The 144,179-nt window shown below is 35.5% G+C and overlaps 4 protein-coding genes across 13 annotated transcripts; 2 read left to right on the top strand and 2 right to left on the bottom strand.

Moving 5' to 3' along the window:
* Positions 1-37,922: 37,922 nt before the first annotated feature.
* Positions 37,923-67,662, bottom strand: TMTC3 (transmembrane O-mannosyltransferase targeting cadherins 3). Of its 2 annotated transcripts, none has more exons than XM_053977579.1 (15): positions 67,599-67,662; positions 59,746-59,858; positions 58,946-59,162; positions 57,651-57,869; positions 53,853-53,952; positions 53,044-53,159; positions 51,244-51,416; positions 50,095-50,347; positions 47,184-47,332; positions 45,233-45,353; positions 44,512-44,623; positions 43,697-43,800; positions 42,616-42,785; positions 41,601-41,827; positions 37,923-40,098 (listed from the first exon to the last, which is right to left on the bottom strand). In XM_053977579.1, exons 3-15 carry the CDS (start codon positions 59,132-59,134, stop codon positions 39,287-39,289), a joined length of 2,745 nt encoding a protein of 914 aa, XP_053833554.1. In that variant the 5' UTR covers positions 59,135-59,162; positions 59,746-59,858; positions 67,599-67,662; the 3' UTR covers positions 37,923-39,286. The 2 variants fall into 2 exon arrangements, with proteins under 2 accessions (XP_053833554.1, XP_053833553.1); XM_053977578.1 differs by lacking the exon at positions 67,599-67,662 and adding an exon at positions 67,266-67,301.
* Positions 67,663-67,910: 248 nt separating this feature from the next.
* On the top strand, positions 67,911-117,657 carry CEP290 (centrosomal protein 290). 7 transcript variants are annotated; one of them, XM_053977195.1, is made up of 55 exons: positions 67,911-68,033; positions 70,131-70,187; positions 70,669-70,794; positions 70,892-70,969; positions 71,401-71,470; positions 71,674-71,720; positions 72,005-72,148; positions 72,361-72,414; positions 73,097-73,249; positions 73,596-73,778; positions 74,129-74,218; positions 74,294-74,416; positions 76,252-76,375; positions 76,910-77,082; positions 77,502-77,664; positions 78,343-78,443; positions 78,536-78,623; positions 79,086-79,198; positions 79,885-79,969; positions 81,110-81,252; positions 81,426-81,590; positions 82,527-82,676; positions 83,672-83,787; positions 85,254-85,356; positions 86,574-86,804; positions 87,928-88,101; positions 89,277-89,388; positions 90,155-90,360; positions 92,527-92,678; positions 93,668-93,779; positions 95,772-96,227; positions 97,297-97,461; positions 97,686-97,793; positions 97,872-98,006; positions 98,614-98,877; positions 99,982-100,089; positions 100,663-100,853; positions 101,492-101,705; positions 101,895-102,032; positions 102,149-102,364; positions 102,901-103,017; positions 104,376-104,521; positions 105,363-105,518; positions 106,121-106,244; positions 106,808-107,458; positions 108,490-108,618; positions 108,898-108,984; positions 110,604-110,768; positions 111,098-111,220; positions 111,520-111,680; positions 113,411-113,552; positions 115,250-115,323; positions 115,470-115,573; positions 116,393-116,496; positions 116,786-117,657. In XM_053977195.1, the coding sequence occupies exons 3-55, from the start codon at positions 70,693-70,695 to the stop codon at positions 116,969-116,971; spliced, it is 8,019 nt and encodes a 2,672-aa protein (XP_053833170.1). In that variant the 5' UTR covers positions 67,911-68,033; positions 70,131-70,187; positions 70,669-70,692; the 3' UTR covers positions 116,972-117,657. The 7 variants fall into 7 exon arrangements, with proteins under 7 accessions (XP_053833170.1, XP_053833167.1, XP_053833171.1 ...); XM_053977192.1 differs by having other exon boundaries at positions 102,143-102,364; XM_053977194.1 differs by lacking the exon at positions 67,911-68,033 and adding an exon at positions 68,377-68,465 and having other exon boundaries at positions 102,143-102,364.
* Positions 117,658-118,476: 819 nt separating this feature from the next.
* On the bottom strand, positions 118,477-124,570 carry C5H12orf29 (chromosome 5 C12orf29 homolog). Of its 3 annotated transcripts, XM_053977202.1 has the most exons (8): positions 124,438-124,492; positions 123,673-123,972; positions 122,506-122,623; positions 121,779-121,874; positions 121,273-121,389; positions 120,712-120,906; positions 119,497-119,666; positions 118,477-118,932 (listed from the first exon to the last, which is right to left on the bottom strand). In XM_053977202.1, exons 2-8 carry the CDS (start codon positions 123,730-123,732, stop codon positions 118,660-118,662), a joined length of 1,029 nt encoding a protein of 342 aa, XP_053833177.1. In that variant the 5' UTR covers positions 123,733-123,972; positions 124,438-124,492; the 3' UTR covers positions 118,477-118,659. The 3 variants fall into 3 exon arrangements, with proteins under 3 accessions (XP_053833177.1, XP_053833176.1, XP_053833178.1); XM_053977201.1 differs by lacking the exon at positions 123,673-123,972 and having other exon boundaries at positions 124,438-124,570; XM_053977203.1 differs by lacking the exon at positions 123,673-123,972 and having other exon boundaries at positions 124,474-124,569.
* Positions 124,571-124,701: 131 nt separating this feature from the next.
* Positions 124,702-138,104, top strand: C5H12orf50 (chromosome 5 C12orf50 homolog). The gene is made up of 12 exons (XM_053977978.1): positions 124,702-125,467; positions 126,932-127,055; positions 129,117-129,293; positions 130,488-130,565; positions 130,664-130,777; positions 132,042-132,161; positions 133,390-133,497; positions 134,785-134,892; positions 135,117-135,314; positions 136,674-136,760; positions 137,329-137,420; positions 138,029-138,104. Exons 1-12 carry the CDS (start codon positions 125,459-125,461, stop codon positions 138,089-138,091), a joined length of 1,278 nt encoding a protein of 425 aa, XP_053833953.1. The 5' UTR covers positions 124,702-125,458; the 3' UTR covers positions 138,092-138,104.
* The last annotated feature ends 6,075 nt before the right edge of the window (positions 138,105-144,179 follow it).

Here is a 144,179-nt window from a genome sequence, read left to right as displayed (position 1 = left end):
GGCTGACTCCCTGGTTTTACTGAGTTTTGCCTCATAACTGTGTACCCACCAGGTGTTTTCTGGACCTGATCCCGATCCACAGATTGAATTCCAGGCTTGACTTCAGACCTACTTCCTCACTGTACTACTGATCTGGACTGGAGGTCAGTCCTGGCTGCCATTCATGTTCAGATATGCTCCCTGGCTGCTATATGTGTATCCCTGATGTCTCCACCCCTCATCCCAAAGGGAGAAGCTGGCCTGGTGGCCCAGGCATATTTTATTTGCCAGTATGAATTTATATACACATTGCCTGCACTGACAGGCTGTCAGCCTCCCAGCTCCAGCGCTGGTGCTCAGAGCAGTTCTTCAAGGAAGCATTCTCCAAGGAGGGACCCTTCGGCAGTCCCTCTGTCAGTGCCATCAAACCAGTTAGGGACACCAGTGTCTTCCAGGTTCTGTGCTAGCAGTACTTTGGCAAAAGTTTCAAAGCTGGTTTCTGTGTCTTGGGTTTGATTTGGGTTTGTTTGTTTTGGGGTTTTTTTGACACAGAGGTTTTGTGAGGACTTTTGTCAATCTGTTCTGATTTTAAAAAGGAGCTCATGACATTTCTGATGGATCTGGCCAATGTCAAGGTTTGACATCCAGTCTTCCCCTAGCAGGCTGGTTTTGACTCTCAGTGCTGCAAGGGGCTGGTACACCTGCTGTGGTCTTGTAGTCGTATTTAAGAAAATACTTCTGTGACATAAGTACAAGGAGGAGAGTGGGAAGAAACACTCTAGTATAGAGGCATCATCTAGAGCTTGCCATGCATATGAGCATATGTTCTCAGCCACTGCCACTATGTTTGACTAAAACTTTTAACAGGTGATTTTTATGCTCAGTGTTTCTGTTGCAGGTCTGTAAGAAGCATAAGTTTGTTTGCCTGAGAGATGGGTAAAAAATAAACTTAAAATGCAAATGTTGGAATGAACAAGCAGTGCTAACTTATATAATCCTATCATGCATCATTTGCAGATCTGCCCAAAGAAAGCTTTTCTTTGTATAATAGGCATCTGCTTCAAGAATGGTCCATAACAAGCCCTCTGAGAATTCCTGGTAATTACATTAAAGGCTGCAGTATTAAAAACATCCTAAAATACCAAGGAAGATTTTGTATCACTTAAGGTACTTTCTTCTATTAACTATTTTCATTATTCAAATGTGAATTGGTTCTTTGATAATTCATCTGTAAGTCTTCTGTGTTATCAGCTATTTGCAAAGTGATTGATTTTATGGGAGATTGTAATTTGTGGATTTAAGCAGCCTAATGTTGTGTGATGAGTTATGAAAATTCTGAACGTAGTATCTGGTGCCTGTAAGATGAACAATTGTCTTTACAAGAAACGGGAGGATAAGAAAAAAAACAGTTTATTACAACATAAATGCTAGTTACAATGTTTTAAAGCACAACTACCCTCGCACTGAGAGTTAAGTTTCTGACACCATAACAAAAAGAGCAAAAAACATTTAAATTTTAGTCTCATCCATGTGCCTCTTCCTCATCTTAGTCCCTCTCCCTTACATTCACATGCACACATGCACGTTTTTGCATCCTGTTTCCTCACTGTTGTGGCTGCCTAAGTCATTATTTCCACATGCAGCTCATTGAGGAGGTGCTAGCAGCCACACAGCAGGAGGCAGCTCCCAAGAGAGCTCTGGTTCCTGAGAAAAAGAGACCACGTTTCACCACCATGGTATGCTATGTGTTACAGGACTCCACAGCTGAATCCTAAAAAATTGAACATGGCAGTCACCCGAACACAACACTGTTTTGGGAAAATTACAGCTTGAGTACAGTGGAAATGCTGGTACTTCCCTATGGCAAATATTCTTGAAAAACAGAGAGACTGAAAACAGTCCTTGAAAGCATTTAACAGCTGCAGACAGACTCAGAGCATAATAGCTCTTTGATCTTGTGTATGATGGGAAGAACACCACTGGGCCCTTAATGCCATCAATTTATGCAAATGTCACGGAAGGAGACTCCATGTAGTTAAAATGTTCCATCTTAAGTGCAACATTTATGAAAGCCATCACTTCTTCATCATCCTCCAGGTGAATACAAATTATCATTATATAATATAATGATCATTATATAATCATTAATTAATCATTAGATCATTATATAATAGAAATTAAATCTAAATATTATCTTTGAGTTTGAAGAACTATAATATGCTTTAATTAGAAAGAAAAGTGCCTGTGATATATATAAGCCTGTTTGCAAAAAGCTACTGTTGAGAAATGCTGACTGTAACTAATAATTCAAACCCTATAATATCATAAGGAAAGCCCCATATAAAGTAGCAACTGAAAATGCACAAACAACAGTCATTGTAAGAAAAAGAAAAATCTGGGATACAATTTCCATTTATTTTGTGCAAATCTTATTGTGGCTGAGATCAGCAGAGATTTTTTACAAAATGGGCTCTGCATATAAATTATTTTTGAAAATATTGTTATCAATGCTTACAGACACTGCCTTTATATTAAAGAATAGGGTTTCTCCTACCTGATCTTGGAAAAAAAATAAGAGCAGTAGAGCAGTACTGATTTGTGACCCTGCTCTCCTGCTCTAAATTCAACTTTTTTTTTTCTTTTTTTTTTTCCTCAGAGACTTCAAGGGATTTTTTCTTTTATTTATCTAAATAAAACTGTGTTTGCTTGGTTATAGCTTTCTCATCTTTCATGGGATGAGTGAGTTTTAAAACTCCATGGAAACAACAATGATCATCTGAAAAAACTGCATCTTTTAACTTGCAGCAAATATTTTTACAGTACAGATAGAAAACACATAATGAGAAATTTGAAGATAAAAAAATTACTTAAAATTGCTTGCTAGTAAAAATAGATACATAATTTAAATAAATTTCTGCATAAAACCCCTTGGTTAAAAACAACTGAGATCATAACATTTTTTGTTCAGTCCTATGCAGCCAAAACCAAAGCCAATTAAAATATAAAAGTTAAGGGTAAATTCTTATCCTGGACACAAAGTTACTAGATTTTTTTCTCTTGCTGTAATTGTTACAAGGTACTGATTATGACTTAAATTTAAAAAAGTAATATGGATATCATTGATATGTAAGATTTCTTCTTTAAGCATAAGGATTTGACAGCTATAGATGATCACTCCCTGTTATCTCCAGTATGGATTGATCCTGCACTTTTAATGACTAGCAGCAAAGCAAGTGCAGTAATTCAACAACTGGGATCCACTTGTTAGAGGAACAGCAGAGCTTTAGATCACATTGCAGTTAACTGTTATTACCACTCAGGAATAGAGTGGTGGTAGATTGGTCATGCTGCTTCCAGTGGAAAGTCTGTGAGTTTTATTTATTTGCTCACTTATTTTTGCAGTAGCAGTAGTAGCAATTGCAGTAAATGTCATACTTTAGCAAATAGAAATGAGGTACTGCAGTAGGAGACAAGGATTTGTAAACTGAGCCCCGCTCCAGTGGGTTAATGACCTACTCTGTGATTTGTGACTATTGGGTAGAAGTAGCCAGCTCTGCACATGAGCCATTCTGCAGGAGCCCCAGCTCCTCTATTATGTTTCCCTGTTAGCTTTGGATTATGGGATGTGACCACTGGCCACACACATCCCATTTGACTGTTACTGTAAGGATGGTGGCGTGCTGCACTGATTTCTTTTTTTCTTGTGTGCCAGAGCACATCAGAGCACAGTAAAACCCTTCTTTGGCTCTTCTTCAGAAACCTTTCCTAAAAAGGAAAGAAAAATAAATCTCTCCTCTGCCCAACTTCAATTTTTTTACAAAGCTTAGACAGTCTGGTGTAATTTTGATAGCTCTACTGCTCTGATAAATTTGGTTGCAATTACACAGTAAGTTCAAAAGGTATTGAGAAAGTATCAGCAAGAGATAAATATGCCATCTCCATCATATAACTGAAATTATATCTGCCAAATCAAATGCACTGGGAAAAAATAGGCTATATTAGGAAAAATAAAAATTAAATCAGTTTTAAAAAAATGTAGCAGAAAACATAATTGATTAATCAATTTTAGCATGATTTAAAAGGAGAGATAAAAGATCAAGTAGGCTTCTTATAAAACAATAGGCAGCACACCCTTTTCTATTTACTCCCTATTATTGAAAATGTTTGTAAATAGTCAAGGGTTGCTTTGCAAGGATATTCACTTAGGAAATTTTTTTAAAATTTTCTCAAACCAAAGGATTGATCTATTACAGAAAAACCTGAGATGATTCCCTTTTCACATAATGCTGACAAGCACAGTATGTTTGCTAAGGTAATGCCTAATAAAAATTCCATTGGAGAGCCAACCCTGGTATCACTGGCACACAGTTAGAGCAGATGTTTCTTACTCTAACATAGCTGAAATGGCTGTTAACTGTATCCTAGAAACAAAGAGTACAAGGGGGAAAACTTGACAAGAATATGGTATTGTGATTGTTAAGAATTGGACATCATAGAAAGGCACCTGAGAAAATTGAATTGTCTCCTTAGCTTAGGGAAGTTTTTTGTCATGGACTAACTTTGTTCCCATGCTCTTTGATGAGAAAACCTTTTCATAGTGTTTTAGTAGTTTTCCCTGAATCTTCTTTTAATACTTCATGTTATTTCATGAATCAAGATTGTATACTTCATATTCTGTTCTCAAAACCATACAACTTGGTACCATTTTTGGCCCTGAGCCTTGCTCCAACAATGGATTTAAATATTTAATAAGACATAGATCAAGGTTCAGATTTTTCCTGGGGGGTAATCCAGCTATCCATAGATGCACTATTACTTCTGGGACTTAAGCTAGTAGTTCTGCCTACTGCTTCCCTTTTCAGGAGGACACACCCTACAACTTTGAGCAACATTTAGGTCTGATCAGGAATTCCTGGCATCCTTGTCAGGCACGTGATGTCAGCTACTGCATTTTTGTACTGCTTAACACAATAGAGTTCTGTTCTTGGATGTCCCTGGGATGCCACCCTGTTAGAAATGATAATATCCTTTCCCGCTCTCTGACCATCTGAATTTCTCTGAGAAATTCTGAATACTGATGGCATTACAGACAGAAAAGCCAAAACTTTCTTTGAGTTTTATTTCTTGATATGCTTTTCAAAATTAAATTACTGCCTTAAATGTCATGGGCCATGTCTATAATTCATGCATTATAGTGATTTTCACAGGGTTTTTTTGCAGATCCACCAAGAAAGGAAGTATAGGGAAGATTCATTACAGCTTGCACTCTGCTTTCAGTAAAGGGAGGAGCAGTCATATGAGTAACTGCTGGTAAATATTATCTTAGCTTTCTCACATTAAAATATCTTTCACCTACAACCTGAACAAGATGTATCAAATTACTACATTATAAATAATTGCTTTCCACTCATCACTCAAAGTGCTTCTTCCTCTATTAGTAATTTTCTTTCTTTATAAGATGTGTAATTAACTACTCAAGATGAAATACAGAGGCCATTCCAAGTTCTGAACAACAGCAAGTTCTGAGATTTATATGAGCTTAGTGTGCTGTCAAAACTCAGTAGGGTTTTCTGGTTTTCTTCTGAATTTTCCTAAAATGAAATGAAAACAGTTGTAATATTGAATAGTCAGTGAAAATGGGTTTATTTTTGGTTTGCAGAAACTGTATGTCAATCCCTCAAAATCACTAGATTTTTATATGGGTTGCTGTCCCTAACAGAGCTGACTACAAGCTGTGGACTCAAAACACCATTTTAAAACATATTTGAAGAGATAATTCTTTCTGTGTTGGGTAAATACCACAGGAGAAACAGAAGTGTTCAAGTTTTTGCTGTGTTCTATGCGTATGCTGTAAGTTGATAATTCCTAACTTGAATAGAAATCCCTGTCACATGTTCTTTCAAAGAAAGGAACTCTAGAATCATAGGAATGTGACTGCTGTGGACATAAGGTATGGTTGGATGGGGTTGTGCTGATGTGTATCTACAAAGAAGAGGAAAAGAAGCAAGAAAGCACCACTGGGCTGACCTCTCAGATGACTAACTTTTTACAAAAAAAAAAAAAGAAGTACCTCGGGAAAGAAAAAGCATTAAAAAAAATAGAAAGTAGTTTATGTTTCCTATAACCACAGTAGAATTCCCAACCCTATTTATCCCCATGAATGAAGAATTAACACCTGGTTAAAAGGATTCATAATGCCCACTACTGTGGGAGGACATGGACATCTCTAATTGTAAAAGCACCTGACAGGTCGAATTGCACTGGCAGAGATAAAGCTCAAGAGGTTTCAGGCAGAAACTAGCTTTTAAGAATGACACTTGGATTCTTCAGCCCTGCCATATTCATCAGACTCCTGACATGCTTCTGTTGATGCTCTCAGAACACTGGCACAGCCAAGTGCTACTGGTGGTTTGGGAGACAAGTCCCAGGGTTGTATCTTCCAGATCCCATGAGGTCTGTTATTTTCCAGTGCTTTCTTGTTGTATAAGCTCATCAAACTTTTCCATTGCTAAAGTATCATGCATGCACTCAGGTGCAACTGTGAACATTTACATCAATTATTTTTACATCTACATTTTTACAAATTTTTAATTCTTTAACAAATATGTAGGCCTATGAGTATTATATCTAAAATGTCTATCTCCTGTCAGTAGTTGACCTGATTAATCAGATAGACTGGAAAAAAGTAAAAATTCAGTGGAAGAAAGTGTGACAATCTAAAATCAAACATATCAGAAAACAATAGTGATCAGTTACCATGTCTAAGTGCTGCAATCAGGGCTTTTTTATGTTCACTTGAATTATGCTAGCTTGGTGTGTCCAAGTTTTGAATGTGAATCCAATGTCTCATAATCAAAGGCAAATACTGTTCCTCAAATAACAAATAGAAGGTATCATATGTAGTGTAATAAAGATGCACTGCCAGTTATGACCCTCAGTTTCTCTGCCCTATAATCTGTTACTGGCTCTAAAGACACTAATCCTTAGCTTTCGATTCAACACCTCCAACACCTGCTGTAAAGCCCTGTAGCACATCAGCCTTTCAACTTCACGCGCTCTACCTCATCTCTGTTGAGCACATCATCAATGGCATTTGGTGGGATCACAGATATTGCACTTGTCTAATGAGAGCTCTGGATTTAAATTCTTCTTTCTACATCTGATGTGCTGTCATGGTTCAGGGCTTTGATGAAACAAAACAATGACTATCTATAACCACTAATTACATGCAGACATAAAATAAATAGTTTTTGAAGAAGTTCTTCACTTTTGTTTATTGTTTTGGAATCTCCAAGGGATCTGATTCCTCTCACTCACAAGAGAGTAACCCTGGCAGTTAAAACAGTTTGTCAGTATGTTTTCCATACTCTTCAGTTGGGTCTATAAAGTAATCTGATACCCCTTTAAATATATTATCTTGCCTTTCTCTTATTTACAGTCTCCAGGGTAAAGAAGCATTCAGTATTCTGGGACAGTTAGACATGCTTCTGTTACTCCCTTCCAAAGATACTCCTTTCCAGAATATGGACAAGAGAGGAAAGATTTACAGAAAAAAACCAAACAAATAAACAAAAAACAAAAAAAGTATTACAAAAAAACACCAAAAGTATTCTGTCAGGTAAGTGCCGGCACAGTACAGAACCAAACACACTGCCACAGGCTGTGCACAGCACTGAGCTCCTGTCATTTACACTCAGAGATATGCTGAAATGCAGAGTTCTGAGCTGCCCATTGCAAGAAATATTGCTGTGAATAACAGCCCGATTTTCCAGTAGTCTGAGAGACAATAGCTGTATTCCCATGAATCTTTAATCTTGCTTATATTAAGCAAGAATGGCCTGGAATCTGTGGTGATACAAAACTACGGGATTTCTGGAGACATAACATATAGGAAAAGGCAACCAGGCACAAGTAGAGAATTGACATTCATGGTTTGCCTCATAGCTTGTAGAATGGCTTTCCCTCAGTTAATACAAAACAGATTAGTGTCTCAGGAGGTGACAGAGGTATTGAACTGTCATGCAGGAGCAGAAATAAATGGCCTAAGACAGGGAGAGGAAGGAAACCCATAATCTGGCGTTACTTGTGTAACTGCTGCACTGGGGAAGCACCCATTGCTTTCATTTCCCTTACCATCCAGGCCTCCTAATGAACTACAGCTTATTGAATATCTGGGGCTCTGCACACATCCAATTGTTTTAAATTACACCTTCATTTTTAGCCAAAAGGAGAAATTAACAAGTTTAATTAAAGCAAGATTGCAGTTCATGCCTTGCATTTATTTATTTTCAAAGAAACCATTAGTCATTTTATATATATATATATATATATATGTGTCTGTGTGTGTGTGTGTGTGTGTGCTATGTGTGTGTGTGTGTATTATGTGTATGTGTATGTGATATATATATTATATATATAATATTTTTAAATATATGTCTGCAAATACATAGTCAAAACAAGCAATGTATTATGGGCATTGCATATAAATGTTTGTGTGAGCATATATATAGATATATATATGTGTGTGAATAATACTGTATACATATTAGATACATATATATTCTTTAGTTTGTTGACTTTTCCCTTTTGTACTTTGACAGGAATCTCGCAAATGAAATTATCAAAATTTTCTGCTCCCCTGTTTTTTTAAAAAGTAGTAGAATTTCTAGCTGAAGATCTAGCTAATCTCCAAAATTGAAGCTAAATGACTAGTAGCACTTATTTAGCACAGACATGTTTTCCTGCCAGAAATAAATGTTTATAACTTTCAGATTTGTTAGTTTGATTCCAAAACAACTTAGGAAGGCAGTAAACTCCTTTTGTAAACTAGAATTAGTATGGAAAAGTTCATTACTGCTAATGTTATCTAAACCTTACGTTATTAAAGTCCTTTGAAACCATTCTGAGATACCATCTTTGACAAGAGATCACCCAGGTACCACTCAGATGATGTAGATTGACTGAAAATTGTGTTGTCAGTACCTTTATCCTTACATAATCTGTCAACAAGACTGTTTTTTTACCCAACAAAAATTACAAATATTTCTAAGAAATCCAAACAGATTCAAAGGGAATACCAAACCCACAGATATAAGACAGAAGCAATGAAATGTTTCAGGTATCATGGTTAATATGTCCTCTGTCTTTGGAATTTTTTTTTATTAACTACTTAGAGATATTTATTGCAAATACTGCTAACTAAATTTCGGCACTCATCGTTTCAAAGTAGCTACTTGGTCATACTGATCATTCAGGTTCATAGCATACAATTTATCCCTAAGACTTCTTACAAAGCAGGAGAAAAGCTCATGTGGACATAAGATGTTATTATGGGAATTGAAAATAGCTTGTTCTAACTAAAAAGTAAGCCAAAGTGAGCAGTCACTCTAACAGATGATCCCTGAGGGTATACACTGAAAGAAAAGTATTATGTAGTAAGAAATATGTTCTGAAGTGTCATATCATGCATATCTCACTGTTATGGCTGATTTTCTGAACTAAAATAAACCTCTGTTGTTGAAGACTTCCTCTATTCATTGTTTCCTGACATGAATGCAACAGGAGTCTCTTCCTGCTTCTCTGTAAGGGAAGAGATAAGAAGAGCAGCATCATACCAAAACCAGTTTGAATGAACATGTATAAAATCATTCCTCTTTAGTATACTTTGAAAAATTGCATAATTGCAGTCTGTTTTTCTATAATTATTTTTTCCTACACATTAATGAGTGACAAGTTCAGGTGGCCATGTTACAGTTTGGGGCAATGAGGAGGGCAATGTCACATGACACTCCTAATGTGTAAGGTCTAGTGATGTGTCTAAGATGTCCAAGGAGTTTCAGTGTTTCTAGTTTATGCATTATGTATACCCATAATTTAAGGCAAAAGAGAAAAGGATATCATACAAAGATCTAATGGTATAAAGCTGGCCTCTTCTCTCCAAGTAATCAATTGAAATATAGCTTATCTGAATTTTGCAAGTAATAGGCAATATGTGAACAAAAACAACCAATAGGACCAAGAAACCAACAATATATGCTCAGATTATGCAGTCACCACATTCTTATGATATTTTCTTCACATTATGGATCATCTACTTAAAAAGAAACAATTATCAGACAAATATTTTTCCTAATGAATAAAATAACTTATGTCTTTATTTTTTCTATACCAGGAATTCAGTTTTACCATGGACAATACAGAAGTGCATGTTTTTTGACAAAAACACATTGCTGAGAAAGTCTCCCAGTACCTGTACCAGCAATTGCTGTCTGAATGGCAGTGCTAGCCCACTGTAGCACGCCTATAGTCAAACCCAAAGATCTAGCATAAGGGGAGCAGCTTAATTAAATATGACACAGTTCTGTTTGATTTATCTCCTGAGAGCTGTTTTAATAAAACACCAATGTCTGCAATACTGTCTGTCCCAGACATCCTGTCTTCAAAGTGAAGTTGCTATAAAGATTGTTTGTAACAGCACATCTTCACTTGCCAGACCAGCAAAGCACCAACAATAGCTGTTATGTAATACAGAGCTTCAAGGCCTTCTAAAATTGTTCAGTTAGTCTCTGACATACCTTATTCTGCCTTTTGGACTTGGAAAACTTCTTGTTCTACGTATTGCTGAGAAATGGAAAAAGTAATTTCTTATAACAGTACCATGTCCTGCTATTTACGTGTCTTAAGTTGATGTTTCTTTCCAGGAAAAAGTGCAGAATAAATGTTCTTATTCCTCACCAACTGAACATAGGAAACATGGCAGTAAATCCTTTCCATTATGAGTCTAACTAGGGTGGCTGTATAACAGCATCCTTAATGTTTCAATGTCTGGCAATCATTGACTCCTACCATCTCTAGCACCTGCACTTTTCTTCTGAAACACAATACTATATAAGTAATATTGAAGTCTTATCTATCCATTTCTTTTTTTTTTTTCCTTAATTCCCAGTTCTTGAGTATTATGTCAGTGTCTAATAGCATGTTAATCTGTGCTCTTCCATGGCAACCATGCTAAATATGGATCTGTGTCTGACTGCATTCTTTTTTAGTACGCATTTTATTAGTCTGAGCATTTTCTTTCTGTCAGCCTTTGACACTGGGTTATAAGCACTAGCAGTTACATATCTAAATCCATATTTCTTTGTAAACTGCCTAAATCATGCCCACATCTCTCAACAAATAGACCCCAGTGAATACAGCATGACTGAAAAAAACAAAAAAATGAAACATATTATTTACTACTTATCTAATAGAAGTAAAATAATTAAAATAAATGACTAATTTAGTGAATTCAAACCTGTTTATACATATTTACTTTATTTACTCACAGTTTGGTGTATATATAAAAGACAAAGTTCCCTCAACATTTCTGGTTTTAGGGATGAATACACTACTGAAAAACGGGATAAAAAAAAGAACATGGCATGCAAAGAGACTATAAAACTTGCAACCTCTCTTCACCACCAACCAAGAATGTTTAGTACTGTATATTAACACGTGTGCAGGGAAAGTCAGATTTTCTAATAACTAAAGAGTTGTGATCTTGAAGCTATCAAGCAAACCACTCCAGTGAACTTTTGCCTTCTTCTGGCCTGCATAGTGGTCTGTTTGGAAGGCTCTTTTGAAAAACTGTCCTGTAGAGAAGAGAGTTCCAGGAGAGCTGGTGATTTTCAGGGATCATCTCCTACAGGACCAAGAAAGACGGATGTTGACGAGACAGAAATCAGGCAAGGGTGGCAGGAGGCCTTCATAGATACCCAAGTAACCTTTAAAAATCCCAGCTTGAAAAGCAGACACACAAGAAATGGAAGAAGGATCCCATCACACAAAAAGAATACAAAACCACTGTCCAGTTGTGCAGAGATGGTGTTAGAAAATGCTCAGCAGGAGCTGAATCTGGTAAGGGGCATGAAGGGCAGCATGAAAGGCTTCTACAGACAGATAAACAGTAGAGTAAGACAAGGGAAAACAGACCTACAGCTGACATGGGTGGGACACCCGGTGACAAAGAACATGGAATAGGCTAAGGTATGCAATGTTTTCTTTGGCTTGTCTTTACCAGTTAGACCAACCTTCAGTAATCCAAATTTCCTGAGACAAGTGAGAAAATCAGGAACAAAGACCACCTATCCTTGGTGGAGTAACAACAGTTTTAGGGGGTGCTTAAACAAACAGCACATCCTTAAGTCCATTGAGCCTGGTGGGATGCACATTACGACCCATTCAACGCTATAAATCCAATCACATTCAGTAAGATCCCACATGCACCCAATAGCGTGGGTTATACTATAAATGTCTGTTCTCATTCATGACCACAGGTTCACATATAGTGTGGTTTACCAATTCAACACTTTAAGTCTGGTTGAGCTCAACAGGAACTTTCATGAGCACAGATACACAACTAGTAGGAGCAATAGATTCTTCTACACTGATGATCATAAATTCACTAGACTTGCAAAATATAAATGTATAGTGCTGTGTACAAGTGTTCCTGAGTATTGTCTTCTGTGATTGGAGACGCAAATATTACTAAAGAGGTGTCTTTGATTTGGGGAGGAGAGATGAGAAAGCCCACCAACTTGCCCGTAGGTGGTCATAGTCTCATCCTCTGCCCCTGAGGATTTCAAATTCCAATTTATACTTTTGGGAGAGTGAAGGTGATACTGTAGTCAAATATTCTGTTTCTGCCATCATCAATGTTGGAAAGATTAGAAAAAGAAAGATTACAAAAGCTGTGGGTCTTGTGCAAGGGTGGAACAGAACTGTGACATCTTAGTATCATTACCTCTTCCAGCTGGCTGATTGCATTGCACAGGTTGTCCAGTCTCCATCTGGCAACCTCTCAGGCCACCAACATGCCACCATGTCCATGGGAATCCTATCACCATATATCTCACAGCATATCACATGGCTGTAGGCCCCATTCCCACAAGGCTGTGGAGTGTCCACCTCCATTTTACAACATGCTGCTGTAAAAATTACCTTCTTACTTTGTTTAATTAGATTTCTTGCAAGTTTTTTAGATATTGTGTCTGTGACACTCTGTAGCAGTTGGAGCACAGGTCACTTTCTTGAATTCCTCCCATGTTAAACTATAACACATGCATTTATTTTCTACCCAGTTTTAAACAACAGCAGCATTAGTTTATAATCTGATTCAACAGACTTAGTTAAAGACATGAAACTTTCTCATATACATTATCTGTTCAAACCAATTTTGTGTGTGTATATATATATAGATAGATATATATATTTGGAGGTACTTAAAGTAGGTGTAATATGACCAAATCCTAATAAATAATAAATAAAGAAGAATAATCATGCCTTTTCTTTTCCATTTTTTCAAAGGCCTTTTCAAAGGCCATCTTGTTCAACACAGATAGAAGCATTTCAGTGGAGGTTTCAAAGTACAGTAATAAATATCTTAGGATTAATTATACTTTCAATTGTCATTAGTACTCAGAATTCCTAAATCTCTACATTTGCTCCTAATTCTTTAGAAGAGAACTATATCTCTCCATGGAAGTACCTGTGGGGAACTAAATTTCATAGTTCTCTCTGACTGGGAATTTGAACCATTATAAGTTTTCATTTTTTCAGTCTTTTATCTTTACTGCTTATCTGTGGAGAAACATTGCTCAACAGCATTTGCAAGACACCAGGTTAAGTAACAAATCAAGAATAATCTGTCTCATGGACACTTTCCTCACCAGTAAAGGCAGACACACTGGTGGTTATCTCAGCTGTACTGTGATCTATGTATACATGTCCTGTCTTAATTTCTTTCAGATCCCTTTTGTCTTTATTAAGGATTTTTCTGTTCTCTGGGAGACATTTTTAAACTACTTAATTGTCCTGAACCTCTAAACCTACCGTGAGGCTATTCTTCTGACAATAGCATAGACCTTGGTGCTTGGCTAGTCCAATAACAGCAGCTCTTTTCCTTTGCACTATATATCTTTAAATGTGTTATTCACCAATGTACATATTTCACATCCTCCTTCCTTTAGGAGGAATGTGCATATTTCAGCTTCTATTGTTTTAATCTTTAAATATGCCAATAACTCAAGCTGTTGTATTCATTCACTCATGATTTTCACAGTTTGAAAACTTTATTTTTGTATTTTAGGAATTAGTTCCAAGTCTTGCAGCAATCCTTCCCTCTCTAAATTTGTCTACAGTGCCAGATGCCAAGAAAAACAAAAACAGGAGAAACTAAGACCCTCTGGGAGAGATTGGCTATATAAAGGTGTGGTGGGTGAATATCTACTCCACAGTGGATCTCCATGGGCTGCAGGGGCACAGCTGCCTCACCATGGCATTGACCACAGGCTGCAGGGAATCTCTGCTCTGGCACCCGAAGCATATCCTCCTCCTCCATCTGCAGTGATCTTGCTGTCTGCAGGGCTGCTTCTCTGAAATATTTTCATTTCTTTCTCTCATCTGCTGTTGTGCAGTGTGTTTTTACTCCCTCCTTGGAACACTATCACGAAGATGCTCCCTGCATCACTGGCAGAATCAGCTTCGGACAGCTGGCCGCATCTGGCTCTGTCCAATGTGGGAGCAGCGTCTGACATCTTCTCACAGATGCCACCCTTGCAGCTCCATCAGCATCAAAACCGTGTCACATAAACCCAATACATTTTGGCACAATCCAGCACCTGAATGTCTAGTCACTTCAGATCTCAGCTAGGGTATGTCCTGTTAATTCACAAACAGAGGGTCCTACCTTGAAAGTATTTGTACTTGGTCAGATCCAAGTCATAATTTTGTCTTCCATAAGCCTTGGTGAGTGCTCCTTAGTTTTGCCAAATCTATCATACTTCAAGTCATTAGTGTCTTCAACTGAGTTAACTAAAACTTTGTGAACTTAGTCAGTGTTACATAACAGTCAAAAATAAAGCTGCCTCTTTCAGCTGGCCAGCCATGATCTGTTGAACATCTCTTACAACTTCCAATAAAATTAGTGTTGATGTTTAAGTCTCAGTATGCCATGATTCATATAAATTACTCCTTCTTTGTTCTTAAAAAAAGTTTCTGTATCTATTTTCACAGTTTGCAAACATTCATACACACACACAAATATATACCCATATATATTTTTCTATAATCAGATTATGCTTCACTAGGAGAAAAGCTTTTACTCAAGAGAATTATAATATATATATATATATATACACATGCTGAATTAGTTCTTGCTTAGCCTTAAGCTCTTTAGAAATTGAACACATTTTAAAATAAGAGTTAAGTATATGGTTAAAGAATGAAATAAGTGTGTGAATTAACTCAAACACCCCAGACAAATTCTAACTCTAATAATTATCTTCTATTGCACCTTCTGTTTTAGCTCCATCTTTTTATGCCTGAGTGAATGGTTATGGAAAAGGTAAAGATGTATTTGTAAAGCTAATTGTAAGCACATCTTAAAGGCTAAAGATAGAATTAAAACTGTAAGGTACAAAAGGGGAACTGACATAGTATTGCAAAGGCAAATTTATTTCCAGTGTTTCCTAAATTTTAAGAGCAACCCTTTGCAACCTAATGATGATATATGAACAGAGCTGCATTTAGGTGGATGAAATATAAAGATGACTCTTTAATGCAGTTAGACATGAAAGACCTACTTGTCCCAGAATTCAAAATCTTTTAATTCTCTGACCAGCTTAAATTGAAATTGGAGGTGAAAATAGGGACATGTTTTGTGTTTAAAGAATAAAGACAATGTTAAGTTTTAGACCTACTTGTCCCAGAATTCAAAATCTTTTAATTCTCTGACCAGCTTAAATTGAAATTGGAGGTGAAAATAGGGACATGTTTTGTGTTTAAAGAATAAAGACAATGTTAAGTTTTAGAACAGAGGACAAGGTACTGACTACACTAACTGCGTTTTTAAAGATGCCAGACAATTCTAGGAAGTTTATCAAAAGTATCCATTTTTAAAGAACAATAATATATAGAACATCAAAGAAAAAAATCTTGCCAAGATTTTAATTAACTTCTGGAAATAACAAAAGCTGCATTTAATTCAGATATTTTTAATTTGCTTGTTGGTCTGCTATTACACCTAACAAATATATTCACATATGTACACTTGCCTGTGTAACTGCTTCTGCATCAGTAATGTAGCCATGGAATATCTGCATGTAATTTCAAAACAGAAGTCCTACCATCTCAATTATTTGGATTAATTTTCACATGAGAGCTATACTTGCTTTTCAGTTGTCCCATAAGTAGAAATTTGTTCTTTAAAGGGGAAACCATTAGAAATGCTTCAATTTCTGCAATTAGTCTATTCTCCATTCTCTAAAAAGATGTCCTTTCCTGTTGACAGTAATGGGATCACGCTAACACAGCATCTAGACAAATTTGTGAAAGAAAATTAGTGTTATATTTGATGTAATCAAAGAATGATGAATCATAGAATGGTCTGTGTGACTTGATAACTTGACAGGTTACAAGCATGGCAGCTTGTAGTTGTATGTCCTTTCTTAGCACAGAACACTGAGGGAAAAATTACTTTTCTTGAAGTGAAATTTAGACAACTGTTGACTCTAAAACTCAAACAGAGACAGTGGACAATAAAGTTTAGCCACCAAATTTTGCCTCATTCAGGTGAACTGCAAGCTTTGATCACTTCTCAAATTACACCTGTCTGATATACTTTAGAATAGAAGATTTAATTGCTTTGACATATCTCACCTGCACATTGCTTCTTATGTTCAAAACATATCAGATCTACCATCCACTTCTCATACCAGCTTCCCATTAAAAAACCCACACATCAGTAACACACAGAGGTTCACAGAATCCTAGAATGGCTTGGATTGAAAAAGACCTTAAATATAATCTATTTCCAGCCCCTCTACCATGGGGCACTAGACCAGGTTACTCAAAGCTCCATCCAACCTGGCCTTGAACACTGTGAAGAATGGGGCACCCATGGCTTCTCCAGACTGAAGAACCCCAACTCTCAGCCTGTCTGCATAGGAGACATGCTCCAGCCCTCTGATCAGTTTCATGGCCCTCCTCTGCACCTGCTCGAGCAGGTCCATGTCCTTCTCATGCTGCAAGCCCGAGACCTGGACACACTAATCCAGGCAGGGACTCACAAGAGCAGAAAAGGAGAGGAGAATTACCTGCCTTGACCTACTGATCACTAATGGTTCTACTAGTTACTACTAACACTATTCTAAAAACCTGGCTGTCATATTAAGTTTTGTTTTATTTGTTTGTGTTTTTCTGAGTGAAACTGAACCTTAATTTCATTTAAAGACTGACGCAGTAACCAAATTAAAAACCAGTACAGCAAATAACTACAGGTTAATACAAGTATTAAATTGTCACTTATATAATTAAATATTAATTTAATTTAATTAAGGTTTTATAAGAAGAGGATCAAATTGTAATTCTTAGGCAAAGGTCATTTAAAAATCAAATATTTTGAAGGAGAAAAGATAAAGCTTTCATTAGCAGGGCTAAGGTACTCTGCCTTTGACTCAGTCATGGCAGTGCATCTTCATCCATCTAATCCTCTAAAATCTTTCACAGGAACACCTACATGAAAAACAGTGATGAATCTTTAAGTTTACAAATTCTTCATTTAATAGAATCATATTGCTTCAATAATTCTTAAGTCTTGTTTTTTTAAAACAGAGTCTTAATTTTTCTTTTCCTGGAAGACAAACAAACAGAAGAACTGTAATGTGTCTTCATGCAGAAACATTTAAGAATAACATTTGTTAATATAAAAGACAGTGCATGTTTTGTTAAAAAGCTTAATAAGGACCTCTGAGTGCAAGACATAAGAATTTAGCAGTGTCAGAAACAGTAATTAATGTCCTTCCTTAAAAAATTAATCAATAATAAGTAAAGCAGGTATGGGTTTTTAAAGGATTTTCAAATTATTTTGGTACTAATTAGTGAAAATCATGAAAATAATTTTTCCTCACATCTCTTCCATCTTATTCCCATTCATTCTGTTCTCATAATATTCATTAAGCCAGCACTTGAATGTAAAAAGGTAATTTAAAGTCTTGTGCTTCCTCTCATCTGCACAGCTACCTATGATTTTTCTTTTGTCAACAAATGAGTGTGTCAGAGTACAGCTTTTCTGAAAAAGTCATTTATCTTCTCTGTATTCAGGAGAATGGAGCCTATGTGATAAGCAGTCCTAGCATTTTAAATTAATTCAGAATACTGTTCAGAAAAACATATATTCTGGTTTTAAAATGTATTATTAATTTACAGCATAAGATTTTTTAACAAGATCATCAGATACAATTTTGATTAAATCCATTCTATTTCATGTGATTACTTCTTTTTCCAACACATCAAGTCATCAGTGTTTTCAGAGAGGAGCAGCAGGCAAGAATAAGGTAAAATACATAGAAAATAAAAGGAAAAATAAAATGCAGGACCCTAAAATAAAAAATTGTGTCATTGTATTTAATAAAGTACAGTGTTTAAGACCAGAAATATAAACCCCATTTTTATTTCAAAGCATAGTAAAGCAAAATTTATCTTTCATTTTCTAAAAACAAGGAACGACCATCAACTGCATAATTAACATGTAATTCAAAGCAGCCTCAGCTCTGTTGTCAATCTGCTCATCTCTGGAAGGTCATTGTGTGCAAGCCCACTACAGCCTGCTGTAAGAATTTAGTCTCAATAAACTGGAAGTACTGACATTCCCACATTTTCTTAGTGAACAAAATGATAAATCTGAAGTGTTGTTCATTATGCAGCTGCAGTGCCAGCCTTTGGTCCAGTTTATGCTTAGTTAGTGATTGTGGCCTTCAGGAAGTAGCTTTCATTTGAACTATATAGCAGATTACTCTTTTTTTTTTTTTTTTTTTAATTCAGGCCTAATTAATCATTCAGTAAAATACACACTCTTCAATGGCCTCTCTAAGAATCAGATATATTTCTGATTCCTTTAGAATATAAAATTCAGAGGGATTGGGTAGTATTGCAATACTGCTTTTCTTAAAAATTTCCTAGAAACTAACTTATGTTAACAGTCTTAACAAAATTTGGTAATAATGTACTGCATTAACGGATTTCTTATTGACAGTTGACTGTGAAAGGTGATTTCTAATCCCTTTTCCACTGATTGCTTATGATGAAATACTGAAGCATACCCTAGAAGCAAGCGTTGGTCTGGTTTATGGTAGGTGAATGTACTGACCAGCTGAATCACCATGATTCAACTAATACTTTCACACAGGACATGCAATGCAAGAAACATAGACATTCTTTTCCTATTCCATCTATTCCCTCAGTTTGCAGGCCTTAGTGTTTTAAATCTGCCAGGGCTGAAATTTAGGTTTATTGGTGAAAGGGGAAAAGGCCATGACAGGTTAAAGTCTAGCTGAAGTGAGGATGTCCACATGTTGGCCATAGCACTAGAGCAGAGCAAGCCATCAAAAAACCTGTCTCTGTACTGGCTGTAGGACTGGAGGAAATTAGATATTTGCTCCTCTTTATCCCTTGTACACAGATACACTCCTTGGAACACGACCTCAAAGTGAAGATCTTAAACAAATATCTGCACAATATTTAATATTGTTTGGTACTTGACTGAGAATTCTTGTTTGCGTCCTTCATACCAGATGAGCGTGGAACATTGAACTCATCAACTTATTTCTACTTTTTTTTTTATTTTGAACATTATCTTCTGATACTAGAAAATTATGTCTTCTGGACTCACATCATAAATTCAGATTTTACAGAGAAAGTACTTTGTTTCCCTAGAAAAATAATCATCTTGCAAAAAAAATACTTGTCATGGTTAAAAGCACAATGAAATGCTGCCAAGAAAAATCAGGCAATTTCGATTTCTAACAAGACTAGGTATATAGTACATGGCATTGAGAAAGTTGTCTAAACTCTATCTGCACTTTTTAGATCAATAAGACAGATCTGACATACATACAAACCACAAAAAGGTAAGTGGATGAAATGCATAATTACTGCTATTGGTATGAACTTAAGGGTTTTCAATTAGAACTTCTGATCCAGATTTCAGTCAGAGCACAAACTCTGTTAACAGAACATTGGGAAATGCTATGTAATAAATGTAAATACTATATTCTGATTCTGTTTAGCTTCAATATAAATTACACAGCTTGATTTAATGGGCTGTGCAGGAAGGTCACCTTATCTCAAAAGTCTATCAGACTCACTGTCTATTTGAAGTAGAAATTATTAGCTTCAGTAAATAATAATCAATAGGCTTAATATATGTTGCAAAAGTTTAAAAATTGCATGGAATTAAAACTGTACAGAACACAGAGAACAGAATAGAAATCCAGATGGATGACTTCTGATGTTTGGTATACTTAGTTTGTTCATTGCCCAAAGCCCAAATACATTAAAATAAATAAAAGTTCAAGGATATTGAAAAGTACTTCTGGAAATTAAAACAGACATTTAACAGAACATTTAAGACAGAAGCAGAATTAAATTAAATATACCACATGCAGAATTGGTAGAAAAAGCAAGAACTGAAACAAAATCAAGTACTTGCTCAACTAAGACATAGAATTCGTACACACACAAAAAAAAAAGTATTAAATTATAGTTAGTTAAAAGAAAGGTTGCTCCATCCAGAAGCTGAGACAGGATAAGAACAGCCAAAGAAATGGATATTTCTCAAATTCATATAACAAAATATTTTGAAAAATAAAACGGAAGTTCTATAATTTCTGAATTTTTACTGAAAGAGGATAGAAATACATGGCTTAAAGGGACTCAAAAGATAAACATTTGTCAAAAAAAGAAAAGAGCGTCATCTGCAAAACTTGTGATTTCACATCTGTTGGGAGATGAATCAAAACAAATCCTGTCATGCTCTGAGTGTTTCCTGTAAAAGTGCAGTATGAGCCAGGTTCTCTCTTACAAATATCATCACTGGGTGCTATGCATGGCTACAGCTTCCTCTCAGGTCTGCCTCATCAGTCACTTATCAGAAAGTGCTGTAGAAAGAGACATTTTGTGATAAGCACTGGCTAATTTTGTCCCCCAAATTAGTACTAATACATAGCCTACAGGAAAAGAAAAGGCAGGCCATCCAAATATTTCCTGAAAATAGTTTGGGAGTTGGAGCTACTGGGAGCAGGTAGGGAGTTTTCACTCCTCACCTACACCAATTTAAGAGATGCAGCACAAAGACAAGTAAGCTACACACACCTCTTAAAAACAGCTACATTACTAATAAAACTAATTTTAAAAAGGAAATAATTGAAATAAATGCAGTAAAATTGGAACATAGAAAAAAAATTCCCAAATTCTTAGTTTTCACTTCTATGATATTTTCTGATTTTCCAATTCACAGAGATCTTCCAACAGACATGACAGTTTCAGAATATTAGAACAAGAATTAATCTAATCTCCTACAAAAAAGAGAAGATCAAAGTTTATTTCTCCATAACCTATAGCAGGTCTTACCGAAGTGCAGGAATTAAAAGATTGGAGCATAAAAAGCTAACTTCAGGCTTGTTTAACAATTATTGACAGAAAAATTAAAATTACTGTAACAGCACTAAGCTGAACATTTTATCACTAATAAGTAAGCCTCCAGATGCTCCATTAAACTAAATGTTGATTTTTGGTACTGTACCATGGCTTCTTTCTTCCTTTCTATTGCTTTGCTGCTGCTCATAGCTTGCTAACGAGGCTGATTTCAGTACTGAAAGAGCACGAGAAAAAAAATTGTGCAGCAGAGAAAACTGGAAATCAGGAAGCAAAACCAGATTAATTATTCATCTTTCTCCAAGGTCTCACCAAAGATGGAAGAGGTTTCTCAACTTAGATGTACACAGCTAATAGCCTTCAATGTTTTTCAGTTTTCAAAACTGTAATCAGAATAAGCTTTAGTGCATTCTTGACTTCAGTTTTCGTAATAGAAAATCCTCTACTTCATTGCTCTTTTTTGTTGTTGTTTGTTTGTTTGGGGCTTTTTTGTTTGTCGGTTTTGCAGTGGGAATGAATAAATTATCCTTAATGTTAATGTTCTAGCTATATTTGTTTCATTGGTGTTCTTGTAATTCTGTTGGGAGATAATACTAATAAGAACTTCCTTTGGACCAAAAAATAAATATATTTTAATGTCAAGAAATGTAAAAGTCTTCTTTTGTTTATCTCTTTCTTAGTGATAATTAATTAGAGTACCTAAGTATCTTCCTGTATTTGCACATCAACCACTAATTTTCACATAAAAGAGCAATCAGGCTTGCATTACACAAAGTTTTACATTTAAATACTTGTAAATAAATATCATAACATCGATTTGAAGAGAGAGATAATCAAATACTGGTAAATGCCAGGATCTTTGACTCAGTACTTAAATAGTATTGCAGGGTACTATGGGTTTATTTCAGAAGAAACTGGGCCATAATTTCTTGTGACTACTAAAATCAAAACATCATAAACAGAGCAAGAGAACTGATCCACCAGTTTGTTAACTGCATTCACAGGCAGGAATTTGTTTGTCCATTTAACTCTAGTTTCTGAAATGGAAATATTTCCCAAATATTTCTTAATCCTTAGTAGCTACACAATTGATGTTTTTTTTTTTCTTCTTCTTCTTTTATTTTTTAATATTTTTTCCAGATCTGGGTCACAATGAATTACTGTACTTTTACGTATATATTCATAGCATACTTGATACTGATTACTAGGTAAACCTTACCAGTGTAACTCAACTTACTGCTTTTGGGATTTTTCAGACTAACAGGCTTTAGAAGAAGAAGGTAGAATGTAACCCAAACTAATGAACATTTTACAAAGACAGTAAGTATTTTCATCTGCAATCAGAAGGTGGGCTGGACATTACCAAGATACCATGTAAAATGCTTCAGTCATGAATGTTTTACTGCACAGCAGTGAGAACCTGTGTGCCTTCACCAAGAACCTGTGCGCACTGAGAAGCATGTGTGCCTTTAAACTACACTTCAGTCAAAGCATCTTTAGAATTCAGATTTATAACTAAAGGCTATCTCTCAGTGAAGGCAAAAAATATTCACACATGGTACTTCTAATAAACATACAACGCCCCTGAAGACTATGATTCTGCTTTGACAGAATTTGTTTACTTTTTGAAAGTACTTTCCAGTAAATTGGAAGATTTTGGCCCTGACTCTCCTCCTATGTTCTTGGCTACCTCACTGCTAAGAGAATTAGCAAATCTCCTAAGAAGACCTAATTCACAAGGTCATTTACAAGATTACTCACAAGGTCAATTACCAGGTCATTACAAGATTGGTGGCCATGCTGCTTCCAGCAATGCAGCTTTTCTTAACCTGCTGCTCATCCACCAAACATCCTGACAGATTTTCCCTATCCCAAAGAGACTGCTGTCTTGATATTGCCCAGAATTTATTGAATCTTCAAAAGTTCATTTGAACAATACACAATAAAGCTCTATAAATTTGATTTTTTAACAATGCTTTATTTAAGAATATTTATTATCCAATATACTGTTGAATCGCTCAAATATGACTCGTAGGAATAGCATAAACGATTTGCCTATGACCCTTGATATAATTAACTCCCATTTTAATAATAAATTTTCTGAACCATGGGAGTAATTACTAAACAATTTATATACAAATATCTCTTTTAAATGGGAATATTTGTTACAATTGAGATTATTTATTTTTATTTACTGATTTTCCTAAATTATTCTTTCCTAAGTTTATCTGCCAGCTCTTGTATGATGGCAGTGTTCCAGTAATAATGGTGGTGCCTTGGGTTCAAAACAGAGTATTTTAAAACCTGCCTTTAGAATACATGCATAGTATGTGTTTTGTGAGATAGAAACATACATCACTACCACCAAGAAAGAAAGACCAGTGGCTATTGACACCACAAAGATTTCTTTGGAATTTAATTATTTCATTCTTAGTTCCATTCTGAATCGAAAATTCTATCTCTGAAAATTCATTGAAGCAAAAGTCACAACAACTTCATTTTTTGTACAAGTTTTGAAATGTTCAATGCAAGTTACATACACAATATGTACATAGAATTCATTTCTGCTCAGAATACGTAGATAATTTGCACTTCATTCTGTTCACTAGCCAGCATTTCAAGGAGAAGTGTACTGGAATAGATTCCAACAAAATTTTCATGGCAGGCAGTGTTTCATACTAATCTTTTAATATATTTTTGACCTTAAAAGCTAAGAATTTTTACTTTAGTCATATAAAAATGCAAAAATAAAGAAAAACAAAGATCACATACAGTGTTTTCTTCTCATCATTCAAAAAAAAGCCTAGAGTTTATTCTAACAACATGAAATCTTAGAGACCTACTAGAAAACTGGTCTGGCATGCAATCAGAAATGCTGACCTCTACAAATGCAAATGAAAAGCTGAATCTCCAGTAAGGTCAAATAAAAATCGGGACTATTGAGATACTCTGAGGCATTCAATATTTTGCATACTGTTAAGTATCTACTATTAGTAGCATTAATTATTGACAGGCTAACTGCAACAAACTATTAACCAACAAATTTTCATGATTCATCTTTCAGGTTGCTTTGAAAATTATTCTTCAGATTCTCAGTCTGTTAGGTTGGATTTCTGATACGTACATTCTAATACACAGAAAAGGCTTTACAAATATTCTCCTTTTAAAATGTTGCTGTCATCAAAGATCCCACATCCTGAAGTACAGGTCTACAGAATTTATAATTAGCGTTATCAAAATTATATTCCCTCCACCACATTACCAATGTTTTTAAAATCTCATGACAAATTTAATCTTTAATCAGGATTTTACATCAAAGCTAAATGAATTCATTCCTGACTCTATGCAGGTACCTGCATAGTCAGAGTGTATTAAACCCACATGAATTTCTTTGGAGTTAATGTGTCTTTTCATGTGTTGAATTCATTACAGATTAAAAAATCCAAACAAACACTGTGATTTAAGAGCAGAACAGTTTGTAAGCATGTGAGAGTTATGAAAGAGGAGACTTAACCCCAGGACCTCCTTTTCTTTCAAGTCCTCTTGTTCTAGATCCCACATAGTTTTCTTCCACATTCAATTTCACTTATCTCTCTGTGTGATGTACTTACACAGGTTACCTGAAAATGTATGTAAAAATTTCTATTATTAAAAGAGTTCTTCTATTTGGATAGCATTATTTCCAAATGCAATTACTCAAGAGGAATAAAAGAGCAACCAAAGTGTAAGTAGAAGCACAGCTTCCATTTTGAATGTTTTTAATGTGTTTACATAGTAAAAAACATCTGTGAGAATAGCTGTGATAATGACTTAAGAAATCTTTCTGGAAATACTATTTGAATAGGGAATACAGTGACAACTCCACATTCATTATACAAAATTCCACTTAATCAAAGTAATATCTTGCACAACACATCTACTGAAATATTAGGACAACATTTTTTGTAGTTTATTTACTTATTAATTTGAGTGATATGGCAGGCTGACAATACTGTTGAAATCCCATCCTCCTGGATTGCTCTCCTCAATTCACTGCTGTTTATACTTTTTGGGTCTGAAGCTGCAATGCTGTCCTTGGTTCTCGGGCTGGAAAAGGATTGTTTTGTCTAAAGAGAGCTTGCTAACACTCTATATGAAGTTCAGAGTTATATACTATATGCAGTACTGAATCCGGAAAATACGAAAACCAAAACTCAAGACATCATTGTAACCACTATTGTTATTGGTTCTCATTCCTTTATTGTGAGAAAAAGGCAGGCTATGAATCTATAATGCATTAGTTGATTGGAAGCTGCCACCTTCAGCCTAGTGTTACATTCCTTTCATTTATTGTGGAATGAAGACATGGGCACAATCAATTAGGATGGGGTGAGTAGACTGCAAAAATTTATTCGGTCACAGTAGATTTCCCACTTCAGTCATACAATAGCTTATCCATGTGGCCAATACGAATCTTTCTGAAAATTTCAGCCCCCCACAGGATCTGATCAAATGTGCTTTCTGCCTTAAAAGGAAAGGATACAGAAAAGGATACAGAGCTATGAAAAATAACATACAGGCAAAGACTCTCCTAAGAAACTCATTAAAATGTATGAATAACAATGTGGTAAAACAGCCAGAAAACTTTTAAGGACATATACATTATATAATATATAATCTTTAGTAGACAATATTATATACCAATATGTAATAGTATATGTAGGTGAATAGAAATCTTGCATATACATATATAATATAGAAGTATAATTTCCCCTTTCTTACTCCCATGGGTTTTTTTTAAACATATTCCTTTCAAATTACACTCCAAGTATATTTTGGAAGTAAAATTGGCTCAATAGATAAATGAGAGTTGCTTTTACCTGAGGCTTATTTGCCCTATTATCATTATCCTTGTATTACCTTTAACATTTGCCATTGATGCTAACTATGTCTCTCTCTACTTCATATGTTTTTCTATAATTATAGAAGAATGCAAGATCATCTTCACAAACTGAATCAATTTTTTCCTGGATTAATTATGTCTTCTACATTATGAAATAACTTACAAGCATTGATTTAAACAGACATTTTTCCCAAAAAGAAAATTAAAGCAAAACACTTTTTCTTCACCAGATTCATAGTACAGAACAAAGAAACAGAAAAACCTACTCTGGAATGGAAGTGACAGGAGGAGGAGGAAACATTTTTTCCATAACTAGTCTCATTTATCCCAGACTGGGGAAAAATCTAATCAAGATTCTTTTCATGTATGAGACATATCTGGGGTCTGAGTTCAAAGCAGAATAATTAAGCACTTAGTTGTTGTAGGTCAGAACTCAGAGATATTTAAAAGCAAAATCCTTATAGTTTTCCATTAGATAATTTAAATTTTTTTTCCTTCACAAAATAGATCATGCTAGCTAGAAAAAAAAATCCGCACAAACAAGATCTTCTCTGTGAATACAGGAGAGAATTAAATTTAAAAAGCCCCAAAACTGTCATTTTCAATAAAGATGAGATAAAGCAGTATGAAAGATGATGCAAGAACTCAGATGTAATGTGAATAGGTCCAGTGTCCAGGGAATTCCTGTCTCCTAACAGCTTGTGTCCTAATGAAGAATTAAACTAAATCCCTATTGCTCTCAATGGAGTATTCTCAGGCAGAGAGGATGAGAAGCTTGCCTTAGAATGAAGCCCCTCTGCAGACTGAGGCCAGTCTCAGTCTTTGCATACAAAGCAAACCTGTACTAACAGTTGCTAGAAGCAAAAAGACCAACCACAACCCCCCACAAAACAAAAAAAAAAAAACCCAAACCCAACCAAAGAAAGAAAGAAAGAAACAAACATTTTAAAAAAAATAAATGTAAAAAAATTAAATGTATTTTTCTTGACTTATGTTTTGGGCAAAGCTGAATCTTCCCAATGCATTTTAAGAACAGCCAAGGGAGTAAGTGTCCATAGGAACATGAGCTCACATGTTTCCACCTCCTAAAGGCTGAGAACTGAGCACCTGGTGCCTTTAATGACTTGAGAACACACAAGCATGTAGTGACAGAAACGTCACCCCAAAAGATCTCGACAAGTAGGAGCTGAAGGTGCTCTTGAGGTGTGTGCATGAGGAAACCTCTGCAGGGCAGCAGAGCAGGGTTACTGAGGACTGGCACGTCAGCCTTGTATCCCTCATGCCAGCCATTTAAGCACCTCACAGGTCTAGCACATGAATGCGTAGAATTGTTCAGAAACAGACGAAACCATACATCTTCCAGGAAATAAAGGCTTTGAAGGCAGCCAAGAGCTGCTGGAAAGATTGCAGGTAAGAGTAGAATATGATCCTTAAGGGAGGAAAAAAGTGGGAAAAGCTACAATATGAGAGTGAACACAAAAAAAGCCTCTTTGGATTGTTAAATTAACTGTGTAGCTAACTGGTTTTGTGTAATAAAAATCTGAAATAAAGCTATATCTACTTTTTAGAATTTGTTGAATAGGGATGGATGGCAAAGTGCCTGTATCCTTTTTTTTTTTTTAGAATACAGACACACAAAGATTTGACTCTAGCACAGTAGATAGAGACACAGAGGGACCTGTGCCCGGAGGGAAGTAAGCTCTGGAAAAGAGGTTTTAATACACCAAGAAGACACTGAGGGATGAATACTGGGACACCTTCCTAGGTTTTGGATTAAACCTCTGCTGCTCACGAAGATTATTTTAAATAAGGCACAACATTTTATATTTAAGGATACATTCTCTATGTTCTTTGGGATTATCATTCCTGACTTCTGAACTTAGATTTTTTCACTGCTCTTTTTCTTCTTCTGTTTTTGGTTTTTTTTTTGAATTGAAATTTAACAAATTACTTCAGCAACCATTTTTCCCTTATTTCTTGATTAACAGAATACAGTAAGTTCTACTAATGTACTGTAATTATTTTTTACCTGAACTAGTTAAAATGTTTCTGGGAAACAATTCTGTGCCTATAATTTACTTTTCATATAAAGTCAGAATTGTATATTATAGTAGAAACCAAGAATATCATCCAGTACTAATAATATATTTTCAATTTTTAAAATTTACAACCAGTTTTTCATCATAATCATAATTATATTATTATTGTTATTATTATTATTTAGAATAAATAATTTTCATAATATAAATGTTTGTAGCAAACTGGCCTACCAGGTAGAGGGCATGGAGGCAAAAAAAGGAAGGCAGAGAACTGCATGTTCTTCTCTAACTTCACAATACTGATTCACTCTAATATTTTCTAAGGCTTTCACTACCATCTCCAATACATATAAAAAGGCAATTATTTGCATCTTCAGAAAAAAATGAATTCTACTGCAAATATTCAGTTAACCTCATGTACTACCCCATGAATTGCACCAGTAATTTGGCAGACACAGCTGTGGAACTTGTACATCAATTTGTCTTAACATCATTGAGTTGGCTCTTTAAAAGGTCATTTATTTAACCTGTAGAGAGAGCATCTCAGTACAAAGGAATAAGATGGCAAAATAATTCCAGAAGACAATAAACATGCAAGTTTAGACAACTTTTCACTGCTACATTAAGATTTCAGTAAAATTATAACCACTGAAAACAAGATATTTTAATGTGATCTATTTTTGTATTGTTCTGTGCAGAATGATTTCACATGTCAAATACATCAGTTTGCAATAGACATTGTTGCTTTCACAAGAGTACCTCCAATTTAAACATATGCTTTAAAATAAGCAGAGGATAGGATGCAAATTCCTATCATTTCTTAGCTTAGAGTGCTTTAAGGAAGCACAAAATCAGAATAAACTTCCTGGATCACAAAATTTACTTCTTTATTATTACAGGTAGCATTTGATGAATTCACTTTCAAAACTGTTCATAGCCTTAGCTTAAAATAACTTTTTTTCCTCCCCCCACCATTCTCCTTCAAAGATAGTCCCAAAATATATTGTTCCAGTAGACCGGGCCTTTTGCCTCATTTCCAGCTTGAGTGTATTTATAATTGTTTTCTCCCTTTTTGTTCTTGTACAAACATTGGCTTTTAGCCTAAATGGCAATATTTCTTTCAGTTTTAACCCTCCTACTGAATATCTTAACAAAGACCTGCCCTTTTGACTTGTTTAGCCTCAGATAACAAGCTCTGGCTCTTCACAGAAGACATTCTTCCTGCTTTACTTATCCATCCAGCAGAGATTTTGTGTAATTATTTTAGTTTTAATTTATTGATCTTGGACAGAGACAATGAAAACTAAGAAAGTATTCCAGATAAGCATCACCAGTGTCTTTATTTCTACTGGAGTTGCCTTTCCAACACAGTCATATTATTCTTGGGCTAAATTAATTCACTAAGTTTTAATCTTGCTGCTATGTAGGACAGCCAAGTACATTTCCACTTTATTTCTTTGCTAAATTCTAGCTTTCAACAAAAATGGGATACCAGTAGCAGGGTTGTGATGACCCACGCTTCAGAGGAAGGGTGCATCACTTTATATCATCTATTATTGAATTTAATCTGGTTTCTAATAATCCAGTTGAAATAAGCGATTTTTCTACAATACCATACCCTATATTGACAATGCTTACATGTTTGCATCATCAAGAAACACAATCAGTATTTTTACTGTATTTCCACCACAGTCATGACTGACATTATTAAAGAAGTTCAGTGACAAGATATTTTTGGAACATCTCTAGTAACTACTGTGCTACCAGATATTGCAGAACTGTCTTTCCCTGTTGGAAACCTTTTATCCATCTTCTAATAATTCCATTAATTCTTGGCATTTGTAGCTTAACTATTAGTTTCTCCTGAGCTCATTTTCAGGAAGATTGTATCAGATGTTTTATTCATCTGTTAAATCAACCAAAAAATAGCATTTCAATTTACAAAGATTGAGAACTTTACAGCATTTTACTTCCACTTTTTCTGTGGTCTGTTGAATTGTTTCAGTATATCTGTACATAAAATTTGCCTTTTGCAGATCCAGACATGGATTACAGCCATTTAATTCCATTTAATTTTAAATAAATCCTTTTGGGTTTTGTATTTTTTTCATGAAAACCCAGTTTTGATATGCTGGGATTTTTTTACAGTCATAATCTTGTAAATACTCTACTCCTTATCAAAAATAATTTTAAATAATGCTGCTTCCTGCAGGTTCATAGCCTAACTAAAAAATGGCTGGTCAGTATGCATACAAATATCCAGGTCTCATCTTATCCTCAGCATTTTTCCCCAGTCTGTACCTGCAAAATCAAAGTACCCAAACATTTCTCTGGTCAAAACTATTACAGGCAAGACCTTCATTCAAATTGATATAGCCAAAGCTGGGTTACAATAGATAATTGTTCATTCTATGTTACTCCAAGCGAAACATTCCTACTTTTTTTCTCTAATGATTTTGAAGAATAGTATTTCTTATGGCATAAGTCAGACCTAAAGTCCATTTAGCTTTATGGAATTCCTGACTGTTTCTATTGCCAAATGGTTAGGGGAAGAGTTTAGGAACACGTTTTGGAACTGTGCATGGTGGATTCTTCTCTTTTTATGTCCTATGAGGTTTTGTGAGTTTGTTCACAGGTACCTTCCTAAATCAAAAGTTGCATGGCATTTTACAGATCTTCACTTTCATGAATGTAGCTATTTGGTTCTTGTCATCTTTAATGCCTCACCAACCCTAACATCTTGCAACGAACAACAAAATTTAATTGTGTTCTGTAAAGATATTATTTTTACCAACAAAATTTTCATCCATTTAAGTCATTCAGCCTGCTATTAAGAGAAATAGTGAGTCACTTCCTGTTCACTTGTATGGTAAGTTGCATGATTCTTCTCTGGAAAATTCTCACATAAGTAATGCTTGACATCGCAATGCCTCTGCATTAATTGAGTTGCTGTTATCTTTCTCTGTACATTTTTGAATTCGAACACAGATACCAGGAGTTAGCTCTAGTGGTATTTGTCGTGCAAAATGTCTTACTCTGGCTGAAGTGGTTGGCCAGCACAGTGCTGTCCTCACCAGGTCATGACTGCTGAGGAGCCTGAAGAAGGCAATATGCCAAGGTGGTGACGAGCCTCTGAATAGCAGGATTATCTGCAAATGGGAATGCTAAGAACAATTATTTTCTTGCATTTATTTAGAACTACCCTTGCTGCAGCTTGTGTTCATTACCTTTCAAATTATTTGCTTCTGTGCAAATACTGTCAAGAGTGGACGATGGCAGCAAGAAGCTCCTGTAAAGTCTGTCTCTTGAGGCAAAAATGAATCAGCTGCTTCAGCCTCTCTTTACACATCACATGCCACAGCCCCTGGCCCCCTTGGATACGTTCCTTCTCAGACAGCCACACCAAATGAAACCAGTCTATGTAACCCACTTTCAGTATCTGAAAGCAAATGCTTAGAAAAAGTGTAAAGCGAGTTGGAAGTGATATTAATCTAGGGTTTACTCAAGCATCCAGTAATCTGTGGAGTATACATGTCTTGACTCACTGGTGGTACTTTTGTGTGCAAAAATCTTATTAATTTTTTATTATTCCACTTAAGCCTTTCCAGTCATGTTGTACCTGCAATATTCCAAACATGGTCTTCACAGCAGTCTCACTATTTGGTGCCATTGTATGTACATGAGCTTCAGGATCTATGCATAATCATCTTGAATTAAAACTAAAAAAATTGATACGGAAATTGACTGTAACATTTAAAAGCAAATTAGTATTTTCTCTTTAATTATGCAGTTGAAGAAAAGCAATAAATTCTTCAGAAGAAAATCACAGACTTGGAGGAAAGTTAACAAAAAATAGCATGAAGACTGTTATATTTCAGTAGAATTAAGAAGCTTTGTAAGACTCTAGATGTTTTTTTGCTAGTCCCAAATATATAATGAAAATGCCATTTTTATTTATTTCCTGGTTTAGATCATCACATTCTTCCATGATGATAAGTTTCTCAGGTCAGAGAGTGGTGTTATTTCAGTGTTATCAGTGGTGTTATTTAGAGCACTGCAATTTATCCTGTCACATGGAGAACATGGGTTGGATTGTTGCTTAAGATTTATACTGACTTGTCTAAGGTATATATATCAGCTACCGGGACTATGAAGAAAACATTCAGTAAATAGGTGAATTCAGGACAGAAATACAGAACAATTGTGTCTAATTTTGTCCTCATCTGTAGAGTGATACAATCACGATCTTCTGCAAATCGTGTTCTAGTTTAGCCTGTTGAATGAACCCTCTGTTTCACATTTTAACAAGGTACTTGCCAAGAAGTACAGAGATAGCAGCCTTCACCTCTGAAGTGGTAATGAACAGCAGATAACAAGTTTGAACAGCTGCTGCCCTTGGAAGCAGAAACTCTCACCTTCTCAAAACCCTGCCAGATCATGAGCAAAAGAAATCCAATCACAATACACAACAGCAAAAATCAGCCACACGGTGTTATGCTCTATGTATTATACAACTATACTGATTCATTTACGTAAGTCACTGCTTTCAGCTGATCATTTGTGTGATTTATGTAGCTGCCTCACAATGGGTAATAACCTGAAGCAGTTAACTTGGTCATCAGTCCCTGTAGGTATTTTTCTACATTGCTGTTCCAAGGACAATAATGAAAGTTTTGAATAATAAAGTAAAATTAGCACTTTTCATAGTGAATGCTGAAATAATTGTGTTCCACTTTTTTAGCAAAGAATTACATATGCAATTTATATACATATATAAATAAATATATTCATATGTATTTAACCAAAAGCAAAGAACAGAACACTGAAGACGCTTATTAGTTATATAGAAAGACTTTAATTCTTCAGTTACCTCCTCTTTTCAGCCCTCTGTCCTGGAACACTGGCAGTGTGAGAAAGTATCACTGCCACAGAAACAAAAAAAAAGACAAGAGAACAAAGGAAAGAGAACATAAAGACATCAAAAACAATACAGAGACCATGCTGCTGAAATTCAATCTCACCTCCAATCCCTTTGTGTTGGTTCATCTAGAGATGAAGAAGTAGTAGCATAAATACTAAAAACAGCCAGATGGCACAGCTTTTAGACTCCGGAGCTGAGATTGTCAGTAATTGATGAGTTAAAAGTTTGCTTTATTTCCTCATAAGCCAGAAGGCTCTTAAGACAACCAGACACAAAACAGCCTAAGATAACAGTGTTTGTTTTTTTGTTATTAATTTTTAAACTGAACTCCCCCATTTGCTTTCTTGCATTTCAGTTGCTTTCTGTTTTATGTGGTTTTCTTTTTTCTAGTCACAGTATGTCTTGTGTTTGTAAGCTGAAGGATCATCAGTCAATTTTATACTCAGAATTTTTTAAAAAGCTGTTACTTAGGGGAAGAGGTCTTACAGTCAGTAAAATAATCAAAATATAAAGGAAGTCAATGGAAAGAAGGATCCTTTTTAGTACAAGATAAACCACTGCAGATAATTGGAAAATCTTTAAAAAATCTTTATGCATCTTTGTAATTTCAGTGGTGCTTTTATCTTCATGCAATACATCTATTTTTTTGGTCAAATACATAATTTTTCATGCATACTGATCAGAAGGAAAAAACGCCCTAAACTCAATTATACTTATTTTTGCTTTTCTGAACATGCAAATGAGCTCCTTTGCAATATCTGTTAAACCGTCTGAAGGATTATCCTTGGAATGGTAAATTTAAACATACTAAATATTTGTACTTAAACTTTGACTATATTCATCCAAGAGGCAGAAATACAGTGTGAATTATACAAATAGTAGTCAGTGTTACAGATCATGCTGTAACTTCATGAAAACCCTCTCATAGAAATACATCTAAAGAAGTAGTACAGAAATCAGCTTCTTTTATGCTTTTGTCCCATATTTGAATTTCATGAGATTTAAGCTGTCACATTCCTTTCCATTCCTTTTATTTATTTGTTTGCAGATATTTATACTGGAAAATTGATAAAAGTATATGCATAGAGTTGAAGAAAACCCAGTATTCCAGACCTGTTTAAAATTTGTTAAAGGGGTCGAAAGGGGGTTCAGAAGCCCCCTTTAAGCCTCTTTTATCAACATAAATATTACTGTATCTTGCAAACTGAGATAATAATCCAAAATGTCTGATATTCCTGTGGAAGAAATGAGCAGTGCACCCAAACAAGCAAACCTTGATTATTCAGCTGGAGGCTGAGGAGTGGTAACAACTAATCCCCCAACCTGTCAGCTCCCGTTGTCACAATCTCCTGCCAGTACTGGGGAGTCGGTGCTACAGATCGTGCTCCAGTGATGCTCACGTACAATTAACGTGTAGGGCTGGGTTAACAACTGCAAATGAAATCAAGGTGAGTGCATGTTCTAGATGGTATTTTAGAAACCAAGATTTATGACTTCTACTTTTGGTAAGACATCCTGTAATTGTTGTATTTTCCTCCTCCACCTACTCTCATTGTGAGCAGATGAATACTTGTGCAATTAAAAATACCTTGCCATGCCTATTTAAAAAGACAATACCCTGATGATTACATGCAAGGAACAAACATATATGCTAAACAGGGGTGAGATATCTGAACACCATGCTTTATTCCAATGCATAGAGTACTATGTGGAGTCCTTCAAGGCTTCACATTCACTACAGTTACAGAATTCATAGCCTCATATAAATCTTCTAAATTGTATCACACTCCAAAACTGAATCAAATATACCAAATTGCCTGCTACAGTGATCTATGAGTAACTAAAATTTTGGAAAGTACATATACATTTTTCCTCAATGCCGAGGTGTAGTCTTGCATGCAACACCTCAAGCCAAGCTGTTAATTTCTTTGTTTCTGTCCATAACCACAAAAGACTGAACTCACCCATGCAAGCATGTAACCCCTAAATTTGCTGTACTGTTATTGTTGCCTCGGTATGAGTATTTAGCGAAAGACATTTACAATTCTGTAAGCACTGGTGAAGACACAAGCCGAACAAGGATTTTTTACTCCCCTTTTTTTTGGTAGTGTCTTTCTTATACAGGTAAAGATGTAGCAGCTAACAGTTGTCTCTGATTTGTTTGTTTGTTTTTTTTTTTTTTTTCTCCCTTTTCCTGGTTTGATTTTGTTATTATTGCTTTTTGTTAGTTGATATCTGTATGTGATTTCCCCTGCTGTTTGCAAGGGACATATAATCCACATGCTGAACCACTAGTTTGTAGACAGGCACTAGATTGTAGAAAGCAGTTTTAAAGTTTTTCTAAGAATATTAACTGCACTACCACTCAGAGCTATAAAAATGTCATATCTATCTAAGATTATTTAAAATAAAATATAGTATTGCAATATTTGTAACATACTAAGCTATTTTATTTTGATTTCAAGAAGGAATGTCTTATGTTTTTATTAGCTCTGTTGTAGGTTTGGGGGACAGGTTCGTCCTGTAGTTGAAACACTGCACAGAATGTTGTATTTTTGTATTGAAAGGAATTGAGGCAAAGGATGGAAGGTGTCTTACAGCCTTTCTGTTCTCAAGGTTTCTGTCTAAGCAAAGCAGGATTCCTAGGCTCAAAGTCCAAGCATAGTTTTGGTTACATAGCAGCAGGTGAAGCAGGACTTTCCTGGAACAGCAGGTTCTGCTGCAGTTCCAGACATTGTGCCAGGCAGAAGTGAATTATAGAACTTGCAAGGAAAAGCCTAGCCATGTACATTCACCCAAACAAGGAACTTTCCTGGAGCTTTTGTGCAATGCAAAGTTTGCAAAAGACTGGGATGGGCTGAAAACTTCCCAGAATTGTTTTGATCTTCACTGACTCGTTCCATAAGAAACTTCAGGAAGGCACAGATGCCTGCATTCTTAGCTCAAAGGTCCACACCCCTGAAGAAGGCATGGGAGCTACAAGGCTGTCATAATTTGACGTGGGAGGAATTCAGAGAAGTGAAGGAAAAAGTTGTTGTGTAACAAAAGTACTTTTTTGATGCTCTTCTGCATCTGCAAAACCTCTAGGTATCCGAGTGTCCCAACTATATACGTTCATATCCAATTAATCCATATGCTTATGATCTATCTATGCATATACTCACCTGCAAAAGATCAAAAAAATAATCTGACAAATGCATGCATCTGTACTCAAATCACATGCACAAATATGTGTAACACTTAAAATGCTTACTCAGCAGCTGTATGTGTAAGTGGGAAAAATTTTGCATATGGATGCAAAGATGATATAAGACATCCATTCAATTTTTTTCAGCAACCACAGTAATTGCATTGTATGAATGGAGATATACAAATTATTTTAGTATGCCTGTCCCACTCTTAGAAATTCCTACTTCTTGCATTTTCAGTGAAATCAGGGAATTCTGAAAAGGGATGATATTTATGGTGTTTTGCACATGATGGCAGGAAGAGAAAACATAGGTTGAACTGGAAGGGGAAAAAATATCTGTCGATTATTCTGTTCTACCTGCAAGCAGAAAAAGCCAAAATTACTCTCTTTTTGATAGTTTTCCTATGTGTAAATGCTATTTTGATAGCTTTTCACAAGCTATGTCACTTCCATTTACTGAACCATTTTTCTTGTGAAAGCCTAATTTTTAAATGGCTGACCCATCCTAACAGGATAAATACAACTTGTTAGTCAAAATACTTGCTTCTACTAACATTTCTTTGAGAGAGGCAAAGGGGGAATAGAACTTGAGAACAGACTGAAAAACATCCACTGACATTCAGTTTACATCCGTCTGATGATTACCTGATGGCACTTCTTAGCATCAATAAATCTAACACTTCTTGCTAGTACCTAAGGAGCTACTTGGATGGTCAAGATGAGACATAACAGAGGCTCAGATGCAGAGATTGAGACTGTGTCTTGACTCCCCTCTTCACTTTACACATCATATAAAAATGGTGTGGCAATGGCAATAATAGGAGGTCTTGATATAGAAGAGAGGAGAATCCTAACCTTCTCTATCAGAATACCTTTTCATACGATGTAGTTCCTGCCATTTTCAAATGAATGTTCCTTCATCTTGGCCCGAACAATGGCTAATCCTTTTGTAAAACAAAGATTTGGAGGAAGACTTAATATGCAAGTTGAAGTTTCTATAAAAGTCAACATACTCGCTATTTTAGGTGCAAGTATCTGAGTTATTCACAGACAAGTGATTTTCAAGGTGTGGTCAACAGATTCCTGTGAGCACTTCTTTAAAAGCATCACTTAAATACTCTTTTGTCTGATGAACAGCTGCATACCATCCTGTCAGCTGCTTGTAAATAATGTTTTTTAAAACATACTCCCCCCCCAGCCCCACCGCCCCAGTTATTACCATGCAAGCAATTGTTGTGCTAACATGAACAATGATATGTAATAAATAAAAGGTCTGTGCAGGGAAGCCCTTTACCTATTTAAGATCTCTCCCACAGAAATAATTATTACATCTTACAGCTGGATTACTGCCTGAGGCAGAAAGTTGAGCAGGTACGGAAAGGATTAAGTTTGAACAGCAGAATTGTTAAGGAATACGTCTACATCATGAAATAAGACAAAACATGAAAGTAAGAGTTAGATTTAATGATCAGTGAAAATTACGAGTGAACTCAGCTCTTAAACTTCTTTTCTTTCTGAGAATTAAGGGAAACGTCAGGTTTAGGTAATCGGTAGTATATTTAAACAAAAATATATGCATTGCGTAAGGACAAAAGCAATACTGAAATTGCAAAGATTTTCATTTAGTGTAAGAAATTAAAATGATGCACTAGTGAAAAAGTGTAAATGGGAATATTTTAGTAGACAAAATAAATATTTAATAAAAACCACACACCCAAGACAAAGTATCAAAACAACAGAACTTAGTGTTTGAAAGGACACTACCTACATTGTCTTGTGTTAAACATGACTAAATTCAGTGGTTTAATTATTATCGCACTGCCTTGAACAAACATTGTTTATATTAGTGTTGCAAAAAGTCAAGAGAATAGAAATAGTGTTGCAATGACAGAAATAGTAAAACCAGATTGCTATAAACAAGGAAGAATTTACTACACCAAGGAGTCAATCCACAGCCATTGATACAAAGTCAGCAAAATGGACTACTGCATAGCATACTGGTTACTGTACCAAAGTGCATTTATCAGCATTCAATGAACTGGGGAAGAAACCACCCTTTATAATATAATTTTTAAAAACAATCAGATTGACAGTTGAAGAAACCCCACACATTTCCTTTAAAATAAAAAAATAGTCTAAAGATTTTAAGAGCACCATAAGACTTCTTACCAGGTAAAAGAGTACGAACCATTAGCATTGTAAATAAAGAACATCTAATAATTAATATATCATTCCATATTTAGAATGCAACTGAAAATTTTAGTGTGTTGTTGCATCCTCCTATACTACATCCAGTGGCATTTTGATGACTTCCTTAAGTTCTGGAAACAATGCAAAGAAAAACTGTTTTTCTTGCACAGCAGAGGTCTAGAAAAATTTCAGCTGATGTTTAAACTGAAATGTAGATAATGAGAATACAAACAGATTTGTTAGGGGAAAGAAGGAGTGCCTGGCTTATCCCACTAATTCACCATTCAATTCTTCCACTGAATCTTTGAAAGTAGCATTACTTAATATCCCTGACTACCAATGACTTTTATGAGCGCTATTTTCTCATTATTAAGGATTCTGCATTGAAGATTTTTCTCAACCCTTTATCCTTCAATTCCCACCCATCCCTCCATCATATTTAAAAGTTGTGGTTTTCTCACATAGAACATTGTAATGCCTTATGCTGCTTGATAAGTGATATGCAGTCAACATTATTTCTATTTTCAAAGCACTGAGAACACTTTCCAGTTGGCTCACAAATTAAACAATAATTAAAAATAGTATTTTCCCCTTATTCTTTTGTGACATGGTAAAGACTATTCACCATTTAATATACGTTCAATTTCTTCTAGTCTTTTCAGTGCAGCAACTCTCTTTTTCTCAATGTCTTTGATTTCTTTTGTAGATTTTTTGGGAGTCTCTTTGTCCACACTGCTTTTCTCTGTTGGTTTCTTATTTTTTGAGTGCTCTTTATTATCAGCTGTTGATTGGGTGGTTCTCTTTTCACTTTTTGCTTCTTTCAAATTCTGAAATGAATTTTTTTTTGTTTCTGTAGCTGCAGTCCCATCTGATGGAAGTGATGACTGTTCCATAGCACCAAGTGATGCAATTTTACTTCTAACTATGTTTAGATGACGCTGAATATACTCTTCATGAGGTGCCAGTGCTAGTGTTTCAACCAGACATTTTTCCGCCTTTATTAAATCTTTTTCTTCAAAATAAACCACACAAAGATTATGTTTTCCTTGTACATTGTTGGGATCCAGTTCCAAAATTTTTTCAAAACACATTTTTGCTCCAACAATATCCTTCTTTTGGTTCATAAGGATATCTCCTTTCAAAATCAGACCTTTGGTATGATCAGGGTAGTATCTCAGTAGGTCTTCCAAGACAGGCAAAGCCATCAATTCTTTTCCTGTCTGAGAATAAAGCAGGGCCAAATTGAACAAAGCACTTCGGAAGTTTGGTTGTAACCTTATGGCTTTCTTCATCCATGCCTCTGCTTCTGTGTCTTTTTTGTCATCCATTGCTAGCATACCCAAATTGAAGTATCCATTTGAATCCTGCGGTTCTTCTTTCACATAATGTAGCAGTCTTTGTTTAGCTTCAGGTCTAAGTCGAGCATCACCTAAGTAACAGAAAATGCATTTAATTCTCAAGATATTTCCTGAAACATTTATTTGAAGTATTTTTGAAAAATTGTAATCTTTATACAAATTAAAATGCAACTGTGAAAGGGAAAGGGTTTAAAATGCTACTTTTCATCATAGCTGTGTAACAGCAAAACCAAATATTATCTACCTTCTTTATAGAATGAAACTATATACAGTTGACTTCTAGCCAAAGTCAGCATCATTATTCTATTAGCTGTTGAATGATAGTTAGGTTTGGTATAACAGATACAAGAGGTGTCTCTACAAGCTTAAGAGAAATTGTTTTCATGAACAGTTGAGCAAATGGAATGCAGAGCAGACATCAGTTCTGACAAACCAGCTCCTACAGAGGCAAACTTTGAATGGAAGATCTCATTTTAGTAAAGACAGATTTAAAGAGTTTAGACAGAGAGCACATAGGAAGACTTCTAATGTAGCCAGGCTAAGATATCTTCTAATACCAAAACAATAAAACCTGTAACCCCTATATTTTAATTTGCATGAAAGTTTAAAAAAGATTTAGTAAAACAATTTTATCTGACAATACCAGGATTAGCTAGACACACTTGTGGTCTGTGCTATTTTACTGAATAATACAGTGAACATGTTTTAGTAATAAATTCCAGACATAGACTTATTGAAGGATAGGGGAGCTGCGTTCATCTGCCCTCTTTCACCCCCTGAAACAATACTGCACCTTCTAATATGAATAAGTGAGTACTAAACAGTTAATACTTCTGCTTGTTTGAAGCTGCTTGTACTTCTACAGATAAGGAACAAGGCATGTCTTGAACTACCTAATTTACAATGTGAGAAGAGATGGAAATTATCAAGTGTCTTCAGCTTCAATCAACTCTGGTTTATCTTAGGGGCAGTTTACCATCTCAACAAAAGGGAAACAAATCTTAGCAGCTCACCTGCCAAATACTCTTTGCAACAGCCTTAATTCACTAAGGGCCCACCCTTATCCACACAGCTATACATATGAAAAAACAAATGCATGAAAATCCATCCATCCATCCAAATTCATCCTAATTAGCAGTATCACAGAAAAACATATGAAAACATCCGTATTTCTTGAGCTGGATTCAAGCCCAGAGACGTAAGCTAGATTTCTGAGTCAATAATTAAATCAATTACTATAAATGTGAACCACATATTAAACATATTTTACTAAGTACTATCTTTAAAGATTACACAGGCATTATTTTGAAGATGTTTGAGTAACACTATTCTTTATATGTGTAAGATATATTGTAAAATAGCACTTGTATAAAAGATGCTGATCAGCTAAGGTGTACATACACTTTGCACAAATTCCATACACTACAAATTACAAAGCTATAATAAAGAATTTCTTTTTTGATAATGCTATGTACTTCTCCTTTCCAAAAACAAAAGAGTTAAAAAAAAATTAAATAGTATGGATCCTATAAATGCAAACATGCAATATGCATAGAAGGGACAATTAACCTACCAGATTCCTGCATTAGCAGTGCTGAGTTGAATAACGCCAGTTTATGTGTTGGGTTGAGTTCTAGAGCTCGGTTGAAATTATTCAAGGCTTCTGTTGGATCTTTCAGTTCAATGTAAACAATTGCCAAGTTGTACCACAGGTCTGCATTGGTTCTGTCTAGTTCTAGAGCTCTAAGGTAAGCTTCCTTAGCTTTCAGAGGTTTGTTCATTTTTAAAAGTAATTCTCCCCTGTTGAAGAACCATACTCATTACCCATATGAAAATTGACAGGTTTTTTTTTAAAGTTTGTCTTCCTACAGACAGTAGATGTTAGATAACAGTGATTTTTTTATTTAGTTTTAAGCACAAAACAATACAACATCCACTTTTCCTTTCCACCTTCCTTTCCACATTCTATTCCTAAAGCTTTCAGTTGTCAAAAACCTGTATACAACAAATGCATAAGCAGGACAAGAACAAAAAAGGAAGTGATCAATGGCGCCTGATTTGGCTCTATAATTACACTGCAAAGCATAGATCAGGCATCTTTGAACATCCCTAAGTCCCAGTGGGAATCACAACAGAGTAGTGGACAGAAGCCTCAATACCCACATCCACATTACTCTTAACTAAAATGCAGTAATGTCAACTAAATAGTTAGACTTGCATTTTCTGGACCATCTTTAACAAAAAAGTATAAAGAAAGCTCCATGATTCACACTAACCAAAGGCTTTTTAGATCAAAACTAAACTATGAGGTTAGAAATTAGAGATTCATAAAGAAATCTAATGGAAGTGTCTTTCTATACAATGTTTGAATACAGAACCTACATGGAAATATGCCATTTGAAGCAGGAATTTAAAAGAACAGGACTTGTAATGAGTAATTGATTATTGTCCCAAATCTTCATCTTCTCACTTGGAAATGAAGCAATTTCAGCAGCTAATTGAACTGTACAAACTAAATACGGTTCATAGTACTACAAATACATATTTTTGAACAAACTTTTTTGTATCTCTAAAATTAGAAAATATACCTGCTGATGTAAGCCTGCTTGAAATCTGGCCTCATACTAATTGCTTGTCGATATAACTGATCCGCTTCTTCGAGGCGAGATTCATTCGCTCGAATTAAGTTTGCAAGATTGATATAAACATTTAGATGGTTAGGAGCAACTCTTGCTGCATACTTTTTCCCTGGAATAATCTGTCAAAGACAATATATACACCAAACACAGATGAGCAAAAATACGAAAGGTGATCAGAATAGAACTTCTTTTCACTCTTCCACATTTGTTTTAGAGTACTACTGGACATTATTGTGTAAGCTCTTGATATTGACAAAGAGCAGTAATTCTTTTCCAGAAAAATCATACTGAAAAATAAATAGAATATGATCTGTGGTTTTCATAGAAATAAAGAATAAAAAACTTTTACAATATTTAAGCTCTGCTACTACTTAATTTGGTTCATGTAGATAGCCATTTGAAACCAAACAGACCTTGCAAAACTTTCCCAAGTCAGACAAAAATATTTCCTGAAGCCGAAACTGACATTTTAATTCCTTTTTATGACCCTCCAGCCTAAGGAAAGTGTAAATAAGCTAGAATAAGTAAAATTTCGTAGGTATAAATATAATTTAACAACTAGAAAAGGTATCAAAACACATATTTATAAAAGCACGTTCAGGCAAATTTTTTTTGTTGCTGCTGTGGCTACCTTCTCCAACCTCCAATGCTGTATTTAAGCCTTTTCTGAAGGGCTCAGAAACTCAGTCACCATCAATGTATTAGCTGTAAGTGAAAATAAACCAATTGTGACTAGAAACTGTAGGTTTTGGCTGCTGCTTTCTTTTATAACCTTAATTTCAGGAAAAAAAAACAACAAAAAAACCCTTGAAACATAATACAGCAGTATAAAAAGTAAATTAAAACAGTTGTAGCAGAGTTCCAATTTAGCATTTTTTAACAGCCATGAGTATATAGCCTATTTTTTTCATAGACAGCTTTTAAAAGAACACTGGTAAAGTATACCATGACACAAAGCAACAGGAAAAAACAAAAATTGTATCACGAATAGAGGTTCCGTGCTGCAGTGGTAGATAAAGCTCCTAATTACCTGTGGCATCAATGATTTAGCAATCATATATGATTCTTCAGCTTCTTTTGTTTTGTTTAGGTTCTTGTAAGTTCTTCCTACATTCATGTGGGCACCAATATCATCTTAATAAGAAAAGAATGAAATTTAATATATTTCCATGCACTGAGTATCAAGAAATTAAACACTTCTGCATTTAGGTAGCATGAAGTACAGGTTCTCTGATGAAACATGTCCATCACCAAAAGAAGAAAGTAATTCTATAATTTTTCCTCTTAATTATAAAGCTAATAATTTAACCAGGAACTGGTTAAAGAGGGATTATAAAATTATGTGGGAAACTGTAAAAAGTTTAAGGCCCTATCATACTTCCCTGTAACTAATTTCTTGCTATAATAGAGGCATGTAAATTGAAGGTTATTTATTAATCTTCTTAAAGTAAAGATTATCCAGTACTACCAGTACTTCTTTTGCAACAATATGTAAAATGGATTAAATGTGCATTTTAATATTATCTAGATTTTTAAAAATTTTCTTACATCTTTAGTTTTGAATTAAAAAATAAAGCAATATTTATACTCCATAAGAAATCACAATCTAAGTTAATACATGAAGAATGTCATGCAAAGAATAGTTTTCAAAGTATTTGCAGCTTTTTAGAGATAGAAACATTTTATGGAGGACTTTTTTAGTTTATTTCCAAAAACCCCAGATAATTAACTTACTATATGACTTTGTTTGATGTCCAGTTGAAGCAAACAGTCCATTGAGCAGTTGTTAAGCTAAATATACTGAAATATCAGGAGTGAAGAGATGGCAACTAACCAAAGCTTTACCTGGTTGCACTTGTGTGGCCTGTATGAAAAACTGCAGTGCTCTTTCAAAATTTTTTTCATTTTCTAATGCATGCCCCACATTGTTCCATAGTTTTGCATTGTTCTTATTTACCTAAAAAGAAAAAGATACCAAAGCATAAGATTTTAAGTTGAAATTACTTAACAATTGAGTTTCTCTTAACAATATCAAGACATAAAAATGTACTGCAAATGACAGAATTCATCAAGCTTCTATATGCAAAGGATAACAGAACACTACATACAGAATGATTACATTGATCTTGCTGTGCAACATCAATTTATTTTAGTTATTTGCTCCTAGAAATACTAAACATCTTAAAATTTATTTTAACTCTTATGGTATATATTGCTAACTGCCTTATCATGCCATATGGAATTAGGAGAAATAATTCTATGCCTCAAACTTTTTTGTAGATTTTTGCACTGAAACATATCTGGCTTTTATCCAGACAAGAGAATAAATCCAACTGCTTTGACACAAGAAAAATTATCATCTATTTTCTGCATATGAATTTCTATGTGTGCATCACACTGTTTTTAAAGCATTCCCAAAATCAACTAATTAGATGCCAATACTTTCAATATAGAAATTAATGTGCTGAAACAAACAATTTTTGTCCGTTTTTAGCACATTCCACTGCAGCTTCTTAAGAAAAGCAACAAGAACTTCCCATTATCCTTTCCAAACAGAATACAGTACCTTTAAAGCAGACATAAACAAAGTGTACTCCGACTCCCAATCCCAGTTTCTGTGCAGTGTTTTTAAGGCATGAGTGAATAGCACCGCCGCCAAACAAACCCAAGAAATTTTTCTTAGCACACTATTAAATAAAACAAACAAAGACTTGTTGTAAGCACACCAACAATTCTAATTTTTATTGGAATAAGTATCTCATATGCTAAAAGGCAAACAAAGGACCACATTTGTGATTAGCACACTGCAGAGTTTGAAAGGAAATAATGTTCAATTTCAATTTAATTTTACCTGCTTTTGTTATTATGCCCATGCAAGTCCCTTAAGAACAAGCCCAATTCGCACAACACAATAGAATTTGTGTAGAATGTTTACAGAAATTATATGTGTCTTAAAACTTATCTGTAATAAGGACAATAAATATCATGCCAAAAAGTGAGGTTCTCCAAAACACTATACAAAATGTTAAAGAATGAAAAAAATCCCTAAAAAATCATTTCATACTTTTGTTTCACATCAGACACTTCCACACATATTCTTTACTGCACATATTGCCAATCTTTCCCACACTGCAGAACACACTTTAATGGAGAGGTCTGTGGAGACTACTCAATCTTCCATAAGCAAATGTAATCCTAGTGCTACTGTAATATCTAAGTAGGAGAAAGGTTTAGTGTCTTTCTAGCAATTTTATTTTTAAAGCAGCAAGCTAGGGTCACTCTCTGTGACAAGTTTGTCAGGAATAATCTTCATTTTGTGCAGTTTATTTTTCTGGAATTTAAACATGACAGATATAAAACATACACATTAACACGCTGATCATTTGGTTTCTGGATTCTAATTCAATTATGAAAAAGATCAACATTCAATAGCCTTTCCACAATTATGAATACAATTTGTTTTAAAATAAAATCTTATTCTTGAGTGGACATACAGGTGTTCACCCGTAACTGCTATTTCTCACATTTGATTTATGGAACAGTTGTTCACTCTGCTACCTACTTCACAAGGGTTTACTAAAAACTGCAAGGTTCTTTCCCCATCCACTTCTAAGAGATACAAAATGCATATTTTGTCTACCATGTTTGGTTTTAAAAATACTAAAAAAGTGGAACTGTAAAATTAGGACAGTAATTCTAAAACACTACCAAAAGTGATCAATAAGAACTGGCATATACAGTAATCTGTAAACCCATCAGGCTGACAAGAAAGTTTTCTTCTTTCCATATATTCCTAAAGCAAGGAACCTTTTCTTTCTCATTTTAGAGAATTGGTTTCCAATATTTTTGTAGTAAATGACACTAGTTGCCTAATTTTTCTCCCCAGCTATCCTCTCCTGGTTCCATGCTTTCTTTCACATCACTTCTATTTTTACTGCCTCATAGTGGGATTTGTGAGAAATCCACACTCCCACAATATATCACTAATTTCTCATTATCCAGTGCTGTCAGCTTCAGCAGCACCAGTTAGTGTAAATTTTACTGCAAGGCCTCATCTCTAACAATAGTAGCCAACATAGACTGCAAATTGCTGCCTTTCCATTTGTCTGAACTGGCATTAGGATACCACTGGGCTAAGCATCCACATCAGTGGGAGGTATGTCCAAATCAATGCAGAAGATATCAGAAAACACAAAAGTGTGTGCAAAACATGCTTTTAGAGAGAATTTTAAAGGAGAAATTGTTAACCAAAGAATTGTTTTGCTTAACAAATACTGAATGGCTCTAATATCCATTCCTAGTATGCTCTTTCTGAAAATTTAATCTTTTACTGATTATATTTTCAGCAACTTTAATTGGCTGACTCACATGCATTGTACAAACTTCAGTCAGTAATCAACTTTGAATAAAGTTAAACCAGTTTTGATTTATATTCATCTATTATTTTCATAGAAGATAACCATATATGGCTATGCAAGCTTTCCCATTAGGGCTTTTATCAGTATGAATTTATTTACCTTTTATTTGATAATTTCTTCCATCCATGTGCTACTAAAATGCAGAATCCCATGCTAGGAACATATAACACTCGCTCTGCTACTACGAATCCAACAGGAAAAAAGAGGTTTGATGCAGGAATGAATGGTAGCACTATTAAGCAGAGAGCCTAGAAAGGAAATACAAATAACATTAGTAATCAAGAAATTGGCCGTGACAAACTGTACCCAAGAAATAAATTAAAATTACAGACATAAATTGTAGATATTCAGGGTTTTTTTGTTTTTAATATTCAGATCTGTTTCACATTGAGATCACTCTGAATATGGCAAGTAGTAACCTGCAAATTATTCTATTCCTTACTTAAGGGCTTGGAAGTCGATTTGCTTTACTATACTACAAAAAGAGGACAAATAAATAGGATTAACAGATTAAATTCAAAACAATGTTTTAGTAAGAGTTCCAGATACAGAAACAAGACAGCATAAGAACTTTGGACATTATCTGACAACTAAAAATTTGTTTCCGCCTATTTGAGGCATAAAGCAGCTATTTTTGCAGTACAATAGAGTCTGTTTTGTGTTTCTGTAAGAAATGTGAATAACAAAATCAGAATCAGTTGCCAAATAAACATCAGTTTTTGGACAAAGTGCTAAGAGCACCCCAAAGTATCTGAAATTACAATGAACTTAAGAACTGCACAATTGTAGTTCTTAGGTTGGGGACTGACTTCTTATCAAAAATTGTAGTTTATTAAGAGGCAAAGAAAATGGACATGACCAGTAGCTTTAAGTCCAGGATGACTGTTAAGTAGCAGATTTCCAATCTCTGGTTCCAGAAAAGACATGAATAATTATTTCAAAATATCTGGCCTCCAAGTTACAGAAAAAAACTCACAAAAACAAACCTGCAGAAATGGAATTTTTCTTTGAAAAAAGAGGGATTTTCTAGAAACTTTCAGTACAACTGGGTATCTAGAGTTAAGCATGACATTAACTGCCTCTTCCATGCTAAAACAGTTAAATAATCCAGTGTGAAAATCAACCCAGGAGTACATATATAGAAATACAACACTGATTTAAAACTTTAAGTAAGATTTTATCTTGTATTTCAAGGATATTTCAAGAATATGCAAATGGATCATTGACACAGCTCAGCTACTGATCCACAGCATTTCATTAAGCTCCATGAAAACAAAACCACAACTGAGCCTCACACCATACAGAATACATTGATTACTTGGGGATATTAATGACTCACTGGAATGCAGCAATAGGCTTTGGCCTATTGTATTGTTTCATTTTGTAGCACATAACAATATTTAATATAAAATATTGCATTCCCATTTCCTATGAAATTAGCTTCCAGGCACTTCAATGCTGAAGAAAATCAGCATACTGTTGAAAGTTATATACACAATATAGGTATAGATTAAAGGAAAACAACTTGCATTAAACCAGGACTATACTACGTCCGGTGACATTGAGGCTTGCATGCTGGAGTGAATGATCTCAGAAAATCCTTCCTATAAAAGGCACTTGGAATAATAAAAACACATGTAAAAATACCACCCTCAAACAAAAACTGACTTATGTCAACATATGCTAACAAAAACATTAACCCTTTCCTCTTGTGAATATCACCAGGTAGGTAATAAACAGAAATGCAGGGAAATAAACAGCCTTAAAATTCAGGAGCTGTCCTACAAAAAAAGTGAACCACACTCCACACACATTTTTCCTCCTAACAGTGCAGTGGAGAAAAACTTGCGCCTCAGCTTATAGAAGGAGCAAAATGCAACTACTCTGCATATTTGAAGTCCTGTGAAGCTTATTTGCTAAGCATGTCACCTTGCACATTTATGGTATCAATAATTTCTTCTCTTCATACACCATTTCCAAATTCAGGACAAGAAATTTCATCAGCAATACTAGATATCATTTTCACTGGTCTGCTAGGGAAGTATATTGCCTCTCTCCAGTGACAAGACAAGAAAAAACATGTGAGTCAGAACTATAATGTTAGATCTTTTAGAAGTGCATCAAAATTTGTCAGCTGCTTAGCAAAGAACTAATTAAATCTTAGGTTATGCATAAATATTTCCACCCATCTGAAACTTTTGTTCACTGATTAACATACTAGAAAATGCATTATTTCTGAAGGAGACTAAGATAAATACATGCAGGTTTGTTATACACATAACTTCACCACTGAACTAATAAAGAGTACAGTATCAGGTTATCATTCACCTTGTAAAAATTTGCAATGGAATCAATAATTGATGACTATCTTTTTTTCAAAAAATACCAGCTCCTTTGATCCTTCCCATTGCTTCCAAAATATTCTTTTCTGTTAATCCATCTCAGTTTTAAGATCATATATAATAGTGAACAGACACAGAAACTCATCTTACAGCTTGACAAAATCAGTTTTTCATAACATGAAAACAACTTACAGAAGAAAAACAAAACAACAATAACGAAAGTAGAAACCTTATTCCTAAATGCAAAAATATGTCCTTTCTTTTACACCTATAAGAAAGAAAATAAAATCTCTTGCTAAATACACATCACGACTACTGACATTTAAATAAAGTAGACAGCTTGCAGGATTAAAATGCATTCTGGTCCTTGAAACACATTTAAATTCTATTGAAAGCCCCCATGTGCCAGTTGAGCTCTGAATTTCTGAGAAAGGCTGCAATACAGTTTACAAATACATAACAAGGGGCATATTTATTCTCACCTCTAACAGAATCACATACTTAATTCCAATTTAGCAGTTTTCATGCCAGACAATTTTCCTCTTATGTGTTCATTCCAGCCTAAAAGGAGAGGCACATAATATCTCTGGGTCACAGCAGATTACACGTGTGACCATACAACCTGAGCCACTTTTAACAAAAGGACAAAAGCAGTGCATCATTCATACCATCAACACTGTCTTGGAGGAATCTCCAGGGTATCGGAGACTGAAGACCATCAAAGATCCCAGAAAGCAAAAGAAGGTAAGGGTGGCAATATTTCTAATATCTAACAAAGACTCCACAAGAGGAATAGTTCCCATTGTCCAGTCACAGCATAATTCTGAGGGATTGAGAAGAAGCCAAGCATTTACGGGGAGGAGGTAGTTGAAAGTCAGCTGTCTTGCTGGGGATGGACTAACAGCAGCTGGGTTATCAAACCTAAAGCAAAAGAAAGGAGAAAAAGGAGCTTTTAATGAAGAAAGATATGATCTTGATTCACTTTGTGGCAAACTTTAGAGTCATAGTTAGAACTACTAATTACAGACATGTAAAATATCCTAATCTTCCTGCATTTGTCAGGTGTGAAACCATGCACAGTGATTCATTGAAGAGAGGGACAGAACCTCCTTCATGTTTATGAAACTGTTTTGGGATATAATCAACATAAGTTTGAAGAAACAGAATGATTTGTACTTCAAGTTGAATTCAATGGTGCTTGTTCATGTTTTTAATAGTTTGTCTCATTTTTTCAGGGACAGTTTTAGATTCTTGTATTTCTACATTGCTCAAACTTAAGATAAATTAGTTTTTCAGTTCTAATGTCATTCATATACGTCTTCAAGTAGTCTATCTGAAGACAACCATGTTTTCCACTTAGTACATACCTAAAATGTAAAATATATCCTGTATGTAGGAGAGGAAAAATTTAAGATGTTTGGAGAATTTAGACAAGGTTCAAATAAAGTGACAATAAAAAATACTTAAGCAATAAGACATTTAATTTCTGAATTACTAAGATGAACTATCAACTGTAAACTTTTTAAAATGGCTGCCTGCTCAGATACCTCAATATTTTGGACATTTTATTCAACAACTGTTGAAGTATATCATTTAGCAATTTCTTCTCAAAAATTTTCTTCTCAACAAAAAATGCAATATTGTACATAATAATATGCAATGTTGTTATTGCAATAATAAAATGCAGTATTGTTAATAATAATATTAAAATAGTTGAATAACACTTATGTTCATATATTTTTGACCATTTCATTCCAACTTCATTAAGTCACATCTTATTTATAAACAACTGTAAATAAGAAACACTTTACTATTACCTTGTAAACACTGGAAGCTGAGACTGGATAACCTGGACTCTGACAACTACAAGCAGGAGTGTACTGAACATTAGGACTATGAGCTTCAACAGTGTTTGGAGCATAGAGAAAGGAATACTGCCCTTCCCTCGAAGAATCTGTACAGCTGTGTCCAATAATGCTGGCAAGGTGTACTGTAAATTAAAAAATGGTTTATAATCAGACAGGGTACTCATTAGTTCCTTAGATAAATATGAGCTACCTAATACTTTTTTCCTTGGTTTTCTGTAAACGTCTGCACCCAACAGTTAATTAATTCAGCTTCTTAGTGCCTTCACGACAAGTCCCCAAAATAAGGTCTCCATTCTAATAAACTAGTCAAGGATTCTTGCTAACACTATCACAGCTGAACCTGTACACCCGTAGCTATTTTGTGCTACGGATCAAAAAATTGTACCATCTTCAGAGGCTTGAACAAATGAATTAAAACCATTAAAGGAATTCTCAAGAAGAAAAATTACTATTTTCAGAATCCTCAGCCCCTCTGAAAACTTGCTCTATGAACAAAATTCCTTATGAATGATAGAAATACTATTCACTTCCTGATTAGCCCTGGCTTTCTATTTTATGCCTCTACTGCAGTAAGTCATCACTCCTTGCCTCATGAACATCATAATCTTGCAGTTTCCCATTACATAAGCTATTTTCTTCTAGTGTACCTCTTTCCTTTTGTCTTCATGACTTCTGCTAGTGATGATTTATCACTTTACATATACCGGCCGGCTAAACTACAGAAACTGAAATGTTTTTGAGGACTGGTTCATGTGACACCTGTGCTTTCAGAAGAAGCCTCAGTTTACATTTTCTCTTTCCTATTCAACTGACTTACACAATCTTTTTAAACTTCAGTGAAATTGAAGATAAGATCAAAAGTTACTAAAAGGAAGGAAGAGTGGGCTGAAAACCAGTCACGTACTGGTGATTTTCTTAAAAATCCAGCTAGAAAACTGTATTTTAATTCAGTAGACCTGCAAAGGCAATAGTTACAAAGACATCTATATGATTTTGGTATTTCAGCCTTGATTATGTGTCCCCAGGATAGACAATCTTTTGGCTTTTATTTTATTTTTTTGCAAAATTTTCCTGCAAGCAATAAAGGAATAATAACCACATTTTCTTAAAAAATGGAATGCTACATTTTTAATTACTACATTTTAATTTTAAATTTATTTTGGTTATTAAAAAGTCTAGAATTATTTAATTGCAGGAAAATCTTGTTTCTTTATGGAAAAGTTACTATTAATTTAAAGGCTTATCAACACTTAAAATGAAATATATCAGATAACTGTCTTCTTAAAACAACAAATTTCTTAAGAATATTGCTTATTCAAATAGGACTACTCTAAAACATTTGGCTACTCAACAGAAAATTATGAAACGAATTTGTATATAATATGTTCTCTATTTTTACTACAGGGATTAAAAACAAATAATCCTCCATCTTTATGCACCTCAAACTTTAATCAAGACTGTTACATGCTAGCATTTGCAAATCTCAGTCAGCTAAAACCATAGGCTTCCATTAAGACCTGTTAAGTCTTTACTGAGTATATTTGCTAACATCTCTGCATGGCACATAAAGGACAACTCAGAAGTTACTTGATTCCCTAACTGTCAAACATGAAATGACTCAAAAAAATCTGAAAAATGTAATAGAACGATTGAGTTAACCTTAAATGAGAAAGATTGGTGCCAAAATATGACGCTTCAAAGTACTTAATGTCTCGTAACAGAAATCCACTTTATTTTTCAACAGCTTACCCCTTGAGCAATAAAGACTTCATACACACAGCATATCCCCACCACTGTTATTCCTTGTTCTTTACACAGTGTTGCAACAGCTACTAGAAATACAGTCACTGCAATTGGAGTCCACACTGCAAGTAAAGAAGACATTATTGAAAATGTTCCATCTTACAAAAACCACATTTAATAAAGTAAATTACTTTAAAAAGTGAAGGCTTTGGCTTCTCACTCTGAATATGCCATGTTCTGTAATGTTCTTTAGTATATGTAATGTCTTATGAAAGATGACCACTTTTACTCTACAGAAAATAATACACATGCACCAATTTTTAAATTGCCTCTCTTAAATTGAAAGAAATAAATTAAGGGTAAAAGACTAATTTATAATAAGTTAAACAAAGTATCTCAGTATTTCCTAAATCACCAGAGCACTTCCTCAAATGGAACATTTTATAGGGAATAATGATTTCTCCCTATGTCAATCTGACTCTGGCAAAGATGGAAGCCTCCTTTATCTGCACTGAAACTTTGGAATATACTTGTGACTGACCATCTGAGGCACCTCAGCACACTTCCACTTAAATTGCAATAATAAAAGTCAGTGTGAGCATCTCCTAGGGTAGGTGTCACAAAACTAATTAAAGATGTGCCTAAGTCTTGGGGAAAAATGCAATTTATAATGGAAAGTAGTATTACATGGGTATCTTGGCTCTGAAGGAGTCTTGGACCACACTTCCTGAATAAACAGTTCACCTCTATTATGGTTTTAAGAATGATTTTATCAGCGATAAATTAAATCATATCTCTATTTGTCAATCAATTACCTATGGTATTATCTGGCCCTTTAGACTTTGTGTATGACAAAAAAGCAGCTAGGAAAAAAATAGATGATAAAAGCTCTGCTCTGCCCACAACTCCAGTTACCTGAAAAATAAAAGAAGAAAAAAAAATTATTATTCAGTATTTATTATTATATTTTTAGATAGTATTTGCTGAGCTTTTATTAGGAATCTAGGTATGCTATTTAAATGTTATTAGATATTTATTATTATATAAATATATCAGATCTCTAAGGAAGTATTCTATAGAGCACAGGAGTTACCAATCCCCTGGAGCAAGAAATTGGGTAAGGAAAGCAAGAGGTCAACACTGCCGAGTAGAGAACTGTTGGTCAAACTAAACTGAAAGAAGCAAATGCCCAGGCAGCAGAAACAAGGACCGGTAACCTGGGAAGAATAACCTGGGACAAAGCTCAGTTGTACAGAGATGGGGTGTGGAAGGCCAAGGCAAAGCTGGAACTAAACGTGGCAAGGGACATAAAGAATAACAAGAAAAAAAACCTGAAAAAAACTGGTAACAAGGAGAAGGCTGAGGTACTCAACAACATTTCTGCCTCAGTGTTCAATGGCAACCTCTCCTCCCTTGATGAGACAGAGAGGAGTGGATTTTATGAAATTCAGAGAAGCGTTAAAACACATGTGGCAGAGGATTGTTTCAGAATCCCCAAAGAAATACAGATTCATTCCCATTTCAAGAACTGTTTTCAAAAAACGCTAAAGTGAAACTAACAATCGGACATGGAAGACAGGTCATTATGCTCATGGTTATTGCAGCAGCCACTGTGTTGCCTACAGTACCTTCTAGGACTACCATTCTTCATTACTTGTCCTCTTCTGTAGTGCCTCTGATTGCTTCCAAATTTTTACAAGTAACATGGCTGAAAAATAGCATGCTGTCCTGAGGCAGATGGTTGTATTTAACTAAGGAAACTGCATAGCTCATATTTAACTATGACGATGCTGAAAACTGACTTTTTGCCATCTGGACCCAGCTAGAAAGTTTTATTGCTAGTACATTCTTGGTCAAGCACGATTGATCCAGCACAGCATAAAATGAGAAAGTAACTCAGTACCCAAGGTCACAGTGTAAAGAAAAGTATTCTAATCTGAATCTGAAATCATACTCTGGTATTTAGCTTGGGACTACTGTATGTTTACCAAAGGATTCACTGAATCATGCACAAAGTGTGTTTCACAGTTGGTAAGACACCACAGTTTGTGTTAATATTTTGAAGAGCATCTAAGTATTTGCTTCCAAAATATCTTAAGGTGTTTCAAAGATTCCTGGTCTGGATTCCAAAGTTGTCTAGCATTAAGACATTAAAGAGAACTTTATCTGTAGATCAGTTGAAATAGAATGTTAATAAAGCATGTTGGTGTGCCTCCACATTTGACTGCCACCAAAAGAGAGGTTCTATTTCTGGATACAAACATGACTTATGAGAGAAAATTTCAGCATTCACGAGGTAAGTTGACATCCTGTAGTTATAAATGTGGTTTACATACTTCTGGCCAGAACAGTAGCAAAGTAACTAGGAAGACTGCACTGAAATTGTAAAGACAAGGACAAATGAAACTATGATGCTGTAATTCAACTAATTTCCTAAAAACTTCTTCCTCAGAAGAAGAGATATCATCACTGCAAGAGCCTAGCTTCTTTCTGAACTCCAGCAGAAAATGATCTTCTACTTATCCTGCTTTGATAACTTTTCCAGGAAAAATCTGTTTATTGTAAGATAGGTAAAGGGTTGAAATATTTATGCATTGTATCTGCTGTTTCAAACTCTTGTGCAAGTGACGAATAAGTAGGAGACTAATTTGTAAGGAATTAAGACCAGATACCTTTCAATTATAATTATAAAAGATATAAAAATCCCTAGTCCCAACATGCATCTAATTATTACCTCCTCTTTTCTGTGTAAGGAAACCTCCACTTGTTCTTCTTTTTACACACTGAAAAAGGTGAGGGCAAGAAGAAAACGAGCCCTTATCTGACTCTTCACTGAGTACAACAGCAGGAGGAGTCAACTAGAATCGCAGTTTCGCAGTTTCCAGGCCAGCACCAAGCTGCAGCGATCCCTGTGTTACAGCGCCCTCCCGTGGCGCACACCAGGCAGGCCTTACACACCCTCTGCCCAATGGCTCCGGAACTACGCAACATCGCCGTACACAATTAGCTTCTGTTACACAATGCGCTCTAGGAGTTGCACGCTACTTTTTGCCAACTCTGATGCACAGTACTAAAAGCATCTGTGCTACACGCTATTTCGGGCAGAATCTCAACGTTCAGGCATAATAAAGAATCACTGAAATTTGGAATGAAAGTGATAAAATTACAATGGTTGATCTAACCTGTGAGCCACTAACGTAAGTCACTGGCAACTTGCTAACACTGCTGCAAAGATCCTGTCACATTTACTACAAGAGGCAAAGCCAAATTTGCAATTTAAAGCATGTTTTTTCACAGAACCAGAAAACCAAATGAAGTAAAAAATTTTGCCCAAGTTTTTATAGGGGTTTCTGCTTTGGAGTACGCAGAAATTTTTAGATACTTAACTTCTTCATTTTAAACATTCCCTTAACTTCTAGCAACCATGTATTTGTAGCTTAAATAAAAGCCAATTTTATCAACTCAATTCCTGTAAAATTTGCTCAAAATACATGGATGCAGGCTTCTTAATTATTGCTTAAAGGGATCTGTACTATTTGTATATAAGAGACAGATGGAAACTCTTCACCCAAAATATCAGGACCAAAAAAATTACAACATAAAGTAAGAGCAGACCCCTCTCATTTTATTAAAATCAAAACACTCTACTCCCCCTTTCCCCACCCTAAAAAACTCTCTCCACTCAATAAAGTGGTATCACCTCCAAAGCAGTAAAGTTTCAAACACTTTCAGTTTTCTAAAAAAAAGCTAATACTATTAAAAAAAAAAAAAAAAAAAAAAAAAAAAAAAAAAAAAAAAAAAAAGAGACAGGGCTTTGCAACACCTGTGTATTGAAATCCAGGAAAGCAAATTGAAGGGGAGCAGACATAACAGCAGAAAATGCCACAAATTTGCTTTATCATATTTTCTGGCAAAAAGAAATCTTATGAGTGGTGATCACCAGACTTCATTTCCTCCACAACATTGCAAGCCTGGTTGGCCATTAAAAAGTATATAATCAGAAAATATGTACAAATAAAGCTTCTTGTTTTTTTTAAATAGCAGTGAAGAATTCCTTCAGAATCAAAAACAAGAGAAATGTATTTTTTCTTCCTTATATGCTATATGTTAAAAAAGTGGAAGGTTCAAACAGAATTGGGCCTAAGCTGGCTATAGCACAGCAATGACAATCCTAGAGAACGTCCCACTAGGACAGACACATTGACATAAAAGAAAGTAGACAGAACAGACTTGGTGATTAGCCACAAGGGATTCTGGAAATGCATTAGGAGGCATTCATAGCATTTGCAAAATAGGATACTGTATGAATCATCACAGAACACAAATGTCTACGTAAACCAAAGTCATAAAAGCCAACGTATATAGCAGAGGCCTAAATTATTTAGTCCCTAAATTCATGTTTCTTTAATTATTTTTCAGTAGCTGCATGTAATATAAAACAACTCTTGAGCATGGAAATTTGTCACTTCCACCACTCACTGCAAAGGGAAGAGTAAGTATAAATAAAATCATAATTTCTGGAGTTATATATATAAAAGCAGATATAAAAACCATGAAATTTAAGTTTAATTAACACAGTTCAAACAAATTAGGCACATCACAGCTGTACCTACCGCTTCAGTATGTATTGGGTGCACTGCAAAGAGCAAGGATGCAATGACACTGCTCCTGTTGTCCAGGAAGAGCTTACAGACTTTGAGGAAGACAATGCAAACCACCACATGAAAGACCAGATTTAGAAAGTGGTAAGAAACTGCATTTAACTCGCTGAACAAGTAGTTTAAGCGAAACGTTAGAACTGTAAGGGGACGATAAGATTTATGACTCCTCTCCTGAAAGAAAATAAATAAATCAATCACCACTAACTTACAAAATGACTTTCACTCCAAAATACCTTTCTAAACACCTATCCATACCTGAATTCCCTTCTACTGTCATGCATCTACCTTCAAAACAAAGATATGAAAATCAGTAGCCCAACAACAAAAAAAAAAATAATGGCTTTTTTCCACTGGACATGGTTAAGGATTTTTTTTCAGTAAAAACATGTTAAAAAGTACTATTTGAAACTTCACTGAGGAATTTAGGAACCTACTTAACCCTCAATACAGAAATAAATGGCATCTGGAAGCTTTGGTTACACGGTTATGTGAAAATTATGTATCAGTGTCTATTTGCAGAGTAGCAAGTAGTATGTCACATGGAACTAACCCCATAGGTTATGAACATAAGATTAGAAAGTGGAATGCCTTGATAAGCAGAAAATGTATGAATGGGAGTGAATTTTTGTTCATTTCCTTAGCAAAAACACCATGTGTGACTTTCAAAACTGTGTCAAAATCCTTTAGCTACTGCCATTTAACAGTGTTTATAAAGAGCTTCAATGCCAATTCTGCTTTTCAGATAATACATAGCCACTCTATATGGGCTACAAATCATAAACTCTGAAATTAATATCTCTCTCTCTCTCCCTATATATATATATAAAATTAAATACATTTAAAGGATTCAATATCCTAATTCCAAGCTTTGTTGTTGAACTGTTATCTTTCCTTCCAGGTTGCATTTGGAAATAAATGCCCTTGTATGTCAATATCTAACTTTTGCAGGAGAATATAAATTGGTGAGAGTTGTTCAATTTTGATATTTTTATTACATAGGAAATAACATCATGCAGCTGTCAGTACAACTTCATTTTCTTATGAAAATGAAGTCATTTCATTGAGCAAAGGGAATGAATATAAGCTGTGTCTTCCTGCTATTCTTGTAAAAAACACTAACACCATCAAATTCCATCAAATCCAAGCTATTCTGTTAAAACCACACTAGGAAAAAGAAGTGTAAAAACACTTTGCAAGGTTTTTTTTCAATTTCCTAAAAGTTTCAATGTGTTTCACAAACCATTTACCTCAGACATTGGAGTGCCCCAGAAGTCATTCTGAAACAGATTTCTTAACGGAGTAGAAGGATGCAAATCTTTATTGTCCAAAATCGCTGAAACATCATCAAAAACAAACCCACAAAAGAGACTGTTCCAGTAGCAGGCTGCCACCACACCAACTATTAGTGCTGCTTCCTTCAGGCTTACGTCAGCCATCTTCTCAAGGAGGTTTCATAGACAAAAACTGAAATATACATAGAGAAACTTGAGAAGTTTTACTTTCTTTATCAAGTTTAATAAGTCAAATTAAGACATCAAATACTTTAGAAGTTAATGACACTCCATACCTAACAGTCAGTAAGATAGGAAGGTTTCTTCAAGTCATGCATGTAACATGGTTTAGTGTTTAAATTAAATACTCACATTAAAATATCTTACCCTTAAGAAGGTGGATGCACTGCTACTTTTCATGTTTTATTTGGGGAAAAAGGAAAAAAAGCATTGATAATAAATTGTGATGAAGTTTTCAGCAGACAGCTATGCAGTTCAGGAGAGTGCTGCAAACTGATAAACTATGAAAAATAAGTTCTTTGGAATCCTGAGAAATTTAACATACACAAAATTCTAAGTTAGCAAAGAGGCAGATATTGTGTCAATTATTTATGGGTTTAGGTTTAAAGGTGTTTCTCAAAATATTTCAAAATCAATTAAAACTAAAACAAACTTTAAACATTCTAATGAACAAACAGGAAACTTGTAGAACTTCATACAGGAGGTTCAAGGACAGGTAAAGGACATTAATAATAGTAATAAAAAGGTAAACTTACCATTGAAGGTCACACTAGGCTTACTTGCATTCTTTGTAGAAGTTCACAAAATGGTCATATTTTTTCCTCAACTCTGCCAGTTGTTCTGATGTCGCTGACTGTTCATGAGACTACTGTCAAAAAAATAGCATGCAAAAAACCAAAATTAACTTTATCTTATATTATTTTCTCTCATCTTGCTAACTTCCTAAGCCCTAGAAATTATTAATCAGCAGTTTTATGATTAATTACATAATATGATATGAACTGATCAAAAGGTGAAATTACTGTGTATTGGGTTGTTTGAAAATACTGTTCTGCCTTGGAAGAATGAGAAGGTAACTACAGGTCAAAGGCATTTCTTCTGACCACTGGTTGACTCTGCATAGACCACTGCCACCTGTTGGGACCGAAGATACTGAAAGGCTACACAGTTGAACACTAACTTCATTTTGAAAAAATGGACATGCCTGAACAAGAGTATTTTCCCCCCAAACTGTAGAGGGGGAGCATCTGTAGGGACACAAAGCAGCTAATATTAGCCAGATAATGTGGATCCATGAATACATAATGAATGCAGCCTTATGTTTATCACAGTTTAAACATCAAAGCTGATGAGCTATTTGAAAGCTACAGTCTGCTTTATTGTCCTAAACCCTGAAATCCTGGTGATTTTTTTTTTTCTTTGGTCTACTGGGCGTTTTAAAAATTGTGTTCAGATTTCATAAAACATGCTGAGCTGGAAGGGAGTCACAAGGACCACTGAGTCCAACTTCTGGCCCTGAGCAGGACAACCTCAAGAATCACACAATGTGCCTGAGAGTGTTATCCAAATGCTTCTTGAACTCTTAACACAGGCCACAGAGATCTAGGTAGGTGATCTTGTTTGTAGTTTGCAGTGTGGACCTGAGAGCTCATAACCATTCACCACCACCTAGTGGCAAAGAAGCAGTAGGTACAGGAAGGAATACATGTGCAACAAGATGCGGGTGCAGCTAAACTGAAAACCAGGACACATATCATTTTAAAGAAATCAAACCAAACCATTTGGTGTTCCTCACATAATGGCAATTAAGGGCTTTTGTAGTACTTGGAGCACTGACTATTGATATTACTTCAACAAAGAAAGCCTGTTTTTTAAAGCTGCCACCACTTTTGTAATTAACAAAAATAAGTAAAAAAACCACCACAATGTTGAAGGATGGTGCTACACCTTTTTCATAGAATCATACAGTGGTTTGGGTTGGAAGGGACCTTAAAGATCATCTAGTTCCAATCCCCCTGCCATGGGCTTGATCCGAGTACTTTAAGACACAAAGTTTACAACTGAACCTATCTTTGGTCTTCTCGGCAGCCAGAGAAATCTTACAAAAAAAGAAAACAAAGCATGCTACAGGAACACACTTTTGAACTTGAGCTCAGCACTTTTTTAGTCACCCCTTCAAAGAAGGTGGATATGAAACATATGCTTCTACCCTGCCATAATTTGAAATTCCTTTTTTTGCAACAGCTTCTGAAGAGTCCACTTCCTACTTCTTGAAGTTAACTACTACTGAGAAGCAGTGATATCTGAAAAGGACCTACAATAAACATGTCAGGATTTTCCAAATTACAAGCCTTTATTATTTTAAATACTGTGACATAGTAATATTACTACACAGAACCAACTCTTAAGATTTATTTAAATTCAACCTTTAAGAAAAGGCTTTGTTGGATAAGTAGGGTTTTGCTGACTTCTAATTCTTTAACTACACTTATTCAGAAACAGCTACTGTTACCCAACTAGCAAAGAACCAAAATTGATTCCTAAGTATTGTGTCTTATCAGAATGAAAAGCTTAACCAGCCTTATTTATTAACTCCTTCAACTTTTGCAAGTAGGTTTTCACTTTTGCACATGTGAAAAAGTATGTCAAAACATCTACAATACTTATCCCTTAATCCCAGGTGATTCTGATGCTTTCACAAGCCTTTCATTTTGCTCTGAATTTCTAGTACTCCTTCCACTCAGAACTCCACACTATACACCATTATTGACCATGCTCCTCCCTGACAGAGCTCCACTCACCTACATGCCAGCTGTAGGAAAATGCTGTTGTCATTTGAATGAAAGGAAACTCTTAAGCATAAATAAATTCAGGTATTAGATAAATCCAAAGTTCATGTTTTAGTGGCTAGCCCACCATTAGAGAACTCCATAAAATACCCACATTTAACATTGTAAGTTTTTATTGCAATTCACCTTCTCCTTTACATGCACATTTCAATCTCAGATACAATTACAATTGCATGCAAATACATGGCTATACTTTGGTCTTTCAAGACAAGTATTTGAGTCACAGACACTCCAGGCAATCCTGAAGAGTTTTACTAAATTTACTGTAAGCAATGAATATATGCAACAAAATGCACTGTTCTGGTTTTAGCAGCAAGTCACCCAACATTCTGCTTGAATTGTAACAAACTTGGTAACCTCTAAAGCATCACACCACACCCCTCTCAAATTTTATTTGTGTGCTAAAACACTAGGTCTTGAAAAGAGAGAGGCATAATGGAAATCTGGTAAAGCCCCCATATTCAAGCACTCTGCTTCCAGGCTAAGCACAAAGAGAAAAATGGGAAATGTAAGGCCACGTAGAACTTGTAGACTGCACAAAACTGCAGCACAGGTACTTTACTACTTCTGACTTGCATTCTGGCATTCTAAGGTCTTATTCTCCTGAAATGTACTATAAAGATACAGAGAGTTAGGAAAATTACTTTTTTTCCTGGGTAGGAAAGCAGGTCCTTTTTTTGACGTGCTTTGATTAAAGGGCACTTTTAATGTTCTTGCTGACTTAAAGTATAAATATGGAATAAAAAAAATGCGGTCCTTTATGTTAGCATAACAGTGCAGATTTTGAGCAAGTCTTGCCATCAGAACTACTACTTCCTATCTGCTACTGCAGCTGGGTCCACCCTCACACTCCAAGCTCCAAACCCACAATGAACATCAACATGTTGAGAATGCAAAACTAAAGCAGAGGTTTATAAAAGATCATCTGTACTTGGTAAGCCAGGCAAAAGTATGCCTGTCATTAAACTCAGTGGAAAACAGCAACTGCTTCTTGGCAACCAAAATTACTTTCACGCCAACTAATCTATTATCAGTTTGATGTTGGAAAGTAAGAAGCCATGTAAGGAGTATAAAAGACTGAGAACCTTGCAAATCACAGACGTGCAAGAGGCTGCTGAAGCCTTGATATGACTGGGCTGCTCATGTGAGTGGAAATATTCTCCTTCTTACCCACCTAACATGTTGATCAACCCAAGTATGGTCTTGCAAGTGCCAGTACTTTACTTCCAGTGATGGATGTATTTGATAAACACTTGCAAAATGCTGCCTAACAACTTCTTTGTTAAAACAGACTTGCTGCAAGGAAGAACCACATCACTGCCTAGTCCTAAACATGCAAATAGGCTGAACATTCCTCAGGTTATTTTTTCATCTCACCTACCTGCTACTTTGACAGCTTCTAAGACTGCCCCTCAGATACCTTAACCACCCCTTGGGTATAACTGCCAGCTTGTGGTCTAGTGCACAGCCACAGAGCTACCATTTGCCTGGATGAAATCAGGACAGACATACTTTATTCCAAAGACTTCTGTTGGATACTTTAATGTCGATTTCTTCTCTCTCTCAGGGTTCCTATAGGTCAGGGTGACCCCAAGAGAGATCCAAAAAGAGTCTTTGCTTCCCTAGCCTGAACACAGCTGAAGAAGAGGTCTGGAATGCTTCCGACTGTGTTTTCAAGGTTATTTCTTCTTATCTATAACAGTTTCTCTCTGACCTGCCAAGGTCTGCCTAGTACAGAAGCCATAGCAGTCTCCCCTCGCGCCTGGGCGGCTCCCACATTATATACTCAAAACTACGTGTACCATGTTTACAGGCCCTGTACCAATACCTAAGATCTATGTTGGACAGTGTGTCCTTATCCTAAACCAATAGAAAAGTGTCACTATCACACCGAGACATGGAGGACAAGAAGAACAAGAAGGTCAGGACACGCCCAAATCCCTCCATCTTGTCCCCTGAACCCCTTATCTTAAAAACCCCAGAATTCTACTTTTCCACCCTGTGTTAGTTCACCTATTACACTACTCAAACCCTTTTGACTTGTAATTTCTCATCCAGAGTTGGCAGTTTTCCACAGGCTAAAATCGAAGCTACAGATGTTTTTGACTTCTTGCCAGGGTCTCTGAGACCCCTGCCAGAGTCTCAAGACAGCCAGAGCAGCCAGAGGGATGTTCTGGACTCCAACACTTTAATTTACAATAATATCTGACCATCATGAAGAATATACAGCTGAAAACAATGAACAGCAAGGTAAACCTTGAGAGTCAGAAAATGCACAGTAGTCAACAGAGCCAACTGTAAAAAAAAGAATGCAAAACAGCCTATCACTGGACTAAATTTCTGAGGCTGTTTGGCACCGAAATCTGCACTTTGCACTGCACCGTTTTCATATTTGTATACAGAGACATTAAATGGAAAGGACAGAAGAGAACCAGAACTCTCAAGTCCATTTGGCGCATAAAGTACATAGTTTTCCTGTTCCAGCTTCTTGAGATCACTCTAATAGTTCATCCAGTCTTCAATAATAACAAATAAGAGTAAAACTTAAGAAAGTCTCACAAAACTGAAAAAATGCACTGACAAAAACCCAAGTAACAACCACCAAAAGAGACAAAGCACTTTTAGAAGGTAAGAAAACACAATATTTCTCAATGATTGCTTCTAAATCCATGACACTACATGTTGCAAGATGCAGTAGTCTGCATAAGAAAACCTCTGACACAAATAATGCATGATGATGGTCTAAGACTATCCTCAGTTGGGAAATTTGGGAGTGCAGAAGCCATTTTCTGTCCATCAGAATTTAAAAAAATTTGGCAAGTGTGTATCTTGGCAAGAATACAGCTGTAATCCTGAAAACATGCAAAAGCTATTTAGCATTCCATAATTAGCTATCTGCCACCTTACATTAAAAGACCCTTGCAGGAAGAAATATGTTTTTGTCTGTTATACACATCTGACTATCAAACTTTGGAAACTTAAACATACATTAATTTTTTTTTTCTACAGAGTAATGGCACTTGGATGGATTGAAAGGCATTAATAACAACATGTTATGTCAATTTACTAAACAATAATCAGCAATACTGGAGATTTATTTACTAGAGACACAAACTTTATTAATCACTGAAGGTTCTGAACTGTTTAGAACATTACCTACAGTTCACACAGAAAACCTTCAAATCATCAAATCACAGCTGAGATTTAAATGACTGGGCTTGAATCTGATCTAGAAAGCAAGAAGTATTTGGAAAGATGAGAGGAGAAATAATACAAAACAAGCCTGAATTTCCCTTTCATCTTGCTGAAATCCTAAACCAGGATAAATATAACAAGAAAAGTTTTATTGTGAAAACCTTCTGCAAGGTTTTCACTACCAGATCAAGAGGCGTGGGACTACTAGGAAATAACCCTTCACTACATAGGAAGGTAATGGCCTCCAGCCTTCTCTTCACATGGTTCAGAAGGATTAACTAGAAGAGCACTGGCAGTTCTGATACAAAGTGAGAACACAGGTGAAAGATCTCCCACGGGAAAAGAACTTGCTGGCAACCAGGCAGCTGGACTAACACTTGTGAGATCTTAGGTTAGTCTGATACAAACAAAGACCAAAATGTAACACAATTTAAAATGGGTGAGATGAAAACACTGGTTTAGCCGGTGGTTTAGCTTCAGTTTGTTCAATGCAACTGGTACACGCCAGTTTAAATACAAACCACACAGGTCTAGCTTGTACTTTATAACTTAAAAACTTAAATCAGTAACAGAATCTCATTTTTCAATGTCAAACCTTTAGGGGTTTTTGCCACATTCAAACAGTAGCAAAATAATACCCATTCTATTTAGAGCAACTACATAAAACATCTTTTGTGGCCTTACTGATGCAAAAAGTGTCTCTAAAATAACACTTATCACCACTCTCTGTGTTCCAGAAATGCAACAGCAGAAACTGCATGCTTGTTTACTCCAAAGAATAAATTAACAGAAGCTACATGTGAGGTATAAGGTGAAAACACAGCCTTAAGACTCTGCTACTCTGTCCTTATTTAGTATGTTGGGTCTGTGTACGATTTCTTGTGTACTTTAAATCACGTTCCATTAGGCTTTTCATAGTGTGGTTTTTCTATTAGGTCTTTGCAAGGGCACACTGTTATCAAAGCTGTGATTTAACATGTATGCCTGAATTGATTTCTTGGCTCCAGAACTGTAAGTATCTAATCCCACTAAAAGATTCACTTACACAAAGTTCATCACATGAGGTGGTACAAAACATAAGAAAAACTAATTTACTTGGTCCAAGCCACACTGTATTTTAAATGTTTTCTCATTTTGTGTGGGGTTAATACTTCAATTCCTTTTACTCTTTTTTCACTTTTGGAGCTTCCACGCCCACCTCAAATCCAAATACCTTTTACTTCTGCACCAATGGTCTTTACTAGCTGCACTACACAATTACAACCCAGATATGGTTTCACTGCCAGTAAATGTAATAACGTGTTCTCTGCTGATTCTACAACAGGACACTCAAAAATGCTGATGCATATTAAATAAAGCACATTAAATAGCTATACTGGCATTAACAGCTGGCTAAGATGATGAACATGATTAAAAAAAAAAGCTCCTATACAGAAGCATTCCAGCATCAATAGATTATTTTCTCTGTCACAGAAAGATTCCTCTCCTGAAGGCTTTGTTTGTGGCTAAGGTGCCATTATTTTCTGTGGCACTTCCTATACCTATAAAAGTCCCTGCTACTAAGAAATCATTGTTTTACACTTAACCATAATTAATTGCATAATTTATTTATTTTTAGTAACATTACCCATTCATTAAATATAGCCCAGTCTCCTTCCCTTCCCTAACTACAGAGTTTGCTTTTTGCCCCTAATACAGAACTATAATTAACCAAACCCCGGCTGAGATATAGAAGTCTCGGAGCTGTGCTGTGACTGGAACAACTGCATAAGGAGTGCAAGGCATCTTGCATCTTGTCAGTCTCCATTAAATATCAACAATTATCGAGAGATAGCAAAAAAACTGAAAACAATTATTAATAAAAAAAAAAAGGACAAAACTACAAAGATAATGTTATAATCACATTTCTCTTACCATTAAAAACAAGCAAAAAAAAAAAACAAAAACAAACAAATCCACTTCGGCTCTCCACAGCTGTTGCATAAACAAATACAAAGAGATAAACACGCCTGGAATGGTTACTAGTTTTCTCTTTTTTTATTTGAAAAGATGTCTTCAGACCCATTTAACTAAAACACAGGATCCCAAACTTCCTCGGCTATCAGACCACTACCAAAACTCAGATTTGCTGGCTAACAGCACCCAATGAATTCAAGTAGTTTATAGGTGTGATTTTTCCCGTGCCTTCTGGCTCCCACTAATCCCTACCTACCCCCAAAGCACACGCGTACCCGGGCAGTCCCGCAGCCCTCCCGCCGGCCGGGCAGGAACCAGCACGCTGCCCGCAGCCCTGGGGCGAGGCAGGGAAGGTAAGGGCAGGCTGGGCGGCGGAGGAGCCAGGGTGCGGTCCCGTACGCCGCTCAAGCGCCCTAGTCAGCGGCCGAGGCCGCACCGCAGCCCGGCAGGCGCGGGTGCTCACCGACGCGGCGGGGCAGGCACGGCCAGCGGACCGAAACTACCGCGGGCAGCAGCTACACCGGACCCCCTCCTTCCTCCCTCCCTTCCCCCCGCTCCCGGCAAGGCCTGCCGCGGGGCGCGGCCGCAGCGCGCCGTGCCCGCCCTACCTGAGGCCGGCACAAACACTGCGACTGCGACTGGGGCCGCGGCCCCGCCACCGGAGCCGCCACCCACCCCGCGCGCCGCCGCCGCCGCGCACAGCGCACGCGCGCCGCCCCGCTCTCCGCCCCGTACAGGCTGTCGGGAAAAAGGTGGGCGGTGCGGCCGGCCCCGACGCAAGCCGGGAGCTGTAGTCCCGTAGAGCCCGCCCGGTGGCGGGGGTGGTGCCCGGGGCCGTTGCCCCGCGGAAGCGGCGCTCTCGGGCGGGATCGCGCCCTGCCCGCCTGGCTGCCCCTCGGGACTGGGAGAGCCCGCTTGGCACCGTAGGGCTTGTCTGCGGGTGCCACGGAAGCGCTGACTTTCCCTGCGCCCACGAGTATCCGGGTCTGCGGGAGAGTCTGATGGCGTCGCCTGGCAGCGGCCACCGTCATCCTCCGGGAGCGGTGAGGCCACGGGGCGGGGGGTGCTCCGGGCAAGGAGACCAAAAGCTGCCCCCAGCCTGAGCGGCCCGCGCTCCCCCGGGAGCAGCCGGGCTGGGGGCGGCGGCGGGGCCGTTCTACTGCTGCGGGCCGGCCGCGGGTCCCGGGCGGGGGCGGCGGCGCAGGCTGAGCCCGGGGATGGAGCGTCCCGCCGCGTCTGCTGCCTCTGCTGCGCCTCGTTGGGAAGGCGGCTGCAGAATAAGGCAAATTGTTCGTTCAGTCGAGCTGGAATGAAACGGGGACAAAGTTGTCTCAACAGCATCCTGGAGGGATCCTGGGCTGTCACTGTATCCTGTGTCTGGGGTATGCCAAACAGGAGAGAATGGGAACCTGCGAAGATCCTCTCTTGATTGGGGTTTTATAATTAAGATCTTGTGCTTCGCAGAGCTACTCCGGGTAAATGCAATTTGAAAGTCGAAAGTAGCTTAAACTGGATTACCCCATGTAAACAAATGCGGAGTTAGCAGAGCACATCTCCCACATCACTGTGGTGCTTCTTGATGTTCAGTTCCCCTCGTGTGCATCTGACTCTCTGCTGCCCATTACACACACCCTGGTGGGAAAAGATCAGCTCTTCCCAGTGGTGCTTGATCTCACTGCAATGGTAAAGTATCACCACGTGAGCTTGGCTGTCTCTTCGTGGTTTCCTATAGTCAGACCAGGGCACTGTTGTTCTGGTAGTACTTGAGCATACCCTCTAGACTTCCTTTTCCATCTGAGTCTGCTGAACTTTACAACATTTGGCCGTTTTATGTGTGCTTAATTCCCTGGGTAAGTCCAGAAAATCTTGTGGTAACTAATACCAAATCCCCGTCTATTTCACACATTTTGTAGACCCATGAGCTCAGCATCTCATCACATGGATCATCTGTTTACTAAAACCACGGGTTTTAGTTGATGACAACAGATGAGCAAAATGATGAAAAACTTTTCAATTAAATAAATTCTCTCGCAGTTTATATATACTGTGGAACATACTCTGTGCATAGGTTGTGCCCCCCTATGTTACTGTAGCTGCTCTCCCACCAAGTTGGATTCAGTTGTTTATGTACAATCCAATTATATTTTATCCTTCTGGATAAAATTTTAGGACTGTTATTTTCTTAGGAGATTATTTTGTAAGCTAAGGGGAAAAGATATATGAGAGATGGAAGGTAGGAAAAGGATTGACGATACTAAGTTTGTGTATTTGCTTTCAGAATAGTTTTGGTTGTTGAGCATTTAAAACTCCTAAGTTTTACATCTCATTACTTAAGAAAAAATAAATAAATGTGTTTAAGAACTCTGATCCTTAGACAAGTATGTTGCTGAAGTCAAGTAGTATTCAGTTAACTGAATAAGTCAAAGTGCCAGTATTCTCCTTGTATTATCCTTTGCCATTACAATAAAACAGAAAAGCAATAATGTATATAAGGTGTTGTCCTTGTGAAGTCATGGATTGAATGTAATGCATGTTATATGCTTAGCAAACATTGAAGAAATATAGTAAATATAGGGGACCTTTCAAGTAGTTCACATATTTAGAAAGGATGAAGTCATTTTTATCCTCCCTTAAGCATACAGTTGTATTTCTGAGTCTGACAGCTCTTCTTTCAGAATGCTTAGACATATTCATTTTGGAAAGTAATACCAGTTTCAGCCTTTTGTTAACATAGGAGGTTTCAGTTGTTGAGTCTTTAAACTGCTGACTGAGGAACAGGGTGCGTGATGAGTCAGATCTCAAAATGCTGTGCTCAGCATACAGCATTGCTGAAGTTACTGATTTTTTCCTATAAAATATAGGAAATATAGAGCTTGATTTTTTTCCTATAAAATATGTATCCCTGCTGTGTCATTAGTTTTTTTAATAATACTGCATTTACTATTCTAGTTAGCTTTATTTCTTTCTTAATTTGTCTTAACCGTTTGTGCTATATTCATAATTTAGGGCAATAAGTAGATTAAAAATGTTCTGTTCTAAACTTGGCAGAATTTATTTTTTGAAATATTGATCAGAAAGTCTAGAGACAGCTCCAAAGAACAGAATAATCCAAGATTTCCAATCCCTTTGGCCTTTTTCAGATACTGTATCGACTCTCAGGTGTGTGAGAAATCACAGTGGCCCATAACAACCAGTAGGTAAGCAGTAGAAAAAACTTTACACCACTTTCTGATGAGATTTTTCTCAGTTTCCAGGTTGATTAATGTTCTTTGTCAATTCAAGTAGTCTAATCAAAAAGAAATGATGTTTAATACAATGTCAAGAAGTTGGTGCTCACAGTATCAAAGTGTTGGTTGTTTTAAGTATTAAAAATAATGATTTTTGTGTTTGTTCATTGGCATAAAAATACCACATTAAGAGATGGGGAAGAAAACAAGGATATTGAAGTTAAAATACAGGTTTCATGTGTGTCCTGATCTTCATTAACATGAAGAAAAAATGTTTTTATTATAGCCTCCTAGTTTGTAATAGATCAAAATGTGAACAGAATGTTGATCAGTGTTACAGTTATTAGAAGTCATCTGGTGTGTTCAGTGGCCAGCCTCCATTAAATCATTTGACCTAAAATTGGTTTGCACTGATAATACCTGATAACTGTTATTTTAATCTTTGTTCCAGGAAAAAAAAAGTCATACCTTCAATATGGCACCTGTTTTAGATTGGAAGAAGCTCATGAAAGTTGATCCAGATACTCTGCCTCATCAAGAGGAGCTAGTAGACAGATTGCTGGATATCATGATCAAGGTGCTTGAGAAGAATGGAACTTGAGGGTTTTATTGTACCTTCTTCCCTATGTATTTCATTGCTATTAGTGTAAAACCACTTTTGTCTTTTTTTTTAGGTTGATGGGAAAGACTTAAAAACTGAAACTCCAGAAAAAATGATACACCTTTTTAAAATTACTCAATCACTACTGAAGGTTTTTATTAAGGCTTACTTTCTTCAATTCTGTAGATGCATTTGTTTTATTTTGTGGGTTTTTGTTTGGATTTTTGTTTGTTTGTTTTTTGTGTTTTGTTTTGGTTTGGGGGTTTTTGTTTGGTTTTTGTTTGGTTTTTTGTATTTTTGTTTAAATGGAAGCATCTTTTTTTCTCCTGTTCTGAAAATACTGCTTACTCCTAAGGTAATTTATATGCCAAATACGTGCTTGCACCAGAGTACCTTCTTGTGTAGCTGTTGGAATTTAGTAGTGGGAAGTGAAGTGAGTTGGAATAACATAGTTATATAGATGCAAAATGCAGATAAATTTCTCAAAATAAATATGTTCTAAACATAAGGTTTATGGAAAAATCTTTTAATTTATGGTATTAATAAATATTTCTTCTTTGCTTGCTACGCTTCTTTTCTCAGATGAAAGCTCAAGAGGTAGAACTGGCAGTAGAAGAAGTTGAAAAAGCTGGGGAGGAGCAAGCCAAATGTGGTAAGCAAGCTTTTTTATGCTGTTCCTAAAATATTTTTTTAAATGTGTTTTTAGGTTTTTGTTCTTTATATTTTTTGGCTTTTTTTTAAGGTTTAGAGAGCTGGACAAAATACCATCTGCTCTGAAGTCAGTTGCTTTAATATACTGTTTTTTGTGGTTTTTACCTTATTGGGTAATTCATTGTATCTGTTCTGTTTTAACAGAAAATAATTTTAAAACCAAGCTGATGAAACTTCAAAATGAATTAGAGGTATGTTTTAAAATTTTGTTAGTGTATAGAGTGCTTTGGTGGGATCTTTTAATTATTTTATTTTAGACTAGTATTTAGTCTTGTAAAGTAATGAAATAGCCCTACATTTTAGCAAATGCCTTTTATTGGTTTTTGAATATGCACCAGTCTTGGATGAGTAATTACTTGAGTTTTTTACACTTGAGAAATCCCATTTATTTTAGTCTTAGTATCTGCTTTGGTTTTTTAGTTCTTTCTACATTGAATATCTGCTATATTTATAATGTTTTTTTAATGCTCATAAGATGGCACAAAAATCTGCTGGTGGTCGTGATACTCGTTTTTTGCGTGATGAGATCCGCCAACTGGAAAAACAATTGGAACAAAAAGAGAGACAGTTAATAGATACTGAAAAAGAGCTGGAAAAGGAGAAGAAAGTGAATGAACAGGTATGAAGGACTTGAGCTTGACATCTCTAGAAGCTGTTCTGTCAAATATTTTGAAAAGTTGATGTTCTGAAAAAGGCATTTGAAATTAAAAAAAAAAGAAACCATTAATGAAATAGGATTGCTGTGCATTTGTTTTCTTTTTTTTTTTTTTTTTTTGTTTCTGGAGTTCTTTGTGGTGTCAGTGATGCATATAAAGGTTTTCTGTCTTGTAGCTTGCTCTTCGAATTGAAGATGCTGAAAATGAAAACATCAGATTCAGGAGAGAGGTTAGCAAAAATGATTGCTGATTTACTGTATTTTCAACTTTTTTTATAAATATGCTACTATTTTTCTGTATTTGTAATTTTTGGTGTGATGTTTAATTTTGGAACATTTCCTGTGTAGTAGTGCAAAATAAATATGTGGTACATGTGCTCCAATGAAATGTAGGTAATTGAGGTCAGGAAGTCTCTACATTTCAGTCTGAATAGTCCTACTGTGCATTAGCTTGGCATGGATTTTGGGTTTTAAAATTTTAACATTTTTGTTAAATGTTATTTCCAAGTAAATTTGATTAATTATTGGCCTGGAGTAAAACCTTGATAATCATTTGTCAAAATACCCTTCAATATATGTGTGTATATGTATGTATATGCATGCAGAGGTATAACAAAAGCTATTTTATTTTGTTTCTGTATTGATTAATATTGATTAATATTTAGTCTTCCAAAAGCAAAGCTAATTTCTAATATTTTTCATGCTTTGTTCTCTTGGTCTTGTTTTCTCCTTTTTAATGTGAAGAAAAAACGCATAAAGAAAAAGGTGAGGCTTCTAAGACTTCTAAAGCAGACTGTAGGAATTTGGATGGGTTTTGTGTGTCTTAGCTCTTTGTATTAGCTCGCTAGAAATGCAACAACTTTGTCTTCAACTCTTAGAAATGGATTTAAGTTTGGGTTGCATTTTGTGCAGAATGAACAATTGCGTCAGGATGTGGTTGACTATCAGAGGCAAATAGATTCTCAAAAAGAAGCAATTCCATTACGAAGAGGAGAGGTATCTGATTACACATCACAGCTGTCCAAAAGAAGCTCTGAGCTTGTCCAGTATTTGGATGAAATTCAGGTAAAAATCTTTGCATTCTATTGAGCAGCTATTGGAGTTTTACTGACCATAGTGTCTTTCATGACACTATGTCAATTTACAGATGAAGTCATGTGGAATAAGGGAATTCATACTAAGGGTTCATAAGGGTTCAGTCATACTTACAGTCTGCATCTATGAATTTGGTAGAGGTAATGAAGTTACTGACAGGGAGAGAGATACATCTTATTTGCTGTGTGAATTTGTTGAAATTGATAACTTAGAGGGGAAATACTCTATTCTGTGCTAATTTTGTATAAGACTTACAAGTTCTTACTGAGGTATTAGATGAGCACTTTTTAAAGCAGTTTTTTCTTTATTTTTGCAGAATTTGACTGAAGCTAATGAGAAGTTAGAGATTCAAAACCAAGAAATGAGGAAAAACCTTGAGGAATCAGTGCAAGAAATGGAGAAGATGACTGATGAATATAGCAAAATGAAACTAATTGTGCAACAGTCTGATATTATTATGGATGAATTAAGAAAAGAGAAAGATCGGTACAAATTTCAAGTAAGAAATGACTCATTATTTAGTATAGTTCTTTTTTAGGTTTCTACTGTTTTCATATTTTTGCTTAAGTTAAAACTTTTTATCTATGCAGTTAAAACCACATACTCCTCTAAAGTAATGCTCTTTAAAAGTAGTGTGATCTTTGAATGTGGTACAGATTTTAAAATTTCACTGCAGTTCACAAAAATTTAGTTATGCATTGTTCTCAGAAGTCATTTCCTTGCTGTTGTAGAATTATATATATTCTAATCTGTTAAATATTATGTACTTGATGTAGTGTGTTTGTTCATATATACTGGTTAGGTCCAAACCTTTTTGTAATATGATGTTCATCCAAATGGTGTGTCTAGGTTCAGGACCTTTCAGATCAGCTGAAAGCAAAGAATGAGGAAGATGATCCACTCATGGCAGCTGTAAATGCAAAAGTTGAAGAATGGAAGGTATTTTTTAGTGCTTTTAAAATCCCTTTTAGGAATTACTTCAAGTGTTCTGATGGTGTTTTATCTTCTTTTCAGAAAATCTTAGCTTCAAAAGATGATGAACTCCTAGAATATCAGCAAATGTTATTTAACTTGGAAGAGAAAATGAAAATGGTCCAACTTGATGTAGACAGAAACAGTATACTGTCCCTTCAGCAGGTATAGTTCACGTGAGACATTGCACACATAGAAATCACCATTAACTAAATATGCTATTGACCAAATATATATTTAGTCTTTCATAGTTTGCAAATATGAAATACTTAATTTTGAGAATTATGAGACAGGTCAATTCATTCCACTACAAAGTTAGCTTAATAGACAATGTACAAAGGAAATTTCTTTGTATGTGTGTGTATGACCTGAACTCTTGGTAACTGGCTCTGTTACTTTCATATTTATCTTTTCTAACTATTATGTAGTGTTTCTAAAATATGGCTTTAGCTTCCACTAAATTTGTTAGTTAAGGAATGGTCTTACCTAGTACATATTTTTTGTGTTCATCTGTCTCATCTTGTTAACTCTGTGGTTCATCGCATGAGTATGATAGAACTAGCTGAATTTGTGTATCTCTCATAATCAGGCAAAATTACATAGTTCTTCATGATTTTGAATGTCTCCACTTTCTTAAAAGACATAACCCCCTCCCCATTCCCCCAAAATAATGTGGCCCATTAGGAATCCTGAAATAGTCTCTATGGAAAGCATACTCTCTGATTCCAGGATTATTTCCTGCCTTGCTTCAAGTTTTTTAGGCAAATGTGTAATGACGTTTATGTTAATTTTGGGTTCTTATAAACTGAGCAGTATGGTGAGATGTATTTATGCAGTCTTCCAAACCTAGTGATAGATAGCTTCTCAAGAGAAAAGCACCTGAAATTACAAATCAGCCTTAGGTATCAGAAGAGGAAAGCAGCTGAAAGTAACTTTTTTAAGCAGTTGTTTGGTTTTAGCTGATTAGATGACTATATAGGTTGCTTTTTTGGGGGGGCTGGGCGAAGGAAGGGGCATTGTTAACATGGCATTTTGAAATGTTTTGTGTAAATAAGCGTGTATTTTAAGTAGACATTTAAAAATTAATCAAGTTACTTCTCAGGTTTTTACTCAAAATGGACTGAGCTTGCTATCCTTCAATGTATGTTTATATTCTAAAGGATTGTGTCTAGGTTTTTGCAACTTTAAGCTCTGTACTTTTAGGTTTCAAATATGGTTATATTTTTAAGAAATCCTGTAAGTTGTTTTTCAGAACATTGGTATAAAGTAAGGACCTTGAGATTTTTATATTTTTATTATTACATTCTGTTTTATTATTATTAATGCCTGTAACTTTTTTTAAGTCTCTTTTTGTCTTTTACCACTTTTTTATTAATCACAGAAAAAATAATGCTAAGCTTTCTATGTTATTTCTGATGTTTATCTACGAGTACAGAAATATAATAGTATACATAGAAGTCACCTCCACAGTCTGAGTGTATCTATGAATGTATATGCATCCAAAACAAGATACGACACAAATTTTGAAAAGTTAGATGGCTTGCTGAAAGGCTGTCTGCAATTCATGTGTCATGTATGATGGATTGTTAGTCTTTGCTATCTTGAACTTGTATCTCTCAGTTGCCAATGGCAATTGTTTATAAGGAAGCTGCCAAGAAACCTGTATTATCCGAAACTTTTCCTCTAACGCTGGCAAACTCTGAGAACACTGTTTCCATTTAAAGTCATTATTCTGAAATGCTGCTTATTTTTCTGTGTTTGAGTGGTTGATTTTTACTTTCTCTTTTATTTTTCCTGCTTTGCATTTATATACCAAACTTCTAGATAATATCTGAACTCTCTGTTGTAAGTATAGTATATTTGATGTTCTATAAATTGTTTTGTATTAGCTACATGTAATTTCTTCATTTCCCACGTGGTGTTCTGTATTGGTAGTTTGCCTGTCAGTAAAGAAGGATCCTTTAATGGAGTTTCTTTTTTTTTTTTTTTTGCATGCATAGGGTGTGCAAGAGCGAGATGCTCAGATAAGATTGCTCACTGAGCAAGTTGAACAGTGCACCAAAGAAATGGAGAAAAATGCATTCATTATTGAGAAATTAAAAGATGATCTCCAAAAAGATAAAGGTAACGTGACTGTTTTGTATTAATGTCAAAATCAGGAAAATCAGAAATGACAAATTTACTTTGCATTCTTTAATTTTTTAGAAGTACAGGAAAAAAAATGCAGTATTTGAGTCATTTTAGTCTCTAATATTTTTTCTTAATTTTCTTTTATTAAACATTAATGAAGTGTTTAAATTTATCCAGATTACCTCAGTGGGTTTTATGGGTAATAGAATTACACCTGATCTGTAAAAGTTAGAGCATAAAATATAAGGTCTCAGCTCCATGAAGAATTGAAAAGGAATAATAGCTTGCAATTCCAGATAAATTCTGATGTTCCTTCTGTGCACTCACTTATGATAGATATTGTTTGAAGGAAATGTTAGGGGGAAGAAAAGCCAGCCTCTTATATGTAGTGTCTTGTAATTTCCTAATTAAAAACAGCATGAAATGAAAATCTCCTTTATAATGTTTTCTGTGGTGTTTCTGTCTTGACTGATGGCAGATACTAAGAATTCCTAGTTGAATTGTAAACATCAAGGTTTTTCTTTCCAGGTCACTCATCTCTTGCTCAGCAGAACCAAATTGGGGATATGCAAGAAAAGTTAAAAATGCTAGAAGAGAGAACTATGGAAGCTGAGAAATCAGCAGAATTGGCAGAAGCACATGCTAGAGACAAAGACAAAGAGCTTGTTGAGACTTTGAAAAGAATGAGAGACTATGAACTGGTAAACAGTTTGTCAGAGTGGAGAGGGTATTAATCATATTTTTAGGAGCTTGTTTTGTCTTCCCATATTTATTTAATTATTCTGATTAAAAACTAAATAAATTACTTTGATGCCCTTCCCCTTCCTTCTTCCCTTCCCTATTGAACAGTAATTGAGTGCTCAAGATACAATTCTTCAAAGGATCGTGTAGTTGGAGGACTCACTTTTGAAATATGCAGGCTCCTCTGTGGTCAAGGACAGGTTTATAGGATCTGCTTTTTATTCAGTAACTTTTTTCACTAAGCATAGTGCAGAAGAGTGATAGAGGATGAAAAACATTTTTTCTTGTCTGTGTAATGATGAAAGATAGATTCATGATCTATTTTAGTAAGTCTTCTATTGGTTGTTTTGTTCTTACTTCCTGTGTGGGGTTTTTACAGGGAATATATGGTTTGGAAGAAGCTGTTGCTGAAATCAAAGATTTAAGAAAGCAAGTCAAAATACGAGAACATGAGATTGAGTCATTAATTAAAGAAGTCAATAAACTTGAACTTAAAATAAATGACTTTCTTGATGAAAATGAAGAACTCAGAGCACGCTTAGGTATGCTGTATCTAGTTCAAGTATGTGTTGTATAAAAATTGAAATAGGATTCTGTAGTGGAAATTTTTTACTACACCAAGTCACTGGAAATAATTTGTTTATTCTGCTAATATTTCCAAGTAGTTTTAATTAATTTGGACAAACTGCATGAATGAACTTGACTTACAGGTTCCTTTCACCAAAGAAAGTAGAAGAATAGGTTCTCTACTCTTTTTTGTTTTTGATTCCTCTTCAATCATGCACTGCCTAAGAAACTTCATAATATGATATTTGGAAACCATATTATTCTGAAGTTGTAATGGTAGATGAAACACACAGAGAAAACTTCAGATAGACTTATTTTTAAATAAAATAATTCAAATGTAAATAAATTTAATTTTAGGTGCCACTTTATTTCATTTTGGGTTTTGAGTAACTGAGGTATACAAAGTATACTGAGATTTAAGTATAAGATGTGTGTTTATGTTATATAGGTAGTTACATATTTTTATAGTTATTGGAAATACAATCAACTATCAACAAATTATTTTTTAAACTCTACTTCTCTAGTTATGTTCTTACATAAATTAACTGCATTAACTAACATTAATGTTCCTCCTTAATAAATGATATATTATAATATATTAATATATATTAATAAATTGTATATTATATATACTGTGATATATTTTGTTTTAGGTCTTGAGCCAAAGACAATGATTGATTTAAATGAATTCAGAAACAGCAAAGCATTGAAGCAGCAGCAATATAGAGCTGAAAACCAGATCCTTTTGCAAGAGGTAAGTGATAAATCCTATTTTTGTGTAAGAGCTACATAATAAAAATGTATTTGAACAAAATGGAATACTGATCTGTGAATAATAATATGCAGATTGAAAGACTAGAAGAGGAAAGAATTGAACTGAAAAAACACATTCGTAAGTTGACTCAGGAGAAAGGAAGAAGAGTTGCAACGATAGGTAGGATGTTTTTAATATAAACTGTCCTTTCAAAAACATTCTGTTTTTACTTAAGCATAAAAATTCTGTTTATAGTTAATGTAGATGTGCTATATTTACTCATTTGTTTAAATTAAAAGGCTTAATACATTGCATTGAATCTGTAGGAAGAGGTGAGTGGTTTTGGATTTCCTGATCTTATAGCCCAGTATCTTCTTGAGTTGTGATGAGTTGTAATGCATCAGTGAGCCTTCTGTCATTGCCTTGCAATAGGTGTGTCCCCAAAATTTCCAGTAAATATACTTAATTCATGTGTTTCAAATTTTTAAAAATTTCAATTCCATGCCGCTCGTGGTACCATAATGCTCAGATGGAAAGGTAGAAAACCAGAACTCAGGTATGATAAATGGAGTGTATTCTTTTGATTGAAGACCAGTTAAAATTTCCTAATAATTTATCGATTTTACACCTACTTGCACTTAGGATTGGATGCTGATAATATGCAGATGACTGATAGCTTTACTGAAGAGAAGGAAAAGAATACGAGGAAGCTGGATTTCTTGAACAGACATGACATTGCTGAAGTAGAAGCAAAGGTAGGTTCATAAAGCAAGTTTATGAACATTTCTTGTATTTCTCTTTCAAAAATTAAAATGCACCTATTTTGACAAGTGAATAGTCTATATTTTTTGTAAGTACATCCTAGCAGCTCATGTAATGTGGAATGGAGAAACACACTTGCAGATAGACTAGCACCAGCTGAAATTCTGAAGACAAAGAAAAATATAGCTGAAAACAGAAAGGCTGTGGGAAATCTTCTTAGAAAAGCATGTGGCATGCATGAGAATTCAGATCACTTGGAAAAAAACAAATACTTTTTTGGTTCATTTAGGTTGTAAGCCTATGTGATAGAGCGGCAACTAGTTAAACACAAGTGTAATTTTGAAGCTCTTGGTGTTTTCATATCACTAGAGCTACAACTTCTAAAGCCCCACAGACTTCTGGTTTGTACCAGACCACTATTCCAGCGGCTGCATGACCCAAGAGTACATATTTTGCTACGGACAGTGTTATATGGGATACACCTCATGTAACTATTCCAGTGAATCCAGAATTCCAGTGAATTCTGTTCCTCTTCAGGCAAGTAATCAGTATGTGGACGAGGAAATTGTCATGAATGCCTATTTCAAATTTGAAAAAGTCTGGGACTAAAATATTAAACTGCTAAAATTAGATTCTGCATATTTTTTTATCTAGGAGAAACTTTGTTTTTTTTCTTCAGAATGAATATCTTGCAACTGAATTACGTGAGAGAGAGAGAGATTTGGAGAAGAACAGGACAGTAATGGCCAAATTTCAATCTAAATGTAAGTTGCAACCTGTTTTAAAACTAGGGAACATTATCAAGTACCTGTAGATAGTTTGCTTATTTAATTGTTCTGTTTCTATAATTGTGATCATAAATAACTGACTTGTAAAAAAAATCTTGTGTTTATATTAGTGTATATCCTTGTATCTATGTGTAAATATACATATATGCTGTTACCAAACCAGTGATAGTACATGAAACATACATTATTCACACTAAATAGATTAAAATATTATCTCTCGTGTTTTTCCTTCTTGATTCAGACCTAGTAAGGGCTTTACGTGTGTGAGTAATCCCACTTGTAACAATATACAGCTTGTGTAGTTGTAGGACTTTTCTGGCTGAAAGGAACTATTGGGGAATTAGAGCCACTTGCTGCTTACATATATATCTATTTTAGCTGAAGTGCACTGTTTGAAAGCTCAGAAATAAAAGTAATTCTAATTTCTCTGGATAGGAAGCTTAATTTTTTTCCTCAGAAAATGTGAATTCTTAAAATTCTTTTTGAACTTTCTAAATAGACCTGGTGAAACTACTTAGGTTTTTGCAGTTCACTCCTGGGTGTTTAGGATGATTAGCCGCATTGTTTGAATGCAGAGAATGTCCTGACAGGTTTGTTGCGTTGTTTTTAGTTTTCAGACTTCTCATTTTGTGCTGGAAATTGGAATTTCATTGAGAAACTGCAGGTGGTAGGAGTCTTGAGGGTCCTTGACAGCCACATAATTTAAATGCTCCTTTTTTCTCATTCTGGAGAAGGAATTCAGGCAATTCCTAGATACCTCATTGTTACACCCAGACATTTCCAACACAGCCATGTTTCTGAGCTGGTAAAAGTCAGACAGACTACTAAAGAAGTTTAAAGTGAAGTACACATTGAAGACTGGAAGGTTCGGTGAAGTCAGTTTTGTCCCATGAAGCGTTTAATTTTTTTTTTTTTTTGATATTTAATCCCTAAGATACATCTCCCAGATATTCCTAGCAGCTCTTGATTTTAATTTCGTAATTGCTTATGCCTATGTATATGTAACATGAACATTTTTTTAATTTGTCAAATCAACAAGTATCATGATGAAATGTCCTAGGAAGCCTTAAATCATTTTTTCAGTGCTTTTTAACAGATTTACAACTTTTATTACAGTAAAAGAGTTATCAGAAGAGAATAAACAACTTGAACAAGGAATGAAAGAAATATTGCAAGCCATCAAGGAAATGCAGAAGGATTCCAGTAACAAGGGAGGAGAAACAGCCTTAATAATCCCTAGTCTGGATCGCTTAGTTCATGTAAGCTTGCCTTCTAAATTATTATTTAGCTTTGTAGGATTTACAGGGATAAAATGTCATGCTTTTTGCTAATTTCATGTAGTCTAAACTTGAGGGCTACAGTTTACTCTGAAAAAATTAAAGCTTTTCTACATTTTTTCTTTGTTATGTTAATTAACTGTTTACTGCATTAGGCAATGGAGTCAAAGAATTCAGAGGGGATCTTTGATGCTAGTGTGCACTTGAAAGCCCAGGTTGACCAGCTTACAGGACGAAATGAAGAACTGAGACAGGAGCTAAAAGAGACTCAGAAGGAGGCAACAAGTTTGTCTAATCAGCTGGCAAGTGCCAATGAAAAGGTATATAATTTATTTAATATAATTTTTCTTCTACTTCAAAAGTGGCTGTTCTGATAATTTAGAGCAATCCACACGATCTGAATTCAGCTTATGTGAACAGTGTCATTGTACAAATCGTACTGAAATTTATGTAATGGACCTACTAATTTGTTCTTTTTATCTTCAGATCTTACTCTTCTTAATGTTACTTTATCCTTGCAATATTCCATCATATTAAACACCAAGCATGCCTGTTTTCTGGGGAGAATTGTGTCCAAAAAAGCTTACAGATCTATGTCTTCAAAAAAGCCAGGAGTCTTACATTTTTTATTTATAAATATGTAACAGAAATTAAGTGTTTGAAATGATGAGTCGTTCTTTAAAGTCCTTTATGTTGTTTTAAGTTGTACAATTTATTCTATAGAATGGTTCTTCCAGGGAAGGAATGATGAATGAAATATTATCTTACAAGAAGCTAAGTTTAAATTTGCCTTTTACCACAGCTTTGGTGATAAATATAATACTCTAAAATAGTGGTTTAGGTACCGTTAGAGAACCAGAGAGATTTCAAATTAAATTAAATGAAAAGACAAAGATTTGTTTAGAAAAAACTGTCAAATAACCACTGCAATAATTCTTACCAAAACTTAATCTTACTAAAGGAGTAGGAATGCACTTTGTTTTAAACAATTGGGAATAAAACTGGGATGATATGTGTAGTTGCTCTGATTGCTGGGGTAATTTGATAAATTTAGATGAATTTATTATGCATTTATTGATTTATGAAATCATAGCATTTTTAAAAGGATATTTTAAGGAGTATTAGAGTATTTTAGAATATAAGTGAAAATTATTAGGTTGTTAATAACAACTGATATAGCAATATATTTTTCATCTTTTTTTTTAATCTAATAGCAAGAGCTACTTCTTTATGAGAGTTTTGTATCCTGTCTTTAGATTGAACAAATGAAAAATGAAATTTGCTTACTACATCAGTCAGAAAGTGCCAATATTGTCTTCCAAACAGTGAATCTTCCAGAAGGAATGGCTCCTTCAAGTGTTAATACAATTAATTCTCTGAACGAATATTTAATACATCTTACACAGGTAACTCACATATTCCTTGAAATAAAGAGTATTTGCAACATGTATCTAATTCCTTTCAAGTTCAGTAGAATGCCATGTATGGACATGAGAGATGTCTCCAAAATTATTTTGGTGTTCTAATATCTACTGAACTCTTTGGGATAGTCTGTAATTTAAAGCTATTAAGTATTTTGCTGTGCTGTAAGCCTGAAAGGTAATAGCTAACTAAATTTTGGACAGCAATTCAGATTTTTTTGTTTTAAATCTGAATTTTAATCTAAATATTTGCCCACTCTTCCCTCTACTTCTACGGTTACACTTTTTCTATGAGAACTTCTCTCTTACTGCTCTCTGGAGTCCACACCTGAGTCTGCATGTGCAAATCCTACTTGAACAGTTTTTCCCTATAGAGCCAAGGTCTCTATTAATTTACTATATGACTTTTCATTCTGTTATTTGTCAAAAATACATCAACAATTGTAAATAAAGGCATAAATACATTGAAACCAATTCCAATGATTCCCATGGGAAGCATAGCAAACTGGCATATAGTAAGGAAGAACTATTTCAGAATTAGAGTAAAAAAAAAAGTTACCTTTTTATTATTGTTAATTTATCTTTTTCTGTCTTTGACATTTTCTAATGAAAAAAAAATTCAACTCTGTGTGCTTATAAAGTAGAAGAGTGTTTGAGAAAATGAGAAGAAAATGCCACTTGCCAGTTAGACATTCGGTTAGTATTCTTTGTGAGATAGCTACTGGTCATAGTGTTTTGAACTTTGAGGGCTGAAACCTGCAGTGCAATTGTGCTCTCTTTCACACTGATTAATGTGAATGCTGAAGCTCATTGGATTTTTTTCATCTGTTGCTTCTAAAGAAAATGCATACTTCATATTCATAGTTCACATAGCAGCATCTATCATGAAAACACAAAGGACTGCCATTTTGATTAAATTGCTAATTTCATGTTTAAAACCTACATTAATTCTGTATTTTTATTTGGAAAATAATAATTAGGAGCTGGAAAACAAAGAAAAGTTACTTAAACAATTAGAAGATGCAGTGGAGGACTACAAGCGAAAATTTGCAGTAATTCGTCATCAACAAGGCTTGCTGTATAAAGAATATCAAAGGTACTGCACTCTTTTCTGAATTATGAAACTTCAATTATCTAAATATTTAACAGTCTTGAAACAAGATTTGCTGTTGTGTTGAAGTAGTTCTTTGGTTAATGTCATAAGTGCTGCCATGTTTGGATATGGACTCCATACATTTTCTTTAGTCCTGTAAAGATTCAAAAAACTCCTACAAAACTGTCTTCTGCTGGACTCTTCTCATTTTGCATGTTTTATCATGAGGATTTTATTGTGCTTTCTGTATCTGATAACTTCCATTTTACTAGAACCTGGTATGTGGACTCTTTAGCCTCATTTTCTCTTGCTTTCAAGTATGGGTTCTAATAGGTTTTTGGGAGCAGAGAGGAGGGGAGGGGAAAAAAGCAAACTGCTGTCTAAATACAGTCAGAGATCTCTGAAAATTTCAGGTGGTTGGGATTTTGTGGTTGGTTTTCTTATAGACTCCTAGTTCTTTTAGATGCTTCAGTGAACCTAAATTCCATAAAATTATTCTTATGGTCAAAAAATTTTAAAAGTGTTTTCATCTGTTGGGAAGATAGGGATGAATAGGGTAATTTAGATTTTTCAGTTAACAAATTATTAGTTGAATACTCTCTGGATTGGAATGAACAGCCACCTGGATGGCTTCTGGAATAAGGATTTAACGTTTCAGAAACTTCAGTTTGTTCTTCAGATCAATTAAGATTCCCAGACAATGTTATCTCTTTTTTAGGCATTAAAGAGAAATTTTTTTTATTGAAGGCTGTAATATACTGCCTCATTTACTACTAGGTGAGATATCTCCAATGACTTGGATAAAATGATGATTCCAGATTCCTTCTCTAAACCTGGTACAGATTGAAGTTACAGGAAGAAATTCTTTGACTTGGCATCCCATTAAAGTCACTTTCAAAGAATTTTCTTTAATTCTCCTCCATTTTATTCCATTATTTAAGAAACTTGGATGCCTCGTTGAAGAGAAAATACCACTTCTAAAATACCCTTGATGAACCATTTTTTAAATTATCCTAAACTATGCCATATAATCTATAGGAACTTCCTTATTAGACATGTATGAAAGATCATAGTTTTTTTTTTCCAAATAAATAAACAAAAATCAATAGAGGAGAGTAGTTCAGGCCAAAGTGAAGCTGAATAAGCTGAATCTTTTTATGTTTGGGGTGTGGTTTGCACCGAAATAACAAAACAAGGGTGGGAAGTTATGTCCTTTAAGCATCTGTAATATACATTTGAAGAACAAATAAGACACAAAATAATTATTTTCATCATTTAACCAGCTGTAGGCTAAACAGAGGATATTGTTTTCAGTAATCCATCTGCAATTTATCATGTGCTTTTCAAATTATATTACTGTTAAAAGTAAGTACCTTGGTTTGCAATATTGCAGAATTGCTGTTGAAGTTACAATTTTAAAAATCATCAGGTCTTTCATTATAATAAATAAATATTTGTTACTGCTTTAGTCAAAAGGAAAGCTGGCAAAAAGAATCAGAAAATATTAAAAAGGAAATGAAAAAACTTGAAGAGCAAAAAGAAGAGGATGCTACGAAAATAAAGGCATATTCTGTAAGTAATTTTGTTACTTTCATTTTTCAAAAAGATTTTAGGACATAGAACAGAGGTTTTAATAGACTACTCTAGTTTGTTAGATAGGGAAAATGTGTACACACACCTCTTGTGTGTGTCCCAGGGTGCTGTGTATGCGTGGAGGTGCTCCAGTGTTGCGTGCCTGTTGGCCTTCCTGCATTCTGCTGATCTGGGGAGAAACCACCCCAAGAGGTCACATCACACACCTGATGAGGTGTGGGTCCCTAATTGTTGCACTTAGTACCCCCAGACCGTTATCTGGAGTGCTGTGGTCTGGTGTCCAGCAGGAAAGAGTCGCTCACAAATGTGTAGAAGATGCAGGGACAGTGAAGAGGCTTCTGAAGCTGAACTAGGTTATGAGTGCTGCATTATAACCCTTTCTGCCCCTGCTGTTAGAAGTTTTTATGCTTTTTTTATGCCAGTTTTCAAGCTGACAACTTCTTTATTTGAAGTCTGTAATTTTATGGTTACTCTTCAATCTGGTTAATGGTGACCTTTCTCTTCAACACTATCAGTTTTGAGCAAATGCCTTCTAAGGCAGTCTTGGGTATTCTGTTCACACACACTATTTACACTCACACTGCTCTCTGAACAGCAGTTGTTACCCAGGCTGTTTGACTGGGAGGAGGAGCACGCAAACAAGCCCTTGGAAAACACATTAGTTTACACTAAGAATTATTACTTTCAGTTGCATCTTATTATATATCACTGTTAACGTATATGAATATATACAAGGGATCCTGTGGTTACTTTACAAGTATGGGTTTGGTCTTCAAAGTAGGAGGTTATTAGAGTTTGTTTGGAACCACAGCACTTCTATTTTGTTTAGAAAATTGTTCCAATGCATTTTTTTTTATTCTAGTATAAATGGGAAGACTGATGACAGTGAGTACCATTCTTGTTCCAGAGAGCCATTCTTGTACTAAATTTTGGAAGTGTCAGCATTAATTAAAATTCCAGTTAGTCGGTCATATGTACTTAGCTACTGGTTTTGAAGATTCATCTTTTTCTTAGAATACTGTATGTTTGAGCATATGTTGAGTGTCTGTATATATTTTATTAGCAAAAAGAAATTATTTCATACAAATTAATGGAATTTTTCCACCTAGATTAAAAAATAAACAAGAAATCTTGTGTATGTAGTTGTGCTTTACCATGTTTATATACAAGGGTCTTGTTAAAAAAATGTTTTACAGAATTTACTCGATGCACTTCAGATGGATCCTGATGAAACAAAGAAAGTACTTGCAGAAAATAATAGAAAAATAACTGTTTTACGAGTTAATGAAAAATCACTAACAAGGCAGTGTACCACTCTACTTGAAATGGGGCAGCATCTCAGAAAAGAAAATGATAAACTAAAGGGTGAAATAACACATATGGAGACTGCAGTTACAGGGAAAATTGGAAACTTGCAACGATTCAAGGTATAGTTTACAGCAGTAATAGCACACATTTTTATTTTTACAGGAAAAGAAATACCGTTGTTTTTAAATGGAGTTATTACTAGTTTCTTGAATGGATTTTACAAAAGCTTTCTAGTTGCTGTTACAAATCTTGTAGAAATATTCTTTGTATTTATATAAGTACTGCGACCTGGACAAGCTCAGTAAGTGGGCCCATGGCAATCTCATATGGTTTAACAAGACCAAGGGCAAGGTGCTGCACCTGGGTCAGGGCAACCCCTGGTACCAATCCAGGCTGGGGAATGAACAGATGGAGAGCAACCCTGCTGAGAAGGACTTGGGGCTGCAGGTGGGTGAGAGGCTGGACATCACCCAGCCATGGCACTCCCAGCTCAGAAAGCCAAACGTGTCCTGGGCTGCATCCAAAGCACTGAGACTACTATGAGGAAAGGCTGAGAGAATTCAGACTGGAAATGAGCAAGCCTCTGTGGTGACCTAGATCTGGCCTTCCAGTATCTGGAGGGAGCCTGCAAGAGATATATAGAAGAGACTTTTGACAATGGTATATGGTGACAGGTCAAGGGGGGCAGCTTCAAACTGAAAAAAAGTAGATTTAGATTGGATATTAGGAAGAAATTCTTAGCTATGAGGGTGGTGAGGCACTGGCAAGGTTGCCCAGAGAATTTGTGAATGCCTCATCCCTGGGGCATGTTGGATGGGGCCAGGTTGGATGGGGCTCTGAACAACCTAGTCCTGTGGAAGGTATCCCTGCCCATGGCAAGGTGGTTTGGAACTAGATGATCTTCAAGGTGCCCTTCCAAACCAAACCATTCTGTGATTCTGTGATCATCATATGAAACCAAATCTTATGTTTTGGTCTTGCAGGTTGCTAGGCCCTGTATTAATTTTATAAGATATGTTTTGACTGTGCCTTGAGAGGCAACTATTGATAAAATTACCCAGAGAGTTGGAATATCAGAGAAGTTTTGTTAATGTTTATTGCAGGTGATTTTCAAAGATGAACAGTTATTTAGAAAAATATTAGTTTCTAAAGCACTGTATTATTATTTTTTTTAAGTGGAGTAATTTTATATTTAAAATTCTAGGTGACTATATTAACCTATTTTGTTGATTATTTTCATAGGAAATGGCTTGCTTTAAGATTGCAGCTTTGCAAAAAATGCTGGATGGTAGTGTGCCATTGTCTGAGCTAGAAGTGGCCAATAAGCAGTACAATGCATTAACTGCTAAATATAGAGAGATGTTACAAAAAGATAATTTGCTTGTGCAACGGACAACAAACATGGAACACATGCAGGTAATGTTTGTGATACATTTTAACTCTAAGGGAAGAAATGGGCAGACAGAAAAGCATTTCATTTTGGTTCTTTGTTTTTTTGTTTGTTTGTTTTGCTCTTTAAACTAAGCTTTGGATATATTCTCTCAGGAATTATTTTTAGTTCTTTGATTACTAAAACAAGGCTGGCAGGAGGAATATTTGCTATCATCTTCAGTTTTGGAGGTCATAAGGAAAGTAGAATGAATGTAAACACTTTCAAAGCTTTCTCTCAAAGTATGTGCTCTTACTAATTCCCAGCTTTCACAGGAATGAAATGTTTAATTCCAAAAAGAGTAAAGCTTTGGAATTTTACTTCCATAAGAGAAGCCAAAGATTGTTCACAATGTGCTTGCAAAATATTGTAGGTACTGCAAATATTTAACTCTTCCCATTAAACTTTTATTCTGAAGTAGAAGGGAGTTTCTTCTCAAGAACTGTGAAGTTGGCTTCAAAGATATGTTACTACCTCCCACTTCTCATGAGTGGTAAAGAATGAAGAACTCCTATGTCTATTTTATGGAATTTTGTGTGTATGGAAACTTGTATTGCCTATCTCAGCAACTTCATAGAGCTAGAGAATAATGTATCAACTAAAAACGTGTCTAGAAAACTAAAATTGAAAATTACTATGAAGTATTCAGTTAGTTTTATTGGTTAATGTGGAAATTTGTATTTCTATTTGGAGGAGTGAAAGAACATTTACAAAAGTAACATTTGGCATCATATTAGATGCCTAAAAGAACTAAAAGAAATGTGATCTGTCTCAAAGAGGTATTTATGTGCAAGATGAAATATTCTTTGTGGGATGAAGTAATCCTCCAGAGGTATTTCTTTCCCACTGTTAATGAATTGCTCAGTATGCAAGGAAAGATTTTCTCATCTAATTCCAGCTGCTGTAGGAATCACAGTTGCTGGTAACAAATATTCACAGTATTACTAGCTGTGACAGTAAGATACAGAGGAGGAAGACTAACATTGTTACACTTCACAATCATCTACACTTTACAAACATACACTCTTCTGTTGCCATATATGTAGGTTATGGGTCACACACAGGTAAAGTCTGTTACTCTGAAAGATTTTGTAGATTCTAAACATGAAATCTGTTACAATGAAATAGTTTTCTGTTATGTTGCAACTTTTCTGTCATACAGCGTGAGAATGAATCCTTGAAAGAACAGATAGCTTCATTGAATAAGGAATTGGAGATCACAAAAGAAAAACTTCACACTGTAGAACAAGCTTGGGAACAGATGACTAAACTGGGCAAGTATGAAAGTTACATTGCAACATTAACTACCAAATGGTATATCCTGTATAAAAGTAATACTTTAAAATATTTTAAAATTGATGTTTCTTAAAATAATGAAAAAAAAAACCCCATAACTATTTTATGTCTTTCAGTAATGATGTCCATTTTTGTGCTGATTTTTTTTTGTTTGTAAATTTCATTTGACTAGAAGCAAGTTCAGTATTTTTCTCATGGAACTCTTCCACTTTGACTTTCTTGGGTTAAAAGCTTTTAATGGAACATCACCTGAATTTTCTTTTCTTAATATGTTCTAACTTGTTTGTCAGTCATAGTGTTGCAGAGGTTGTCAAGAAAGTAATTTCATTTTGCCGGTTTCATGCATTGTAACAAAGTATTATTTCTTAATAGGTGGGGTTCCTTTGTATAGATTTCATTCCCATTATTCAGCCCTGTTTCTTTTACAAATTTTAAATTAAATTTCCTGAAGGTTTACCAGTTGTATTAAGCATAAGGTGAAAGGCTACATTGAAAATAGCTATCAGTCTCAATAACCATGGTTGCAAATACATGCATTTGTAATTGATAGTAGTATTTTATTCGAGTTGCATACTTTTCAAACATGTAGTAAGGCAAGAAAACCGTGCATCCAGATGCACAGATATTATGATAAAGTTTACTAGACACAGATAAAGCAAAACTCATGTTTGGTTTTGTGGTGGAAATAATTTTCATGCTGGAATCAGTTTGTGTATTCCTTAATTTAAATGTTTTTTCATGTAGGGGATGACAATGCCATGGACAAAGCCACAAAAGCAATAACCAACACTGAGATTTTGTCCATTTCTAAGAAAATCACAATGTTGGAAATGAAGGAGCTAAATGAAAGACAGAGAGCAGAGCATTCGCAACAAATGTATGAGCACTTAAGGAGCGCTGTAAAGCAAATAGAAGAACGTAATTTTGAATTGGAAACAAAATTTGCTGAGGTAAATGTGCTGAGATTTAACAACTTACTTTGATACATCTTAAAAACATATTTTTGAGCTTTTCAAAAATTATTTATATCAATAATATCAATTTGTGTCAATAAATAAGTGTATAAATAAGCTTATGATGCAAAAAATAGTTTTGCAGCCTTTAAGAGCTGCAATTTTGCATAGGGATGATATTGGTAAAAATAGAACTAATTAATTTATTAGTAGTTTATTTTAAAAAGTTTATTTAGTAAAACGCATGATGAGCATCTTTGCAGATAGTTTCCTAGTTTTGTCAGCAGACTGCAAGGAAAAAAATTCTGTTCCAAACTTGTTATTTCTTTTGTCTAATCCATATGATCTCTTTTTATTATAATTTTTTCCTTATAATTACCAATTATGCAAAAAAAGGTTAGGACTTCACATCCCTTGTGCAAATCATAGTGTTGTGATTCGGTTACGGACTGGCTATGTCCTATGCCACGCATTGTTTATAGTACAGAAATAGAAGTCATGTGCCATTGAAGCTGATGAACCTTGATATTCCTGTTCTATCACTCTTAAACTTGTTAGGTTTTTTTTTTGGCAGCACTATTAATTTTTTAACTTTTTATATATACTTATTTTTTACTAGCAGGAGACTTTGTTGTAGTTTCTACAATAAATTTATTTATAGGAATTGTACAGATTTGTTCTTGTGACATTACTGGTCTATAATTTAAGCACAAGGGCAGAAAGAGAGTAACTGGTAGGAATGCTGATAGATTGTATTCATTTCCACTCCTTGTCCTTTGCTAGAGTGTAGTCTATTTTAGATTGCTCTTGTGTGACTCCCTGTTTCTCTGTTGTTTTAGTAATGTTTGTTACATAGTTTTGATTTGATTTAATCTGGGGGATGGAGTAACTGAGAGTGTATAAAGATTTTCAGCACAGGATTGCGAAAGCCTTTTCTGATGGGATGGGTTATTTTATTTCTATAAGAAATTGGGATGGGTTCTTTTATTCTCTAAGAAATGCTTTAGGTGGTGCACCCTAGGTCACATTTTTCATATTCTTTTGCATATATTATTTGTCTTGTGGTACCTTTCTACTTTAGGTCTGATGGTCTTCCTTCTGAGTTGATGAACTCCACATGCCATTCTTTCTTACTAGTACCTCTGTATCCCTTTTTTGCCCCATTTCTGTAGTTCTAGGACATACATTTTCTGTTTCATATACTTCTATTGTCAGTACCTCCTTATCTGGCGCACTTGCTTTTTTTTGTTTGAGAAAGAGATGACAAGATTGTGGGGATGTAATTAATGAAAGCTGTAAGTAATACCAGTTTAAGAACTGATAACTGGAAGTCTACTAGATATCTTTTTAAGTCATAAATCAACTTCAGCATTCTACTTTTAGTTTTCTAGATACATGAGGATACTCTGCACTTCTTTTTGTTTAGGAAATCAGTTATTTTATTAAGAAGTGGTATCAGAAGTGGTATCCATCAGAATAATGGGCCACAACTGTATGTACTAATGAAGTTCTGGGGCTTCTCTGTGTTAGGATTTAGATAGATTATTTATTTTAATGCTTTTTGGTTTGACTTGAAATATTGGTTACTTAGTATTTGATAATCAACTTGAAAAATCAGGCTGCTTGAAAGACTATAATTTAATTAAGAAAGTTTTTTTTAAGAAGGAATAAAAGAATAATATTATTGGCAGTCTTGGAACTTATAACCTCTATTTGTGTTACGAATGCCAATATAAAAGGTAGTATATAAATATGTTATACTGTTCATTTCTCTAAGTGTTTAAAGTCTGTTTTTTAAATTTGTTTTTGTTTTTCATTTTGGTTTAGGAGCAAGTTATTCCAGTAATGGTTTTAAGAAAATTCACTAATAAAAATTGTGTTTAGTTTAGAATCCTTTTCTGTGCCAAACTGTGTATCCATTCCTATGGGCATGGAATCCTGCAAACAAAAAGATGTTTAAGCAGACAGTAAGGGAAACTGGTTTTTGAACACAACCTCATCGCAGCTCAACTGTGTTTTGTAATGACTGAAAAAGAAAAAATTGTTTTGTAATGACTGAAAAAGAAAAAATACTTTTGATGCTGCTATTTCATTGCAGAGTTTGAGCAGTTATGTGCTTAGGACACCATTTTGTTTGTTTGTTTCTGGTTTTATGTTTTTAAGCTCACCAAAATCAATCTTGAGGCTCAGAAAGTGGAACAGGAATTAAGGGATGAACTGTCAAAGAGTGTAAGTAAGGCAGTAAGTGATGCAGATAGACGACAAATTATGGACCTAGAGAAGCGTGAGATGGAGCTCAAGATTGAAGTATCAAAGTAAGTCTTGAAGTTACAAATTTTGAATTCAATATGTTGAGAAATATGTGAAAATTCAGGCATACTAGTCTTACATAATGCACTACTTGTGTATCACTAACATCCAATTTTCAATGCCTGATTTTTGGGCATATATACATGCCAAGTTTGGCATTGAAAATGAAGCATTCAATTCCTGACTATAAAGAATGCAATTTGTTTCATTTTAATTTGAACTAAGAATTAAGTGCTGGCTGGGATAGATAGGGTAAGTGTGTAATTAGATACTTATAATAGTATTTTTACACTAATTAAGGTTGATTTTGTTTCTGTGTCACAATCCCCATTCTGTGTATGAAAATCTCATAGAACTAATTGGAAAACAGTTCTTTCTTTGACAGACTGATATCTCAAACATTAAGGTACAGTAGGAGGGAGTTTTTCCATTTACTTAGAAGAGATTACCTTTGCAGAAATAGGAAAACTGAGCTTTTTAGATATGTTGGTATGAACATTTGTCTTTGAGTAATTAATGTAATCCTGTTATATGCCTAAACCAGCAAAATCTATAGGGATACTTGCAGAGGTTTTTGGCACTGCAAATAAGTTATTAGATTTGGGGAAGCAGAGAAGGGAATTGAGAATGAAATGTTTTGAGCATTTAGAAAATGTTGAATATTTATATCCTGAAGTAAGAGAGAAATAGAGGACAGAGATGCTTAGGTCAGTTAAAACATCCATGGCATTATTTTCCTGGAGTAGGTTACTGCTAGCAAACTTTTGTATAATGTATAGGAAAATGTCCTGTGAAAAAGTTGAGAGGCAATACAGAAGAATTTTCTTAAACAGAACTCTAAGTAGTAGAGAAGAGTGTGCTAGAAGAATGAAATCCAAATGTTTTGATATGAGGAAACATACTAAGTATCTTTTCTTAGTATTTTCTATGTAGAAAAACTTAATAGGTTATTCACTGGTTTCAAGTGACACAATACTCTTGTTTTCCCTGCAAGGTTAAGAGAACTCTCTGATGTAGCACAAATACAAGTTGAAGCTCTGGAGGCACGCCAGCGATACAGAGATAAAGAAGTGGAATATCTTAGAAGGCAAATTTTAGATTATCAGGTAAAATTCAGCCTTTATTAAAACTTCAATTTGGATTCTTTTTTCCCTGGAGTGAGAAGAAATGAAGTAATTTTGAAATTAATTAGAAAACTGCAAAAGTATTTCAGAAGAATCTTAGCAAGCTAGTCCTTATAGTACCCATACCCTTTCAAAAGTTCTGCATTACATAAATTATTCCCTTCTCCGTTTATTCCATTTCTAGCTGTGCAACTGTTAAAGATCCTGACCTTTTTTCATGTTGTTTACATTATATTAATTCCTGTATCATTAATAGTTCATGGTCAAGGAAAAGACTCATGGTGAGGAAAGTCTGATCGTTTTTTACAAAGTGAGAAATTACTTGTAAATATTGAATATTTGTGATAGGTTTACTATTTTGTTTTCTTATTAGCTAAAACAATTAATTGGAATTTGGTTTCACATCATAGAAAGGTTTGAAACCTTAAATCTAACACTTATGTCAGCTTTTACATTACCATATTATTTAAGTTTAGGTACATATTTCTTCCTCAGTTTCTGGCATTTTGGAAAGAAACCATTTATTTTTAAGATCAGTATCTGAAAAGGTGTACTTCTATAATGTGGCTGTGAAATAATTACCCCCGCAGCCCCCCAGAGTTACTAGACTAGCCCAGATCTGAGAGGGCTTTGGGGGGGAATATTTCAGGGCCAAGGCAAAAGATTCCAAAAGAAGCTCTAACCCCCAATGTAGTCCAAGACGTTTATTCCAGGGGAGAAAGAGGGAAAGAGGGCGAACAAGGAAGAACAGGGCCTTATCTGGACTCCTGCTCAGGAAAAAATAATTGGCTCTCAGCCAATTAGGTCAAGAAAGGAAGGAAGGATTAAACTAACATGGTTACAGCTACAGGGGTCTCTGGGTGTCATGATCCGCTTATTGCGGGGTGTCGTGATGGTTCTTTTCACCGATCCCAAAAGTGCAAAAAAGGCAAACAACAAGGGACTATCAGTTAATCACAACAAATGCACCTTTATTAGGGGCCAAAACAGTAAATGCGATAGTGGGGATCAGAAAGGAGATAAAAGGATAGAGAGAGAGAGAGAGAGAAAGAGGGGTATGGGAATAGCTACCAACACAGGCGAGATCCTCAGTGGTCCGGACGATGGGGATCCGTCTGTCGTGTCGGGGAAGTCTCCGAAGTTCTGGTCGACTCGGGGGTCCAGTTATAGTCCACAGAGGAAAGAGGGGGGAACAAGTGTAACAATGAAAGTCCATTGTAATCGCCACGAGGGAACAGGTGAGTCCACAGAAACCACCAAAGCAAGACGAATACAATGAAGAATAAGTCCATTGAAATTACTGAAGGGAAACAGGTCATGTCATTAGTGGTCAGACCACCAATTTCCCCTCCTCCCTGTAGTAGGGGTCTCAGTCTCAGTCCTTGGGAGGAGGGTTCTCATTCTTTGTTTGTCACAGTGGTAACAAGGCAGATGAAGGGTCTTCAATGAAGGACCACGGGAGTCACCCCAAAAGTTCATTTGGCTTAAGAACGGAGATTAGAAGCAGGCCGAGCATCAGGCTGTCCCGTGCTGGGTCCGTGTCAGGTCTTTGCCAAGTCCTTGCCAACTCCTTGCCAAGTTCTTGCCAGGCCTTGTTTGGAACAGCCAGCATGATGGTTCAGTGGTTCCACCTGCGCTGTGTCCTGTTCTAAGCTGGAGCTGCAGTGGGGGAAGGGATTCTTTCTCGTGGCAATTGGAAGGCAGAATGGAAAATGAGGGGCTTCAGACGGGCTCTTACACTGGAGGGGGAAAAAAAACATTTCCCAGAGGAATACAACATGGCTGTAGAAACAACAGTGGAAAAATTAAAAGCCTTTTAGAGGCTGATTCTTACTCTTCTCCGTGGAATAAAATACATGCAATATATAATACATATATATTTAAAAATAGCTTGTTTATATTTATATATAAACTGCGTTAACATATTCTGTGTTAAAATGAAAAATAAATTTGTTCTATCAATTTGGTTCTTAGGCACAGTCAGATGAAAAAGCAATTATTGCAAAACTGCATCAAGATATCGTAGCCCTTCAAGGTAGTGAATCTGTTGCTGTAGACAAATTGGAAAAGTTTAAGTTGAAACTACAGAAGATGGAGATCCATAATCAACGTTTGGAGCAGAAGCTTGATGAGAGAGATCAAGCCTTATATTTTGCCCGACTTGAAGGAAGAAATAGAGCCAAACATCTACAACAGACGGTTCAGTCTTTGCGGCGGCAGTTTAGTGGTGCTCTGCCTTTAGCACAGCAAGAAAAATTCTCTAAAACAATGATTCAGCTACAGAATGACAAACTGAAGATCTTGGAAGAAGTTCAGCATGCCCAGCAGGAGCGTAGAAATGCAGAAAACAGAGCATTAGAGCTGGAGCTGAAACTGAAAGGTTTAGAAGAATTATTAAGTGCATTGAAGGATACAAGAGGAGCTCAAAAGGTTTGTGATTTTATAGCTTTGAATAGCTTTGCTTATCTGATCTGCATTCAAATTAAATTTCAGTTCAGCTTGTTTTCTAAATATATGTTTTAATATAAAATTTACTGATTCAAAATATACTGTTAGAATATGACAGCTATCATATTTTGTTTTCTGTAAAAGGCAGTGCAGTTATATGTACTAATTATCTTCTTTTGTTCCCAGTAAGGCACATAGGAACTAGATGCTAACTATAAATGCAGTTATATTAAATTGAATTAATTTATGAATCTAATTAAATAGTGAAATAAATTAAATTAAATACAGAGTAGCATTCTGAAGTTTTGTTCCATGAGCTTGCAGTGAAATCTTCACTCCAGATCCATGTCTTTTTTAAAAAAAATCCCGGGGTAGTAATTAGACAGCATAGTTAGAAATGTTACTATGCTCATGTAATTCTGCTTAAGCATATTTTGCAACCATAAGCAATGTCTCCCTGAAATCTTAAGAATGCTTTCTCACTTCTCTTTTAGATCACTCTATGTTAGATAATATGATTGTATCCATTGTGACTAAAGTTGTCTGCATGTAAGCAATGCTTGTAATGTTCTGGGCATGTTTTAGTTTTAAGTCAGTTTTTGAATATTTTTCTAGAGCATTTTGACATAAGTATGTCTGTTATCCTTAGTACATGTGTATTTTTTGGAATATATACAGTTTTTAATAGTTTTGAAATCTCTTGCTCTTTTAGAAAATACAAACCAAAGTTCTTGCATACTTTTTTTGTTCAGTCTGGACAGATACATAAGCTATAATTTGAATAATTTGAAAATTGTTTGCAATGCACTTTTGTCAGTGTAAGGGAAACCTGTTGACTCTCCAGTTGGCTTCTGCACTTATCAGTCATTCCCCTTGCAGTTTCATACTCTTATCATGCTTCCTCTCTCAAGTGAAGAAGCTTAAAAAGGCAGAACATGTGATGTGTCTTCCAGTTAGTTTGAGAAGTTCCATCCTGCCTCAAAGCCAGAGTGAAGCTGCATCTAGTTGGCCTGTGGTAAATTCTAATATACTGTGTGTTATCCATTGCAAGGTAATTGTGTGGCACATGAAAATGGAGGAACTCCATCTGCAGGAACTTAAACTTAGTAGAGAATTAGTCAAGCAGAAGGAAGAGGTGAAGTATTTGCGTAATATAATTTCTGAATATGAATGTACAATCAGTAACCTGGAAGAAGAAATTGTACAGCAGAACAAGGTATGTATGCCTGCATGCTATTGAAAAAATACACTATTCCTAATTTTACTAAGTGATTTTCTAATAACTTTTTAACACAGGTGTTTATATCTTGGTTTCATAATCCTTTTTAAGAGCTGGTTTGTGTGTTTTACTTTTTGGTAACTATTTTTTCAGTTGAAGTTGTCTATAAAATTCCCATTGCCTTCAATAAATAAACTACTTCTATCAAACATTTGTTACAGTTTCATGAAGAAAGGCAAATGGCTTGGGACCAGAGAGAAGTAGAGCTGCAGCGCCAGTTAGACCAGTATGATCATCAACAAACTGAAATACTTCGCACAGCTTTAAAGGTACATGCACTAAAAGTAGACACATAAGCATGTTTTTCAGAGCTGTCAGATTACATGAATATCAATCTTTCTGTGCAGTTTGAAGAGGCTACAGGCTCAGTTCCAGACCCTAGTTTGCCAATCCCACAACAACTTGAGTTGGCTTTAAGAAAGATTCAGGAACAAATTCAAACAATCGTGGAAATTAGGGCAACCTGCAGATCACTGGAGGAGGTAATTTAATGTATAAATTATAATTTAAAGTGACTATTCTCCTTTTTTTTTTCCCAAATGAAAATATCCTTTTAAAAATGTCATTTAGACATGTTTTAACACTCAGAAAATGTAAATAATACAATCACACCATGAATAAAATGAAATATTTTTTCAATTGGAAAAAAACATAGAGGAGAATTTTAAATTTTTTTTTCATCCATTGAGTAGGTTAAGATGTCTCTTGCTGTACAAAATTCAGTTGACTATGCCTAGTTAAATTTAATAAGTACTACAAAATACTTTTATTGTGGATTGTTACATTGCTACTCTGCTACAGAAGATACTTTGTGGTTCTTAAATAATTTGTAAAACACCAGCTTATTCATTTCATAGGACAAAATGAGTTGTTTAAGTGTCATGTGCCAAGCAAATAATACATAAAGAGATAGTAATGATATTCTGGGACATTTTCATCTAATAGTAACCCCATACAGATGGAACCCAATACAAAGTGTTTTGTGTTTTTAAGTACATTTAGACAAATCTTTCTGGTACATTTCTTGAAAAGTAAGGTCTTTTTGCAGTGTTTGAATTCTGGAAATGCAGAAATTGCCTTTTGTTGTAGAAATTAGAAGAAAAGGAGACCGCTCTGTGGAAAGCTGAACAAAATGTTATATCAAGAGACAAAGTTATTAATGAATTAAGACTTCGATTACCTGCAACATCAGGAGAGAAAATAATGGCTGACTTAAGCAAACAAGAAGATGACTCAGAGTACCATCATGCCATTAAAATTGCTCATCAAACCATTGCAAATATGCAAGCAAGATTAAATCAAAAGGAGGAAGTGTTAAAAAGATACCAATATATGCTTGCTAAAGCGAGAGAGGTAGTTAAACCTTTTTTCTGAAATTTCTTCCATTTTCAAGTTGTTTTAATTGATTCTTTGTTTTCTCCTTGCTAATGAAATCTAAAAATAAAAAATTCTGATCTCACACAGAACAGAGACAATTACTTTATATGTGGAAAGTTCATATAGAATTTTTTAGCTTTTTAGAATAGTAGGTTTGCTTAGTCAAGAGATTATGTATATAATGTCTGTCTAGGAATTAAAGTAGTGTGACATGAAGAAAATTAAAATTCTGCTGAGGTGGTCTCAGTTTATTTTGTATATTTCTTTGGGAGATATATTTTCTTGCAGCAGATCTGTGGATTGCATCTGGTAGTGAATTTGGGAAGTACAAGAAAGACATTTATGGATAACATTCCTCTTAAAGCATATTTTAAACTAAAGCATTTTTTAAAGCATAAACTGTGTCTAAGCATACTTTATATTATTTAAACATAATTCATATTGTTTTTTCTTTATATCCATAAAGCGTATTTTAAAGCATAAATGTTTTGTCAAAGAGGTGCTTCAAGACCAAACATGCATTGGTTTTAGTGTGGATCAGAAGCACATTTCCAAAGCAGACTTTCTATCATCTTCACTTAGTGTACTTTGATGAACACATGGAGCTATTTCTTTTGGGAGAAATCAAGGGGTTTTGTTTGGAAAACACCCAGAACATGCAGTCTTAAAATGAGCCTGTTGTGCTCTGTGTGGTAGCATTCCATCCATTGGATCACACTGTAATTCAAAGTACATACACTTGAAATGTACCTGGTGTGGATATTACTGTCCATACTGATAGTTACAGTTGGTGAAGACCAACACCAACTGTTTTGTTCTCCAGCTTCTGTGCTGTTACACCATACTACTTGTTACATAGCTTAAAAATGCAAGAATTTATTTTTTTCCCCAATAGTGTAAAAAGGAAAAAAGAAAATCATTGATTATAGCTAGAAGAAAAGAATTTTAGAAACTTACAGAATTAGAGGAAAATCTGGGGAGCATTATTGAGCAATGAGTGAACAAAAAACTTGAAGGCACTGCAGTTTCATGATTTTCTGTGATCGTGTACATCACTAGAGTTTTATTGTGAACTAACAGGAACAAGAGGAAATAGCAAAGAAGCATGAGGAAGACATAAGAATTCTACACCAGAAGTTAGATTTGTACACTGACAATTCCCTTAATAACTTCAAAGAGACTGCTTTGGTGAGTCATGTATTTGTAGAATTTGTGAAGTTGTTCTATATTTTTTACTTTGTGCTGGAAAGAGCAGTTTTGCAGTCAAAAGTGAGTAATAACTGATGACAGGAAAAATAAAAGGGTGATTGATTTATAATTGTTGTATTGTTTTTGAGAAATTTCACATGAGAGGCATTAGAAGTCAAGTGTAAAAAGCCAGAGTTACCACCTCTGGATTATGGGCATTTTGCATATCATCCTAATTTATGGAGAATTCTAGGGGAGTTATGTATTGCTTTTTGTTTTTCTTATTAAATGTATGGTTATATTAAGCTAATCCATTTCAATTCAAAATTCATCTCTGCACTTTATGATAAGATGAAACCTGTATTTTGCTTTATTCTGTTGATCAATAGATGTACAAAGCTCTTTTCAAACGAGGCTGACCCATTTCTCTGTAAACTAAGAATCGCATCAGTAAATAAATGATAGCTATTAATGCTTGATTATGTTTAGGAATGAGTTAAAAATGCATCAGTAATGCTTATTTTTTGCTTAAAGCTTAAAATATTTATCACTTGCATTTGTTGTGTTTTACAGGAGTTAGGGAAAAAGACTTCTACGTCCCTATCCAACAGTAAATATTTTCATCACTTAGAGCAAACTGTAGCAGAACAGGATAATTCTCTTGCTTCACTTGTTGGAAAATTAAAGAAAATATCATCTGATCTGGAGAAACAAAAACAAATTACTATATTGAAAACCAATGAGTTTGAGACAATCAGAGCCCAGTAAGTTTTTAAACTATTAACATAAGTCGCAATTGGAGTGGTTCAAGTCAATTATGTATTGCTGCTACAGGACTGATCTATCAAATTGAACATGTTTTTGCTGACTTTAAGATTTAGCTAAAAAAAATAATCTCAAAAGCATTACTATAGTTGGCAATTAAAAGTTATTTTTAATCTTTAGTCCTTCACTGGGGCTAATACTGTGGCTTGGAAAAATGCTGTTTAGTTGTTAGCTTTGTGCCATTTAGTGAAAATGCAAGTTGTTTTTAAGTTACTATATTATTTGCTGGCTTCTGTTCTGTCATTTTTCTCCCCACGGCACATCCATTTGGGTTTGAACAAGTTTAAACTCATGAAAATTTAACGCATGTTTAAAAGGAAAAAATATGATGCTTTCTTTACCTGTAAGGACCAGGAATGAAAATGAACAATGCTGTAATGTCATTTTGCTGACCTTCATGAGTAATTCTTCTATTAAATGAGGGTTGCCTTAGTTGAGTCAGTCATTCTTTGCTGTTTCCAAATATAAGTGTCTTTTTCTTTAATAATAATAAAAATAAAATATTGTGTCCTTTGTGATGTGTTTAGAGTTTGCTAATTATTACACTGTACCCTATTAATGCTTATTTTTTTATTAGGCTTCAAGAAAAGTACACAGATGATGTGGAACAAATGAAAGAAGAAGCAAATGAACTGAGGAACATATTATCTCAGAAGGAGAAGGAATTAGCAAATGTTAAAGTTGAACTAGAATTCCAAAAAGAAGCAAATAATAGAGCACCCACAGCATCTCTGAAAAACCTAGTGAAACAGCTGAAGAGCCAGTTAGCCATAAAAGTGAACCAGCACAAGGTTAGTCAACAGAAATTAATCTCTATGTCACTTAAAGAGTAAATCTTTCGTAATGTTTAAGAATTCTTTGTATAGCTGAGCAGGAGATACAATATAACTGCATAACATGCCAAAGTAAAATATAACTGCCTTTTCTTGTTTTGTAGCAGCATCTTCACTTACAAAAAAAATTGAATTAATTATTTTCAGGCTTTGAGTAAAGCACTTCTAGAACTCCGAGCAGAAATGACTGCCAATGCTGAACAGCAAATTATTTCTGCTGCATCACAAAAAGAGGCAAATATGAATGTCCAGGAGATTGTTGACAGACAAACCAAGGAGCTTACGGTGAGTACTAGGTAATGTCATTGTACTGCTTTGTTGTGTTTTACAGGAGTTAGGGAAAAAAGACTTCAGCCTGAACTGGAGCGTTTGCTAACTTGTTTGTTTTTTTCTAGACACAGGTAGAGGAATTGAATAATCAGATTACAAAACTTAAAGAGAACCTTAAAATAAGTAAAAACAAGGAAGCTTTGTTGTCTGATGAAAAGGATGAGTCAAACCAAGAGCTTCAGAAGAAAGAAAAAGCACTTGCTAAAATATTGAGGGAAAAAAATGAAATAGAAAAAGAAAATGAAGAGCTGAAGAACCGGATTAGGAGGCTAAGCAGTAGCATTCAGGTAGAAGGGACTTTTCAAACTATGTTTGATCTTGGTCAAGTTTCTGTGGAGATGAGCTGGTTTGGGGGGGATGAAAGATTTAAGTATCTTACATTTGATTAAAAAATTTATTTTTTCCTCATCAGCTGGGTTGCATGTAAGCTATTAGCTTGTTTCTTTGCCTCAACTAAAAAAAAAAGGAATTATGTACTTCTTGAAATAAGTTTGAAAGAGTCTGAGGAGTTGAATAACCACTTTCATAGCTTCTTGGAAAAATAGTATTTTGTCTTCTTCCTGGCTCTCCTTATTTCCCCTGTTAGAAGAAAAGTAAGGGATTTACAGAAGAATCATCTATCTATTTTTTAAAATTCAGCTACTTGCTGCTGATTATTCAGAGGGAAAAGTTACATTCCAATATTTTAATAATTTAAAGATAATTTTTAAAAGATCATTTAGGTTTTAAACTAATTTTACCAATTTGGAATTAAAATCCGTATTTTCTGACTAGAGAAAAAAAAACTCAGTAGTCACTAAACGTGAAGTTCGTAATTTTTCAGAGCAAAGCTGATGAACAAAATCTGACAGATATGCTTCAGAAAAAAATTAAAAAGTTGGAAAACGAACTTGAGAAAAAATGTGAAGAAACAGAAAAAAAGGGTCTAAGAGAAGACAAGGTATGTGATATTTATATCATGGCTTTGAAAGAGCTCATCAGCTGAGGTCAAGGTTGTTCACCTCTCCCTATTTCTTCTAAAACCTACCAGCCAAACTTGATCAGAAAAAAAGCAGTTTCATGGCTGCAACTTCTCATGTTTGCCATGCTTTGTTACCGCTCTTGTTGCTTAGTATCTTAATTATTTCTTGCTTTTTTCTAATGGATGCTTAATTCTACAAAATCTTAGAAAACTAAGATTTTTTAGGTAGTGGTGAAATTGATCTGCCAAATGTGCTTTTGTGAAATCAATGCAATAGTAAAAGCATAAAATACTGAGGAGCAAAAGAATGAATCTAAAAAGGGATGATGTCTCTATAAGTGATTATTCTTGACAATTGTGATCTCCGCGTACAAGAAGTTCTGAGTGATTTAGAGTTGTGTTAATTTATAAGATTTTTGCTGTTTTCTTGCTTGTTACTATGTCAGTAACTAATTAGTGGCTTCTTATATTAATTATAAAGTAGGCTGGAATGTTATAGCATACTTGTGCAATGAGAGTCAGACTATTTATGTATGATGTGAAATATTATTCTAGAACTGCACGAATGCTTTCAATTAATTTGAAATGTTTTAAATACCTATTGCTTTGTGTCTAGAGGTGTTTTTCTCACACTTGGCATGCATTTTTTCCTGTTTTCCAAGATTTTTCTTTCATTCCATTGCTTCATAGCAGTAACTGTTTAGAACAAAAATAGAAAATGAAGTACAGGGAAACATTCTGACTAAAAATAAAGAAAACCCCGAACCAAGCCAAACATTTCTTACAGGAATATTGACTGTGATTTTTCAGTAGCCATTTGTGATTCTATAGGTACAGGTTTCAACCAATGTATAATTTATAGTTACTGAGTTATTAACTCTAAGTAGAGATTCCATTTCTTGTAGGAAAAGAGGCTGTGCAGCAGGGGCATGCAAGCCCCTGGTGAGTTGTGGAAGACAGATCTGTTGTAAATTGCCATGCAAAAAACCTACTTTGTCTTAAATCTAATGTGTAATTTGAAGTAAAAGGACACATTGCACTAGCACTTCTAATTTCATTAAATGCTTCACCCCTTTTTTTGTAAAATGAATATTAAAATCTAAGGAAGAATTTGGTGGGACCAATCAACTGCATTAGCTTTATCCACCAATCACACAGCAATGTATCCAGCTGAACCTGCTACTTACCTATGGCAAATAATATATGCCTGCTCTGGCTTCCTGATTTAAACTGATAAATGAAGAATATATAATTCTTAGTTTTCTAATGTGTTTGCTTGTTTTTCTGTAAGAGAAGAAATCAAAGGGAAATACAGAATCTATTTATGTTCTTCACAGACCTCCAGAGAAGAGATAATTAGATGGGATGAAGGTAAAAAATGGCAAATCAAAATGGAAGGATTGCGGAACAAACTAAGGGAAAAGGAAAAAGAAGCAGATGCTTTATCCAAACAGTTGAATACATTGAAGGAAATTTATACAAAGTGAGTTGGTTTTAATTGCTTCAGCTAAAAAATTATGACATAAGGGAAATCCAGATATGTTTGACATACAGTAATTATTGCAGTTTGTTACATTTATAAGACTGATGGAGAGAATTTGACATTGCTGTTGAGACTAAAAGGATTAGTTAATTTTCAAGCAGCAGGCTACTAACTCTTCTAGTATCCTTTCCCTTCTGGAAGCCAGCTACCTTTATTAGAAGAAAATGTCTCGAGATAAAATTAATTTAAGTTCTTTATTATGCTTCCTGGTTTAGTATTCTATGATTCCCATAAAGCAAATAACACCTTTATAAAGACAGGCTGTTTCTCACAGTGGTGTTATTTAACCAGGTTGCTAGGACTGTAGTGTTACTGCAGTAATGACAGTTCTAGGATTATGAGTTGGAAGCCTTTTCAGGACATAACCATATGTCCATACGCTCTGCAGATGTTTACTTCAGTGAAGCAGTGGCAAAATTTTACTGATAAAAGATGTGGTGGTGATTGTAGATGTTATTAAACTGTGATTTGAAACAGCTTCAAAATAGCTCTTATTCTTAGCAAGCCTTGCCTGAATTTCACATAGAACAATGCAAGACCAACAAGTGGCTTATGACATGCATGATACTGACTTAATGTCCATTGGGTTTTTTTTGGGTTTTGAGTTGAGATTTTGGTAAGGCTTTAGTGTCTGTAGAGTAACCTTATTAAATGGAAAAGGGAGTGTGGTTCAGTGAGCAGATAAAATGCAAATGTGATTCTTTAAGACAGAAAATATTTTCTCCTCAAGAAAGCAGCTTAGCAAATAAGCTTTAAAATGTAAATTTACTGGATGTTGCAGGAGTGAAAAAGAGAAAATTACTCTGCAGAAGAAACTGAAAACTACTGGTGTCACCGTTGACCGTGTTGTTGGAGTAAGAGCCACAGAAACTGAAAAAGAAGTGGAAGAACTAAGAAAACGGAATCTAGAGTTAGAAAATGAAGTTGCACACTTGAGGTGAGAGACTTTTTAAAAGAATATAAAAAGTGAGAAACCTAAACTAGTAAAAAAATATGTGGAATGAGATAGTCTCTAATAAGCAAACTGTAATTCAAGAAGGAAAAACAGAAACAGGAATTTTAAAATTTCTTCTTAGAGTCCATGATAAGCAAACTTAAAAGTATTTGGGAGCAGTTGTACATGTTCAGAGAATATAAAGCATTGGTTCATTATTCTAAAAAGCTAAATAATATGAAAAACATATGGCTTCTATTGTGAAAAAATTTAACTACAGTTTAGAGTTGGTGAAAGTTACTGGAATTGCTAAGTGCAGTTGAGAAGTGCTTAACCAGTGGGTCCACTATCACAGTGGATGATGTACCTGAGTAATAGAGACTGTATACATCTGAAAAGAGCAGATTCCTTTTGCCAAAGCAGGTATCTTCCATTCATTGGGACTAGTTGAAATATGGCCAACGTTGATTCAGAATAACTAGCTTAGAAACACTTGGAAAATCCAGTGGAAAAATCCAGAATTTCACTGTGCTTTTACATTAAGGGATGTTTGTCTGCATTAATAGCCATTTGTTTGTTTTGGCTTGACTCATTTTTTGATGTAGAACACTGCAAGCAATCCCACGAGACACTGTTGTAGAAGATTTACACTTCAAAAATCAATACCTCCAGGAAAAGCTTCATGCATTGCAGAGACAATGTTCAAGAGAGACGTTTTTGAAACCCTCGGTAAGTTAATTATGTAACCATATTACATAGAATACTACTTATGAAAAGTATTTGTTTTCTATTTGGTATTCTATGTCATTTAGCTGGTTTTATTTAAATGACAGTATCCTACAGCAGGGTATGATAAACTCAGCTTTTAGTGGTTTTAAAAAAACCCAACAAACCAAAAACCACAAAAAACCTCCAAATCCCCAAACTTAGTTTCTGTGTCCTACAGGTAGAAGCTGGAATATTCAGCATCCTAGCATATTTGGAGAAACAAGGAAAATATCTTTTTAAATATGAGTCTGCAACTGAGAGACTACTTTTATATTATATAGTGATTACAAATTAAGGATGCACAGAGTTTGGGGAAATACTGAGTTTCATTTCAGTTGCATTAGGTGTTTTTGTCCCACTTTGATTTTTACAAGGCTGCTTACATTGCAAATGTTGCATTATTAAGTTTTCTTAATCTTTCAAGAATAGACTTAACAGTTCATTCTTGTTTCCTTTATTTCCTGTTTTCTTTTACTGTGTTCTGCTTTTCTTTCACGCTTCACTCTATCTTCAACTTGACTCAGAGTACATGTGACCAAACTGAACTGACCAAGTCTGTTCCTATCACTGTCAGTAAACAAAAGTATCTGAATTTCCTTCACAAGAAATCTATCTCAAATAGGGCTGAAATCAAACATCAGACAAATAATGCAGTTACTGATGGCAGTGAAGTAGATGAGGACACAAACATGCAAACATGCATTGTGTCTAATGAAGGCCAGGACGCTGCTGCAGATGTAAGCAGAGAAGTGTCTCCTGAAGAGCACCCTGAAGATAGTGAGAAATGCAAGGACACAGAGATTTCTAGGGAAGGACTGAAAACCAAAATTATAGCTGAAGCTGGTAAAGAGAACTGTGGTGAAAAAGAAGAAAATATAACACAGGCTGAAAATGGAAGGGTTAATGAGAAATGTGAAGAAGAAGAGAGAAAGCAAGAAATCTTCAAGCAATCAAATGTGGATGAAGAAGAATGTGTAGAGGAGCCTGATACTGAAAAAATGAGCTGCAATCAGTCTGATTCAGGGGAACCTCCTAATCAAGCTAATGACTGTGAAGCAGAGAAAATAAATACGAATAATGAAATGAATCAACACACTGCAGAGAATAAACAGGAAAATGACCAGAGCTGTGCAGAAGGGGTTGAAACTACCCCAGAATTTGGTGAAATGCCTGAGGTTTGATACTGTAGTGGCCCTCTAGCATTTCTTCAGTACAAATGATGTAGAAATAGAATAGTTTTATCTTGATAAAGCAGTGCTTTCTATGTATGGTCTGCAGGTGTATTGAAGTACTTACCAAGTGGTCCATAAAGCAAACCTTATACTTTCATAATAGCATGCATGTCAGCTTGCAAGTAAGCTACTGTCAATTCTAAAATTTTGATCTGGAGAGTTTACAAATAGCCCTAAAGATACATGGAGCTAATTGATATCCTTCATTCTTTAAGAGACTGATATATTATTATTTACACTAAAAAAAAAAATAAAAGCTTTAATGAAACAGATACTTGATTGCTCTAATTAGTGATAAAGTAATGAATCATACAGTTCATTCTCAAATTACATAAGTAAAAAACATTGATTATTAAATTATTAAAAGGTTTTACTCTTTACTAGTCAGGTATAATAATTTACTGTATCACTTTGCTTTCAGTTGGCACTATTAACTATGCAGAGCTGTCTTTGTGTAGTTGAAATCACTATCCTCCATGGATAAAGACTTAAGATTTTGGGAACTAACAGATTCAATGAGAGATACATACTACTATTCCTGGCTTGCTCTCTGATCTGTTTGACATAATTGAAATTTGTTATGACATATGTACTACTTAAAAAACTACCAGAGTATGCCCTTAAAATTAGGTGCTGTTCCCAGGTACAGTGTCACACCCATTCAGTAACTTCTTTATCTTTTAGTCTTTGAGATTTACTTCTACAGAATAATTTGAGAAGTAATTTTGGTTTGACAAAATTTTTACTGATTTATACTGATTTGTAAACTTTCCTTAAAGGTTAAGTAAGTTTAAAAAATGGAGGAGAAGGTGGTAAAATCAAAGCAGATTAGATTAAAACTGGTAATAATACTTTCTCTTTTAATTTCTGTGAAAAATACTAGTTTCCTGTTGCTCTTAATCAACTACAACTGATAGTTGTATTGAATTAGTACATTACCACTTAATAATAATTTTTCCCCCTCTTTTCTCAAGACATCAGGAATAGGATCAAGTGATCAGTATCGAAGAGAACAAGAAAAGGAAAATTTAAGATTGTCATCTGAAAACATTGAGCTAAGATTTCAGCTAGAGCAGGCCAATAAAGATTTGCCAAGACTAAAGGTAACATCTTCTTACTTTAGTCCCCTTTACTCTCACACTGGCCAGGGAATTGCTTAAAAAGAAATGGATATTTTTTCTGTACATACTGTAAATTTTCCATGTTTTTACAGACAATGAGAAGGTGGAATAGCTGGGGGAAATAGTGGAAAATGTCATTGAGATAAGAAATGGCTTTCTCTTAAATTTTTCAAAGGAAAACCATTGTAATTCTATTCACTAGTTTTTCATTTCAATTTGAGATGTAAGTTGCTGATTACTCTTTTTTTTTGTTGTTTGTAGGACCAAGTAGATGACTTAAAAGAAATGTGTGAACTTCTCAAAAAAGAGAAAGCAGAAGCTGAACGAAAGCTGAGCATCATTAGAGGGGTGAGTATTATAACAGCACTTTCATCATAAGTAAATGAAAAAAAATACCAAAAAAAAGCTAAGTATTATTGGAGTAAAATCATTTGGAATCAACCAAAACCAAACATGAATTGGTCTTGTTTATTTTATTGACAAAATGCTATAATTAATTAATGACATTAAGTTAACAGGACCATTAGAATGACTAGAGCTAAACTATTAAATATTTGCACTATCATGGCCTTATTTTGTCATTTGGATTAGTTACCTTCAGAAGCATATTTGTACAATAAATTGCAGTTACAGCCATAATAATGAAAATAATATTAATGTATTTATGTAAATTATTTGATGCAGACGTAGAAAGGCTAAGTACTGATAGTGAAGGTTTTTGTTTGTTGTACTATGGACACATCTAAATTTTACCCTAGCTGAATAGAACAATATTTCCAAAGTTAAAGGGAAAAAAGTACTCAGCAGTGTGTCAGCTGCTCACTTATCAAACTATTTGTGTGACCTTCTAGAGAAAGCTGAACTAATAAAAAGCTCCTAAGTGACTTTGTAGCTCTTTGTAGCTCAGTTTACAAGGAGAATTGAGTTCTGCTTCTGCATACCTGGAAAAGATCAGATATTTTTCATTCTTTTACTCATGCTTTGCATGGACTGCTTGTGTACCTGTCTCTCTTATGCAGTGGTATTCTTGGACAAGAAAATTCAGTTTATACAACTGATTCACGCAAAAGTTCTGAGGAGAAAGCAAATTCTGCATCTTTCTCCATTCACAGGAAGCAAGATGTGACAGGTTTTTCTTTAACTCTACTGTGTACCAACACATACCTCCTAATCCCTCCAGTTATTTTAGAGAAGAAAAATAAATAGCTTTACTCCTTAAATTTGGTCACTATAGACATTTATGTTGAAGTCCAGAGAGTAAAATCCTCCCCATTTTCCTTATGAGGTAGCTTATGGCCTGAGAACTAGAATCAGCAGCATCTTTTCATTAGAAAATCAACAGATTTTCTAACTCATTAATTAATGTAGTGAAAGAAGAAAAATAGAGAAATTACAAGATTTTCCCCCACATTTATTTATTTATCATTTTGCAAGAAGAATATATTCCTTTGGAAAGGGAGATCTACTTATGCTTTAATATATAGTTCTTCTGTCACTTTAAATTCAGGAGAAGAAGGGTTGCTAAAAAAGGGCCCTCTTTTCTTCCCTCAAGCTCCCAGCCCAGCATTTTTCCCCAACAGTAATTGCATGGTCTGTTGGATTGGGGAATTTTTCTACAAGAAAAGCTAAATAAATTAAGTAGTTCTTTGATTTATTTTCCTACTGTTTCAGTTTGGTTGACGAGTATAGCAGATTTTGAGACTTAACTGCAGCTCTTTAGGGTAACGTAGAAAATGAAGAAGTTGATTTGTTGACTTGGGGAATTAATAACATTAAAACATTAGATGTTTTGGAGAGGTAAGTATGCTAGAAATTCTAGGGTTCAAGTCATATCAAAATAAAGCATCTTTTTTCCTATAAATATGAATTGCAATGGGAAAATAAGAATAAAGTAAGATTTGGAGTGTCTCAGAATGTTAAGATGAACTATTTGCTCACTTTTACTTTTTTTATTCCCCCTTCTGAAGGCTGGTAGAAGTGGAAAGACAGTCTCAGAACTGGAAAAAACAATTGGCTTGATGAAAAAGGTTGTAGAGAGAGTCCAAAGAGAAAATGAAGAACTGAAAAAAGCTCCAGCTGTGGTTTCTAATGAGAAATTACTTGGTCTTGAGCAGGAAAATGAGAGGCTAAAGGTATAGATTTATCTCTAGTAACTATATTTCGGTAACAGTTTATATGCAAGTTAGTAACAGAATGGAATAGTAAGCCTGTTGATGATGATTAGCACAAACCTGTTTTGAAAATGCCAGATATGAAATATATAAAACAGAAAGGCAAGACTTCATTTTAGCATAACATACTGCACAGTTTAAGGTACTTTGTATCTTAAGGATATATTTAATTATGTGATAAAATGTTCACTGTTCTAAGTAGCTGTAACTATGCTGTGCTTTAAAAATGGAAATCTGAAATTTTCTTCTAAGTAATGTAAATGTGTTTTAACAAACTGTTTGATCTTTAGTCTGAAATGGAAAAAACAAAACTTGATCTGGAGGGCCAGCTGAATGTGCGTTATGAATCTAAAACCAAAGGAATGGAAAAACTCATTACTGAAAATGAGAGACTACGTAAAGAACTGAAAAAGGTATGATCATTTTAATGCATCCCTTTATTTCCAGTAGGCACTAGTTATGGTAAGTATGTGGTTTTTATTTTTCTTAATAGTTGATATCGCACTGATATTGCCATGACAGATTTATTTCACTGTATGTGGAGAGGAGATATCCAAGGACCAGCCCAAGATCAAATCTGGAAGTTGTAGCGCTAGTAGTCTTGGATGCAGTGTTCCTCTAGATTAGCACTGACCCTATCTCACTGTCATTTGATATAATACCATGCTTCAGGTTAAGTATTCCATAAAGCTTTGCTTTTATTGAATAATAGGAAGCTGGCAGTGGAGAGAAGCTACGGATAGAGAAGAATAACTTGGAGATATTAAATGGGAAGTTAAATGTACAGCTGGAGGAAACCATTAAGAAGCTAAATTTGGCTGAGAGCCAATTTGATGGAGCTGATAGCAGAAACTGGAAGTCCATTGTAACAAGGTAGGAATTGAGAATGTAATAAGAGGACAGAAAAATGATACAATGCTCATGCTATTAAGATAAATAAACAACCTGTGTCCTGTGTAAGGACAGCAGAGAGCAAATTTTTGCTAAGAAACACTTAGTCTGGACTCCTGGATGACTTCAGGGTGAAATAAGTTGATGTACTGATCTTTACTCTTTAATATATACTTTAAACAAATAAATATATAATTTAAATAAATATTATTTAAATGAATAAATAAATAAATACTTTAAAGTACCCTTTAATAAACAGAAATGGAAGGTATCTACAAAATCTGGCAGTAAACTTATTAGGGCATGAAATCAGCTGGACAGAAGAGAGACTTGTCTAATTTCATCTTAAGTCTGTTGATGTCCAAGATTTTACTCCCTTCCCGGTCTTGCACTCCCACAGGACCCCTTGGGGAGTCTAGTGCTACTCTGACATATTGCTGAGCTGTTTCTTCATTGAGACTTCAGAAAGCCATTTGTTTTTTTTTTTAACCTTCCCCTGGACTATCCAGTGAGGTAAAATGTCTCTATGCAAGGCCCGACGGCTGCCATAATTTGTCTAAGGAAGGAGGGAAAAACCGACTGCAGGACAGGACGGAGGTAGCTAATGGCCACAGCAGAGAGAGAATATGAGCGTGCAGTGAAGATGGTAGGCCCTTAACAGCTGGCATATCAGCTCAGCAGTATTCATACATTTATTCTTTTTGTTCTTCATCTCTTTTGAGAAACATTTCTACTTGGTTCTATTTAGTTGAAAGATACATAGTTGTGTATAGGTACAAAATACACGGTCATGTTTAATTGTATTTGCCCGTTTCAACTCATGTGAATAAAACCTTCTATTTGCATTTACTTTAACATTCATTTAAAGTAAGTTAATAACATAACAACCTTACTAACCTAGAGAAGCTGCTTGGGGAACTTTAACATACAATCCACCTCACCAGCACATCTACCAATGCATATACATGGTAACAACAGTAAGCGTTTCATAGGGCAGACAAAGGGGTGTCATCCCAGTGACCCTTCAGAAGACTCTGTCAGGTAGCAAGGTGTTGGACACTGCATTGCTATCAGAAAATCCAGATGGATTCAGATGGGAAACTGGGCTACGTGACCTCTGGAGGTACCTTACAACATTTCAAATTCTACACAAACCTTTTTGTAGCCTTGTAAAGCTCAAAGCAAAATGGAATCTTCCTCAGACTGCTCTTCCTCCAGGGTAAACAATTTACTGCAGAATAGTTTTGGCCTTGGAGTCTTCATCTTCTTCATCTGTATTAGTCCTTTTCTCAGTACATTTTCCATAAATTACTAAGTCATTAAAAAATACTTTCAAAGGTATAACACTGAAGTAAGGTCCAACTAGCGTACATATTGCATCAGTAATATGGATCCTTTTAGCAGCAGGTGTTTGGGGTTTATGTGCACTAGCATAAAAACATTCCTGTCCCCTTTTAATAAAGTGTAGACACAAAAAGAGAACCACAGAAGTGTAATATCTAGAAAAGTATTTATTTATTCTAGGATTAAAGATGTGTTTCTCATTATGTATCTTTCAGCAAAATAAGGTCACTGGTTCTTTCAAGGCCAATGCCCCAAACATATTTTAGGGTGTATTTTACAGCATTTATTCTCCTAAAGATATTTTAATCTCTGTTTGTGCATAAATGTTAACTTTTGCTCTTATTTTTTCTAAATAAAAATACTGCCAGAATGCACGAAACTAAGTTGAAGGAAATGGAAATAGATATTGCTAAAAAAAACCAAAGCATTGCTAACCTTAAAAGGCTACTTCAGGAAGCAACAGAACGTGAACAAAATGCTGATAAAAATTTACAAGATCTAAAAGAACAAGTGAGTAAAATTTAGCTAGATAATTCTGAAAATAGAATGCTTAATTTGTCTTTGTAATGTCTGTAGTGGCAGAATACTTGGTTTTTCTCCAAACCTTTATTTTATAGGTTTTTATTTCAGTCATAGTTGCTGTATTACATATTTTAGCCAATTAATGAGGTTTACCACACATTATCAATATATATTCTTGACTTGCAGTCCGAGGAAAACTATTATTTTTCTACTGTGTTCTTCTATAGGGTTTTTTTCTTATAGTTTCAGTGATGACATGAAACCCTGTAGAAAGATACTTCAAAAGGTCTTACAGTCTTTCTAGCTTATACTGCAGTGAGGTTGCTGCAGAGACTTCCCTATTCCCTCCAGTCAGTTTTTTTTTTTTTGGGGGGGGGGGGGGGCGGCGGGGCAGGAGAGTATTCAGTTCGCTATCCTAAACAGGATCCTCATTTCTGTTTCCAGTCTGGCCTCTTACATGCAGACTCCAGTAGTCCTACAAGTACTACTGTACATGTGGAAGAGTTAATGAATTTTGAACTCAGGTTACCTTTGAACAGGTGTATCACATTTTCGCTTTTTGAGTACAGAGGTGCAGTCCTAGCATTGCACCCACATCAGCTTTCATCTTCTCGTTTATTTATATGCAGATGATTTTCTTCCCCAAGCACCTTGTACTGACTCTTTTCAGTGAAAGGTATCAAATACAAAACTTCCAATTTGGGAAGTCATATATATATTATGTAAGGAAGTAGATGTGTTCAGTAAATAGAACTTGGAATTGATTCCTGTAAAACAATTACTTTGTTAGTTTTTCCCTGTTTTTCCTTTTCTAACAACATCAGTGTTAGTAGCATGAAGTATATACCAGCAGCAAATTTAACACAGAGATAGAAGTCTTTTATTTTGTGATATTTCTCTGGGAGCAATACACTTTCCAGTTTCTTTCATGTCTCAAGTACTGATGAAGGGACGAGATCAAAGTTAACTACATTTCAAAAAACAGAGCCTGATTGTGTAAAACAAAAAAAATCCAAATCCTTACCGTGTTTGGTAGTAACAGAACAAAAACCTATCATTGCCAGTAGCCTCATGCAAGTTCATGAACTGTCACTGCATTTATTAACTGTATATAATCACTTACTTAAACCACTATTGTGCTCCTGCATCTTAACCAGGTGTCTCTTTCAGAGGCTCCCTCCCTCTCTGGTCAGGGACCTCTTCTAACTTAACTGCAGGTCACCTCTAGGCAGTGTACCCTCATTGGGGTTGTCATTGCAAAATCACAGGGTTTTCATGCAGTCTTTCAAAATGAACTGGGACAACCAGGTATGCAAATAAGCACATCAATAATATTTTTAAAGCATTTAAATTATTTAGGCATATAAATTCCTTATGCGTATGTATACTCTATGTTGGTGTAGCTATGTATCCAGCTGTCTTTGTCTAAATACTTATTTCTTAACCCTTCATGAAACACATAGCAATGATCTTTACTAACTTTGGAAAGGCTATCAAGAATGAGCTTTGCGTGTAAAAACCGTACAGGAACAATATTTTTTTTTTCCTGATAGCTTAATGTTTGGTTACATCCTTTGTATTATTTTCATTCTTTTTTTAATCTTGTGTTCAAGAGAACTCTATCTGAACTGCATTGCCATGGATATTGTTCTCAAGAATAAAACTTCCTTAATTTTTCTTTTAAGATTGAGCATCTTAAACATCATCCTGAAGGTGCAGGGACAGAGCAAAACATCATCAAGGAGCTTCAGCTTTTAAGGTAATGTACTTCTAAACTAACTAAACACCTCAGCAAATATACATGAAATAAGATCAGGAAATGGCCACTGCAATTTTCAGTTAAATATTTTATGTTTTAAAATATGTTAATAGTTAAAAAAAATCTATTTTTTTTTTATATTCTAGATTAACTAATAATCAATTAGAGAAAGAAAAAGCAGAACTAGTGCACCTGATGAAGGCTTGTAAGCATGAAAGACACACCTCTACAAGTGAAGGTCCTGCAGCTGGTAATAATTTTCAATACCTTAAAATAATGGTGTTCTTGTATTTAGGGCCAAAACTACTTAATATTTGTGTGCAAAGTGATAATAAATCTACAGAATTATTTGAAGTAGATTAATGCTGAAGTAGTGTAAACTGAAGCAGATTAAGGTCTTGAATTTTTGAGTACATATACAAGCTTTTTGAAGAGAATTTTCAGTAAAAATCTCCATAATCAATTATTTTGAGCAACAGGCTATAAACTTTGTATGCTTTTCACCTCACAAGAAGGTGTGTAGTTACTGCCCCTACTTGCTTTATTAAACTCAAAAGATTGTAAGATGTCATTCATTCACTGAAATCCTCTTTCTTACACCTCTGGCTTTGGGTTCCAAATGACTGTTTATTTCCAGTTACCAGCTCTGTGAAGGATTTAAGATTTGCAGGCATCAGCAGAGCACTATGGAGCAGCACAGTGTCGTATGACTGGAGGGAAAAAAACGAAAACTGACCCTATTGAAATTATGAATATATGCAACAAGATCCTTACAGTATTTACAAATTTCCTGCATTTAATTCAGAGGATTTCTCAAGTTGTATTTCTCAAAGGTTTGCTAACAGACTGGCCACTTGGCTACTGCATTCAATCACAGGAACTAGACACCACTGCCTAACTGGTACAAGAACTAAGGAAAAGCCCAGGTGACTTTAATGTTTGGTGATCCCAATTGGTTTTATTTAACTGTTTCAGCTTTCAGGAGATGCAGAATTATTAAAACAAGATTATTTGTGCCATGGGTTTTCACTGCTTAAAAATTTCATTTAAAAAATCATTATTTTTGCAGGACATAATGAAACTGTAGAGGATAAAACTGACAAACTGCTGACAGAAATAGATGACCTCCAGTCACAACTGGAGGTTTCAGAGCTCGAAAAACAGAAACTAAAGGTGAGCTGCAAGGATCATCCTAGGCAAGATAATAAGCAAAACTATGGTTAGCTAAAAAGAGCTGTTTAATAGCTGAATTAATATTTAATGACAAAGTCTATTTTTAAACACTGTTTACAAAGCCTATTTTGTCTTTATGAAGGTACTGTTTATAGGTAGACCTTTTTGCTTCTAGACAAGATCATTATTCTCTTATCATATAATCGCTCAAGAAAAAGGCAAAAAAAGGTGTTGTGTGGTATTAACAAAGTTCTGGATAAAGGTGGTACTCCTTCATTCTTTTCAACAGGAAGAGACAAAAGAGCTGAGAAGAGAACTAGAAACCTATAATACTTCCTTTTTTGAAGAACTTGAGGATCTAAAATATAACTACAATGAAGAAGTAAAAAAAAATATTATCTTGGAAGAGAGATTGAAGCAGCTTTGTGAAGAGTCTGGCATTCAGGATAGTCCAAGCAACATTTCTGTTGATTAGGGTAGTGTTCAGTATCCTCATCACTGATACAAAAAATAAAACAGTCTGTGTTTATCTTGGAATTATACAAGTCTCTTAAAGTTGTATTAATTTGCACACACCTAAGAGTGCAGAATTGGATTATTCAACAGTTCATTGTCAGTATTTATATACAACAATCAAAACAAGAGCGAGTTTTACCTCTCCCAGCTCCTGTGCAATACTGTCTTTTAATTCAGAACAGTTAATTTGGGTAATAAGGTGTCAGGTGAAATTGAAACTTTGGGCTTCTCTTAAAAGTTAATAAACCTTTAAACTGTCAGCATACTAAGTATGCTAAATCCCAGATCATAATTTGCTCTTGTTGCCTTGTGCAACCATAATGTTTAACTCTGAACACCAGGATGAGTGTGCTGGTTATTTTTACCTGAATGTTAAAAAAATCCAAGAACAAAGAACTGAAAATGAGGCTATAATATTTCAGCCAAACCACTGGTATTTTGAACTCAGGATGAGTAGATGAGTATGCTGGTTATTTTTACCTCAATGTTAAAAAATCCAAGAACAAAGAACTGAAAATGAGGCTATAATATTTCAGCCAAACCACTGGTATTTTTGTACGTAATTTATTTTTCATTTTGTTTATTTTATATTGCTGGATGTATACTTTTGTAGCAGAGATGAAATAAAGCCAACTCAAATGATCATTCAGTCTCACCTTTATTATTTATATACCTTATCTTACTTAATATGCCTGTGATGAAGTTTCCAAATTGAGGAACAGTTGTAAATGGGAATTACTAAGCCAAGTCATGTTTCTTTCCACTTACTAGGCTCTCCAAAATAAAACTAGCGGATTTTCTATTATTTACTCTTTTTGTCCTAAAACAGTGCAAATGCCTATAGGATACAGGTTAACTGGGTTTTTAAATAATAGCATAATGCTGCAGATGTACAGTTAAATGATAACAGGAAGTTTTCCCCCATAAGAAACTGTTACAACTTTAAAAAACATTGTCAAATTTTAGGACTAATTCTGGTCCCAACTGAAATATGTCTTTTTACTGTTAAGAAGCTTGATGCTAAGTCTCAAACCAACATACAACAGTGTCATAATAGTTACATCTGTAGAAGCACAACCTATGTAACTTTTCCAGTTGATCACACCCATTAGTGAAGCTTTTAGGACCAGCCAGTGGTAGAAAACATACTTCCTACACTTAATGCTAACAGTTTCCAGGAATGTGTTCAAAAGTTAAGGATTTTTCATAAAATAACATGCTGGAAGCTAGATCTCTGCTCTGGCTGTCATATCTCTGTTATTTAAAATTAGTCATTTAGGATAACCTTAAAATGATACAGTATTACCTGGACTGTTGCCGAAGCTTGAAGAGTATTCATAAAGAATTCTGTGATAGACACAAGTACGGAATGCAGGACATACAACAATTAACTTAAAAGAAAAAAATAATTTCAAGCATCAAACTGTCGCTGTTGAGGCAGGATGGGAACAGATTGACTCCAAGTCAGAAGGCAAGGAATGAACTGATTTATTTCAAATGCACTGCTCTGTATATAGAGAACACCATGCGGACTAATTTCATTTGTCTTAAAGTAAAAACATCTCACACCATTGGTGTGCAGTGAATGACGCACGGTAGCAGAACCTATCTTGTAAACAATGTGAACAACAATAGAGAGATAGTGAGTTATTTACATTCTTTCCCAACTGTTTCCCAGGCTCTTGCCTGGCTAGAAAACCCTCTCTTTTTCTCTCTGACTGAACTGAGAATATCCATATCAAACTTGATATCTTTGAGTCTGTCAAATCTTTGTCCATCCAACATTGAAAAATAGTGAAACAAACTCTTTGGTTCAAAGTCATAGTCATATTTAGTTCTATTAAAAGAAATTACAACAGGCTGAGAATTCAGGTACGTCTCTGCAAGTGGCCAAGGTAAACCAAGATGATGGCGATGAAGCTAAAAGAAAAGGAAAGAAGGTCAGTTCAGCCATTTTGATAGAGTAGTGCAGCAATTCCCAGCTTGGAAGTGTGTGGGTGTCTGTGGATTCTGGGATCCTCTGCATCAGGGCACTTAAAACCATTAATTAGTTACCTCTATAACATGAACAACAACAAAGCACAAAAGGCAAACCAGAACCAAGGTGTCCTCCACAGTTTCAGAAATAATACAAATCTGCTAATTAACCAGAAATCACATTCTTATTAATAATACTTGTTCTATTAGTCAACATTACGAGAACTTAATTTTTAAATAGAGGAATTAAGCTTTAAAATGAATGATTTCTATACAGAAGGGCACAAAAATATGTTCTCAATTACTTTATAAGTGTATTGGGAATGAAGAAGTTCAATATGTTATGTTGTTATTGTAGTGATTCAGTGGCTTTACTAATTGTACTGTCATCTCATCTGTTGGAGAACATTTACTGTTAAAGAATTTGGAAAAAAAAGACAAAAAATACAGTACTTCACATTTTATGAATTCTTACAGTGCTTTCCACATGTCCATCCACATACTTACCTTGATTAAACACCCATCATAGCAGTGCCACACAATTCCTTCAACTTTACCCTCCATACAGCTTTCAAACCAAGACAGTATGTCATTTTGCTTCAAGGCAGGTGGATTCTTTATTTCAAATGCTCCATGTGGGACCAGAAGATGTACAGGGTGCTTCTTGCTTCCCAATCCTACGTTTAAAGAAACAAATACCTTTCTCCTAGTTACTGTGTCCTCTCTCTTTTGTTATTGCACACATCTTTAAAGCACTCTGTAAACTTCTATTAGATACCACAATATTGTCCCTGCCTTTAACAGAATAGTAATTACATTTTTAAGTATCAAATGCAGCTGTCTCTCCTCATATTTTAATTTATGTTTTTTAAAACCTCCTTTAAAACGTTGTCACCATAAAGCTACCAGCTAAATCCTTCATGCTTCAGATCACAATCAATGGCACAAACACCTTAGTTCCTGAAAATCTGGCATATCATCTCATAAATACTTAAAACCGGGCTGTTAACTATTGCATTGCCTTTTCATGTTAACATAAATCTTCATTTAAGGACACAGCTATTAGAACTTTTTGTTGCAATTCTTGTACATACTGAGGAAATGCTTAGGACCAGGTAGGACTATTTTTCCTATCCATCCTTGCAAGTTATCCTAACAGCAAAGCACGGAAGTTAGAACTCACTTGTGCTCATATGTAATTGGTTTCTCATTATAAGGCCTTTAAAGGAAGAAGCCACAACTGAAATTTAGCCTAAATTACATTTCTTAAAAAAATTCCTATTTCATAATTTAAAAATTGCAACTTGTGACTAACTTTAGGGGCTGCAAAAAATGGCTGAATAAAGTTTTCTACTTCAATTCATCAAAAGAGCATGCAAAAAAAGTGAAGGCTCCAAGAAACAAACTTAAAAAAATTCTACCAGTATTTTAATAGTAATATTTACAACAGTTTTCCCAGCCAAAATATTTTTTGAAAGACAAAAAGCAATGCATTTTTATAGTAACTGAGGTTTAATAGACATAACTAGTCCCATGACAACTCAGCTTTCTAAGGTGAGTATTTCTGGGTGAGAGTTTCTTCAGCCAGTCCCTTCTCTCCTTTCTAAGAAGGTTGCTACTGGAAAACTCTTTTAAAAAACTTACACAAAGAAAATGCACTGATTTCCCTCAAAAATACCACTTAGGAAAAAAAGTATTTAAGAACAGACTATATAAACTTACCATATGGATTTGCATTGATATTAGTTCCAATAAGCTCCAATGTTTGTTCTAAAATTTCTGATAATGGCATGGGACTGATTTCCAGAAGCCCTGGCTCAGCATGGTGTTTCAATACCAGTGCTATTCCAGCCTCATAATTTACAACAGATGAGTGCCAGCAGTACTGCTTACTATTCTTCTCCACAGGCACCCAACCTATGAGAAAACACTACATTTTACCAAAGTACATATCTGATGTTAATTAAATGCATACTAGAAGCTGTTACATGCATTAAAAAAAACCCTACAGTTAACAGAAGGAGTAAAAACTGTTGTATCTCAGAAGAATGCAAATGCGATAATTATGCCTTCAGCTGAAGGCCTCAAAGTTTGTACAGCAAACTGCAATTATTTCCATGTGTCAGAAGAACAAAGCCTTTCTGGATAGTGAATTAATGACATTACAATTTTATTTTTTCTGAATATGTTAACTACTATTTTTAACTCTGGAATTAATTGTAATTCAATTCAGAAATTCACACACACCTTTCCCCAGTTTTACCTGTGCTGCATCATAGGTACCTGGCATATGTCCATTTTCATCAGGCAAAGGATTGCCATTAGAGAACTCTATGTCCTTTGCTGGAATCCAGGTATCTGGAACAGGCTTGAAATCCTCTTCAATATTCCAAACAAATTCTAGACATAAATGCAACACTTTGGTTTTGGTAAACTGTTAACCAGCTTTGTTTTAGTTGTCTTTCAATGCAATTATTAAAATACAATTGACCTAAACCTTGTTTTAGAGACAGTAGTCTCAGTTACTTTGTACAACCACCAACATCTGTCACACTCAAGTGGTTTACCATTAGGATAGGTTAAAGATGCATTTAGCCTTTAAGAAGTTTAAAGGTTCAAAGATTAGCATTAAAAATTTAGCTACTTATTCCAGTTCAAAGCTCTTCAATGTAAAGGGCGATGTTAAAAAAACTGGAGCACGATAACTGATTATTTCCCGTGTTAGCTTAGTTGTTTTTCTAACTGGTTAACTTACATTGCCAAAAAGAAGGAAAGATATCTTCACTAACCTTTGCAATCTTCCAATGAATACAAGAATTGTTTAAACCTTTTTTCACCTTGTTTGGTGGGTTTTCGATCCAACCTGGCCCATAGATAGGGTTGTCCTAGGAGTTTCCAAAGACAAAACCAGCACTTTACTGAGGTGACCACACCCTGCAGAGTACTGAAATCAACTACATAACAGGCAAGACAGGAATTCCCATTTGCCACTAGAGAAATTTTATAAGCAAAGCCATCCACTATTTAAATTCAAAGTACACTATGTGAATTTCCAAATCTATTTTAGACTCTATGTACAGTCCTGCCTAGCAGAATACAGAGTTTCCTTACAACTGAAGGGGAAGGCATGAGCCCCAGTGAGTCAATGAAGCACAGTCTTCTCACTTCCTCCCAACCTCTGTACTTCTATAAATCTCCCCCAAGGAAATTAGACACTCTATTATACATGACCCAGTTTGCAAGGAAGACTTACTAATAGGAAGTTTAAAAACTGGAATAGTTCCTGGATGTTCATATTCACTTAAATCATATTTCATATATTTTAGAAGGTAAGTGCTAGAACAACTATAGAAACACCTTTTAAGTCTATGGTAACTATTATTTTGTGGTGAAGATGCTTAATAACACTTGAATTCACAACAGCTGTAGATAAATCGTACGAAAAACAGGTGAAAAACTAAGTAAAACGAGCTCTAGTCAGCATGAGAAATCTGCAAATGGATCTTCCTTTATTACCTTTATACATTGTTACATAACAGCAGGTTCCATCCACTTTTTCAGTAGGAACTGCATTGTGTACATCTGCCTCCAATGCCTTTCCAGTTATAGTGTCAGTTGCCAAAACTTTAAATGGCTGAAAAGAAGACAAGTGGCTACGTTACTTCCTTGCTCTCATAGAGATTCTTGCTCCTTTTACAATTGGCCTCTATATATCCAGCTCTTTAAGTATTACACGTTATAGGACTGATTTCTAATAGTTTCTTCAAAACTTCATAGTTTGCAAAGTACTCTAAGACAGAAGAACTAGGACAATCTGTTTGTAAAGTTTCTCCCTCTTTCCCATCCTTGATTATTATTTAGAGATCATTTTGCTTTCCACTTTAAACCGGGCATATAAACTAGAATGGTTCCAGTTGAACACAGCAACATTTTGAGATCCACCTTCTTGCATTAGGGTGGCAATAGAAATTCCTCCTGACTAGCTCTCGCCAGCTTTCAGTTTAGAAATGGAAGTCAACAGCACCATGTTAGTGCAATATACAGAGCAGGTGTGCTTTTGCAAGGTAGCAAAAGCATCCTGGTATTAAACGCTTAGTATCACCAATGTCAGTTAAACACTTTTGCGCTTCCAAAAACCAAAGAAATACATGATCCGTGGATCTCAAACAAACAGCCAACTAGTACAAATTTCTAGGACTTCAGTACAGCTTCTCTAACAGCTTCACTGCAAACATGCAATCAATTGTGATTGAATTGAAATCTTTTTCTCTATAATCATACCTCCCTCATCTCTCCCCAGTCAACTTTGTCTTTCAATCTGGACTCTTTGTGCTAGCAAAACACAAAGCAAGTCCTTGGCTTGCAGAAGTCTTGAAACAGAATGTGGAATTCATAAAATGAGAACCTGTGTGCTACGTGACATGACTGTTTCATATTATAAGACGTGTAACCATAACAAACAGCATATATGAAGATTACATTAAAAATTTCAGGGTGGTGACAAACATTCTCATTGTTTTTACCACCCCATTTCTTCCCTACCAGTCATAATCACGTTTTATCCTTGCCTGAACTTTAAAATCCAAAGCAAAAACCAAATCAAAGCAACAACAAAAAAATACAAAAAACCTAAACCAAAACCAACCAAACAAAAATAGCATGTGCCGGTTCCAGATCTATTACCCTGTTATGTTTATCTGTGTGAAGAATCACCAGTGTAGGGAGGTACCCTTGTATTACCATTATTGAGATGGTTTAACTCTGAGTTGAACAATTATGCTACTGTTGTTTTGGCAACCATTTCAGCTCTTTCATCTGAAGCCAATCACCAATGGGAGAAGGTCACCCACAGTTGCATTCAATCTCACTACACAGCTGCTACTAAAATCAGGGAACACAAGCTGGAGGTCTGCAGCTAGGCAGGTGGGTGTGCCACCCCAATCTGTCCACATCTCACAGCCTCGTTCTTCCTCTGTCATAAGCCTGATATTCCAAAAAGAAAACAACAACAAAGAAAAAAAAAAAAAAAAAACAAAACCAAAAGGGATACAAGCTCGTTTTTCTTCCTAGGAGGCTCACAGGCGGCAATGGCGGGACGGTTTCACGCAGGCTCCCCGTGCGGTCATGCTGGAGTGGCCTTCACTTAGAAAAAGCAAACACAGCATCAGGGTGAACACCTGTACGCCAGGAAAAGCGTGGGGCTGAGCTGACACGGCACTCCGACGGGCCTTCTTCCCCGCATTTCAGCGGGAGAACCCTATGCAAGCCTCTCCCGTGAGGTTCCCTTAAATCTATAGCCGACCTTCTCGCCGCTCGGCCGTGGCTGGGGGCTCTGACACAGTCCGTGCTGTAGCAAGCTGCGGCCCAACGATTTCCCCAGGGCTCGGGCACGGGCCCAGCCCCACCTGCCCGGCCCCCATCCTCCCGTCCCGGTGCTGCCCCAGCCACCTGTCGCTCCCGCTTGGCCGAGGGCTCGTCCTTCACCTCGGTGACGAACAGACAGGGCACCTTGCGCTGCACCGCACCCCGTCGCCTCATGGTCCGTCCCGGCCGCCCGCCGCCGCCGCCTCGGCCGCCGCCGCCGCCGCCTCGGCCGCCGCCGCCGCCGCCGTGCCTGCGCCCGCCCGCCCGCGCTGCGCCACGGGAAATGGAGTCCGCCGCGGCCGCCGCCGGGGGCGCTGCTGCTGCGCGGGGCGGAGCCGCCTCCCGTCTCACATCAGGCCCAGCGCCGCGGTGGCTCCGCTCGCCGGGCCCGGCCCGGCCCGACCCGACCCGGGGCAGCTGCGCTTTCTCCAACGCCGGCCCCTATAATAGCAGACTCCTATGGACTCCTGAGTCTATAGGTTATGCCAGGAACTTGATCCAGCGCCGGCTTCTCATGGGGTCACAGCCTCCTTTGGGTGCACCAACCTGCCCTGGCCTGGGGCCCTCCACAGGCTGCAGGTCCATCTCTGCTGCACCGTGGATCTTCACGGGCTGCAGGGGCACAGCTGCCTCGCCATGGCCTTCACCATGGGCTGCAGGAGACACTCTCTGCCCCGGCGTCTGGAGCACCTTTTCCCCCTTCTTCCATGACCTTGGTGGCCGAGAGTTCTTTCTCTCACACATATTCTCACTCCTCCATCTGACTGTTGTTGCCCAGCAAGCTGTGGTATTTGTGTGTTATCAGAGATTTGTTTTTAAGACCACAGTTGCATCAGCAAGAAGTTGGGTATTATTTAAGCTTCGCTAAATTGATTTGTTCCATTTCACATTAAAAAAGCACCAGAATGGGCGACACTTTGAAATGATGTGATATTCTATATTTTACTCGGATGCAATAGAGAGGAAGGAAGGTGTTCAGCCTGGACAGGTCATGTAGCAGCATCTTGCGGATGTCCCAAGGTGGAGGAGCAGTTGGCAACTGTTAAAATGTAACATTCCATCCTGGCTAACAACTGCTCTCAGTTCAGTTCAACAGTTCAGCCTCATGGAGAAGGTACCACATGCTTCCTTCAACTATTTTTTATTTTAGCTACACTATCCACTGAGTTTTATGTCATCTGAAGGTTTGGCATTTGGAAGAAAACTGCTTTCAGGATAAGATGATTTGCCTGACTGCTGATAGCTTTAATTCAAAGAAGTACTTACATTCCACCTAGTAAAAATCCAGGGATGGTTCTAGGGGTTTTGGTTATTCCATCAATTTTTAAGGGTCAGGGAGTTAGGTGTTAATGCCTGGAAGATAGGCTTTGTGTCTCAGGGGGTGGCCCAATTGTACTGACTACAATCCAAATGTTTTTAGAGATAGCTGTTAACATTTATGTTATGTTAATTAATGTCTGGAACTGGGAGAAACCTGCTTCCAAATATTCCAATATTTTCAAGTATGGCCTTGTCTTCATTTAAAAAATTACTCAGAAACTCATTCAGAAATAACCCCCAACCTGGCATTTACAGTTCTCAGGTGGGATGCCATTCACATCCAGGATATAAGCCTGATTTTACATATTCAGGGTAAATCTCATGATTTGCCTCTTTGGAATTACAAGTTTATCATATGTTTGAGAAAGATACCTCAGGTTATAAGGATAAGTGAATTGTATCATCAGAGATGGTGCTAAAAACTGCGAACTCTGGTAAGACAGAGATGCAGAACAACAATTTTATGCATGACTGACAGAAGTGACTCATGTTGTGAAAGTACGATCTCTGCAATATTGTGCAGACTTTTTAGGCGGTGCCACGTTGATCAATAGAGGGACAGCAGTAGTATGAGTAGTAGTATGAGTAAAGAAGCAATAATTAAAAAAATCCATGTAGACAGTCTGTTAGTCCCATTAGGTTTTTGTTTGTAATCTTTAAAAACAGCTGAAGCTGAAAGATGGTGTGAACAGTGTAATAGCAGCAGTGCCAACATCAAATCCCAAATTTTTTTAGTTTTTGTTGGGAATCTTTCTGGGTTTTGTTTCTTACCACATGTTTTCCCATAGATTCATGTCCTTTAATAGTAAGGCAGTACAAGCACAAGATCTGCAATTGTACAGCACATTTCATTGGAGATTGATCTGATTTTTCCATTGTCCAGAAAAGTAAACTCAGCCATATGTCAGTTAAATGACTGAAGAATTTTTTTTTCCTTCCCACCGGCTCATGAAAAGTCTGCAGTAAATGAAGCAGACTGTCTTACCCCTATTCTAATCTAGAAACAATTTTACATCACCAAACACCATTGACTTAACTCAGTAACTTTAGAGCTATTTACAGTTTATGACAAAAGTCATAAAAGATAATTTGAAATGTTGTAAACTATAAGAATATAGTCCCACAAAATCTTGGTCATATGTTTATAGCAGTGTGAACTGTCATATATTCAATCCTATGTTCTCACAGCATGTACTAATTAATTTATTCCATTTTGATTGTTATATTTACAACACCTGAAAACTGTTTTCTCCTGCAGCAAAACTACAGCAAGTTCTCCTGTTTCTGGGAGACAGAGCCCGTAGGCTGTAGGAGGATAAGCTGTGACTTCTTTCACAGAAAACCCCGTAATATAAATGGACTTTATTTGCCACCTAGTAACAGTGAGTAAAAATATTTTCTCAACAATTTGTTCATTAGAGTAACGAAATAGACAAAAATGTCCTTCTAGTGCTTATATAAGAAAGCATAAGAAAGCATTGACTTAAGGTCAAGAAATGCACCATGATGAATCAATCAGGTATGATCTAGCCCAGCAAGTTTAAGGGAAAGAAAGGAATTTGAATAAGATTGCCGCATGATTTATTTTAGCTGTCATATTATGAATCTTCATACCTATTAGTGATATAAAAGATGAAGTCAAATTTAGGTTGCTGAGATCCATGAAATAAAAATGTTGCTTAACTTGAATTTCTAATAGATTAAATCTCTCTAGTAGTTCAAATGGTTAGTATGCAGGTAATAATTTAAGAGAAATCAAAAGTATAGTGTGTGTTGGGAGTAGGAAGTTGATAGGGACACCAATATCTGTTGATAGAGCACAACATGTATGGACGAGATGCCCTTTGTAGAGATAACATCAGATTATAGAGCTGTTTGTGCAGATGTATTTCCAGTTTGTTGTTTTGAATAAAAATTTAGGGCTTGAACATTGGTTAAATATTACTGAAGTACAGTAATAGTGTGTGAGGCAGCACTCTATTTGTGGAAACAAGTTGGGTTTTTTCCCTCATCCGTTTCTAAGAGGAGCTCTTGACTACCAGAAATTCTGGTAGACAGCTGGAGCCTGGAACAGGGTAAAAGTCCAGGGCAAAGAACAAAGACAACTGTCAGAAGCAGGAGTGAGGAGAGCAAGTCACCATGAAACCTGATGTTCCTGAAATTACCCCAGGAAAATGTAGGCTGTCATATCTGGGCATTTGGAGCCTAACTAAGCACACAGGATCAAGGCAAGACCTGTAGTGCTGTTTTTCCAAGTGCTCATACTGCCTTCAGCACAGCTCCCACTTACACAGCATGCTTTTGGCTGTGGTGGAAGTCAGAGACTGTACCTAAAAGACACTGTGGGCAAGGGTATCCTGTGCAAGAGCAATGTCCAACAATCACAGCTAGAAAACAGACCAATTACTTTTTACTGAAATATGTACAAGTTCAAAGCCTGTGTGTGCCACAATAGCATTGCAGATACTAAGCCTGCAATTTTTTTTTTGTTCTTATACTTAAAAATCTTGTTAAACTAATTTAAGTTTAATTTGGCTTATTCTACCTGTAGCTAAAAATAGCCTGTTCTGAACACTGAAAAAGGCTCCATCAAGTTAGTGTTGTATCTTACACATCTCTTACATGAGGTACAACAAATCTAATTTGCAATCATGTTATGAGAAGAGGTTTAACATGATATACATGCTGCTCATAGGCAAGCAAGAAATGCACAAGAATAAAAACAGCTGGAATAATAGAAAAATGCACACACGTTCTTTTAGACTGGAAAATATATCTTACTTCAATATTTTTAATATAATGTGCAGAATACTGTGGTCTAAAATCAGTCAGCTTGAACAATACTTATAGACTCACCATCTTTCATATTTTTTCTTTTTAGTCCATTGTATTTCCTGGCTCCTGGAATGTGTTATCCCAGTACTAAAGCCATTTTCCTGAAAATATTATGTGTGGAGATAAATTCCTTAGGAAAATAATCTATTTTCTGATTTTTTTTCTGATTAAGTGTAAATTATTTTCGTCTTCACATTCCTTCACAAAATCTACATTTTGTACCTAGTAATGAGAGTTGAGATTTAGTTGCATAGAAAAATGTTTTCAAATTTAAAATGAGCAATCCTGTGCTTAGCATTGCTAAATTGTTCAAAGTGGTTGCTGGATTGATACAGCATGTTTGCAACTTTTTAAAATAGTGCAGTGATGATAATGTTCCTCTTTTCAAAAGTCTGTATTCAGCAGTGCCTGTGTCCATTCAGAGGAGCTGGCACCTGTGTTTTTCGTACTTTCTGGAGTAGGAAGGTGCTCTCTTGCCAACCTCTGCACAAGATAATATCTAATCTTGATAATGTTTTCAGAAGTGTCCCTGCTACTGTCAACCTGGATGTGATACTTTAGTTTCTTTCTAAGAATTTCTAAAAGAAATTCAATGTTCTTGTCTACAGATGTTCTATTGAAACAGGATGTCCAAGGAGGCATTCTGCATCCAGCCCATCGCCAGGATTCACTCAGAAATCAAGACAATGTTTTAGTACCAATTCATCCTCCACTGATTATAAGCCTCAGTGATGAAGAGGATGATGAAGAGGAAGATGAAGAGGATGATGACGAGGAAGACAACTGTAAACAGTTTTTTTTTTTTCTTTTATAAGCAAGTTGAATGGGTTTTGTCAGCTCTTGCAATGTACCTCACAACTGATTTGTTATAACCATGACATTTTTAGAAAAGAGTTGTTGAAAAGTTTTGAAATAGTTTTCAGCTAATATTTAAAATGTTGGAACTGGTAGTCACTAGATGTGAGCAATGAAGTATTTTCTAATGCCTGCAATCCAATTCAAATGGCCATCAAAAACTCTTCAAAATTTTGGGATGAAATTACAAGTTTAGGAGATACTTTGTTTCTGGGAAACACATTTTTGAACAAGGGCTATATGCACTCATCAGTGAAGGTGAAGTCACAAGTTTTTTACAAAAGATAGTTGTGTGACTTTAACATAAGTAATTTTTTCAGCTGATTTACCAAACTCTGTAGGCAGTCATTTTTTAGAGACAGTTACTCTTAAATCTAGCAAAGAGAATTGATGCAAAACTCTCTGCTAGTTGAACTGAATGTTCTTACATATATATACATATGTTAATACAGTTAAACCATTGACTGTATCTCACTTAAAGATAAGAGACTCATAGGGATGGAACAAATGACACATTCCTGGAGAGTGAAAAGTGAAAGAATGACTACTTTCAGGCATGCATTCAGCAAATTACTGTGCCACCCCAACCCACTTTTCACTTTCTCACTGCCCATCAGCTTGGCTGGTAGACCAGCCTGTTAGTGCTTCCTAACTTGGTTTCAGCCTAAGTATGCCACTTAACCAGTATAGAAAGTAGGGCTTTGCTAATCTTCATAGCTTTAACTGAGTGATCTGAGCACCCACTTCACCAGCTCTACCAACAGGCATTATGGGGTAGTAACTTTGGGCAGAGGTTTTGAGACAAGCACTCTCTGGTGACACCTTGATTCCGATTTCCTTGTGGATATAAATGAAAGATTATTTTGAAAATGAATATTGGAGATATTTTTGAATCCTTTTGAATTAACAAACATTTGCTTCTTAAACTGTGTTTTAACTGCAATCCCATTGCACTTGAAAATACCTAATATTAAGTAATAATTTTTCAGTCCAGAAGCACAGTTGCATTCAAAACCAAAAATAACCAATGACAAAAATTAAAGTCACTATCATATTTTATTATTAAGAATTATTGAAGGTCTTTGTGTAGTTATCTTCTAATCTTTTACAAATATTTCCTGCAGATGTTTCTAACTGGATGTCTAAGACTGTTATAGATATTGAAGAGGAAAGAGCAATAAGGGATATATGCTATAAATCTGGTAAATATGAAATCAATCATTCTTTCCTTAAAAGCAATGCTTCCAATACAGTAAACTTCAGGGCTTTTTTTTTTTTTTCCCTTTTGGGGAAAGTGTAGGAGAGTATTATGGGATTCAGAACCCTTACAAACACCAATCAACTAAAACTGTGTCTTCACCATGGCAAGATGAGTTATTACCCTTGGAAACTACTGAACAAAACCTGCAGAAAGGCAAGTATTTTGATTTCTTTGGATTGTATTTACCACTTCTCTAAAACTGCTGTAACAGGGAGAAAGTATTACATAGTTCTCACTTCCTCCCTGCTTTTTGAATTTAGTGAAAATAAAATATTGCAGAAACATATTTGTCAGCAAATTACAAAAAAACTTCATTCTTTTTTGCCATATATATAGTCACACTTGTACTGATGACCTGCATCAATTGTGTATGGAAAAGGTAGAAATGGGCTATTAACCCAATCTTTTCTGATATACACAACATAGGTATTTCATATAATTTTGTGATATACATTTTAACCATCCTAAGGTTAGGAATGTAGTTTAAATTTCTCATCTAGGCTCTCTGGTGAAAATGCGAGACAGGAACTCCAATGAATCTCCTTTTTATTGAATCACCAGGCAGTGCCAAAGGGTGAGATGAACCACTTTTTCAGAGGTGCTCCATGATCTCTGCTGGCTATCTTGGGTGTCTTGATGTCAAAATGTAGTGTTAAATCAAACTTTTCTATAACTAAATTTAGATTAAATACCTCCTTCAACTGTCTTGTAAAAGAGAAGAACAAAAGCACTACTTTTTTTTTAATTCTGGACTATCCAACATAATTAATGTTGAAGGAATACAAATTTATAAACATTTACCCCAGTTCTTTTGGTTTTTCATTTACTATTCTATTCTAATTTCTAAATTTGAAATGTTTGTTATTAAAATAATTTTGATAAATTCTTTCTAACAAATACATAGATATATTAGGCTATAGATGAGAGACTCAGTGACAAATGCATGAACATACCTTTTAAGAAGTATCTTTATTTATCATTAAATACATTAAGAGAAAAAGATTGATATGTTTCTCTAAAACAGTTTTTCAATTGAGTTCTCTGAGGCTTCAGGTACTATGATGACATGTATCCTGAAAATGCCATAAATTCAATTAGATAGGATTAATTAATATAATTCATGGGTAGTGAGAAGCTCATGAACAAGCAGGTAATTTATAGCTGGGTCTTTACTGTGGAGCCATAGTCTTCTTTAGTCTATGAATTACAATATTTTCTTACATAGCATGAAAGATTGACATCTGTTACACTAGACAGGATTCAAATAATTAATAAAAGAGAAAGAAGGTTATGAAATGAGAGGTTAAGAGAAATTGCAGTAAACTAATCAATGGTTCATAGGGGTGGGAGGAAGAGAAAGTCAGTGCCATTACCTGTGCTTACATACAGCTAAACATGCTTTCTGTTGCCTTTCCAGGTGATGGTAACACAATTCCTACAAGATTTAATAATACAAGAAAAGAAAAGGAGAGTTCAGAAAGGAGGGTATCAATAGAGAGTACTCCCAGAACAGATCATAAATCTTTTGACAATGGAGGTAATATACTGTAGTATCAGCTTCTCATTGCTGAATGTCATGTGGTAAATAAAATAACTAAATATGCATGCATTAAACTTCCTTATTTTGCATTTGAGTTATATGTTCTTTATGTTCTAGACACTCTTTCTCATGCTGAACCATTAATTATAACAATAAATCATTAACATTGTTTATGATTATATTCTATGCTTATTTTAGGATTGCACTGAAAAAAATACTTTATGCAGATTACAATTGATTTTGGGAAAGAAAGGGTTCTGTGGAGTTATGAAAAAGCAGGCGTAGAGATGCAGACAAATTGGTTAGAGCCTGGTGCTAGTTACACCAAGGACATGGGTTTGATCCCTGTATGGGCCATTCATTTAAGAGCTGGACTTGATGATCTTCGTGAGTCCCTTCCAGCTCAGAATATTCTGTGATTGTGAGTCTGTGACTGTGAGTCTGAAGTCAAAATGCTTTCAAAAACTGTTATTTTTGTGAGACTATCCATATTTAAGATGAATGAGCTTTGTATTTTTTAGTTATCCTACAGAAAAATTGCAAAGCTGCAATCCTGCAATTTGTGTAACAGGATCCGATCCCTCTGCATAAACTTGGTTCACCTTAATGAAGACACACTGCTTTGACCAATTGAGTTCAGTGTTGAATCATGTCATTAAAGCTGAAGAATGCCCCATTCTCCTTGAATTTGCTTAATACTTTGTGGTATTCAATCCTTTTTTTTCATAAAGATTTATTAATGATAAAAATAGTAATAACTGTAGTACTCTTTTTTCTCCCTTAGTTTGTCAATGAAAAATAGTGCAATACCATGCTAGGGCTGCTGGCTCTAGCTTGCAGCAAAGTGTGTCTGCTAGCTCCAGAACTATTGCACAGTAGAAATTAATCTTACATTCTACATCTTTTCCTGTGACCTTTATGTACAAAAGTATCTTTTTTTTTAGATATTCTTTATGTCTGTGTAAACAGTTACCACTGAGCCACAATTCAATAATTGAATCTCTGTTCAAAATAATATGTATTTAAAGCTTTTAACAGACTATTTAACAGCTCTGCTTAACAGACTATTTTCTCTAATTTTTGTGGGCCTTATTAAATCAGCTATTTGGTTTCTACTCACTTCAGCTAAAAACATGCAATTTGAAAAGCAGACTCTTTGCATTGTTCACCTTTCTCAGGGTGCTCTCAAGTATAGGTAGGTAACTGTGAGACTCCTTTCCTACAGGAGGTGGTGGTTTTGTGGTGCAGAGGAACACATTTGTTGATGGGAACAGATTTGAGGCACTCCCTCGGGAAAAAGAACCAATTACATCAAAGTATTCCAATGTGAAAGGTACTTCATTATTACATATTTGCAAATTTTTAGATTAGATTACTTTTGTTCCTCTGCAAGTGTGTTGAACATTATATATTTTGTGTAAAACCAATCTGAAGTGAAATTTCCATTAACAGTGGAAATTTCCATTAACATTCTTTCACTGCAAGATGATGGCAGTTGTTGTATGTTATGATTTAATTCTGCTTCTTTCAGCCAGTTTTCGTCTTCTGATAGATTCAATTATGAGTCCCTGAGTTACTAACGTCTTTGATGCTCACATTACATCATGGGGAATGCTATGCACTTTCCACTTCAGACAAGTGAAACAGATTTGATGCTAGGTAGTATCTCACAGAACAGAGGACTTCATAAAAACAGTAAAAATATAATTAAGGAAAGAGCATAACACTTGTGATAGAGTATATTTATCAAAAACTAGTCACGTGCAGCAAATTAAAATACCTACACTAAAATACCTTAATGATAAGTTTCATCCTTTTCACAGGAGAGTTCCAGAATATATTTGTCAATTTACAAAATGTTATCATGAGTAGATTGTTATCCAGTTATTTCTTTGCAGTTTAAAAAAAAAAGGGAGAAAAAGGACAGATTTTGGTCTTTAAACTAGCCAATAAACTGAAGCAGAAATAGAGCATTTCGACTGCATTTTGGCCTGAAATGAGAGGAATGAAAAGTGCTTATTAACGTTAGCAGGAAAAAAGGGTGAACAAATCCCCATCTTCCCAAAGAATAGCAGGGCCAGGAGAAGAGTACTGTGGTTCCTTTACAATGCAACTTTCCCTGTGAAGTTCAATTTGTGGTTTGAAGTGGGCTTACCTATGCAACCAGTGCTGTTGCAAATTTATCTCCTTCATTTGTAGTATTTTGTTATGTTCTTCCACTGCACATGTTCAGGGTGTATCCAGATGCTACAGGCAGAAGTCATTCGCAGTACAGCCAGGCATCCTTTGAAGTGCATGGATTGGTCTCCATGGGCTCAGCCATGGGTGTTCTAGAGGTTCACGCCTATGCAGTGTAGAGAAAGGATGATCTGATTTTTGTATTTAGAGTTAATTTTTGAGTTGGTCTTCAAGATTTCTTCTGCTAGAGGAAATACAGACACTTTTGCTTTCCTTCTGGGGAATGACACTTTTAGAATAATTAACGTGTGAGACCATGTTCTACCCAAAGGGACCTATTTATGAATTAGGAGATTATAAAATAAAAATACCACAGTATTTTTGGCTGTGAACGTTTTTTGTGCTTTCTAAAAAGTGAATACATGTTATTTTAATCCCTCAGAAACAAACTACACCGAACTAGTAAAGAACCACCACTTTAAGGAAGTAAAGGAAAATAAAAGGATTTCTGAGAAACGAAGAAATTCAGCTAATGCAGGAACTGGCAAAGGTATTTTGAAAAAATAATCATCTTATTAATTTCTATTTACTAAACTGTGAGATGATTTAGCACTATCTAGTAAATTTCTGTTCTTAGTGTCAAATATGGACAGCCCTACTTGAATTGGTCTATCTACAAAGAACATTTTTTAAATCTTGTTTGGTCTCCAGTTGCATGCGCTATGTGAAATTTTGAATAATAGGACAACCTTTTTGGTTGTATTTTCATTTTAGGAATTCACACTCCGGACCCCAAAGTAAAATCAAGTTATCAACAAAGGGGTCAAAGTAAGGAGGATGAAACTGCTTCTTCCAGTCCATATGGGAGAGACACTGGAAGATACACTCATTTAAATTCTCCAGAACCTCGACGGTCAGCGTATGTAGTCTACCGGACTGTCACTCAAAAACCGAAATTCAGTGGATCTACAGGTGGGTTCCTGTGTGCACAGAATTCTTAAAATGCCTGTCTATATTGTGCTGCACTCAATTGGGTCCCTTCAGCTCAATAATAAGTTATTTATGCTTAAATACAGGCATGAATAAATTTATAAAGCTTTACAGTTTGTCAGACAGAATATTCATTAACAATGTTTGAGCCATCTTTACAGCAGGAATTCATGGATGCAATGAAGTAGTTATGTGCACAAATATAGTGATCCCCACTTTTTACAGCATGGCTTATGTAACTTATTCTTTTGAAATGTTTAATAAACCTTGAAAACTCCACCTTTAAGCTCTTATTTCATTCTAACTACTTATAGTACAAGTATGTTTTGCAGTAGAATTTCAGTTGTGTCTTGAGAAATATTTCTTGTTCAACCTTATTTTTCCCAGTACGAAAAATATGCTGCTTGCTTTGCAGTATATATTTCCATAACTGGGATTTCATTGGAGTTTTCATGATTATGGATTTGTGTTTATTTTCATTATTCAGAATTTTTTTTGTCTTGAATAAACAAGGGTTTGTATCTTATTCACACTTCTGTTATCAATTTAAATGCAGTGTAAATCTTTGTGTTTAACATTAGTATTATTTTTTTCACATTAATTATGTTGGACATCTATTCTTTCTGCTGCTCATAAAGGATGGTACTTTCCTTCATCTTACTCTACTGTCTTCTTGATGGTACATGCTATATCATTAATTTGACCAGAAACCTACAGGTGGGATTCTGAGTATTGCATCTTTCTTTCTGGCAATCTGCTTCAGATTTACTACACCATTTGCTTTATTTTTATCCTGCTAATATATTTAGCCTCATCCAATCTAGTACATCATTTGGGCTTTATTTGAATTTTCAGTTTCTGTGTTCATGGTTTCTCTGGATAATTTGTTTTTTCATTTGTCATTTTGTCAACAGATTTAGTGTTAAATAATTTAAATAATCAGAAATCAAAAAAGTGATTTCATCTTGCCAGTTTCAGTCATCTCTCTCAAGCTGGGTTCATTCTCCCTTTTGAGATGCCTTCCTGTCTTAATTTCTAACAAGAGGGACCTCCTTCAGACAGAGTAATGCCTATTTTAAGGTGAATAAAGTAAAGAGAAACAAATTCCAACATCGGTGCTTTGTCTTGAGGACAAATAGTTATGTCTTTTTTCTTTGAATGTTTGCTTTCATTAAATGTGGACAAGATGGTATAGAGATTATAGAGAGAACATTCTTTATGTGAAGAATGAATTTTATTAAATTTTCAGGTTAATAAAGGATAGAATATTTTTGAAAAAGTGTGAATCAGCATTTTTGTTGTAAGAACAATCATTAACATCTTTGCTGCCTTTCTTTCCAGCAGTACCTGAGTCCTATGGTCAGAAAGGCTCCAAACAAAAGAATCAGCCTGACACCAATAGATTTTGGACACAAACAGAAAACTATGGTAACATTTACACATTGTGTATAAACTGAAAATTGCAAGATTATTACAAAATTAGTAATTTTAATTAATAACATTAAGATGGAATTAAAGAAGAATATTAATAATATTAATTTTTAATCAATTTTTAAGAAAATAGTTTGTGGTTAGGCAACATATTCTGAGGCAAAATCAACTGTCTAGCAAAAAACCCATAATATAGCCTTACATGTAGGGCTTTCACAAGGAGGGATAAAACAGAAGCTATTGATGTCTTTTGGAAGGTCTTCAGCCCAGGAATATTCCCTTCATTAAAACCAAGGATGTTCGTAGCAGAATCTCCTCTTTTCGAATATCATATGAGCCTCATGGAAATGCTACAATATTGCAAACTATCTTTAAAGTTCCAGAGAGAGTCTGCCTTTAAAACTAGCTTGTATTTCAGAGGTGATGAAATGTATCACCTCAGACTCATCTGATACATTCATTGAAACTTCAGCTAATGCAGTGTTTAATTCACATATCAGACTAAGAGACTCTTTCCTAAAATTGTGGCTGAAGTTAGGAAACAATGTGTATGTTTTTCCTACAGGCAAATATACTTCAGGATCTTCTAATTCACCAGCTTGGAGGAAAAGAAATCCACAAGCAAAACCATTCTCTAAATTTAAAATAGCCACTCAGGTAACTGATAGAAATGGTTACAATTTAGCCTTTTTAGGAGAATTGGCATGTCTCTGCCCACCTAGAAAATGTAAAAGTGCTTGTAAAACTTCCTCATTCAAAACCTGCAAGATTCTGATCAATGTTGAAATGCTGATCAATGCTGAAAGAGTAGTTAATAGTTTTATTTGTTTTCAGTCATATGCCTTTGCCTGAATAACTAGCCTGTGATTTCTATTTTTTTTAACAATAGTACTTACATGAAAGAAAAGTGTGTACTCTAAAGTAAAGTGCTACATAAGGCAAGCTTTGGATTCTAGCACCAGACAAACACAGTAGAGACCATATGAATTTGATCTGTTTCTTTGCTGGATTGTTCGTGAAGCTTCAGCAATGGCTGAACAATAACCAGCTGAGGTCTGAAGCCATGAAAGGACTCAGGCTACAAAATGTTTACAAGATACCCTAAAGACCATTCATACATTTTACAGCTGCCTTGAAAGCTGAGATTAGAACCTCTATCTCGTGTTTCATGTTGAAATTTTAATTCTTAGAAATGTTTCTGATGGAGCATGTAGTTTTACTCTAAGAAATTATGCACAGAATTTTGTGTATATCTGTTTTGACAGCAGAGTAAAGAAGACATGGAAATGAATAAAAAAGGAGAAAAAGAAACATCTAAAAGGAAATAAGGCAATTATCAACTGGAATATCCAAAGATGAAGAAACTGCAAATTCCAAAAAGAAGGTGCAGGAAGGAAGCACACTATAGTGTTTCAAAACTGGTTAAAAATTCTTAAAAGTATGCTCTGCATGGTGACATATAAAGATCTATATCCACTATGTTTAATCTACTATGAAATTTTGGCAGTTGAAGTTATTTTTACAGACTACGGCTCCACACCATAGACTGATAGTTCATAGAGAAAAAAAAATCCCTAAGCAGAGTCTTCTCCTATTCTATTTGATAGATGTTTTAAGGCATAATTCCTAATATGAATAAATACTATTAGTTATACTTAGCAGTTTCAGAGGACTTTTAATGTAAACAGCAATAGTGTAATGCATTCTAGAATGTGGTTTGTTGGTACAAAAGCCAGATTCCTACATGGTTTAGCTGTTTTGGCAGATGTTTGGGGACTCTGTCTGAGTTTGATCTTGAGATTTTGCAATTTTAGCAGAGCAGCATTTCACAGCTGTGTTATGAACTAAATGAAATTCACAAGAAAACTCAGAATTAACTGAGATATGTATTTAAATGTGTTTCAAACTAAAATATGAAGAGTTGTGTAAAGACTGAGAGAATGACTGATAAGGATACTTTAATATTGCTTTCTGGGGAAACAAACCTCTTACTGAAGTGTTACGTATACATGACTTCATGTCTTTTTCTCAGATGTTTTTTCAGTTTTTTTGCATTTACTTGACCTTTGGTCATTCTTAGAACATAATCAGTTTTTGTAGAGAGCCCTTCAAACTTCTTTCTGTAACACTAGGATCCAGTAATTATCTTGGTACCTGTAACTGTGAGAATGAAAGCCACCTTGGAGCCTTTTCTTCTGTGACTGCTTATAACATGAGGCTGGATCAGACACCTTACAGGGTACTTCTAGCTGAAATAATTCTATTGTTCTATGAGAAATATAGTCATATGTTTCTCTGCCCTACTTGATTATCTCAATAGTGATGTAATTTTTATTTTATTTTGAAATTTAATTTTTGATCATTTAAGTTAGAACATGCTATACTGATTATTGGCATGTATGCAGTTACGCATCACTGTTCTTAACTGAGAGAAGAATAAAAAAAACTAGAGGATTTGCTTTAGCTAAGTAATAATGTACAAAACAAGAAGCATCTTTTTAAAATCAAATGCTGGGTGTGTTGGAAATGTTCCCTCCACCTCTAATTAGCCATTGGTGTTTCAAATTGTAGCACATGATGCCTTCAAGCAACATTTCACATGTCTGCCCATGGCAATTTAAAATCTCAATTCAGAGGGCTGTTGTACCAAGTTATTTTTAATATCTTGATAAAGGCCTTTAATTCCCTTTTTTTTCACATAAAAGAAATATAAATCTTATGTTTGCTATTTGTCCAATGTCTCCACAATTTAGAGTATTAAATTGGATAAGACCAAAAATAGGCATGGGCAAATGTTGTTATGCTGGTCTGATTTTTGTATTCCATTTAAAAGGATTTCAATATTCAATTTGTGCAAGTGGTTAATATTGTTACTATATGGATGTATAAGTGCAGACTGTGCGGTGCTGCATGTGCTGCCTGCTGACTTGTGCCACACAGATTTCTTACCACAGGAGAAAATCAGCAGCTCCTGCTTGGTGATCACACTCTCTGCTGGGCCTCACCTTTATTTAGCAGTGCAGCAAGTTCTCAGGTGGATGTCCTTTCTGTTTGACAGTACAAATGAGGAATAGAGCTGGCTTCTTTGGGAAAACCCTGTAAAAGTTCCAGTGACAAAAATAGGGAAATTTCCCATGGGTGAAATCTGCAGGGTGTGCTGGGCTGTGGTCAGAGGACCCATTTGGCTCGGAGCTCCCAGCATCTGAAGGGTCACATGGTTAATTCTACTATTTTCTTTTTCTTTTTTAGTGTGGTCTCAAAAAATCAGGATCTTAAGAGGTTTTTTATAGAATCTGAGCACCTTTCTGACTGGGGTAATAAAGAACAAGGCACCTCCTTATACAGTTTAACCCACCTACCCCCCTTGACAAAGCAACCCAACAAACCAAAGCCAAAAGAAAGTTATTTTCTAGCATCTTAAGATGTGAATATCCCAGCAGATGGTTGGGCTGTCAGGCTCTTCTCAAGGGAAAGACAAGGAAATGCAGGAAGAAAAGGATGTGGCCATGAAGGTAATACTGGACTGATCCTCAGTTTTTGTGGAATTACAGCTTCAATACTCTTTTCACTGGAGCTTCCTGTAGAGGAATTACAAATATGGTTCTTTTAGTCATCACTTGCTCAACCCAGGAATTCACAGATACCAAAAAATATCTCAGCATTGCACATTAAATATATGGCTCAACAAGATATTTGCAGTTCCTGTGAGGTGTTAGCTGCTCTTGATAGAAATCGAGGCACATTAAGGGATCAAGTGCTTTGTGTGATCAAATCCTTAATTAAGATTTCCCTTTCACAGCTTCAAAGACACTAAGATTCTCTAAAATAATAAAAATACCAGTTTGTTTTCCAGATCACAGACACTTTCCCTGTTATATTTTTTAATCTTGCCTGGTTTTCTCTGTCATTAAAGCCCCAGAGAGGAGCCAAAGAAAACTGAGAATATTCAGCATTTCATGCCGTAAAGCTTTAAAGATTGATTGCATTTCAGTACTTCCACATAATCACTGCCTGACAGACCCGCCCCCCCCCCACTGATTTACACTTAGAGTGGTTGAAAATAAGCTCTGAGATAATGAGCCAAAGATCAGAGGCAGAGGGCCACTGAAGCAGAGTTGAACTTGCCCTGGTATTAAGTATGCGTGGCTGTAATCTGCTGCTGAATTGGAGGGTCCAGGGGAAATAAGTGATTTGTTGCTTTCATCCTAGACATGTTAAAATATGCTAATGTTTTTCCAGATGATACTTCTAAAAGCACATCAGACATCTAATCTAGGTGAATCATATTCCTTAGTAAGTAGAATAACAGTGCTACCACCTGTATTTTGACAAAAGTTTGCAAAGCTTCTAGTCTCAGATCCTGCATTCCTTAACAGACCTATATGGCTAAATTAATACCATTGCCTCCCAGAATTTCAGCAGCACTGATATTTTAAATATTCTGTTTATTAATTAAGGTAGGAAAGTCCATCTCAAGTTAGCACCTGAACAAGAAAAACATTGGTTGTTGTAAAATAAAAATGGAGTAAATTTTTATTTACTCTGGGAATTGTAGACAGTGTTTAAAAAGAAGGATTTTGACATTTTTCCCCAATAAAGATATTTTCTGATGAAAGCTCCCTTGTACAGCAATGCATTATGTAAATATATAAATTTATTAAAAAACCGAGTCTGTCAATTATTTAACTGTGTGTGCAGCCACCAGGCGGCGGTGCAGCCCCAGGAATGGGTTTGCACAACGCCCAGCAGGATCCTTTCTTGGCGTGCGCTTGGTTCCCTCCCTCCGGAGCTAAAGCCTCCCCTCTGTGTTCTGCAAGGGCTTTACATTCAGAGAAAAGGCCACAATAGTCTTCTTACGGCCACCTCGGGGAAGAACTACAACAACCTACATACAAAATTGCTAAATAGCATTTTTTTCTCATAAAACAGAGTGGTGATAGAACTCTCTTGCTACACACTTTCCCAAAGGTGTTTTCTATTATCTCCTGTGTGGGAGGATGGATTGTGAGAGAATAGAGGTGGTGCTGAAAGCACCTTACCCCTGAGGAGTTGTAGGTGTACTAGTTACCAAAGAGTAGGAACAGCCTTGGCTTTAATAGGTCACAGCTGTGTCCAATAAGGATGGGTGTTATAAAAGAGTGGGTTGAGAGGAGAGTTGGAGTCAGTTGGCTGTGCTGTGAGGGTCAGGCAGTTGTGCTAGGGACAGTAAGGGTTAATATATGCTGCAAGGGACAGGAAGAAGTCAGCTGGCCATGTGCAAGGAAGAGAAAAGGAGTCAGTGCTGTGAGGAGCTGCCTGTGAGAACTCACAGAGAGAAGATATGAAAGTTTTACAGTAGGATGGTGACAGTCAGTTCCCATCCACCATTGATTGGTACCAAGCAGTGATGCCGACATCCTGTTCTGGACAGTTCTCACCACAAGCTTCTCAGGGAAACTGAGAAGTCTTTGAAAAGAGATGTCCCAGACTGAGAGTCTCCTTTAATCTTTCTAGTCTGGAAACATTTTAGATGTTTTTAAATAACTTTCACTTCATGTTTGGGGTACTTTACAAGTGGAAACAGTGATAGAAACATGCTACTGTGATATACAAAATTTGAGGCAGGTGAGACCACAACCATTATGCTTAAAAGCCTGCCCCCTCTTTCCTTTTTTACTTCCTAAGAAAAAAGGATATAAAGATCAGATATTAAATTGACAGGGCCATTTCAAAAAGGTAGTATGGACTGAAGCTTGCTCAATTGATCCTCACTGTAACTGCAAGACTTCATTCCTTCTCCTGAAAGAAAATTCTTAAATCAGAACCAAATTTGAAAAATCCAGAAAATTTGAAATGGAGTGACTACAACCAATTGAACTGAGAAGAAATGTGGTGCAGTGAAAAGGACCAAAACTTGCCAAAGTTATTACCTTTGAAATCTCTAAAATCAGGGAAGAAAGGTAAACAAAGAGACTGAAGAGAAACAGAAGAATTGAAATTTCTTTTCAATTTCAAGAAATTGAAAAGAACTCACCAAACCGGGTAAGACAAGAAAACAAGAAAAGCCAATGGGATGACAGGAAGTGCAGGAATATGGAGCAAAGCTTGCCCAATTAATCCTCATTGAAATCACAAGATTTCATTGCCTTTCTTTAAAGGAAATTCACTGCCCTGAGTCTACTCAGAGGATTAGTGAGTGAAATCCTCTGGGAAATTATTTTTGCTGGTGCTGGTGCTGGCCTTCATGCGTGCTGCTCACTTTTTAAGCATCACCTCCTAAGATCCCAGGAGAAAGCAATTCCCAAGTGTTGTAAGTCAAGCAGATGAGGCAGAAGGCCAGCTTGGCTGAACAGAGATTTCATTTGGAAATTAAAGAAGGTACACCCAGAGGAAGCCAGGTCAGGTGACATGGGAAGAATACAGAGATGCTGCTTGCCACTGTAGTGAAAAAAATTGCGTAGCCAAAGTTCAGTTGAAGATGAAGCTGGCCAGAACTGTCGGGGACAATAAAAAGAAATATTTTTGCGAATATAATATTGGCAAAAGGCAGTGTAAAAATAACATCATCCCTTACAGGATGAGGATGGTTGTCTCACAAATCGGGACAGAGACAAGGCAGAGGTGTTTAATGCATTCTTTGCCTCTGTCTTCAGCATGGATGATGCACCAAGGGAGTCTCAGTGCCCTGAGCTGAGATTTTTGAGTGGTCTTGGAAATCTGGAAAAGTCCCAGCTGACAGGAAGCTGGAAAATGTTATCCTGATTTTTCAAGAAGGGCAAGAAGAAGGACCTCAGAAATGCCAGGCCTGTTTGTCTCATTTCAGTGCCTGGTAAAAACATGGAAAAATCACTCTGGGAAGTATTGAAAAAACACCTGGAGAACAACACAGTCATCAGTCACAGCTTCATGAGGTGGAAGTCCTGTCTGTTAAACCTATTTTTTTCCTGTGACAGGGTATTCAACACCACCTAGTTCATCATGTCTAGTATATGATGCAATGTCCACTTTGTGGGGCAACATTTTCCTAAGGACGGGGGACGACCTGCAATGAATACAGGCAGACCTTTGGATGTGGAAGGGCACAGTGGAGGCTTTCTGCCTAAAATTAGCCCCATGACTTTGTCATTGTTCCACTGAAATGCATTTCAGGAGTAACTGTTCAGGATGGTGGCCCAGTGCCTGTACACTTTGGTTCCCCTTGAATTATGGTATGTGTGTACCTCCTGGTTTCCTTTATGAAGAATGCTAAATAAAAAATGAAGCATATTGTGAGGTCAGTTCATACTTGTGAAATCCAGAGTAATTCAGTTTGGGGAGACTTAGGATTTTCTGCCTTTCTATGAGCCCAGTGTTATTAATCTAGAGCTTCCAGAGCACTGGAAATGTTGAGTTTGAAATTGGTTATCTCTACAGTGGTTTTGCCCTGGAGTCTTGAAG

Source organism: Vidua macroura, chromosome 5 (genome assembly GCF_024509145.1).
Source record: "Vidua macroura isolate BioBank_ID:100142 chromosome 5, ASM2450914v1, whole genome shotgun sequence".
Lineage (NCBI taxonomy): Eukaryota > Metazoa > Chordata > Aves > Passeriformes > Viduidae > Vidua > Vidua macroura.
The sequence above is the reverse complement of the archived record's forward strand: the minus strand, read 5'-3'. Positions and strand labels throughout refer to the sequence as shown.

What these genes read in the sequence shown, in the direction of transcription:
- TMTC3 (XM_053977579.1), bottom strand. Translation starts at nt 59,134, where the DNA reads ATGGCTGACGTAAGCCTGAAGGAAGCAGCACTAATAGTTGGTGTGGTG. An exon ending in CAGCTTCCAGTGTTTACAAG is followed by an intron (nt 50,348 to 51,243) that starts GTAATAGTAAAG and finishes CTTTTGCTTTAG; the next exon opens with GTTTGATAACCCAGCTGCTG. An exon ending in AAGCAGGCTTACATCAGCAG is followed by an intron (nt 41,828 to 42,615) that starts GTATATTTTCTA and finishes GTTCTTCAACAG; the next exon opens with GGGAGAATTACTTTTAAAAA.
- C5H12orf50 (XM_053977978.1), top strand. An exon ending in TGATGACGAGGAAGACAACT is followed by an intron (nt 129,294 to 130,487) that starts GTAAACAGTTTT and finishes TATTTCCTGCAG; the next exon opens with ATGTTTCTAACTGGATGTCT. An exon ending in GAAATTCAGTGGATCTACAG is followed by an intron (nt 135,315 to 136,673) that starts GTGGGTTCCTGT and finishes CTTTCTTTCCAG; the next exon opens with CAGTACCTGAGTCCTATGGT.
- CEP290 (XM_053977192.1), top strand. Translation starts at nt 70,693, where the DNA reads ATGGCACCTGTTTTAGATTGGAAGAAGCTCATGAAAGTTGATCCAGAT. An exon ending in AAGATCGGTACAAATTTCAA is followed by an intron (nt 73,779 to 74,128) that starts GTAAGAAATGAC and finishes TGGTGTGTCTAG; the next exon opens with GTTCAGGACCTTTCAGATCA. An exon ending in TGGAAACAAAATTTGCTGAG is followed by an intron (nt 90,361 to 92,526) that starts GTAAATGTGCTG and finishes TATGTTTTTAAG; the next exon opens with CTCACCAAAATCAATCTTGA.
- C5H12orf29 (XM_053977201.1), bottom strand. Translation starts at nt 124,527, where the DNA reads ATGAGGCGACGGGGTGCGGTGCAGCGCAAGGTGCCCTGTCTGTTCGTC. An exon ending in CGGCCAAGCGGGAGCGACAG is followed by an intron (nt 122,624 to 124,437) that starts GTGGCTGGGGCA and finishes TCTTCTTTTCAG; the next exon opens with CCATTTAAAGTTTTGGCAAC. An exon ending in ATGATGGGTGTTTAATCAAG is followed by an intron (nt 118,933 to 119,496) that starts GTAAGTATGTGG and finishes CTTTTCTTTTAG; the next exon opens with CTTCATCGCCATCATCTTGG.